Here is a 141,185-nt window from a genome sequence, read left to right on the forward strand (position 1 = left end):
ACTGATTGGCTGGCAAATATTACTACCATCATCCTCTCCCCTGACAGAAACAAATGCTGCTGCTCCGCGGAGGAAGACTCTATAACGCTACACTGAGCTGATTCAGAATTAGACACCGAATATCACTATCTGCTCCCGGTGAGACGTCACGCAGAGTGATGCTCTAAATGGCTTGTTAAAAAATTCAGAGTGTTAATGTGTCACACTGCTGAAACAATGTGGAGCATCAGTGTTATCATAGGTTTACAGCACATAAGTAAGATCGCTCACAGAAGCCACAGAGAAAAGGAAAATTCTGACTTCCATATAATTTTGATTTAGATCCTCGCTGATGGATGTTTTGTGTGTCACTCACTTATTATTACTACCCTATCGATCTATTGGTCTTTCTTTAATGTTTAATGTTTAGTGTATATGCACTTTAATTTAGTTTGCATGAGATTGGATACTAAACTGCACATAGTTGTGCTTTGTGCAATGACAATTAAATTGAATCAATTACACTTAACTAATTGTAATTGTGACTCAAACCCTCTAATAAACATCCTAAACCTTAACTTAGTAACTTAAAATCTAAATGTCAGATTACTCCTCACCAGATAAACGTACAAGAGCTGGAACATAGTCAAACTTAAACCAAGGGAAAATGAAAACAAAATAGACAAGCATCTAAATATTCTAAGCTTGTAGAATTATATAATGGTGGAGATAAAGTGTCAGTTCTGCACAAATACACATTCTTTACGTTGAATCCACCATGAACACCAGATCCTCTGGGCCTTATTTCATGAAGTCTTTCTCCACATGCACACACATGCACACAGCTCCAGGCCTTTAGGGTGAGGACATGTTTCCATCAGCTGATTATTTTGCAGCATTGCAATAGGTTCAGCAGCCATTAGGAGACCCCCCCTTCATCTCAACACCACCCTGAGGAAAGGAAAGGAGCCTCTGCTCTAAGAAACAGCATCATCGACTCACTTGCAAGGAAATCTCTCGCCTTTTCCCCTAAAGTGTAATCCCAAAGATTCACAGTGGATTAAGAGTCAGAAGCAGAGGTGTTGCTGTGCATTTTCTTTTCTCTTGGAAACAATTCAACAGCTGCTCCGACACCATAAATATTTAGATTCCCCACATCATTCAGACAATGGACTCTCAGGTGATGCAACTACTCCTCTGGATATAGACAGGTGAGAAATATAAAACACAGTATAACACAAACACATCACCCCTCCGAAACACTTACATATTTCATTTTTTCAAATTTTTGGAACTTTATTGGTAAAAAAATGGCATAATCCATCAAAACACCAGGAAAACTATAGAAAACTATTTTAGATGATTTACAAAATATATACATGAAACCTATACATATACACACACACACATATATATATATATTTATATAACATTATACTGAAATAGCGGGGTTCAAAAGTCTGAGTCCAATACCGAAGATTTCTCTTCTCTTTAAAATGTCTTATCAAAATTAGGTTCACCTTTAAGGGAATGTAACCAGTACTTAATAAAATGTAATGTGTATCTCAGCTTCTGGAAAAATTTCTGTCAACTCAAAAGACTGCAATAAATGTCTGACAAAAAAAATCACATTAAAAGCTACAATAAGGCAGCTAACAACACATGGCCCAGGAAAAGTGCCACTCACTTAAAAACTTTTAAAATAAGATGAAATATCCAGCAAAATAATGTGGACATACGTCAATGCTCCCAAAAAGCTTCATGGAGCATTGACCTGCGTGGCTTTTTCTCCAGACCTCAAACACAACTACAACCTGAGACTCAGGCTTGTGGACCCCACTGTACATCTGTGTGTCCATGTATTTGTATATACTTGATGTATATATTGCATCATCCAAGTACATGTAACCGAAACAAGGAAAAAAAAAACATTAACTACACATTCTCCTTAAACAACAAGCTTTCTTTCACCTAGCGCTACTAGGTGAGAAAACATCGGGCCATGCGAGAGAACCTGAAAGCTTTTTGTATGTTGAGATGTAAAAAACAACACGCAGGCCGGCTGGCTGCAGGCAGGACAGTAAAGACTTTGCAGGACTCGCTCCCATGGCCAGTTATTGATTATCTTAACGGTAAAACATGGAAAAATACTCAAAAACACACCCACAAGCAATAAGGAAACAGAAAGATTGTACTTCTTTGAGGTCTTGACATCAGTAATTCCATATAAAAGCACAAAAGCACAGAGGAAATTGTGGGACTGATCAAAGGGCCGCACTTACCTACACTGTGCTAATGGAAACCATGGCAACACTATGTGGAGGGATGGTGTACAACGATTAAATCTTACAGCTGGTTTTACTCAGAAATGGGCCAGATGGATGTCTTCAGAGTTTGAGGAGCTGAAGCGTTTGTCACTGATCAGAGTACGTTTTTATTGATGGTCTCATTTACAGTGAAAGTGATGAATTTACAATGTAAGCTGCGACTGTAGCCAGCAAGTACTGATTTCCAGATTAAGTACATTGAGTCAATCGATGACTACAATAAAAAAAAAAAAAGACCACTGTTGTTTTTGCTCTTTGTCATAAAGCAGTTGCATGTGTTTCCATGAAGTAGAACACAGGGAGTAGAACAAATAATAATCACTTCATGACATCTGAATGCTAATTCAACTTAACATATACAAACACTGCGACAATGCAGGCTTGTGATAGGCTGAACACTAAATTAGCAGCACTAGTCAGCTACTCAAGCTCTCATGGCAAAAATCAAACAAACACTTGCCAAATGAAGCTGAATAATCTCAATGGTCAGAAAAACTGAGTGAAGCACTATTATCACAAAGACAAATTGAAATTACAATCTGAAAATAACGTATAGGATCAAGACACAAGCAGTTATCATCTGGTAAACTAACAGATCAGCTTTGTAGCAGTGCTTGTCAGGTTGATTTATTGACTTCAAACCAATTCCTTTTTCATGTAGTGTTTATATCTTTTTGTTTTCCCTCTGAATCTCTTTCTAAGCTCTGTGTGTCCACTCTGACCACATTCAGCCATCAGGCTTTGCCCTTGTCGTCTCCCTCTCATTCACATTGTTCTTTTCTATCGCTCTTCCTCAGCAGCCGTTAACCACGTTCCATCAGATATTACGGTTCTGGCCACTGGCTACACATAGTTTGATTGTCCTTTTCTTTCTCCCTTCACATGTGCCCCTGGCTTGTGCTTTTTTCTTCCTCCACAGTTATATACTCACTTAATAATGCACTGTTCTATGCCTCCTCCTGCTTGGGCTCTAACGCTCCTCCGTTTCTACTGCCGCCATATCCCACAGGGAAACTTGCTCCATTTTTCCACGTTCCCTCTCCTGACTCGAAGCTCTTCTCTTCCAGCGGTTTGCTGATCCAGGCACCGTAACCGTGGACGCCGAGACCTTGGAAGAACTGCTGCTTTGCTAATTGGAAGGACATGGCCGCTATCTTGGCGTGGGCATATGATGACAGGGAGAGGAGGTCTGTGCGGCCACACCGCTGACACAGAGAGCGGAACAGACAGAACAAGTTGGACTTGGACACACGGGACACGCTCTGTTTGTTCCTACAGGGGAGACATTAGGACTCTTTAGTTGAATGCTCATATAAGAAGGGTGACACCCTTTAAAAATCTCATTTACTGTTTTGGGTGACTAAATAGCAGAGCCAGTGTTTCCTACGTACCCATCCAGTTTGCCTTTGGTCCCGTCCAGCACCTCTACACTGTGCTGGTCTGGAAAGCTCCAGTTCACACTGGACTCTTTGGTCTTTCCCGTGTGACGTGTGGAGTCGTACACACTCACCCTGCCCACCTAAAGTCCACCCAGGTGGTATTGGAGGAGGGGAGTGGGGAATGAAAAAGCATATTTAGTTAAATCAGGCTCATTTAGCCCTTCAGTGTGAATCAGTAATTCCAAACAGAGGGTGTAAAATTAGTTGTGTAATTCATGTCTCAGCGTGATGCCTTCGTAACTGTGTATTGTTTAAGGATGTTAGTAAGCAAACTATTTCACTAGTGTGTAACTGAAAGTGTGTCAAATGATAAAAAAATCAGTATTTATTTCTCAGACATTTTTCTCGGTGATCCAATAGACATTTAGGGTACATGCTTTTTGCTAATTGATAAATGAGTCACATTTAAAGATGAGAAATGCAGGATTCCCCATTAATGCCCACAGTGAAATAACCAAACATTTTCGTGGTTACCTCTGGGTGGTTGAGCATGAATGGACTAGGAAGACTCTCGACAAACACTTCACCGTCCCTAGCCAGTCGACAGCAGACAGCACGTGTCAGGTGACCGTGGCTGTAGAGATAACCTAACGGAACCAAGCGACAACGGCAGGAATGTGAGATGAGGACCGATGTAAAACTGGGAATTCATCTAATTTCACTGATGTTAAATCTCATATTTGTCATATTATCTGGCTACAACAATGACACAGCAGCAGCATGTTTTACCAAGTGTGATGGACTTTAGGTAGATGGGATGCATGAAATGGGTGAGCAATGCCCCCTGCAGGCCCAGTACGTTCCAGCGCAGGATCTTATCACTGCAACTCATGGTCCGCAGCCTCTCTCCATGCTGGATGCCGTCCCAGGTCGGCACAATGGCACTCGACTCCACTGGGATGGTGCCCTCACCTGGCACAAACAATGCAAAGGTCACAGCTCCTGCTTGTTGTGAGGAATCATTTGCGTCTATTAACATATATATATAATTTCTCACCGTTCTCCACTTTGGTGCGGAGCTTTCCCTGCTTTGTATTCTCAAACAGAGGCTGGTGGCCCTCGACGTCATCTCCGGACTCACTGCAGGACTTATCAAACAGAGCCCCATCCCCACACGGTGCTGTGCTATGGATAAGAGAAAAAGAAGAAACGTAAGATATTGACATGACACATTCCAAAATGACTTGCACTTGAAAGGAGGACTAACTATTGATCCACACAAGACACATTGAAGAGACTGACAAATGGACAGGATGGGATCGAAGCATGAGATACTTCAAGGACGTGAACAAGGAGAAAGAAAACATCCGATACTCCCACCTGATGTAAAGGTGAAAGGTGATGTCAGATTTGATCCGCAGTTTGCTGTCCTCCGCCGGCTCAAATATACTGTCCTCTGCGCCATCGTAGTGCTTCAGCAGCTCGCTGTACAGATACCTGAGAGGAAGTGAGATGGAAAATTAGACTTATAAATAATGTCCCGCAGACTGAGGCTGGAAAAAGAGCGAAGGTAATTTTAGAAGTGGGAGAGAAACATTGATGAAAGAGCTAATCTATTTCTACCTAAGAAATCCCCTTCTGGAAATAATTTCAGCATGGCAGTCATTAACTGTCTCCCCTTTAAGGCTCAGCTCTTCCCCTTTAACGCAGCGATTTCCTGCCAAAACAAAGAAAAGAAATTCAAAGAAACCAAGAGACATGTTCAGTGTCAAAGAACACAACAACCAGCGCGGTTCTACAGTTCTGTTAAAGCTCTACATGACTAAAACCAAAACATTTTCTTCTGTTGTGGCACAATCATGTATACTTCCTGTTTTTACATGAAGATTATAGATATACCAGTTCCCAGGCTGACAACAGTCCCTAGTCCCTCCCCCTTCCTCATGACGATGGTAGCCAGGATTTTCCGTCCCAGAAGGCTGTGCTGGATACGTGTCGTCAAGGCATTGAAACGCTGGTGACTCAACATCGCTATCTGGTCGTGCAAAGTGCTGCCACTCACTGGAAGCTAGAAGGAGCGATATTTACAGGATAGGATAGAATATGCAAAACAGAAAGGAAATAGTGATTATTTTTGGCATTGTTAGAAATGTGGCATATATAAAATGAATTTGATTTTGCAAACAACAAGTCAAAACTACCAAAGAAAATGACAAGTTCCGCCGGATAGCATCATAGACAGTGTTAAACCAGTGGAAGGTCAGCTCACCTCGGCCGGGATAAGCTCCCCAGTGCGGGCTGCCCTCTCAGCTTCTCCAATCAGAACCCGGAGAGCGGCATCTGCTGCTTCCTGTTTTCCCTGTTTCTTGTTGGATGCACAGACTGGAGGAAACCACCGCCCACCGAGCTTAGCCTGGTAGGTGAACCTGTGCAGGAGGGCCAAAGAGGAAGGGGATCATTGGAGGTCTTTAAATGACATGAAGACGAGAGTTGACAAATATTAGTTTGAGCATTATCCTCAGCAGGCCAAGTGTTTCTAGAACAACGAGGCTCCAAAGAAATGAGGTAAAGCAATGTTCCATATCTCCATTTTCATTAAACCCACCTCTTTAGAACAGGTTTTAATGTGTGATTAATGTTTTATATTTCATATTTGTAGTTATTTGCTTTCTCTGTTTTTTTGAACCTATGTTAAGTGTCTATTAGCATTGCTAAAGGTGTTTTATATAAATAAATGTATGAGGTCTGCAAGAACAGATTTCTAAAGCACATGGTAACTTGCTCAGTAGGAGATTTCTTCTCAAGTGTGTACATGTGAAATGTGTGTTTGTGTCATCATGAAGCCCACGCATACTTAGGCTCATGTGCTGGCCCGGACTGGCCAACGAGGCGGATCTCTGCAGCAAAGCCACGGGCTCTGGCGTACTCCAGAAGACCTGACACTGCGTTGTTGTTCAGGTGGTTGATGAGGTCCCCAACCCCTGCCTCATGAGCTGCTCGCAACTCATCTACAGTCAGAGGAGGCAGAGAGGGACACGTGGTCCCAGAACCATCACTATCACTGGAGGAGCCTAGGGGCAACTGAGGCTGGAATAGAGAAAAGGCAGTGGGGCAAGAAGAAAAAAAAGGGAGATGTGGAGAGATAAAAGTTACAAGATCAGTTTCATTCGACTCAGTTTGAGGATATGCAAAGTGAATAACTCCAGTAACTCCTCACCTTGTTGAGCTGCAACCTCCCGTCAGCCATTAATTCTTTGACGGCCTCCTCTGCTGCCAGCTGCCGGGCTGCCTTCTTACTTGGAGCAGACGACTCTGCAAACAAGTTCTCCCCAACTTTCACCCTGTACATGAACCTGAACACAGGACGGAGAAGGTGAAAAGGGAGGAAAGAGAGAAAGGGGAAAAAGTTACTTTTGAATGTAACAGCGATCAGCAATAATACAACGCTTTGCTAAGTTACTATTCCAGATTCCTGAAATCAGCTGATGTGTCAGGGTCACAGTAACTAGAGTCAATGGTGTATACATTCATACAGTATTATTATAAAGCTGGTTTGTATTGTATCTCTGAGCCAGATGCCAAAAGGGATGAATTATAGAGAGGAAGATTAGAAAGATGGTATTGTGTCTTTGTCAGCTGACCACAGCACTGAGGACAGAAATAGCGGATCATCTGCTTCCCTGAGGAGGAAATGTATGACCACAGAGAAACTTGATCTACAGTGGAAAGCAAAAGTAAGAGATCCATGTGGAATTATCAGCATTTTTTTAATACATTTGTCATCAAATACAGTTAGCTTTTCATGAAATCTATTTTAACTAATAACACACAAATCATTGTATTTTCCTTGTCCATACTAAACACATCAATAAAATGTATGCTGTAGTTCGGGTGCATGAATGTAAAATAGGTCTGTTCAATTATTTTTTAAGTCTGTACTTAGGTAAAGATCAGATCAAGATGCAGAAAACTAGACAATTCCAATTGGTTCTAAAACTTTTTCTTGCCACTCTAAGAACATGCAGAGCAACACCCAAAAGGACAGATTCAGAGGGAGGTGAAGGAGCCAGTACCGTGGGTCATGTGGTGGGCCTGCCTGCCCGGTGATGATAAACTCGATAGGGTTCCCGCTGCGCTGGCTGTACTCCATTAGGACGGACACTGGATTTTTCCCACCAGGCAGAGAGCGGGACAGCGGCTGGCGAGGTCCCTCCGACATCTCTATCCCTTCCACACCACCGGACCCAAAAATGTCTCCTATGCTTTCAGCTGGCCCCTGGAAAACAGCAAAAAAAAAAAATTCAATAAAATACAACCCTTTCTCTTATTGAGTGATAATATATATTTGTGCTTCTTGTTTAGAAATGAAGAGTTTGACAATACTTAGATATATATTTACAGCAAGTGAGACACAGAACTTTAAAATAATATTCTTCTGCAATTGACTCTTACTCAAATAGATATTTTGTGTTAAATTACAAGACCAACGACAGAATTCATTGGATAAACACACAGGAGAAAAAGTGGTTTTCTAACATATGGTTGAGTTTCCTGTTGGTCTAACACCCTTTTGCACAGTAGCAGTAGTTTGAAAATCTATTTTGATGTGAGAGCAGGTTTAAATGTTATCTGTTGGGATTTGTGTGAATCTTGTATTTAAATGATCTACAGCACATTCATGAATACAATAAATATAAAAGGGTGAAACAATCAAAGTTCCAAATGGTTTTAGCTTAAAATATGAAGGTGAAAACTGGGTTACAACAACTTACGCTGGTGTCAGGTTGTAGATCCATGACTTTGTCTGTGCTTTCAGCATTTCCATTGTCCCCTGTGCTCGCCCCTCCCTCCATCTCTGCGATAAGAATGCGCAGAGTGGCCGCAGCCGCGTCCTTTTTTGCAACCTTCTTACTGGAAGCTTCTGTGACGGGAAACAATCGGCCATTGAGCATCACCTGCATACGGAATCTGACAAAGAGAAAATATGCATGATCAGTCTCTAACTGTATTATGTTGCTCAAAAAGCAAATTAACATTCGTTGTCAAATGGCAGCATCTTGCCACTAAAATGTTTGGTTTGTCATGCTTTAAAGAAAAACAACAACTAACTGAATGTGTATCATATAAACAAACAACAGATAGCTCTTGAAAAGCTCCATTATGTGGATGTTTTATGGAAGAGAAATTTTGGTGTCCAGGTTTTGATTTAATGAATTTAACTGATATAATTACATTGACAACATCTCTATATTTACTGTGATCAGATCACTTAATATTGGCTCTGGTGCATTCTTTGTACAAATTTCAAACTTTGTAGCTGAAACATACAGACAATGATGTCACTAACCTTGGGTCGTGGGAGGGTCCCGACTGGTCAAGGAGCAAGAACTCACAGTTCTGGCCCAGATACTGGGCATACTCCATGAGGCCGCTGACTGGGTTCTTCAGCCTCACTTCCTGTAACTTGGCCCACAGGTTCTGGGGAGGCGGGGCAGCCAGCGAGACAGCGACAGTTCCCACAGCATTGGTTTTCTCTGCCGCCAGTTTTCCAGCATCTGTTTCCCTGCGAATGGCATTGAGGAACACTGGGATATCGTCGGTGGCCCACTGTCCTTCGTTGGTCTCTTTGGCTTTACATGGGCTAAAAGAGGGGCGCTGGAGGGAGGAATCAGACTTGTGGGGGAAAAGCAAAGAAGTGACATGGTTAATTGGACTAGAACTCCAAGGCTGGTAACCTCAGCTAAATACATGTTGAAATAAGGTGGTTCACATATTCCAGAAAAATTTCTTTCAATGTTATATTTCAACATTTTGGAAAATATTTTTTACGACTGCCTTGTTAGATTTGAAGATTTCTTTCTATATTCATAAGACAGTACTTCACTGCTTCATTGTGACTTACCTGCGACATCCAATCCTCCTCCATCGGAACCACCTCAGCTGGGGTGCTCTGTGCAGCTTTGAGGCTCCTCTCCATTCTCCCTCTGCGGCGGGTGGAGAGCTCCCAGGTAGAAGGATTGACTTCGCCATTCTTAACGACTTCGCCTTGCTTCTCCAGAGCATAAAGTGTGGGATTGACCTGCTTGGCACTCCTTAAACCCAGATTTTTGGCTATGACAAGAGCGGTTGCCTCTCCTGACTCCAGGAGGTAGCGGAGTACTAGCTCCTTTTGGTCTGTCATTGTGGGAAGTTCCTGATCACGGGAGGTGATGCTGCTGCAATATTGATTCTTGTGCTGACCTTTTACTGATGACCCGGATCCTTCAAGGTCCGATGACTCCAAGGAAGAGCCGTACGAAAAACTGGATTCTGTGTCAGAGTCCTCGTCTTTGGCCTGTCCCCTATTCTCTACTGTCTCTGTATTAAGCTCAACCTTGACTTCAGGTTGTTGGGGTTGCTCTACACCGACACACAGATAGGATAGAGAGGTTTGAGCTTGAGAGTTGTGATATTCTGCAGAATTGAGAGGTTCTCTGTAAAGGCTCCACTCAGGAGGGAGGAGTCCTTGCTTAGAGGCTTTCTGTGAGCGTTCAAGCAAGTACAGGGCCTTGTTCACTATCTTTTTGGGCAGACGCAGCTTTTTGGCTAACACTTTTGCAGGGATGCTCTCAGTTGGCTTTAACGCAGCCAAAGCCCTGTGTACCTGGTCCTGAATGGCAGGAGTGAGAGTGATGTTGATCTTACTGAAGCTTGAAGCTGCTGAGCTGCTTGATACAGAATGTGTCTCAAACCTGTCTCCTCTGTTGGGCCAGTCTCCATGAAGAGACAAACTATGAAAGTTGTCACAAAGAGAGTCGGTTTGACCGCACCATTGTCTGTTGGAGTGTTGGTTGTGTTTTTTACCTTGCAAATGAGTTTGATTCAGGTGTCGATGGCCTTGCTGGGGTCCAACACTGTGCGAGTATGCAAAGCTATTCTCCTGGCTATACCCACCTCTACCCCTGGGGCTGCTGTTAGGATTTTGAAATCTACTGTACCCTGACTGGGACTGATGTGAGGATCTGGTCAGCCTACCTGGTACCACTCCCCCTCCTCGCAGACCGGCTCTGAACTGTGGAGCCTCTGAGCTTTGTCCTCTCAGGAACTCTGCCTGTTGGTACTTAAATGAGTTTGGTGCAGGACAGGGAAAGTGGTTCTGATAATGTGAATTGTTAGGGGTCACTGGTTTCTGGGCTACTTTATTGTGGCTTGGTATGGGTGGGGCAGAGGGGATGAGAAAGGGAGCTGGGAGCTGTGTGGACACTACAGGAGGGGCAGGGCTGTTGTAGTAACTTGAAAATGGTCTTAGTTGCGGGTCAGCTCTGGGGAAGAGTGAGGACGGGCCAGGCCTGTTGTAATTGTCCTTGGCCTGGAGGTGGGGTAGTGGATACTCGTGGTAGTGTTCTCTGGGAGGCCCTCCTCTACCTCTGCTCATAGCGCAGGGGGTGAGCGTGAAGGGGGCCGGTGCAGCTGACTGTGCAGCTTCTGTACGAGTGTGGGTCCTGCAGGCCCTGGTGGAAAGTCAGGGCAGGCCGGTAGCACAGAGGGAGCACCTGAAATACAAACAAAGGACAACATCAGGAGAATATTAACAAACAGAAATAAGAAACAATGCGATAACAAAATGGTGAAAGCAGCCAGGAGGCAAAGGGAAACTAATATTCCAGCCAAAACATAAGTTCCAGCCCTGCTGGCAAATGTACAACCTGCTCAGGTGCCCTTAGAAATGTCACTGAATCTAGACCAGCTCCAAGGACACAGTTCTTAACATCCTACAGCTCTCACCTTTCTGAAGTGCAGTGATGAAAAGTAGGCTATTAAAATATCAGGGTATTATAGAAGAGGAATATATGCAGAGGACAAGCATTGACATAAACCAACGGTGTCAACATTGTTATGTATCGTTAGATTATATCCCAGCCAGTCTACAAGGATACTGCAGGGTGACATACTGTCTCTTCCAGTCACAATGGAACTTAATCCCAGGGTAAAAGGATGGTGATTAATAATTCAGACAGTCTTCCTTCTTGTGACTATCCCGTTTTATTTTTGGCCTTACAAATTATGTCTCAATCTGGATCCATGTTCTCTCCAAAAAGAACAGTTCCAAGGACACAAGAACGTCACAAATCAGTGATGTGCTGAGGAACCAAAAAAAAAAAGGCCAGAAAAACGTATCCTTTATTATTATAGTTGCCCTTATAGTTCTGACTATAATTATGCATTTTTATGGAGCTAAGTTAATTTTATCCTCCAAAAACACACACAGGTACAACACAAAATATTCATCAAGTAGAAGTGTAGTGCAGATCCAGTGAAACAACATAGTTCAGAATTCAAATATCCTCCTATGGTACAACAAACATTGATTTAGCATCAAGTGTCATATCTAACAACACCCAATAATGTCTATATCAGTGAGGGTGACAACAAGGAGACATCCATACTGAGTCAGGTTTCACCTCCTCTGGCCCAGTCAGCATCACTGGTCTGTCACATAGAGCTGAGCAGGCCTAACGCTGCCACCTTAATGAGAACACATTGTGTTGGTTCATCACGGTAATCCGGGCCGACACAGCCGGCAGCCCGGAGGCTAAACAGGGCTGGAGCTGACTCATCTTGACCCTGATGCGAGGCAACAGTTGACAGCAAAAATAACAACTCTTGTGTTTTCTAGAATCCACTCTTATTATGCTCCTCTCTGGTTTTGAGGCTGTGCAGAGGCATGTGCAAAACAAACCACTTGACATCTGATGAATAGACAGTTTTGCATAATGCAGTCATATCAAGAAACAGCTTAATATCACTAAAAACACAGGGAGATATGATGCACATATTCAAACGTCAGTGCAGTACGCAAGATAAACTGGTAGCACAAGGCCCAGCGAGCTCGGGGTGTAGTGTGGTCTCACCTAGAGGAGTTCAAACCAGTGGCACAGGTGTTAATAGTGGAAGTGTGTGGTCCTGCAGCCTCCCGGTGATCAGATGACTCAAACAGATATAACAGCAACATGCAAGACGGGAATCATAGATCAAGCACGGAACGTGGAACTTCTAAATCACTAAACTGCCCTGTAGTAGACTGTGTTGAGCTGGTCCTCTCGCATCGGGTAAGTCAGGTCCTGTCCGAAGCTTCTATCGTGTAAACACCTCAGACGACACTGTATGCACTTTTATAAAGACGTTTTGCCGAACTATTGCACCAGATTTCGGGGGATTTATCTGACCGACTGGCGCAAGAAGGAGGGAAAGAAAAGGGAAACAGGGACAACATGAGACACGATCAGTTTCGGTTCCATTTCGGAGGAACTGATATAGGTTTCTGTTCAGTGTCACGTGACCCAGAGGCGGACGCTCACATCCTGATGCAGACATCACCAGAGACACGTGGAGGAGTGTCAATACATATCACAAGTGTAGCTCCTCGCTATTTCTCTCAAATACTCGTCGTTTAATTCCCGTGCGTAAAATCGGTCCCTGTGCGCAACAATCGATGCGTCCGCGTTACAGCGGAGCGACAAGGACACAATCCAATCACAGCAGAGGAGACATCACATCACTCAGATCAGGTTCTCACCTTCAAAACACACCGGAGGAGGAAAAATGACGGACACTGGTTGTAATCTGATGCATTCTGAAGGATACAAATATCAGAGCCAGGAGTCCAGATCCCGTAACAGCGTTGTACTGTGATAGGATGGATTAATGAATAACACAAGAGTACTACAGGCTGTATTGAACACGAGGGTAGTACGGATATTTGTGACTAAAATTATATTGTGACTAATTGTATTCGACATATACACTCATTAAACCCAAAGGGATGGCTAAAGTTAAGTAAAAAGTTATGTCCTACCATTTAAGTTTGAGAAATTTCAGCAGATATCACATACACTATGAGTGGGTGCGTTCAATTCAATAAAATCTGTGTTGAAGATGTGTTTAGGGCATAGGTTTAGGGTCAATAATGACATATAAACAGGATGTATAGAAACTGCTATAAAACGCATGCTGTTGTAAAAGTTGGACAGAAAACATTCCTGGGACATCTGATGACACGCTGATGGGACACGTGGGTGACCGAAGCTTTAATAAATTGATTATTGAGGTTATTCGAGTGAAAAGTGGCGGATACTCTATTATTCGTGTTTTAAAGGGGTATGAATAGATTATTAAGGGTGGTCAGGAGCTGAGGAGGAAACTCTGACGTCCTGCTTGTTTTTTGAGGAAACGTCAAGCTGTGTTTCTAAACGTGTTCCAGGAGCGCGACACGTTTAAAGCCCGCAGAGGTGCAGACATTCTTCGGGTAAAGCCTCAGTACAGAGGACAAGATGAGCGGCCGTCCCTCCACCAGCTAACGTTAGCCGAACTGCTAGCTCCGCACTGGCGCTGCACCATTTCCAAATGCAGCACAGCGACAGTGATAACACACACGTAAACACACTCTGCTCCGCACACACACACACCTACAGGCCGTGTACAGAGCAGACACAGGTTCGATACCTCACCTTCACTCGCAGGTTTTCTGCCTCATCGGCGCCGGGCGGTGGGAAGTGTCTGTGAGGGTTTTTTAAAACGCGGTGACAGAGGAACAATCAGGCAGCGCTGGAGCGTTGCGAGGAGAGATGACGCAGACAAACGGCGACCGACACAAACAGCAACACGGCGCATGTGAGTGTCGTCACCGCACCGGCAAGGTTCAGCTACTTTTTTTTAAACTCCTAGTGAAGTATTCAGATATGAGGTACTTGTATTTTCTACGTAATAGTAATAGTAAACTATACAATGGTTTGAGTGTTTGCAGGGCGCAGACAGTTCACATGTTTCTTCTGTTGCCACTTTCTTCGGGTTTCTCTCCAGTAAAGTCACTAAAAACAATTTAAAATGCTTTATATCAAATATAAAGCCCATCATGACAAATTGTAATAGTAACATAAGACAATGCAAAAAAGAGGCATTTAAAAATAAATTAAAAGTCAAAAAGGTGTTTAATACAGAATAAAATAAAAATAAAATAAGAAATAAAAGAGTGAAAGTAACAGTGCAGTTTTAAGAAATGTCATATTCGTATGGTTTGATAAAAGTCTACACAGGAAAGTTTTCAGTATTAATTTGAAATAACTAAGGGTTTCTGCTGACCTACAGTGAGACAAGGTTCTTTCTTTGGTGCAAACAGGTTATGGAATCAGAATCAAGAAAATTAGGGGATATAATTAAATGGTGTGTAGTGCATATCAGCTTTTAGGAGACCACAGATTGTCTGGAAAGTGACGATTTGCACTTGACCAACATATCCTGTGGGTGTCAGCCTTACACTGTTAATATGCTGATGTCAAATGTGACTAGTTAAGAAGCAGCTGGTGATGGTGAAATGGGACGGACGGTAATAATTGAGATAAGCTTATCATTTCAGAATGTTTCAACGGTTTTAAAATGTTTCCTAAATGCTTAATTTCCTCCCCCTGTCTCTTTTCCGAGCTTCGACTTAAAGACACCTGCATTGCTTGCAACTCTAATCATATTACCTGGAAGGAGTCACTAAGAATACAAAGCCCCTCTTGAAATCATGATCATTAGCCCATAAAAAACAGCAGATAAGTCCATGATGAAATGATAGGGGTGACTGACATGTGATGACAGTTTGCAGGAACAGATGAGCAGAGTAGCATGAAGGGTGCGTTTGAGCTGTAGGTCGGGGTTTGCCTGGTTTCCAAGCTGATTCTCTGACACACAGTATCTTCCTCTTTGGAGGAATATTTGTTTCACTGCGTTTCTCACCCACTCTGTCTCTCCTCCGCTCCCTCTCCCTTTCTCCTCATCTCTCTGCTCTGCCACTCCTGGTATCACACTCTCTGCACTTATTTTCCCCAACCCCTCTTCTCTTATCTCCATCTCTCTCTCCCTCTCTCGTCTCCTCTCTGTGTTTCTTCCTCTCCCACTCTTTCTCTGTGAACACAGATGAATGCAGCATGTGGCAGGCTGTGGCTCTGTGGCTGCTGATGCTCGTGACTCTTCTTCGGGGTGAGTGACTTCTTCACTGGTGCATGCACTCGAACAAGTGTGTGTGTTCTCTATGTGCTCTGTTTACACTACATGTGCTCTTTAACGCCTGTGTTGCTGAGCGCTCGACAACTGTGAGCACAGCAGCTTACTGAGTCTGTAGGTGTGCAGAGAGAAAAATAGATTTATTTTTATGATGAGCAAGCAACTGTATGAAATTTAATCGTCTTTAATGCAGATTACAGAGCCAAGCTGTGCTTTTTTATGTCATAGATAAATAGATGTATAGATAGAGAGATAGATAGAAGCAGAGAGAGAAGTGAAGAAAGAAAGAGACATAGAGAGACAGAGAAATAGATAGATAGATAGATATAGATGGATAGATAGAGAAAGAAGCAGAGAGAGAAGTAATGAAAGATATAGACATACAGTAGATAGATGGATAGATAGACAAAGAAAAAGAAAGAAAGAGACAGAGAAATAGAAAGATATACAGACAGATAGATGAAAGAGAGGGGTGATTGTGAGGCTACCTGTGTTTGATTTGCTGTCGTTGGACATTATAGATACTATAGAGACCATTCATTTGATTTGTAGACATCTGTGGAGTCGTATTGATTAATTATGGTCTAGTTAGTGAATATAGATCTTTACACAATGAACACATTCATCTTGTATCATTTACTCTGTCACTGGTTGGAGTTTCTGGCAATAGAAAAGACCATGGAGCTATGTTAGTTGTGTTGTAGTTAAAAAAAAGAAATCTATGTCAGTGGGCCTGTCACATCCACCAGTGATAGCTCCCCCTCCACATCAAAGCGATTGCCTTGTGGTGAGCGAATCAAGAATGAATCAAAGCTCGTGGTGCAGCTTCGGGGGCAAAATACAGAGAAAGTTCCCCCGTTCTCATCGTCGTGAGTGCTGTGTCTGTCTGTCTGGGGTGTTTCAGTGTTTAATGGCCACACTATTTCCTGCATGGGATGAAAGTGACATTTTTACAGCGGTGAAGAGACTCCGACTGTCTGTGGATGATCAATCAGAGTCGTAATTGATCAGGAGGTTCGCCTATTTTCTTCCCACCCCCACCTCTGCTGTCCTCTCTTTTCTCTTGCAAATATTCAGTTCATCATCCTCCTTTAATTTCCTTTGTCATCAACTCTGTGTATATCTTTGTGCCTCTCCATCATTAAAATATTAACACCAGTTATACTTACAAGAGCCTGTCCTCTATCCTCCATCCCGTCTTCCCTGTTAGTGTGTTTCTTCCTCTCTTTCATTATCTGACCTACAGCTTCGACACCTCTCCTTCCCTAACTCTCAGTGTAATCACAATGGTTTTCTGCTATTCCTCTGCCTTCACTGCTTCCTTGACATCTTCCCTGACATTAACTCCTACTTTTTCTCATTCCACTTTGTTATTGTCCCATCGTCCACTCCCCCTCCCCCCTCTCTTCTCCATCCACTCTGCAGTATCAGTGCAGGGTCCTCACCAGCGCTTTCTGCTCAGAGAGCTACTGAGGGACTACAACCCCATGGAGAGGCCAGTGGCCAACGACTCGCAGACCCTCACTGTTCAGTTCTCCTTTACACTGATGCAGGTCATGGATGTGGTACGCATGGCACATAACTGCAGTGTTACAGTCACAGCCAAATAATATTTAAAAAAAAGATTCACAATTTTTCAGCATTACTCACAGGCCCACATGTACATTTTAAGATTTACAGGTTGCTGTGATTATTCGTCTTCTCCATATTACCTTTGAAAGATCAATCTTTCAATCATACTGCTTATTCTTTCACGGTCGTGGGGGTTCAGCTGGAGTCAGTCCCTGCTGACATCAGGGTGACAGGTGACAGGTCACCAGTCACATTACAGTCACAATAATTCTCTCTCAAATTCACACCCACAGACAATTTAGAGTTTCCATTTAACCTAATCCCAATCTGCAATAAAAGTATGTGAGGCCACAGTGCTAAATACTATTCCACTGTGTTGCCCGCTGTGAAAAGATCCTCTTCCTTATGCAGTTGCAATCTAAAAATACTAACTAAAATAATATATGTTTGCGCACTTGTGTTTCGATTGCCACAGTGTTTTCTGCTGCAGTGTAGGGATAATAACACAAAAGGGGAATTCCATACAAAATAGACTGTAACCTGATTATCAGACTAGCTTAAGATGGATTTAGGAATGTATTTTACACAGAACAGGACAGTGGACACTCTAGAATGAAGAACAACTGTAAAGAGTAAAAACTGACTAAATGTAAACATAGGCCTGAGAAAATGTTTTACTACATAAACCTACAACCTTTTCTTAAACAAATGAAACCTCCTTTTCTTTCCTTTGCTTTGTGTTATGCAAGGACGAAAAGAACCAGATCCTCACCACAAACGCTTGGCTGCAGATGGTGAGTACAGCAAAAAACGTGAATAATGTGGTATTGATCTGTGCTGTGAAAATCTTTTTGCCGGCCCCCTCGTCCCTGGAAGGAACAGATGCACAGTATCATCCCAGATGTTGGTTTGGTAGTGTAAAGATATTTGAAGACCAAAATACAAATCTCAAGTCATTTTGTACCTTTATTTTTATTTATTTGTTTAATCGAATAGAGAAAAACAAAAACAAAATAATTTTAAAGGATAGAAATGGAAAGAACTTTACAGATAAACGGCAAAAAGCTGTGCACACAATAAACCAAAATAAGATTAGTAAAAATGACAACATGTAAAATCTGTGTGTATTTACCTGAGTGGTTTTAAAACCAGTGTTGTGTTTGTGTCTCTCAGCAGTGGTACGACCACTATCTCCAGTGGAACCAGTCAGAGTATCCCGGAGTGAAGAACCTCCGATTCACTGCCGACCAGGTCTGGACACCTGATATACTGCTTTACAACAGGTATGTGAGACGCACACACACACACACGCACGCACGCACACACACGCACGCACACGCACGCACACGCACACACACGCACACACACGCACACACACGCACACGCAGAGACTCATGTTATCACTGTGTTTCTGTCTGTCAGTGCTCATGATAAGTTTGACGCCACCTTTAAAACCAACGTGCTGGTTAACTCCAGTGGCTTCTGTGAGTATCTGCCTCCAGGTGAGTTTTTATTCATCTGCACCTCAAAGACAAACTTCATCTCCTGTCATTCTGCATGCAGACTGTAGATGTGATCCTCACACTGCAGCAAATTCATGCAAATAATCTTTATTGCGATCACATATTTTCTCCTTCGCTTTTAATACATTTTCCCTTCCTTGTTTAGTCATTTTAAATATTTACTTCCATTTCCCTTTGAGCTTTTTTCTCCTGTTTTTTCCAAGGAATATTCATCAGCACATGCAACGTGGACGTGAGATGGTTTCCATTTGACATCCAGCGCTGTGAGCTAAAGTTTGGCTCCTGGACCTTTGATGGCTGGCTGCTGGACATCCAGATGAAGGAGGCAGATGTTTCAGGATACATGCGCAACGGAGAGTGGGACCTACTGGGTAAGATGTGCTGTGGAGCCCCCTGCATGACAAACTGTGTTGCTAAGTAACTGTACTTACATTACTGCTGTACACTTCTATGACTGTAAAAAATACAATTAATTAGGTTTATATTTATAGAAAATTATATTCCAGCAGTCTCTTCTTTTTAATGATTTGATTCGATATCAGGCACTTATCATATCACATAATTCCTGCAGGATCAGTGTTTGATTTGAATAAGTTGGATCAGTTCAATAACATCTTTTTATAATCCTTTGTCCTTCGTCAAAAGTATTCAAAGGTTGCAGAGGAATATGCTTCGTTAGTTACATCAATATTCGTCATATGTTGTTTTCTTGCTTGCTCAGCCCTCAGGTGTGTTTTCTAAATTATATCGTGTCATCTCTGCTGCTCCCTTTCCTTTCAGAGGTCCCAGGGGGTCGACATGAGGTTTTCTATGACTGCTGTGCAGAGCCCTACCCAGACGTTACCTTCGTGGTGACATTACGGAGGAGGACCTTGTTTTACGCTCTCAACCTCCTCATCCCGTGTGTGCTCCTCTCCTCCATGACATTGGTGGTGTTCCTGCTGCCAGCAAATTCCGGGGAGAAGATCAGCCTTGGTGAGGAAGAATAAGAGGAGTTAAGAGAGGAAGAGCAGGGATGACAACAAGAAAATGGCAAACAAGAGATTCATCTGCTGAGATGAAATATATTGTTTTCTTGTTCCAGTTTTGGCTTATTTCACCATTCTATTCTTCTTTCTTACCATCTCTCTCCTTCAACTTTACTAGAAAACTTTCTTTCAATTCCACAGAACATTTGTACGATCAGGGGGGCGAAGGTGAAAGGAAGCTGAGACAGAAAAAAAAAGTCCAAGATAGAAAATGTGGGAGGGAAGATGAGAGAATAAAAATTAAATGAGTTTTCCTGGGAGTGTGAGAAAGACATATGATTGTGGCAAGAAGTCAACTGCAGCTCACCGAATATATTCTTCCACAACCACACTCAGGGATTCTCTTCAAGTTTCTTCTCTTCTTTTTTCTTTGCATCCCTCAACTCCTGGCATCCTGATCTGCCTCCAGGCATCACGGTCCTGCTCTCGCTGACTGTCTTCATGCTGATGGTTGCAGAGATTATGCCCGCCACCTCAGATTCTGTTCCACTGATAGGTCCGTGTATTCTCCTCTATGCACATGTGTAGCTATGTTGGTTTTTTGTTTTTCGGGACACTGACACTGTTCTTATGTGATCAAGATTTTCAACACCAGAATGTGTTCTGCCACAGGTCAGTACTTTGCCAGCACCATGGTGATTGTAGGGATGTCTGTGGTAGCCACAGTCATCGTCCTCCAGTTCCATCACCACAACCCAAACAGTGGACACATGCCGCGCTGGGTGAGTTACAATGACGATATGTTAACAAATGTTATTCATGAAGCAATTTTTTGAACATAAACAAAATTCCAATGTACTAAACAATCTCAAAAAAAGTTTAAATGGGCATCCATGTCTCTAAATCTTCTCATCCGTATACTACTACTACTACTACTAATAATAATAATAATAATACACATTGTCTATATAACACCTTTCTAAACACTACAAGGTCCTTTATAAGTTGAAAATAAAAAACATGAATCAAACAATAGCAAACTGTAGAAAAGTGTCTTCAAGAGAGATTTAAAAGAGGAGAAGGAGTTCCTTAGACTGATCTCCTCAGGGTGATTGTTCCAAAGAGTAGGAGTCCTGTCAGCCTGGGTCCTCAGCTTAGTCTGTGAAATGGTGAAAAGAACTTTTGCTGACGACCTCAGGTTACGTGTCAAAAGATCTTTAATGCAATTGGGTGCAAATCCAGAACAAGCCTTGAAAGTCAAAAATACAATCTTAAAATATAGTGGGAGCCAATGAAGAGAAGCTAAAACTGGTGTAATATTCTCTTTTTGTTGCGTTTGTTGCGTGTCCCTGTGTCTGTTCAGGTGCACTTGGTTCTGCTGCAGTGGGTTCCTTGGTTTCTGCGGATGAAGCGTCCAGGCGAGGGAGTGGACCTGACTCTTCCCAACTGCCAGGCAGACTCTCAAAACAAGACCCTGTCCTCTCCAACCACCACCGCTACCACCACCACCATCCCCACCCCGGTACCCTCCATCCTCCCACAGAGCCTCAACTCCCTGCAGGCCAGCCTCGCCCAGCTCACCCACCCTCTGTCACATCCACTACCTCACAGGCCCAACTCGCAGGCTGCTATCCTCCCTTACCCCATCCACAGAGACCCCAGCCCAAATCCACACGCCCAGCCTAACGGTCATCTGCCATACATGGGGTTCCAGACCTTCCAGACCACTGTAGAAGTGGAGCCTGTTCAGAGGAGCATAAGCACCAGTCACGGGAGGGTTAATGGTGGACTAGGTGGAGGAGATGGAGAGGGAGCAGCAGCAGGAGGATTAGAACCAGCTGGAGATACACCAGTCCATTTCCTCCTCGCATCCTCCAAGTTCCCTTCACACGAACCTGCGGTGTCAACAGACCCCGACCCGTCAGCAACATCTTCTGGACCTTGCGGTTTAGAGGCTGTGGCTGGAGCAGGGAGGTCAGCAGCCATGCACACCCACAGCAGCATGGTCCGATCTGCAGCAGACAACCAGCTGCAGGCTCTCCTGGTGGAGGTGCAGTACTTGGTCGAACGTGTCCGGGAGCAGGACCGACAGCTGAGCTTGGCAGAGCAGTGGCAGTTTGCAGCCGCCGTCATCGACCGCCTGTGTCTCGTGGGCTTCAGTGTTTTCAACATCATCTGCACCATCGCGATTCTCATGGCTGCACCCAACTTTGGAGAAGCATTGTCAAAAGACTTCCTCTGAGAGGCCAAAAACAGAGCTCTAACAATAAATAGAAAGTAAAGGAGAATACAGATATGGATTTGTTAGAAGCACAATTGCTGTTAAGGACACTGGGACATAAAACAGCCAATATTACTTGTTTAATGAGCTGGATCGGACTCTGGCACATGAGGTTTCTTTCTTCTTTTTTCTGTTATCATGGAGTATTCCATTTACTGTTCACACATTCATTCTTTTTATTACTGTGGATGTTTTGTTGATTTTTAAATCATGGCCAAAATCCTCAGCTAAATCTTTGACTAGATAATAATTAAAGAGAATGAGGATCCTAAAGTAAAGCATGACTTTATTAGATTTCTAAAGAGATGCAACATGAAGTTGCTCAGTAGACAAACTTAACTCTCATGTGCTGCATGTAAAATGTTTTTTAAATTGCTTTTACACTCAACACTTTCACAGTTTCATTAAGACTGACTGGGTTTACTGATCTTGAATTGATTGTTGATGAGATGCTGAGGGGGCTTTCTGATGACGGCACGGCCAATTTCTCTATGTTGTCCTTTTTTCCCTCAAGGATATGAGGGTTTTAATTTAATTTCAGTTTAATTAGTTTTCTCTCTGTTTTAATTATTTTTTTCAATTTAATGCCCCAAATCATCTTGAGCAGTATTTTTCTACATGTATAGAAATTCCAGAAATTGAAAATCGAAGAATTCATCTTCATAAAGCCTGAAAACCTTCTGTGTAATGCGAAAAGATTATTTTCTGCATTACCTGCAACAATCGTGTTGGCTTTATATTGTGCTGCAGTGCTTACTATGGAACAGACAATTTATCCATCCTTAGAAAAGTAACCAGCGCACTGCCGAAGGGATCTTTACTATCCATTTTCTGTCTTCTATAAAACAACACTGTGCAACTGCAATATCTGAAAAAATATTTCTGTGTTTTGAAAAATACTAGTGAGTATACATACCAGCAAACCATAAGAAATCCATACTTTCAAAGCTGCAGTTTTTATTCATAATGCGGACCATCACTGTCGTCCTGTGCAGGCATCGATGAGGGTCAGACTGCAGAGAAAAGAAAAATCATAGCCATTGTCAGCTTTCCAAGAATTCTTTTTCAAATGGCTTTTTATCTTACGAACACACACATTCAATTTTACATACACTCACTTTATTCAGAAGAATATAATCAGTGTGACCCTGGCTTTGAATGAAAACCGTGGCATCCATTGTGCAGAGGTGTTGGACAGTTGAATGCCAAAAAGATGTTGCTGTTGTGGAATAAACTGACTTGTCTTTTTTTACTCTCTAGACACGCATCAGACTTTCTATTCTCTGTGGGTCACCTCCGCCTCGATCGAAGTTTCAGAGAAGGAAGCAGAAACAGAGAGCAGCAGGAGGAGAGGAAAACGAGCCAGGGAGAGGGAAGGGAAGGGAACATTGAAGTAATGAAGCACAGCAATAAAGATGGCAAAAAGGGAAGAAGGGGAGATTGAGATGGGGGGCACAGTTTGCAGAGGCAGAGATGGAGACAATGCAGAGTGAAAGAGAGCGAAGAAAGAACAAGGTGGTTGGATGGTTGAGAGAAATGTGCTGAGGAAGCCAATACGGACCAATAAAGTTTTTAACTGATTGCTCATTAATGAGAGAGGGGATGGGGGAAGGCGAAAGAAAGGGAGGTGAGGAAAGGGATGAGGAGGAGTGCCCCCCCCCCCCCCCTCCTCTGGGATGCAGCTGCCTTTAAACCATACTTAGTGGTGACTGCATATATATTTAGTGAATTGGCCGAAGTGTCGGATTTCTGCAAACATTCCCATGTGAAATGGATGACTATGAAATAATGCAAACACTTTATGATGATTGAATTTGGGTAATTGGTGTCTTGGCATGGCTGTACTCAAACCTTCAGCCCCGAGGCTATTAATCTGGTTATCAAACCTTTTCACTGTCGGTGCAGTATGTGCCAGCAGGGTAGCTCACCACTGGAGCGATCCACTGTACATTTCAGTGTCATACCGAGCTGCCCTTTGTCTGTGCAACTGTCAGGGCTGCTGAGGGATGCAATACAGCTCAGCTAATAAATCTGAGACACTCTCCTCCTCCTGAATCGGACTTGTCAACCTGCTCTATCCTCTGAAGCAAAACCAAAATCATGCCAACAGAGCGAGAGAGTGGGACACAGATTGTGTGTCTTCGGAGTCAAGGGGCCACCGCAATGTGTGGCTGCAGTTGTCGCACAAATGTGCACACAAGGAACAAACCCACTCACACATCAAGTGGTACAGTAAAAACCCTGCTGCAGATCTAATGCAGTGACCAGCACATTCTCCTGAGACTCTCAGTTCCCGCACAAAGATTTCACCATTCACTTTAACTGCAGCACTGTCAGCTTTGCATAGACTTGTCTCATGTAGAAAAACAAGGGATGATAAGATGAAAGAGGGGAGTAATAGGCTACCTGAAATGATCTGCTGAATTGAATGAGTTTAATCAATTAAAATTGTCAATGTCAAACAACTAAAATACATTTATTTGGTTTGTTTGCTCATTCCTGGTGTCACCTTTGCACATTGTAAGAAGAGATGGGAACATCCCAAACAGGTTTCCAGTCCATCAGAGGTTCTCCACAGAGATAATCACAGTCCTCTTGTACTGCATGTTTTTGCAATGGTGCACGAAACCCACCAGTGCAGGTTGACAACCATTCACACACACAGAGTGAACAAACAGTGACAATAACTGAGCCAATGCAACAATCCTAATATTTCGATACTTAAGTTGAGTTTTTCAATTTCCAAAGAATCAATTATAAAATCTGTTTATTTGTAAATAAAGCTACACTTCACCTTCTGCCCTAATTAATGAGGGTTTGTATGAAATTGTTCAACACTGAAGTCTGATCATCTGCAAGACCTCTCTAAGGGGAGCTCTTACCTTTTTTAAAATTTAAATGTCCCAAGATTATACCCCACACCACCAACAGTCAATACCTATTAATTACTGGACGCACACTCTCGATGCAGGTCAATATAAAACAACCTTTTCGCTGCCTGTTGGGTAATTGTCTCCCAGATCTCATTAAAAGATGTTGGAACTGGGGAGAGGGGGATGAAAGCTACAGAGGAGAAGAAAGAAAACAGAAACAAAGAGAGGGCGGGAGAACGCGTGTAAAAATCATCTTTACTGGATAAATCTCACTGGGGGGTTTCCACACACTCAGCTCCCACTAGCTTGTGTCGTCTCAGGTTCAAACACTCAGAGTTGACTCCAAAAGCCAAAACTTTGCATCAATAAATCGGTTTATTAAAAGAATATGTTACAATTTATTACAGTAAGCGACGTAACCAAACACTGTGTCTTAAATTTTACATTTCAACATGTCAGAAGAACCTGCAGGTCGTCAACCTCCATCCTCTTCTTAGCATTTCCCTACTCAAAGCCAAACCATGTCAGGTGGAAAACTTAATAACAGGGATGCTGAATTAAACACTGTTATTTTATTGATATAAATAATGCATGTGACTCTTGAATTTACTCACAATGAGAGAGAGAAGAAGAGAGCGAGATGAGCCAAAGAGAGTTAGACAGATCAGACGACGTCAGAACCTTCAGACATGGTTCGGTAAACAGACAAGAATCCTGTGAAATGCGTTCAGTCTTCAGGATTGCAGTAAACCTCTGGATTGAAGCGTTCAGTGAAATCTCTCACACCCACCAAGGTCTTTTGAAGCTCATGATTCACTTTGCATGGCTTTTTAGAACCAGCACCATCTTCATAACAAGCTGAGTGAGGTTCAATTACTTTCTGATAAAATATAATACTGTTAAAATTCTTATTACGAGCCAAACAAGGAGATCAGGTTGGGCAGCAAATAAATATTATCATTCATTGACATTCAGTGGCTTTATATCATGATCGCATAACTATCACGTTACCATTTTACAAACGTCCGACTTATTCAATAAGAACAACTTTCATTTAAAAAAACGGAATTATAAAATTAGCTGGTTTAAGTTTTTTTTTTTTTTTTTTAACTTAGCAAGTTTGGTCTTTCTGCAAAAACAACAGGACAGAGGGACATGAAACTTGGGGGAAGGATGCAGTGAAAAGAATCAGGCATATTTAGGGGACAGAAATTATTGATTGTATACATTTTGGTACAGTATTACATGTAATTATATAAAATGGTTTTTGGAAATATTCAGATTAATATCATAATAATGATTCTGACCACATCACTGAGCCGTCATCGCTTAAATGCTCGCAGCAAGTGAAGAGGTAATATCTGCAGGATTAAGTAAGACCTACAGCATATGGAGCAAATGTAGTGTCAGGTTTACGATGAAGTTAATGACTAATGTCAGGATTGCATCATAAGATAATTATATTATACCTTATAACATTACTATTATCATTATTACATTATTCTAAGAATTACAACATTAAGGGCTTATTCAAAGCTACAGTTTATCACGGTTACTCTGCAGTTATGTGACCTGCCGCTTCAGACCCTTTAATGAATGTGCGCAGTGATCTTTTCCATCATGTTGATGGAGAGTGCAAGCTGCTCTTACTGCCCAGAAATCCTCATCCCACTTAACCTGGATCCGGAGTGCACGAGTGGTTTAACAGAGCAGGAACATACCGGCTACAGAGATAAATAGTGCTGCGTAAAAAAAGGCCATTTGAATTACAGGCCTATTATAAATCCTGCGGGTGCTCTCAGGAACAAACTAATCACAGCCAGCCAGACAGCAGGTAGGTGGAGGAGGACCTCTGCTGATGTTTCTGAGTAATACACACCGACCATATCGAACTAGCCTGCTGCCTGACTGGTCAAGGCCCCGCAACCTCAGAACAGACTCAACAAATAATACTAACATGAAAGTTTGCAAAAGTTGCACCATCTGATGATACAGTGCATTAAAACACTGTAGTCACTCAAACATGAATGTAAACTAAATAAGCCCTGGTTTATTCCAGTATCACGCCCACGACCTCCTCCTCAGGTTACATTTCCTACGTCTGAGGGTTGTAAATACTGTTTGATAAAGTGCAACATCAGTCTCAAGTTAGTTTCCCGTTCATGTGTCCAACCATCACATCTGTCTGTTCTGTGCATCCACATGTGGAATGAAAAACCAGTCCTGCAACATGGCGGCTGTCTCTCTCCCTTCTCTCGTTTGCCACATTACAATGTTAAAAGTTTTCTTTTATAAATGCAGATTAAGCGCCAAACAAATCAAATATTTTTGCACGTGACATGATTCAGTTGTGACATTAGATTCTGAGGGCCTCACTCTGTTTGGCCCCCTGCAAGCATTACTAAAGAAGACAATCAGTGGTGTCTCCCTGTGGTCGACCCTCAGTATTGCTGATCAGTGTTCCCCAGTTTGAGCACTAACAGCTTTCACCTTCCTTTGTAAGTCCACCAGAAATTCATTATTCATGTCCGCTGTCTCATCCAATCAGTATGACTCCTTGTTGGATGGGTCATATTCCACTTCAAGTCTCTTCCAACCAGAAAAAAAGGCTTGTACGAATCTGTGACTTAAAGTCTGTAGACGCATCCTTTCTTTTTGTCAGAGCTCTGCTTATTGCATGATTATGATGTGCTAGATCCAAGAGTTTCTGGTTCATACGTGTGCAGCCTTATATACTTCTGTTCAGTAGAAGATTTGTTGATTTGCATGTATCGGGGGGGGGGCAGTTGTGGTTGACGGAGTTCAAATGATGACCGTGTTGTTAATAGCTGAGTGTTGCGGGGCGTGGGGCTGGATGAGGATCAAAAGTAAGCCGAGTCTATGACGACAGTGTTGTAGTTAAGAGGTAACGATCTCCCTTCCTAGGTGCCCCCATCCCTTCTGTGCCTCAGCAGCTGGAAAATATTCTGCAACAGAAACAGCAATCAGGACGACAGAAAGATAGACACTCAACCTCAGTCAGAGAACAGAGAGATTCAGCCAGGCTGTTGCTGGACCATAGACTGGACAGAGGCAGGCAAAGCCTTACCTTGCCACACATACCATCTTTACTGCAGTTCTTATTGTCCTTGTCTGTCGCCTCCTCTTCCACCTGTGCACACAGGAGCAGTGAGTAAAGGACACGACTAAAGTTTTAATTTATGTTTTATGAGCAAGTAGATGGTCTTTACCTCCTTCCTCCACTTCAGCTCACAGAAGACTCTCTCGAAGCATTCGTGCATGTAGTTAAACTGGTCGTTCACAGTAAAAAGAAAAAAGAGAATTTAGGCTCAAAAAGAAAAATCTCTTGTATTTTACTTCAAACAAACACTTCAACATTCATTCACTTTTGGAGGAGGGATGGATGAGATGATTGCTATGCTCTTAAGCCAGTATGGAACATCTAAGGTCAAATGAAAATGCAAGAAATACACCTCCCAGCCCCTCTACAGGTTATTATCAACTGTTATATCTCATCTGTACAAAAACCAAAGCATTAAAACAACAATTTGCCATTTTATGAGAGTATGAACTGGACGACTTGAACGTTGGGATCATTCACTTCTAGAAGTGTCTCTGCAGAATGTGAACCAACATATTTCCCAAAATATTTTATTACAATTTGATATTACATCATTAATTTAATTTATCTTAACCATTTTTATATTACTATGATAGTAAAAGAAAAGCACGTTCAGGTGTGAGGCAACAATTCAAATACTGAATATTAGACAAATACATGCATTATGAAATTGCAAGCAATTTAACAGTAGAATAGTCAGAATACTGGTTATTCAAGTCATTTTTCTATAAAACTGTATATATATGTATATATATATATATATATATATGTATATGTGTGTGTGTGTGTTACTCACATATGGTGTAAATATCTTAACCCAGCGTGGTTTCTTTTCTCCTCGTGCATATTCAAAGCAGAAGGCCATTCCCTCTTCATCTGTGTCCCACCTCTGCATTTCCCCCCAGTCGAATGCAATCACTTGGTTCTGCAACAACATTGAGGCTTCATGATTCTCCTTCCTCTTTACAAAAAAAACCTTGATGTTACTTAATCAAACACCCTGTGAACAGTTGTTCTTGCCTCGAGTGTCCCTTCCTCTGTGCAGGCGTGCAGCTTGAAGTGGTGAATGCTGATGGCTGTGATGACGTGGCCTTTGCGCCGGGAGTCGCAGGAACAGTGGGGGAATATGATCTCATTGTAGCCCTCACAACCCCGCAACAAACTCAGATACTGAGAGAGACACAAGACAGAGGACACATGTTGTAAGATATTGTTTTTGCTGATTATTAAAACATGTAGTTCTGCAGGTGACTGTAGTTTAGATGCAGGATGCACGTTTTGACTCAGCTGGAGAAGGTTTCATCTTTTTGGAAGTTTGGAAACACTGCTAGCCCAATTTTTATTGTTTGGAAAATGTGTGGTAGAGTTTTACATGCAGAAACAGAGATGTTCAAAACAGTATCATAGACACTCATGCTGATTGAATCTTTACAGTCATGGTGTTGTCTTTAAGCGAATACGTAAATATGGCTCTAGCCGGTGAACGGATTTCCAATTTCACTGTGTGCATTGGAACGGCTTGATTGAATTCAAAGGGACTGTTGGGCCTTGGCAGAGATATGCACTCTCATAAGTTTTATTTTATTTGTATTTTCAGACAGAGAAGAACCCACTCACTTCCCTGTGCATATTTTTTGTGGAGATTAATATCTTTTAGACTTCAGTTAAACCTATCAACCACCCACTGTTATAAAACCTCCACCCCCAGAGGACGGCTCTGCACCTTTTCCACTTTGTTCATAATCACACACAGTGAAGAGAAACTGAACAGGTAGATGAGGAGGAATATGACAGTGAACTATAATAAGTAACTGTCAGTGTGCGTGTTTAAGGGGAACATGCTGTACTATGTGGTTTGTGGGAATGTGAGAGACTGACCATGGACGTCTTCTTCTGCTCTGCCAGTTTCTGCAGCTGATAGGATTTCTGCTCTGCTTTGATGAAACCTTTCTTCACATCATCTACAGCCTGCAAAGACAGGAGCAGAGAGGGGACACTGCTAAAACAACAACAACAAAAACTGCATACATACACATCACAGAAGAAAAATGCACATACCTGGTGAAAGAAATAGTTGACAGCAAGCTGGTTGTCATTGAGCAGAATCTCTTCTTCTGTGGTGAAGAGCCACTTGCGCAGAGTGAGACAGGTTCCTGGAATGGCTGAGGTATAGTTCTGTACATACAGTTTGTGGGGGAACTCATTTGGGGCGAGCTTACGCACTGAAGAAGAAGAGGGTGAGAAAGAGGAGGGAGAGAATGATATATCTTTCACACGTGGTGGAGTTGGCAAAGTCAACAAGAAAATCCTCAAATGAATGTCCAATAGAAATATGACAGGCTGAAGATAAGAGTGTAAAAAGTCAGAGATATAACTTATAGTAAAGACACTAAATGCAAGGAAACATATCTCTAATCAACCCTGAAATTAAGAAGTAACCAGCATGAAAAGGCAAGAGCAAGAGAAGTGATTCATCATCTTGAATTCTAGCTGCTGCCTTTGCCCCAACTTGGAAATGAGAGAGGCTTTGGAGTGGAAGGAATGCAAATGTTTATGATAATCTAATGTGAAACTGATAAAAAAACAAAACAAGGATGACCTTCTCCACATCACTGTGGGATAAAGAACTCTTGAACATCAGTTGTTCTATTCCAGAAAGAAAAAAGTTTGGCTTCTTTCAGCAAAAATGTAATTCTCATCAAAATCCCACCTTGTTTTTGCTGCTGCTGTACTCATGCTTCTGTATTTGCAGTTTTACACATGCACAACGTTCATGGAGACTAAATTCAACAGTGCTGCACGGATTGAAAATAACTGCTTGTGAAAATGTCAATTTAAATGCCTTAGTCTATTAGATAAATGACTTATCCTTGTACCACACAAACCTTGAGAAGTAACGCACATGAAAATTCATCATTTTGAAAAGGAGGAATCACAACACTCAACCCTTTCTTTCTGCTGCTCCCACGTTCGTTGACATTGACGACAACTGCAGTGAAAATGTATGGTTGTGCCTCAGCATACATGGAAAACTTTCTCACAATGTTACGCCTCACTTATATGCTCTCACTCACCGAATGTGTGATTGATGACCTCAAAGAGAGCGAAGTAGCTGGCTGTCACACTGTCCACACCTAGTTTCATTACCACAGCCTGACAGAGGGAAGTGGACAGAGAATGAGAGTGAGTGAAAGGCAGATTCAAGCATATGCAAGATGACTGGGATAAAGTCACAGTTTATACAGGCCTATTATGTGTATGTGTTTACCTGATAGACCTGGTCTGTGGTAGAATTTTTGCGAACTCTGACAGTGAGCGTGGTTTTATCGGGCATGGCTATCCTCAACTCCACATCTGACACGCCGTTATAGTTCTAGTTCAAGAGAGGGAGAAACAAACTGCACAGTGAGTCACAGACAGAGGAGGGCGATTAAAAACAGACACCAGTAGCTTTTTCCATTTACCTCATCTGATTCAGACAGGAACTCCTGCATGATATCACTTTCTCCAATTACCCGTACAGAGCACACTACAGAGAAATAACATAAAATGATGTCAAGCCTTGTGCATCAATTGTGTTTAAACACTGAAATTAAATGTGCATTTATGTATGGACAACTTTTCCCACTGATACCTTTTTATTTAAGCTTTTCAATCAATTTTTTGAAAAACATTTCTCACCTTTCTCCAAATATTCCTCCAGGCCTCTGCGTCTTGCATCCAGCTGCTGCTCTGACAGGGAAAAAGGCCACTTCCCAGGCAGCTTGGGGAATGTAAAGTTGGCAAACTCTCGCCTAAGGTTTTGGTGTAGGATCACAAACTCTCTGTAACGCTTGGAGCACAGTTGCCTGCCTGCCATGTACACATTATACACCTGGAAGGAAAGAGTAGGGGTTGACAAACAGATGAAAATAATGCCTTTACATCGATCTGCGACCACAATAAGAATTAAAACAATACTGGGTTGGACTGGTCTTCTTTCAATCCACTCCTTTTTTTTTTTTACACCACCTTAATGCTTTCAAATTCATCCATCCCTGAAACACTTATTCACAGGTCCACCCACCACAAACTTTTCCTGGTTCAGCTCGGTGTGTTTGTAGCTGGGCACAGAGATGGGGACAGCCTGCTTGTCGGAGTAGTCATAGCAGGACTGAGCTGAACCGTCGTCTCCGGGATCCAAGCAGTCAGCCTCCTGGGGTGGGACGGGCAGCACGGCCAGCACAAGCTCCCTCTCCCCAGCCCGGATCAGGTCCACCACCTGCTTGTGGGTTGCTCCCTCTACATTCACTCCATTACTGTTTAACAGACAGAGACGTAGATGTTAGGGTGCTGAGTATTTTATTAATGCACTGAATTACATTTTACTTAATCCCCCTAAAGTTAGTTAATCATAGGATAAAAGGATATAAATTTGTTTTTGACTATAGAACATTTTAAACCTGAGTTTGTATTGGAAGTTAAACTGAAACCTTTTACAGTTGCAGACAAATAATAATACAATTTACTTCAAAAATACACAATACTCCACGGTACAATTTCATATAATATTCAATTCATCAATATATCAGTGATACTTCAACATCAATGCAAAAACAGTAGTAAAACATTTTCAAAGAATTTTACCAAAATGAATAAAGAAAGCAAAACAGGCTATCATTTGAAAGGTTTCTGTTTTCTTGAGCGGAGGGATAGAGGCCTTGTCCTCCAAATCACTCTGGCTTCACATTTTCCCCCTCCAGTGGAAGACCTTTGGTTTATGGTATCATCACAGCTGAACATGAGCAACACAGGGTGTGTGACCTTTGGCAGCCATGTGTCAGAGGCATGATGACAGTGCTGTACCAGCATGACCTGTAGTTAACTTGACTCAAAACAGCATCTTTAATAAATGACCCAGCATCACCTCAAACTGTTCCTGACACTTTAAAAAACAATTCTTATGCCATGAATAGTTAGAAATACGTTGAAAATATGAGCATGATTTCAAAAGGAGATCAAACTTCTATCTGATGTGTCTGAGGGGTTATTCATTACTAGAATACAACATACTCTGATCCTCTTTTAGAAGCAATACACTTTGAACTTCTCACATAGATGAAACTCAATTCTCAAGTCTAATAACACAAACTACCATAGCATACCCGAATAGCTTAATAGGGCTGTAATGGTATGCAAAGGTTTGTAAATGTCCTGATCCCAATCACATGATCCTCAGAGCAATCGCATTTTGTATACCAACAGCCCAACAATCTTATTGTCACAGCTAAGCCAAGTCCATCTCCTCCTAATGACGGCTGTTGAGGTGGTAAAATAAAATTAGTGTCACTGGCTGTGTTGATCATTCAGAAAGCAGTTACATCACATCTGGCAAAACAATGAACTGGAGGAAGCATGTGTTTGTTTGAGTAGCTTCTGTGTAATCTTGCTCACAAACAAACAAACAAACAAACAAACAAACCAACCAACACACAGGCATGTAAACATAACTTCCTTGATGGCGGTAATTTCCCACCGGTACCTGAAAAATTACTAGATGCTATGGAGCAAAAATATCCAACTGTCCACAGGAGCATGAGACTAAACATCCAGGACAGAAAATGCTTCAGACAGAGGTAGTGACTGACAACTGATCTGTTATGTCAGCCATTACGTCATGGCATGGCTTACGTTGGCAGGGCGATGGAGGACTACAGCTCAAGCTTTCTAATACCTAAAAACACAATGGTGAGAAATAGCTCGGCTTGAATATAAAATCGAGCCAGAGGAGGAATTCTGAGTCTGGGGCTTACATGGAGGGCTGAAAGATGATGACGTAGATAGAAATATACAAAGACAAATGGGGAACACGTGAAGCACAAATGAAACCATCTTGCAGGTTTAGTAGGAGAAACAGCAAATGTCTTTTACAGCAAAAAAACACTGACTAAGCATTTTGGCTGCTCTCTCATTCCAGCAGCTTTATGACTATATTATTGGCACTTGATGTAGTGGCCTTTACACTTGCACCCTCAGCACTACCGAGCATAATAAACAGCTTTAAAGAGACATTTACCCTATACATCCCACAGTCAGTTTTTCTGTCTTTCTAAGTCGATGTAATAATTACTTCCCTAATGTTTTATGTCATTATATCACTGCTTGTGAGTTAAGTGTTTTCTATTCTGAAGTTCAAGCAAGCACACTTATTACAAACGCACAAGAAAAGATGCTCAAACACTCAAAAAGGCTCAACATGTCAAAATGATGTGCACAACACAAACTTCAAATTTTTCTGAGTGTCAAACATTACACGTTAACATTATTTCTTCATAGTGAAAAAGGAGGCTGAACAAAAGTACTCTATAGATTATTCTGCATCAAAGGCTGAGACGCAGGAGTTGGTTGTAAATGTGCAAAGAAGTATTGATTGCATCGGGAACAGAAGAGGCTGTGTACCACTGCAGATAGTATGCAGGCAATCCACTGTGTGTGTCCATAGTTACTGTGTGTGTACATGCTGTCCCTGACAGGAAGGCAGGGAGGCTTCATACACCAAAGTCAAATCTTCAGCTTACCAAGATCTAGCCAGATTCACTGTATGTGTAATAATGCCATTATAAAGTAATAGTATGTGTAACAGTCTAATATACAGTGGTAATATTTAATGGTATACTAATATTTAACGTTACCTACTAGGGAGGTCAAATAAAGAAGTTTAAGAAAGCATCAACTGGTGTGCGGAAATTTAAGAAACTATTAAAAAGTGAGTCTCCTGCTTCACCTCTCATCTTTTGGATGCTGTACTCCATTGGAGAGGTAAGTGACATGTCTATGTTAGCCTCTCTATAATTACAATTGTAAGTTTATCGCTAGATTAAAGGTATTACGTAGTACGTCAACATTAGATTTTGTTATTTGGCTCTTTCTGTCAGGTATATTTCATTTGTTTGAATGTATTAAAATGGCCCCTTTTTGCTGTTGTACTAAACTTAGGATGATACTGACACAAAAATGGATGGCAGAAGAGTGAAATCAAGAGGTTGACAAGCTTCCCTTCGAATACAACATACAAATTAATGCAAATACAAACGTCCTCACGCTCGCGCACAAGCACACACAGAAAGAATGGGGTCAACAAACTGCCAGGTTACTGCAGACCATCCATTAACAGAGCAGTGTGCAAACACCAGCCAATGAGACGGTGGATTTTGGAGAGTGAAGCCAATCAGAGTCGGACTGACGGTGTCCCTCCCTCTCTGCATCACCTTATTCCACACACACACAAAACACACTATAGTGCCAGTGCTGATCCTGAGCTGTTTGCTGTGTGTTGCTCTCCATAGCAACAAAGCCCAACATCATCAAACCATCTCCATGCATACTAAAGACACCAAACAGGACAAGCATCCAGAAAGCAGCATTCACTGTGATCAGTGATAGTCCCATTATTCTGCCTGTGGGATTGATTGACCACAATTAATGATGAATGATTTGACTTTTGATTCGTGCAAGTAAAGCAAGCTACACTGGATGCAGTGTGTCATCTAGAGAGGCTACACGCCTGGATGATGTGACTGTGCACAAGGGATGACTTGAGGTTGTTTGGCATGCTGTGGGTGAGAGGAGCAGGTTGACAGTGTGACAGGAATCCTTAATGATGCCTGGATCTCTCTTTTTTCCCTGTTACACTCACAGACTCTTCTTTCATGAGGATGAACGGCTGCTCTGCCCCCTGAGAGAGGACCAGTGTGATCGTACACACACACACACACACACACACACACACACACACACACACACACACACACACACACAGAGTAAATGATGCACACTGTGCTCGCAATGGTTTTGACTGACAATCACACCGACGTGACCGAGTCTCATCATCACATTATGCTATATTTGGGGTTAAGCTAGCAGAGTAGCAGCCACTTACACCTCGAGGATCCGGTCTCCCTTCGAGATACCGGCTCTGTCCGCAGCTCCTCCCGGTAGAACGGCGCTGACATGCTGCAGAGGAGCGTACAGTTCCCCGTTAATGCTCCGCAGTTGTCCCCCTTCACTAACTTGCCCCCGAACATTGAAACCATAGCCCGAGTCAGACTTCACTATCCGGACCAGCCGTGGGCCCGAGGTAACGATGGTCGCCGTCTGGCAACTGCCGCCGCCGGTTCCCGGTGTAACGTTACCGCCATCGGAGCCGTTCCGGGAGGAAGGGAGAGGCAACGGAGGGACCGACGAAGAAGTTTCTTGTCCCTCGACGTCCGCCATGTTTCTACGCTGTTTGTATCATCCACCCCGGTCGGCTACCATTAAAGAAACCCCACAAACATTAGCTGGTGGTAGCAGGCTAATCGACTCGGCTAGCTCCCCGGCCGAGATACGCCGGAAGAAGCCGAATGATTCCGATGATGGGCCAGACCGCCCCAGGACGCGTTCCATGTGTGTCAGACCCTCTCTGAGCGAGGAGAGGAGAGGAGAGGAGAGGAGAGGAGAGGAGAGGAGAGGAGAGGAGAGGAGAGGAGAGGAGAGGAGAGGAGAGGAGAGGAGAGGAGAGGAGAGGAGAGGAGAGGAGAGGAGAGGTCCTGACGGCAAACACCAGACTGTTCACTGAAAGCTTTTCAATGAAACCACACGTCACACTGTTTGTTCATAAGTTTACATGTGTAAAAGCTTTTCACTGTATTTGTAGAGCACTCATCTAAACAAGGTTACAAAGTGCTTCACGAACTCCACGGTTAAAAAAATGAATGAACTAAAATAAAAGGTATGGGCAAAGTAGAAGGGGAGGGGCTGGATGATGTAAGAATAAAAATGTTAATATAATGAATTTAAAGTCTAAGTACTTAATACCAATTTAAAAACTGGCTGAATAATTCGATTGATTGACTGGAATTTGTATCCAAAAATAGTGGAGGCTTCCTGAGGCCACCTGCCTCACCCCTACAAACAAATGGTTTAATCCTTCTCAGAATCAGAAAAAGAAAAGAGAAAGAAAGTAAACAGGGCAGGCAAAACAGATATATTTCCTGAGTCCAACCAGTACTAACACAGTTTATTACACCAGGTCACACTGGTTGTTTGTGTGTCGCAGATTCACAGTTGACTGATTGAACCAGGACATGTTTATTTTTCCACATCAAGTCAGGTCCTGAACCACTTCTGCTGGTGACCCTTTACTATAAAAGTGCCATACAGATACACTGCTCACGTTGACAGGAAACAATAATTCAATAATAGGCTGATAACTAAGTTTTGAGGACATATTTTACACTAACCTCATGTCAGCCAGTGAAGGATCACACTCAGACATAAAGACACACACACGGAACAAGTTTTAAAGTGTGACATCATTTATTGGTAAATTTTTTGGTCACTGGTGTCATTCATCAGTGATATACACAACACATTCAAGTCGACTCTCCATAATAAACTACAGAATCTATATGTAATGAGCATAATGAGAACATATGATGATGTGTGTTTTATAAATGTGACTGTGTTGCTTGAGTCGGAACACTGAGCTTTTACATTCTAAACTAGCAAGACCGTTCTGGGGAAATGTGGCCATGGTGTTTAGTTTTTGATCATCACGGCGAGGGCTGTCACAAAAGTGACAAACTCCTTGAAGTCAACAACGCCATCACTGTCGTTATCCAGCATGGAGAAGAAATTGTCCACTACAGCCTCGTTGTTGCCCTGCAGAAAGAAAGTCAGGGGTTGTAAGAAAATTGTAAAACATTCGAGCAAAGAGGCAATTTTAGCTCTGTGTTGCAATGGGAGTCCATCTTTTGTACTTACTTTCTCAGGAAACTCATTACGTAGCAGTTCAGCAAGTTCTGCCTTGGTCAAAGTCTTGGATTGTCCGTCTTTTCCAGCGTATTTTTCAAAGGTGTCCGTGAGTAATGCAATTGCGTGGGTGAGTCCTGACATGGTGGCTAAAATGAGAAAATATTGTTGATTTAAATAGATTGATTGAACTAAACTAATTCTTTAGTTTATCAAGATACGAGATCGAGATACAATCAGGAATGTCTCTGCCCAATTAACTTCCTGTGTTTCATAAATGGACTTGATCCTTTTACAAACTGGTTTCAGCCCACACTAAATTATTATTTTGATTTTTCTCAAGATTTTAGTTCTTTAAAAAACTTTTAAACTTTTAAATTACTCCATACGGAAACATCAATGGCCTGAAACATCTTACTAATAATAATTACTAATTTCCCTATAACATTAACCATCAATATTCACAGGTTGAAATACTGAAGATTGACCCGACAGTCCACACACAAACCACACCCAGAAGCTCAATCATGTGTCTTATGCTACAAAATGCTGCACATAAGGAATCAAATATTGAGAAAGACCAGATCCAAAAAAGGTTTATCTTCAATAGTAAGAACAATAATCAATTGAAAGAAGGATTTTAAAACATATTTCCACTTACCAAAGTTCTATGATAGCTTGTGTAGAGCCAAAGAGTGGAAGAGAGTGAGAGACGAGCACAGACCCAAACCTTTTATAGCTTTATCAACACAACCCCCTACTCAAGTTACCACCGTTCCCTCTCTCTCTAGTTGCAGTTTTTTCTTCCTTACATCCCCCCCGGGTCTATCTTTCGAAATGTCATCAATGGAATTTACTCTTTTGTGGTTGTTGTGCTTTTTCTCTCAGGTATGCCTCTTTTAAACCAGTAAAACCAGAGCTGGTAAGCTGCTCAGTATATTTGCATGTAAGGATGAACAGAAAATGGATGCATGTCGTGTCATGTCATGTTGAAAGTATTGGTGGTCTATACAATCCCCTTTTAGTCAGCAAGACAGAGGAACATCAACTGTTTATGATGCTAATTCAAACATGGCCCATTTGAATCATTCTGTGAGAAAAGTTTCATAGTCTGTAATTTGAGTGAATTTACATTTTATTTCATGAAACTAAAATAATAAAGGTGCTGAGGCACGGATGAATGAAACAACACATTTGGTAATGAACATCATATATATAATTTTTCTTTTCAATAAAAAGCCACTAAGGCTTTATAGGATGAGTAAAGTTAGCATCTGTGAAATCTTTACAAAACTCTCCACTCAGTTATTCCACCCTGTCTTATTTTAAAATAGGAGCTATGAGTGTGTTCTTATCAGCTGCCACTGAATGAACGTGCTGGAAAACATCATGGAAAGACATTTTCTACAGAAGATGCTTTTGACTTGTTACAGCAAGAAAAGTGCAGAAGCTAATGTTAACAAAAGCTCAGTTCCATCCAGTGTCAGTGAGCCAGCATGCACAGAACCACAGAACCTAACACTTAATCAACCATTGTTATGTTGTTGATCACACCTGTTTTTCTGTCATGAGAAGTTGCATTGAAGGGACTTCAATGTAAGAGTTATTATTGATTTATTCAAGGAAATACAGTTGGTATACGACACAGGAGTAGATAAGTAGGAGTTGCTTTTTGGGCAAACGATGCAAATGTCAAATTTGACATGCGTTTTGCTAATCACCATTAGAGCATCATTTACTCTGTCAGCCCGTGTGTGTGTGTGTGTGTGTGTGTGTAGGGGGGGAATGTATCCATGGCTGCTGCTTTGTGACAGCAAACTATTATATTATAACACAAGGGGGCAGCATAGAAAAGACTACAGGAACATTAGGACATCTGTAGTGGATGATTCGTGAAACATAATGTTATAGTTTATACTTGTATAAATTTACATTAGGTTCACCATTAATAACCAAAATATGAATGAGAATGAAAACATGAATGATTTTAGACATACCTCATGAAAGCCTGTGTATTTTTAAACTTAAGGATCACATGCAGACAAAAAGCTGTTTGCTTTTCTCTCAGGGTTGTTTCCTAATCTGTTTGTCTACAAACAGTGAAATAACAGTGACAAATAATAGGTAACAACGGGTCCTTAAATAATGAACTGTCACTTAAGTTCATATGTTGTATTGTCAGACAGAACAACACACACACACACACACACAGAACAAAAGTGTTACATCATTTATTTCATGAATTTTTTGGTCACTGGTGTCATTCATCAGTGATATACACAACACATTCAAATCGACTCTCCATAATAAACTACAGAATCTATATATAATGAGTGTTTGACCAACTTTTCCTTCTCAGAACATATGATGATGTGTGTTTTATAAATGTGACTGTGTTGCCGGTTCAAGTCGGAACACTTCTGCGGAAATGTGGCCATGGTGATTATTTTTTGGTCATCACAGTGAGGGCTGTCACAAGAGCCATAAACTCCTTGAAGTCAACAACGCCATCTCCGTCGTCATCCAGCATGGAGAAGAAACTGTCCACTACAGCTTTGTTGTTGCCCTGCAGAAAGAATGTCAGGGGTTGTAAGAAAATTGTAAAACATTAGAGCAAAGAGGCATTCTCAGCTCTGTGTTGCAATAGGAGTCCATCTTTTTTACTTACTGCCTCAGGGAACTCACTACGGAGCAGTTCAGCAAGTTCTGCCTTTGACATTTGGGGCTTTCCGTCTTTTCCAGCATATTTGTCAAAGATATCCCCCATCAATTTCATGCATTCGCAGAGTCCCGGCATGGTGGCTAAAAAGGAGAAAACACATTGATTGAACTAAATTCATTCTTCATTCATTTCCCAATTCACTTCCAACGGCTCATAAATGGACTTAAAAAAAAAAAAATATATATATATATATAAATGGAATTTGTAGATGATCTTTTCAATAAAAAGCCTCTAAGGCTTCATTAGGATGAGTAAAATTAGCATCTGTCAAATCTTAATGGTAAACAGAACAACAAGCTCCTATTTTAAAATAGGAGCCAATATAATATTTTGGGTGCTTGTCTTCCTTATAGATACAAAAAGCCAGTCCACATAATGTAAAGCATTACATTTTAATTTGACGACATTTTGTAAGGTAAAGTTAAGGTTAGGATATGGTTAGCTAGTTAGTAGTAGCTGTGTTTTAGGTAAGAGTAAATGTCATTCACACTTTCTACAGACTATATCATGTCCATTCTTCTCCTTTGAGAACATACTGTTACTATCACAGTAAGTTAAATAGTCAAGTTTAATAGTCAAAATAATTCCAGCCGCAAGACCAGGGGAAATAGCATGGAAGTAAAAACATTAGCACAAGGGGGCAGCATAGAAAAGACTATGTCTGTAATTAGAGCATCTGTCATGAATTATGTGAATACAGTAAAAGTTTTAAATAAGATTAATAACTAAAATCTACATGAACAGGAAAAGATTATTGAAGAAATCCTATTTCTGCTTTTCTCTCAGGGTTGTTTCCTGATTTGTGTATAAAATACAAAATGTGACATAATAGTAACTCACTGAATTTCTATTAATTTCACTATAATATCTAACAAATACTGTATTTGTGCAACAGTGATAACAATATATACATCGGTTTACATACTGTTTCCCATACAGACTCTTCACTTCAGATCGAACCACACCCAGAAGCTAAATTCATGCATCTAATGCCACATAAAGCTACATATCAACTATTGGGTTAACAAAATGCAAAAAAAATCTTTCTTTAAAGTATTCCACTCACCAAAGTTGTATGAAGATTTGTGTAGATCGAGAGGGTTGGAAGAAAGGGATTTGAGAGGAGACCACGGACACGGACCTTTTAAATGGAGTTCAACACCCTCTTTCCATGCCCCCACCCATCCTTCTCCCATTTTCCTCCTTTTATCTGCTTTTTTTCTTCTTCCTTCAAAACTGTTGAATCTCTTTCACATTTTTTAGTAAGTACATTTTTCTTAATTCATGTGACATTTTGCAGAGGGGAACATGACTTTTTACACTTTATGTCACTAGTTAGTTTGCATGCCTGATTTCTCATCAAGATCCATAACTTGTTCCTGGAGAATTTATCAAAAATGTTACCCTATCTCGCAATGTTGACGAGAGAAAAATAATTTCCTGGATCTGCCCCCTCATCTGGATCTGCACCCAACTTTAATGGGTTCCCCTGCCTCACTCTGCATTTTATAGGTTTTGCATAATCCCTTTAACTAACAAACAAATGGCAATGAAAGCGCAATTAATACACTGATACAGTGCATTACATTAAACTACCCAACAGAATATACATTATAACCTTAACAGCTGCATCATCAAAACACTGGGGTCTTCCAGATCATTAAAATGCAAATAAATTGCATGTATTTTTTCAGATTTTATACTTCATGAGGAAAGGTTTAAAAAGTATAACAATTCAGATCGGGTGTTATTGCATAATTTGTACAGCATGGGCTCAAGAAGCTATCCAATGGATAATTGAGTTAGTAAAATAAAAAGCAGCTTGTAAATGAAAATGCCAGTGGAATTAATAAATCCCTCTTGAGTGAATCCTGCAATGTGAATTTGTGGACGTGGTCTTACTTTTGTAATTTTGTTTACATTTATACACATTTACATTTATGCTTTGTTTTCCATAGGATGTATGTATTCATGGTGAAGTTTAGGGGATTAAAGAGATTCAGTCAAATTCATAAATCAATGTGCAATTTCTTTTACTAATTCCAGTTTATGTTTCACTGAAATGACCCTTAACCAGTTTCAAACTTTTGTGATTGTATTGCTGCTTGTCTTTTCTTTGAATCAACAATCTGAACTTGCCTATGTTCACACAGGCAACATTTTGCAACTGTGTAAGTGAGAAGAAAACAAAAAAGACAAGGGTGGGATGCCATGATTCATTGGCAGAGAATGTTTGTGTCTCTAATGCTGGTGATGTCCTCCCACATGAGAACAGACCTCAATACCTCAGGGCACAGACAAAAACATCTGGCGCAACGTACCGGCTCATTGTATGGGCAATACAATACATTGTTGCCACAGGTTCAGAATAATTAACCCATTTGCAGTCAGGATTCTGTCAACACACAAAGGATCATGATGTTCACCCAGAATGTGAGTGGTTTTGTGAGTTCCTCCGCTGAAACGCAGCTGCTTGTGGTTTGTTGTCCTAATTAGAGGAGCAGTGCAAAGTCTCAAACATTCTCCAAACCCACTCTGGGAAGGATTCTGTGTGAAACTGTCCTAACTGTACCACTATTACTAACTAAGGTTTGAGTAGCAAACTTACACAAAACACAGGAAACAATTAGCAGGAATGCACCATCTTTACTGTATTAAATGGTTTCCTTGATTTTAGAATACAGCCGCTCCCTCAATTTGATCCTGAGTGAAATCTACTGGATGGATTGCCTTTTAAAGTTTGTACAGTCATTGATTAAAATATGGAGTTTCCTTTTTTTACATGCATAGCTCCTGAAACTTAAACCAAAGTATGCCGTCTCAATCCAAAATCTACATTTTTCATGAAGAAATGAAGTTTAGTGAAATGCAGTGGGAGGGTACGGCTCTGTGTTTTGGACAAAACAGGCATTGAGCTCTCCGCCCCTCTGTTGCTAACATGGCCAAAAAAACTTTCCACGACAACTCAGTGCCTGGGTGTGTGTGTGTGTGTGTGTGTGTGTGTGTGGGGTGTGTGTGTGTGCTTGCAAATATGTGTTTGGTTACCCTGAGCAGAGAATTTCACAGAGGAAGCAGCTAAATTACTTCATGAATCACTGATTTCAGTGGCTGTAATGAAAGAAAGAAAGAAAGATATACTTCCGGGTTTTTTGTCTTTGGATTCCTGTAAGAAACACATGCAGCCATTTTACATTGCTTGATCTAAAAAGCTCGTAGCCATCAAGCAGATCCACTTGCGCAACACTGCAATCCTGTTCATTATAGTTTATGATGGTCTGGCTCAGTATTCCTGGTTGGTAGATGAGAACTAGAGCTTGGTTCTCTTGGCAGTTGTGTGGTTTTAACCAAAAAAACATCTGCTGTTGTTCCTACAAAGCTTAGTTTACAATGAGTTTCTCTTGGCCACCAGGAAATATGAGACGTTAAGAGTGCAACACAATGGACTAAATATTTGCACAGTGCACGTCTCCTTCTTTGTCCTTCAGTGATCTCTGGTTTCACAAAGTTTCTGTGTTGTCAGTTTGCATCATTTCTGTTAATGCTGAATCTCTTACTGACAAAACTGCTCCTGTAAAACAAACAAACCTTTGATAATTTGACTTTTTGCATTGTATTATTAAGTTCTATCTTCATTTTTACTGCAGTGTGTCGTAGGAGAAGAATGCGAGCTGTAATGAAACTCACTGAAACGCTCAAGAAGCTAAAGCCTCCAGGCTTTTGTACTTTACAGAGAATCACAGCTTTTCCTCTCACACACAGACAATGTGGTGTAACTGTGGGGTGCTGCTGATATTACAACCTGAGTTTTGGCTGTTTGCTGGATCATCTGATGAACAGAATGAGGGTCTGGCTTTAGTTAGAGTCTCTGACTGTTTAGCTGTGTCTCAAATCAAGGGCTGCATCCTTTGGAGGATGCATTTGAAGACCGAATTTATCTCAGCAGTGCACCTAGGATGCATCCTTTCATTACCAAGAAACTAAGGCTCCAATGGGTGGATCCTTCCCAGCCCAACCTATCCCAGGATTCACTGCTCTTCAGTGATGTTTTTCAAACAGGTAATGGCACCGGCAAGTGACGACAAATCCAACGCTTGAGTATCATGCTGCAACCAAACCGAACAGCTGATGGTAAACATGTTTAAAAAAACCAAGGGGCATTAAAACTTTCTAGTTGTGTCCAAATTCAGCCTGTTTCCTCGGCAACAGCAAAAGGGATGGGATGAGCCGGTGATGCTGAACACAGAAAGCCTCTGTAGACCAGACCGTCTCACTTTAGTTAAGCTTTCATGATCAAAACATGCAAACACTTTTTTCTAAGCCAGTTTAGCCACACCCAGTGCTTTCTGGTGAAAGCCTCAGCAGAGCGGATGAAGCCCTGTCCCAAATCCCACCCAAGGGTGGTGGCTTCATCTAAACTAGTTTGGAAAAATATACGCAGCTGGTTGGGCTGCTGCGTGTCCGGGTGCTTCCCTCTGGTGGGGAAGAGCTGAATCAGACAAACTGTTTCTTTAAGAAACTTCAAACCTCTTACAGCTGCAGTGAAACTTCATTCTTCAGAGATAGATTGTGTGTGTTTTCTTGTCAGCAGTGAGAGGAGATGATTTTCATCTGCGTGTTTAGTGGAGACATGTTCCAGCAGCACAGGAAGCAGAAGAGAAGTTTACTAAAACATGCATTTGCTTAATTTACCCGTGTGTCATCTCTGCAGGTCTTCAGTATTAATTATATGTCTTTGTGGAGCAGAACAGACATTAGAGATAATTCATGCTTTCACTACTTTTGTTCTAACTTCTGGAACCAGTCATTTGGGCCCCTCTCAGACCACTTATTAACTTAATGGGTTTGAGTAAAATATGTTAGAGGAGGATTCATGTCATTATATATATTGTGCTTTGTATCAAACATTTAAACTGCCCGGCAGATTTCCCTATATTCTGCAGAGAGTGTCTTTAATGGTGGCATCACATTTCTTCCAGTGTCACATAATATTTAGTGGTAATGCAGAGCCTGTAAACACAAACCTTTGAGCTTCCTATTTGTTGGACCAGCACACAAGTAAAGTGGTTAACACAAGTATCAATCTTGACAAATTCAGTATTATTGTAAGACAGCTAAAATGCTAGAATCATGCTGCTTCATGCTCTTATACAACAACAACTGTTGAACCTGTCAAACGTCCTGTGACAGTGCAGCAGACTTCTAAGGCACCAAGGCCTGTAGCTCACCCCCTCCATTTCTGCCTGTGCTGTGTCTATGACTTGTCTTTTCTTGTCTTTGTGGATGATGAGAGGTTGATCCCCGAATGTGGTGGATCTAAGTGCAGACCTGCTTTCATCATGACTTGTCTAGCTTGCTCCTCACCTGAATGCAGTCACTTTATGAGAATATTACACTGCATGTCTTTATCTTGATGCCTGCGACCTCCAAGAGTGGGTGTTTGACACACCTATACATAGAAATAAACTGATTGCGAATCATGCTTATTTGTAGAACTCTCATCCAGTCCCAACAAACCAGCTTCACCAGTCCCTTTGTGTGACACTGTAATTAGAGCACAGAGCAACTGGTGAAGCTGTTTGTACACAGATAAAATATTCATCATCGCTCTGAGGATGGCACAACAGTCCCTTAAATTCAATGAAGCTGCACCAAATTTCACAAACCCATAAGTATCAGTTTCCTAAATGTGCCTGATTAATTTTATTAAGATTCATGACTTATTCCCTGTAAAAATGGTGAAAATGTTGAAACACGCCCTGTCTCACAATGGTGAAGAAAAACATTCTTGGATCCGCCCCCTCATCTGGATCCACACAAAGGTTTATAGGTTCTTTCCCGACCATTCTGCATCCATTCAACCAAGTTTTATAGAAATCTGTCCAGTTATTTTTATTAATCTTATGTAAAATACAGGCAAACGGAGAGAGGTGGAAACGTTAACTCTTGGTGGAATCTCTTGGTGGAGTTGTGGCATGAGGATATTTTCACTGATCTCAGCCATGTTTGTTTTTCTCCCACACACAGTGGCACTGAATATGACTGCACATGCAGTGATTGTGACAAACATGCAAAGGAACCCACAACACATTCAATTATATATTTTTATTCTTTCTTATAGTGAGGAACAATGAACGTCACATGTCTTGTCTCATTTGTCTTCAATTTACTTTCCACAGCCTGCGTCTTTGCCTGTCTTCTTGTTGTAGCCGCATTTTGCCATGCAAGACACTTTCTGGAGATACTCATCGAAGTCCATGTTTCCCTTGCACATCTCTCCCTTGGTCTTGTCACAGGCAGCTGCCTTCATTTTACCCTAGAAAACACATATTAGATCAGCAATAATGTATGTGAATGGTGAAAAATATAGTTATGCATACATCTGTGACTTCGTCATGGAAGTTGAGCATGTTGAGTCTCTTACCTTGGCCTCAGGGCAATCAATTTCTTTATCCATCATCTTCATGAACTCTTCTTTGGATAACTTGCCATCAGCACCAGAATACTCCACAAACACCTCCACAATTTTCATAAGGGCCTCTTGTAAACGTGCCATTGCTGCAGCTGGAGAAAAAGATTCATGCTGGTGTTTAGTAAAGAGGAGAAATGCTCAGGAGTTCACATAATACAGATATTTTAAGATTTTGCAACAATATATCATGAAGTCTTATTAAATCTCTTGATGTTGCAGAATTAGATATCAATTATTTTTAGAGGTATAAATATTAGCAAGTGATATTAACAATAATTCAAGCACAATTTTTTTGTACAAATTGGCATTAGTACTCACCTTAGGGTTTATGTTCAGCAGGTGAAGAGAGATCACGTCTGTGTCAGCAGCTCGATCTTTGTTCGGACTGATGGAAGAAGCCTTTATTTATAAGAGTAGATGTTTGACACACCTAGACATACAAATAAACATTTGTGCTGATTCATGCTTATAATGGAAATCTTGCTCAGTCCCAACAAACCAGCTCCCCAGTCCCTTTGTGCCACACTATATTTAGAGCACAAAGCTCCATGGCTTTTTGGGGCCACAGGTAAAATGTTCATCATCGCTCTGAGGGTGGATTCACGTTTGTGTGTGTCAAAGGTTTGCTCTGTGTGTGTGTGTGTGTGTGTGTGTGTGGGTCCAGAAATCATAGGTGTAACCTCCCTTTCAGATACAGAGTATTATTTTTTGGGTGTCTAAGGTTCATACAACATTTATCACGAATAATGATAAATGTTTTCAGATGCACTATAAACCAACAACTCAATTCCATCACACATGCGGTCCATGTAAATCATGTTCAATAAAAAAACAAAAATACTACAAAGAAATACTAAAAATAACACCTGCATAATATAATTTAGTTTAATTAAAAAGTCCTTGTAGTAATAACTTTCTTTGTGAGGTTTAAAAAAGCTGATTGGCTGATGGAAGCTGGCAAGATTTTCATCCTATGAATTAGCATGTTTGTTCCTTTATACACACATGTCCATGTTTGTCAGACATCGCATGTTTACTCTAATTAAAAAGAGGCTTCCTCCTACATCATCGTCATTCCAGATGAAGGCCAAGTTGGTGACTCTTACCTGAGGATACTAGTGACTGAAAAACAGATTTCTCCACAAAAATGTTCACTAAATGTATTTTCTACACATTCGGTCCCGTATAATCTTTTTCAGCTGCAGCTATGGCTCGTATAGAACAGACCGTTACAAAAATTTGTGGTTGTTGATGGCCAGTTCAAGAAAGAGGAGTTAAAGGAGGTGATGGAGTCACAACTTAAAAGCCCTGATGATAAAGTAAGATCCTCGACATGCTCACCTTAAATGATCAAGTTACACATGTACATGCATTTCTTTACTTTCTTTCTTATTCTCCAGTCAGATATATTTCCTGCTGTTACCTGAAATAATGTTTTCTCCAGGCAAAAACGAATGAGGCTGACTTTGACAAGGCCATGGGGATGATGGCTAGAATCTGGAGATATTGAAATCGAAGAGTTTCTCAAATGTGTGATTTTATAGCAAACCAGACCATGGCATTGAATATGCTGTGGGTTTCTTAAGGGTGTTTATTGCAATCTCACACAGACAAACACACACACAAATATGCAAACCTTTGACACACATGAATCCACCCTCAGAGCGATGATGAACGTTTCACCTGTGGCACAATCAACCTTGGAGCTGGTTTCTCATTGTACGAACTGCTTCTTTTGTGCCACACTGTAGTTAGAGCACAAAATGTCTGGTGAACTGGTTCGTTGGGACTGAGCAAGATTTCCATTATCAGCATGAATCAGCACAAATGTTTATTTGTATGTCTAGGTGTGTCAAACATCTACTCTTATAAATAAAGGCTTCTTCCATCAGTCCGAACAAAGACCGAGCTGCTGACACAGACGTGATCTCTCTTCACCTGCTGAATATAAACCCTAAGGTGAGTACTAATGCCAATTTGTACAAAAGATTGTACTTGAATTATTGTTAATATCACTTGCTAATATTTATACCTCTAAAAACAATTGATATCTAATTCTGCAACATCAATAGATTTAATAAGACTTCATGATATATTGTTGCAAAATCTTAAAATATCTGTATTATGTGAACTCCTGAGCATTTCTCCTCTTTACTAAACACCAGCATGAATCTTTTTCTCCAGCTGCAGCAATGGCACGTTTACAAGAGGCCCTTATGAAAATTGTGGAGGTGTTTGTGGAGTATTCTGGTGCTGATGGCAAGTTATCCAAAGAAGAGTTCATGAAGATGATGGATAAAGAAATTGATTGCCCTGAGGCCAAGGTAAGAGACTCAACATGCTCAACTTCCATGATGAAGTCACAGATGTATGCATATCTATATTTTTCACCATTCACATACATTATTGCTGATCTAATATGTGTTTTCTAGGGTAAAATGAAGGCAGCTGCCTGTGACAAGACCAAGGGAGAGATGTGCAAGGGAAACATGGACTTCGATGAGTATCTCCAGAAAGTGTCTTGCATGGCAAAATGCGGCTACAACAAGAAGACAGGCAAAGACGCAGGCTGTGGAAAGTAAATTGAAGACAAATGAGACAAGACATGTGACTTTCATTGTTCCTCACTATAAGAAAGAATAAAAATATAAAATTGAATGGTCTGTAATGTTTCCACTTTTTTTTTACATAAGATTAACAAAAATAACTGGACAGATTTCTATAAAACTTGGTTGAATGGATGCAGAATGGTCGGGACAGAACCTATAAACCTTTGTGCGGATCCAGATGAGAGGGCGGATCCAAGAATGTTTTTCTTCACCATTGTGAGACAGGGTGTGTTTCAACATTTTACACTTTACCTTTTTACAGGGAGTAATTCATGAATGTTAATAAAATTAATCAGGCACATTTAGGGAACTGATACTTATGGGTTTGTGAAATTTGGTGCAGCTTCATTGAATTTAAGGGGACTGTTGTGCCATCCTCAGAGCGATGATGAATATTTTATCTGTGTACAAACAGCTTCACCAGTTGCTCTGTGCTCTAATTACAGTGTCACACAAAGGGACTGGTGAAGCTGGTTTGTTGGGACTGGATGAGAGTTCTACAAATAAGCATGATTCGCAATCAGTTTATTTCTATGTATAGGTGTGTCAAACACCCGGAGGAAGGAAATATCATTTAAATTCCTTTTCATATGACCTTTCTGACAACATGAAACTGTCCATAAAACACATTTTATATAAAATATTTCATCATGGGTTCAGACCCATGAGAACTCAGTAGTATAAACAGCATTATCACATGAGCTCTAAGTAATCGAGGCACGGACCACACCGATCTGTGAACTTGTTTTTATTAGATCTCAACCACACGCCTGTACATTTCCATGACTGCATCTTCAATCGAAAACTTGTCATACAAATGTAACACAATGTAACACACTACACTGTACGACCTCTACCACCAACACCCAATACACACATGTAGCAAAACAATGATCACAGAGACTCAACAATCAAAACATCTAAGGCAGGTAAACGAAGATAACGATTAAATAATGAAAGTAAAATGAAATGAAATGCTTCAAAGTTCTAAAAGAGAGAGTGAGTGACAAAGTGAATTATCTTCCACTCCTCAAAGTATTTACTCACTTCGGTTCCAGTCTGTCTGAAGGTGCAGCTGTATCGTAAAGATTTAAATATATGTTAGAGAACAGCTTGTGATGGGATCAAAGCAGCTGCAATGCCTGCCAATCACAGTGACATTCTGACCCATATTCAGATTACTTCCACGCACCTGTACATTTTCTAAACTACGTCTTTAAAAGTTGTCACACAGGTTTGTCACCTTTATCCATTTCCTGAGTTTAACAGACAGCACTGACTTGTTCTAGTACAAAGCCAGGAGGCCGGGAGAAGACTGCAATATTTGAATTTTTCTTCAGGGTATATGTTCAACAATACAGAAGGAAATAAAATCCCATTTCCACCAGGAAAAGAAAAGAAAAATAACATTTATACACAAATGAATTAAAAATATGAGCTGTACATTTCATTACTTTGACTTCAGCACTTTTATATAGTTTCCATGAATTCGAATATATACGCTGCTGAGAATACACATACCCTTAATTGACATGTGTCTACTCTTTTAAACAATATAAGAAAAATTATTATGCTTATGCCTGTTTCTACAAGTTATAGCTACACACAATATTTACAGGGTCTTTGGAGCCAACAATATTTGCAGACCAAAATAGTTTCACATGATAAATTAAATGTTTCAAAGTAATTCAAACTCATTAAAGATGCTCAACTTGCTTGAATGGCGAGTGGTGGCAGATGCTCACTTCTTTTAAAGAAATGTAGTATTTTGATGCACTTGCGCCACCTGGCAGTAAGTGGGGATATTGCATCAGTTGCATCATCTGCAGACAGTCGGTGTAGTGAGTAGAAGTGGTGAGAGCACAATTTGATATAGATTCAAATCAACAGCCCAACAAAAAGCATTCCCTCGGGCCTAATTTCACATGTCCAGTGTTTCATGTTGTTTGACTGTTTAAAGCTTCCACACGCAACATTTTGAAACAGGTTTGTTTAACCTGTATTCTTTTGAGTAGAGATATAAACTAATTGAATAACAAACATTTGTTATGAGCTCAGTTTGATCAATTATATGCAAGACATTTCATTTCCTAATTAAATGAATGTGCTTTGGTTTCATTCATACAAAGAAACTTCCAGATATCATTATTACATTATCAATAACTGTCTCATTTTGTATATAAAAGTAATCAGTCAATACCAAGAGGAGAATTGATCCAGTCAGAGGGGCAGGTAACTGTAGACACAGCCAGGACTCTCCATAAGTATACAGTAGACTGTTGCATTAGGGAACAGGATACACCTGACAAGAACTTTACTTTCAATATTGCAAGTACTTTTACCCATGGAGATAGGTTAATGTACATTTATTTTCATTTATTGGTACTTTTACTAAATATTGGACTACTTACTCCACCACTGCATCCAACTATAAAGTCAAAGAGGACATTTCCTTTAATGAGGCACTGATGGTGATGTGTGCGCTGGAGAACATAGTGAGTGAGGTCTGCTGAATGTTTCATGAGCCAGTGTTTGTTTCCTTTCACAGCAACAACACCAGATACTTTCCAATGAAACATGCAGTGATTTATTGAAACAGAGGAAGCCAAGACAAATTCATTTGTTTTTGAAAGTTTATTTTCCGTTTGTATTGAATGGATTCAGGTTATTGAGAGAAAAGTGCACATCACAAGTTGCATGTATGTTTTAGACACAAGAAACAGACTTGAATTTTAATAAACATGCAAATAGCTTGAATCCAATAGCATCTGGGAGGTTGAGTCACACAGGGTATCTACGTCGTATATATATGCCAAATATATATATATAGAATATTTGTAATATGTAACAGAGCTTCCAACATTTTAAGAGTTAATCTTCAGTCCTCTTGTTCACACTCATGTTCTTTGCCCTTGCTTTTCTTGCCTCCCTTGCCGGTCTTCTTGTTGTAGTAGCACTTGGCCAGATCAGACACACACCGACAAAACTCTCGGAAGTTGACCTCACCGTCATGGTTTTTGTCCAACATCTGCATGGCTTCCTCAATATCATCTGCATTAACTTTACCCTTGAAAATAGAATCTTACAGTTAGATGACGAGTATGAACTCCACAAAAGCAGATGTCAGAATATATTGAATAAGGAGCAGGGGCATATTTCTTTATGGATAATTGTGTGTATGATGTAACTTGAGTGTGTCGCATCACTTACTTTTAACTCTGGACTTTGTATTTCCTGCTGCAACACTTTCTTTAATTCCTCCTTGTTTAACTGGGGCTTCTTGCCTTCATCATTGTCAGCGTACTCCAGGAATATATCCACAATGTTTGTGATGACCTGATCCAGGCGAGCCATATCAGAAGCTGAGGACAAAGATTGTAATTGATTTCCCAGATGAATCAATGGAAAAGTAGAATAAAATAACTTCAAACCACTGGTAATGCAACAAAGAACAAAACAGAAGATTATCCAGACAGTGTTGTAAGGAAAAGTTGACAAAAGTCAGTTCCAGACGTATGTTGTAGATGAAGACATAGGATGCTACAGTCAAAATCAAAACTATAAGGAGGTTGACAAATGTTCAGAGCTGCCTGCTTTGTAGAAGAACTTTAGTAATGAACATTTCTAGACAATATTCTTTCTATTCTACTGAATCATTCGCTCTGTCTTTCCAACCACAAAATTCCCTCCTCTGACATTTCGCAGTTTCCATCCGTGCTCACCTCAGAGTCCTCGTTCACCAGAAGTAAAGAAAGGTTCACGTCTGAGTCACCAGCCTGGTCCCAGATGAGTGTGTGGCCAAGCAAGCCTCCTCTTAAAGAGAAGGCACTTGTCTGACACACACACACACACACACACACGCACATCAGCAGTGATTCATGCCTGTGTAATGTATCCCACTCCACCCAGACTACTTTCATCTCTCACAGCTCAACCACATAGTAATATAAAAATACTATATATATTACCACTGAAGGATCTTATTTATGTTTGCATGTATGTCTTACATGCACATTTCATGTGTTTCTGTGTGCACATATTTTTTTTTTTTATTCATTGAACTGACGTCAGTGCTGACAACGTATGAGTGGTTTGTGAAGCCCTGTATGAATGTGTGGGTGAATGAGACTTGTACTGTAATGTGCTTTAAGTGGTTAATAGATACATTTACCATTAATAAGGCTATGTGTTATTTCCCATATGCAATGTATAAAATGAATGGGGAAAACAATACTTGCTGTTGTATAACTACCATTCCAATGCAAAATATACATAACACACAACTGAACAAACCTGTTGCCTTCAACACAGTTATTTGGAAACATCTATTATTTTACCACAATAGAATTCCTTGCCATTCTCAATGACTCATGGCTCTAATACCAACAACATATGGTTCCACCCTGCCCTTGTTTTAAAAAAAAGACAAATTACATATTACCTTTCACATGCATTTATTCAAAAACATGCCTCTAATCAGTTGCACATAACCTAAATGAAACAGTACTAGATGGTTGACAAATATTATGGAGAGAGTTGTTTTTTTATTATGACTGTTTTTGTAACCATTTAGAAATAAAGAAAGTAACTTCTTATTCCATTTCTGTGGTATTTTGAATAAAGGTGAATACACTGTTGAATGTTTGTAACTTAGATTGATCTTTTACTCAATGAAAACAGAATATTTAACTTGTCTATTCTTTACAGTTAAGCTACTGACTTTACAGTTTAACTTCATAAAACCAGCAGCAGTTACAGAGTTAAAGTATGTTTGAACATGTCTGAATCTGACGCATGGAGCTTCCATTCATCCTGCTCGACTGTTATGTAACTCAGTCTCCATTTTCCACGTCTCTGTTCCAAGGAAGCACAGAGGCAGCATTTCATGTCGCTGCTCTCCTCGCCTCTCTCACCTCCTGCAAAGTCCCTTTTTACAGGTCAGTTCAAAGTGTCCAGGGCCAGCCTCGCTTTACTTAGACCATATTACCTCCACTTATTGAACACTATCAGATTCTCCTTGCAGGGGAGGGAGAGAAAATAGAGACGGAGGATCATGTGGTGTTTGCAAACAAAAAAAAGTTCATCTGTCCACACTCTGCTGGTTGAGGTATGAGTTACAGTCTCACTGTTGGAGAGGTTCTTTTCCTCTGCAGTGGTAAGACATCATGAACATGTAGACTGATTGGATATCAATTAGAAATAGCTTTGAATCCCCTTCTTTACAATTTGTTCTTTATAGTGTTTTGAAAACAGATTTTTTAAAAGATGAGGCATCGCCTGTCCAAATAAAAAAAAAAAGACTACAATGAAAAAGTAGTAAAACAAGTTCTACATACAGAAGCTGTATGACAGGTAACTTTCCCACAGTCAGAGAATGGAAGAAATACGACACGACAAGACCCTACATGATACGATATTAGATAAAATATGATATGGTACGATAAGCTAATACTGTTTGTCCCATTATGGAGGGATTTGCTGGGTTATAGCGGCAAGCAGGATGATTAAAAATGTGAAATAAGACTATTTATACATAGTTTCTCTCCCTTGTGGTAACAATGTATGTAGGTTATTCCAGTAGTCATAATCAGGGTGATACATATTTTGTGATTATATCCATAAATCTTGTTGGAGAAAAGAGCAGCTCAGAAGATTCATTCAAATTCTCTCAAATACTCTTGAAGAAACATTTCATTTATTTGAAAGACTAAATACAGCTGAATAATTGTACAGAAATGTATTTTGCCTGATTAAACCCTGCAACATTTACTATTAAGAAATAAGTCGTTCCCTCCACCTTCAGGTATGGAAATAAGAGAGGACCAAGAAGAGAATGCTGAATGAACTGCCCTAAAAGATTTTAATGACATCTAGTGTTGAATTTAAGACACTACACACACCTTTGCTTAAAGGACCAAATCAGTTGTATTGAATGACTCATGCTCTATTTTCTGGGTGTGCATGATGACTCACATTCACAATATCATGCTTCACTGAGACAGCTGAATAGAGAACTAGTAACACCTGCTTATTCTACTGTAGCGTAGAATTTCTAAGTTTTTAAATAAAAAAAAGAGTTGGGCACCAGACAGGGCTTCTTCCCCTGTCTATTTATTTAAATATTTCACGGTAAGACAGCTAACCCGGATAGCTTGTTAACCTAGATTCAAAAGGCATCAAAGGGAAAAGAAATCACAAACAATAAATTCAGTTAATCAATATATATTCAACGAATTATTCAAATAGAAATAATCAAATCAAAGATGTATGAGTAATAAACAAACATCAAGAACTCATTTTCACAAAACAATATCAAGTAATCGATAGAAAACAAATTCATTTCCAAATAAGAAGATTATCTGTCCATTAAATAAACAAATGAAATAAGTGTTCATTAGAGTTCGTTCAGAGTATAGTCTGAGTTCAGATGATGTGTGAGGAGGGTGTTCAGGAAAAACAGTTATACAGTGTATATTATATTCCATTCAGTTTATAATTCCATCAGTGGAGAGGTGTGTGTGTGTGTGTGTGTGTGTGTGTGAGAGAGAGAGAGTTAGGGTCCAATGAAAGTGTGAAATGAATGTTTTTGAGGGGGTCCTTCATTCTCCAGGGAGAGGGAAGATGAGGGGTGAATTTACTAGAGGCAAAGGGAATCGGGGAAGCCAGGAGAGGTTCAGTATGAAGACTTATCTTGTATGGTTCAACCAGGACAGAGGGGATCATGGTCCAAATCCAAACAGGTTAGACAGATTTTCCAATTTTCTCCATCAGGCTCCAGGGACCAGTTCTTTTGCCTCTTGGTCCAGGACGATTGTGAAATAAACCCAACCGGTTCTTGGATCAACCTTCCAGAAACTAGATTGTCTTTCTGTGATCTCCTTCCTTCAGTTTCTCTCAGTTCTCGTGCGTTCTGCCTTTGTTTGACTTTCCCTCTCTTTTATGGCTCACAGGTGTGTCCAACTCATCATCGCTCTCGCCCCTCCTTCATTTCCTGTTGAGGTGTAAAGGGCCATTCTGTCCATTTAATTTTCTTTTTACAAGTCAACATATGGACTGTAAAAAAAAACGTAACACTCCTGTACACTACTGGCCCGTCTAACACACAAGTCTTCATCCCCAGTGCCTTCCTATCGCAACAATATTTCTATGATCTGTTGGTGAAAACCAAATATTATCAGACATACATGGAAAAGAATGACAGTAATTATGAAAACTCCCCGGGTATATAGGCCCTTATGAAAGTGTTCTTTCTGAATGACTGTTGGTGAAATGCACCGGCGTTAAGAACATATTTGGCTGCTCTCAAACTTTGATTCAGCTATTTAATATAGTGTACTTATATCTTACAATACACCATCTATTAATAACTGGAAGGAAGATACATTTTCCATCTTGAGAATGAGAGAAACAAAACATAAACTTTTTAACACCACAACATTTGGTACCTTGTGAGTTTTATTTGGTGCAACCCTAACCCTAAATCATGAGCTCATGACATAATAAGTAACATCAGGCTTTGGAAAAAATATATCTGATACCGGCACACTCCCATATTGAGCCATTCAGATACTGTAAAAACTGCTGTCTTTGCAGAACTATCGAGCAGGATTTATGAGTGGAAGGATGTGCATCAGATGTGAACTCATCAATATTCTCTCAAGTTATTTCTCTGACTTGAGCAGAACTTCTCTTGACTAAACTGGATGCAGGTGTTCATGAAATCGGTGGCAAAGAGCAAGAACGAGAAAAAAGGTATTTTGTACAAAATGTACGAACAAAAGGTGAAACATTGTCAAATGTAGTTTTATTCATGAATCTTGCAAGAAAAAACTCAGCATCAATATTCCCCGTAGTATTTGCATATCAATTCTTGCTCTTCTTTTGAGAGAGCTCGTAACACTTCTCACAGGCATTTGAGAGGCCGGCGACGAACCCCACAAATTCTTCAAAGTTAATCTTATCGTCTTTGTTTTGGTCCAAATCTTTCATGATGCAGTCCACTGTATTTGGGTTTTTCTGTGCCTGGAGGAGAGTTAACGAGAGACAGGAAGAAAGGTTAAACTCAGAGCAGTGAATTATAGATTGACCAGTACTGAGGTCAGAGATCAGATTGGATGGAACACACAAGGGCCTTACTTTCAGAAAAACGGGCAACTCATTTTCAAGCAGCTTTTTCAGCTCTTTCTTGTTTAGGGTCCTTCCATCCTTGTCTTCACTGGCATAGTCATGGAAAACCTTAATAATGCACTCCATGGAGGTCTCCAGTTTAGTCATGGCTCCGGTAATGTGTGCTAAAAGGAGAAAAGACAAATCTAGAGATTAATTTCATGGAATTTAAACTTCAATTTATCTGTGAGAGTCGTAACATATTTTGCAGGATTTCAGTATAAAGGATGATGTTTAGGGCTGGCACAACTGTGGCCTTTCTCGAGGTCATTTAACAATAAAGATCCAGCTGCCGTTGGTCAGTTTATATTCACGTGAACCTGGATCCTCAGTGCGAGAGGGTAAGTTCACTTCCTATCACTATTATTGGCAACACTGTTACAATACGATTGTCACTGCTGCTCCCTTTGCTCCCTCTGTCATTTCTGTCTCTAGTCCCAGGGTTAAGAGCAGGGGACGTTGCACGTTGTTACGCCCTGAAATGGTGTCTTAAGTTATATGTATTTATGTATGTAGTTATTTATTTTGATACCATGTTTCATTCTGTTTGAAAACAACGTTTCTCAACAGGTTATAGTGAAAATCAATTGAGCAGCCATCCCGCTAAGGGTCTCTGCACGGCCCTGGCCTAGAGTATGAATTAACTGTGATATAGAGGCTCCTATTACTTCTGTAAAGATTTCAAACTGTAATGTCTCCAAAGCATTAGGCTTCGGTCAAGCAGAAGGAAATAATAATGCTTTATCCCAAACTAACACATTTGTAAGTGAGTTTGTTTTACTGGCTCTCAAATCAAATTCTTTGTCTATGAGACCTTTTCTGGCACATACAGTGAAATCCTTATCTGAAGGGTGGATCCATTCCTCCCTGCCTTCTCCAAGTGCCTCTCCCTTCAACTCACCCTTTTTTGGATGTGACTTTCAGGGGAAAAAACGAGGTGGGCTGTGAAAATAAAGTAACTGAAGGGAAGAACAAACAGAGGACCTGTCGGTGCTTGTCAGACGAAGTGAAGAAATGCGCAAAAAACGCCGAAGCCCAGAGATGTTTCACATTTAAACTTCAAAATCAGCACCTGCATTTATTCTACAAGCCTCAAACTTCTTACATCAGCTGAGATAAACAGTGTTTAGCTTCTATAAGAAAATGTCAGCGTGAGATAACAATTAAAGATACAAGTGTTGGAATGGTTAGTTTGAACTTACCAGGACGCGAATGCGCAGTGACAGTGGGTAGAAGTTCAGAGAAGAGCGCAGGGGAACAAGGGAAAGTTTATCCAAGCATTTATATTCTGCTGGCAACGCCCAGTGTGGTGGGAGGGAGGGAGAGAGAGAGAGGGAGGGATATACAGGGGGAAGAGGCAGAGAGGGGGGACGAGAAGGGAGCAAACAATGTGGAAACACCATGTACAAACACCATCCACTGTTTTTACGCACAGGATTTTCACCGCCTGCGACACTGAGGTGAATCTACAACGTTCACATGTGACACAGTTTCTGCCAATGTAAATACTTTTCTCTCTGACATTTTTTAATATGATGTCATATCCGTGACAGACGCGTCCTACACCTCCGCCCTATTTCTAGAACTGTGCCACAGGAAATCAAAGAAACAAAGGAGAAGTGCTTTTCCTCTCATAGTTTGGCACAGAAAGTTACAGAAAAATGTATCACAATCAATTAACAGGAGAGGCAAATAACACAATGCAGAGAAATATCACACACAGTGGTGCTGGATGCAGACCGGCTTTGTAATAGTTTTCCTGAGTTTAGAACTTAAGTCAAAAACAGCTTGTTAGTGTCTGTAATAAGTGTAATCCAACTACATGAAATAAGTTGTACACAGTCATATTCTCCTAACAGCTTTTCTTTATCTGAGGAAACTTCATTGTCTTTGACATCCTGTTCACACACTCACATGCTGGAAGCTGTCCAGAACAACCACACACTGATCTGTTGGCCTCAGAGCAGCTCCACTGCAACTGTTGAGGAGTCATTATTTATCTTTTACGTCTTGCTAAAGGGCACCTCAGTGCCACTCCACTGCCCGTCCAGATGTCTACCATGCAGGGTTAGAAGTTTTTCATTAGTCCGCCGCTTACCCATTAAATTGGAGTAAATATAAGAATCTATACTGACACACCAGTGTTTTTTATTACCCTATACCGCCTCACAGAGGGGGTCCCCATGACAGGATGACCTCCCTATCCTCCCTGTGGCTTTACCTTCACCAAACTTCATGCTCAGAGATATACCTGATATACTTAAATGCTCATCTTGTGAACATTTAATCTCTAAACAACCCCACTCAAGAATAATATTAGTAGAACATTTCCTGTGTGCTTAAAGTTGTCTGGGATGTTCAGACCGGTTTGAGGGAGAGGGATCCAAGTTATGTTTAACTCCGCCTAAGGTGATTAATATGTAAAAACTACTGAACATGTTTCCATGAAACTTGGGGGAGGGATGGGTCAAAAGAGAAGATAAATGATGGTGCTGAAGCAGATATGATGCAGATCCAGGAATTTTTCTTTAACATTGCAACATAAGCTTTTTTAAAATATATATTGCCCCAATCTCATCGACATATCAGTCGTATTAAAGGTCTGATATTTACGAGTGTGCAACATCTGACTTTATTTGATTGACATTCAGGGGAATGTTGGGCCTTGGGGAAGGTGTGTGCTCTACTTGTCTTTTCTTAAACTCCTGTCAATTAGCTGAGGCAGCGCCACACCTCACTTAACAAATAACCTGACACATTCGAACTGAACACTGTTTGGAAGAAGAACATCACATTAAGAGTCTTTTACAGAGTTTAATTACAAAATGAATTAAACAAAAAAGTAACTTGATGTGCTGATGAATATACAAACAACATGGTGGGGTTGATGAATCTCATTGTAACCAGTGTAAAAACAGTGCTGTGAAGAGGTCTTCAATGGAATGTAGTTCGCTGTTTAATCACCTCTGTATACCAAGAGCAATTCTAATTTGAAATCACTGTAAAAAACGATGTCGTAGAGGTTGCACATTTGTACTCACTAAAATAAACTGATTTTTTGGGTCGTGGATTGAAGAAGTTATTCTGACAAAATATGCACAGTTGTGTTTCACTGTCCATCAGCATCTGGACAATATTGACTGGTGAACTGGATTCAAGTGCCATCCTACAGGTTCATTAGTTCTTCCTCTTGCTCTTGCTGGCAGCCTTCGCTGGTGTGACTGCAGGAGCAGCTGCTTGGTAAAGAGCGGCAGATATTTTGTTGATGTAGTACAAGGCGAAGAGAGAGAAGATGAGGCTGGAGAAAAAAGAAGGACAAAGCTCAGGAATACAATTTAAAAATACGTTTTATCGACTTTTTTAGCAACTGACAAAAGCATTTGTGATTCACAGAGGTTACTGTCACTTACCATGTTGTGACACAGACACGATGAACCAGACCGGAGGCAAACAGTGACAGGCACAGGCAAAGCAGAACTGGAAGTCGAGAAAAAGAAAAGTACAAATGAGGAGCAGATCCTGATTTGCTAAACTGTTCACTGAAGAAGAGCACATACTGTTTGTTATATTTCTTATTAAATAAATGATCAAATGTGAATTACAGGTTAATATCAGGCTAGAAAACAGAGTGTGCTGAGAGCGTGAGTTTAACTTGATCACTTACTCTCTGGGAAAATCTTTGCTTGGAATCCTTTCCCAAAAATCAGGTTTTCCAGATTATTAAATGCCTGGATGAAATGTTAAAGAAGAACATTTGGATTTTTCTATCTATGCCACAGACTGAATCTTCATGAAGGTTGCACCGTCGTACAAATAACCAACATCATATGTTCAATGACACACAGCTATTTTAAACCATGCATAAAAATCTGGTGTAATAGGTTAAAGGTGTTCAACCCTTGATGCCACCAAAAGGATACGGTGAGGGAACAGATGAAGAGGACAGAGCCCAGGAAACCTCCCAGGATGGTGAGCCACTCAGTAGATCCCAGCTGTTTACTGAACATCTGCATCCCGGCAAACACCAGCACTGACAGCAGACTGGACAGCACGAGGGAGGTGCCTGTGTTCGCCGCTACAAAGCCCAGAGATATGACATCATCAGGAAACAACTTGTTAAACAGTCGTGCAATAAACCCTACCTCCACAATTCAATGTCTGGTTTTTAGGTGATCAATGAAATTAATGTGAATACAAATATATTTATATATAAATATAACATTATTATTTGGCTCCTGAGTGAAAGTTGTGGTTTTTAATACTTCTTTATTAGCAGAGAATTACAAACACTTGATAACCAGAACATTGTACAAATCTGAGGTAGATCAACTATGTGTTCACCCTCCTCACTGTGCTTACACGTGTATAAGCAATACTATATATTGAACCTTTGTTATGTTGCTATTGATCCCACTTGTATTAGAATAATTTCTGATACAGTTTCACTGCCCAGCTTCTGTATAATCCTTGCGGAGGATGTGGTTTGTGTTGCTGTTGAGCTGAAACTTGAAGTGAAACACCAAACGCAGCAGTTCAACAACAACACAAACGACATCCTTCACAATACTAACACACTTGAATCAACACATTTGTAAAACAGCTTCAACACAAACTGAACATAGAAACACGTGAGAATGAGTTAGTGCAGGTCTGCAGTATGACTCTGAACTGCACTGATTTGAGATCAGTGTTCTTATTAAACTGTTTGTTAGTGTGACTGTGTGATGCATCATAATATCTGTACAAATGTCGGGTATTTATCACTTTAAACATTAAGTTGGAGTTCATCTCTCACACTAGTAAACTGCTGAGCTCTGTGAATGAAGCGCCACGTCAGTGTTCACACTCAAACCCTTCCGACGTGTAGCAGTTAGCTTCATGCTAACAGCCGACATTACCAGCCCCAGCTCATACAACACAGTAAACACACGCAGAGGGAACACACAGCAGCAGGTCTCCATGCTGTTTCACATCAGATACATTGAGTGAACACGACTGAAGCTAACAGGCAGATACTGTGACACACGTCCGCACGTTAGCTTCACCGTAGACCTGCAAGCTAACATCTGAACTCTCCTGTGTGAATACGAACTCGCTTCGTAAATACCATAGACTGTATATAAAGGTAAATACACTGGACCGATGAGTAAACAAGTCAACACATACCCATGAGTCGATGTTGAATCAGAGTCCTTCAAATGAAACAGAGGAGATCTGAGTTTAATGTCGTACAGACAGGAGAACTCCCGGGCTGTAGGAACTAAAGAAAAGCTGAGGACTACACGGTGGAAATTTGAGGTGGGACCAGTGGGCGGAGACGGCATCAGCTCACGTATCATGTATAGACCATAGACTGTAAATAAAAAGGTATAGATCGTAAATAAAAAGGTATAGACTGTAAATAAAAAGGTATAGACTGTATATAAAAAGGTATAGATCGTAAATAAAAAGGTATAGACTGTAAATAAAAAGGTATAGATCGTAAATAAAAAGGTATAGACTGTAAATAAAAAGGTATAGACTGTATATAAAAAGGTATAGATCGTAAATAAAAAGGTATAGACTGTAAATAAAAAGGTATAAACTGTAAATAAAAAGGTATAGACTGTATATACAAAGGTATACACTGTAAATGTAAATGTTGAGCCACAGTTTACATAAAGTCTTAAGTCTGGCTATATTGTGCTTCAGATACATATTGAGAGATGGTCATTATTATTCAATTAGGTGTGAATCCTCTTACAGGAATTTCCCTTTGCTCAATGATGTCAGAAAGAGATGAGCCATTTATTAACATGTATCCAAGCAAGTATGAATATTGATTTAAAAATATATATAATCCGTAATATTCTAGTTTTAATAAGCCCTACTACAATATCAATTTTGTGTGAATGACTTACAAATGTAAAAACAGAGAAAGGAATAGATTCCAATAAAAGAAAGTTGTGAATAAGTGAATTACATTTTAGGTCTTTATTTGATTATCTCTTCTTCTGGTGTTATTGTGTATTAGTACATTTTGATTCTTCATATCTTTATTTATTAATTGAAACTATTGTTCTTCATATTTTATTAATTTATAAATGTATGAATCTTTGCCTACTGCACTTGGTCTTGTTGTTCTGCACACTCAACTTTGTGTTGAATATTGTTCTTTCTTAGTGTTAAAAAGGCTGTGAACTAACCCTATTCACATGGTTGAATGGACATTGGATTAAGACCATGGTTGTGGCAGTGGTTTGCTAGTCTGGTTAAAGAGACAGAATTTGTATGTGCACCATGAAAAAAGAGACTAAAGCACCAAAAGAGTTGAGAGACAAGCAAAAGACAAACAACAGTTTTAGAAAGAGTTTGTACAAAGTATATTTGGATTGAAAGTAGCATTCTAAGATTTTCCATAGAAATTTGACATTTGACGATTGTTATTTACAAATAAGCATTCATTTCTCCACAAAGTTACAAAAAAGCTACAACTGACATTCTCGCAAATTCTTTCTAAACTAATGACTGAGACATTTGAAAAATAAACACTCTGCATCTATCTAATTCAAAATACATAAAAAAGGTTGCAGATACAGTCGCTCATATATTCAATTGATGTTTCTTGGTTTCGCTTTTGACTCATTGAGACAGATGTAGACTGTATTTCAAAGCACTTCACACCTGGATTGTCTTTCATAGTGGCTTCTTCTTCAGACCGAAAACAGCTATAAACAGAAGAATCTCCACAAACGCAGGTAACACGCTAGAGGGAGACAGACAAAGACAGAAATTGTGGGAGAAACATTAACAGAAAAGTCCAAGTACATATAGTACCAGCATAAGCACTCATACTGCAATTAATATTTATTTGTTTATACTTGCTCGGTTTGAGTTTAGTCTTTTTACAAATGCAAGCATCAACTCACTCATGCCCACACACACACACTCATGCACCAACCTGCAGACAGCAAAAATAACCCAATATGTCCAGCACTCCCACTTCTCAAATACAAAGAAAGACAAGGAGACAGATGCGCTGCAGTGGACAGCCAGAGCTGGGTGAGGTATCTGTCAGGGAAAAAACACTTTTGGGAAATAAACACACCATATTAAGTACATGTTACACTAACCTGCAAATGGCAAGGATCCACCAGTAGATGTCACACTCCCACTGCTCAAAAAGAAAGAAAAGCAGAGCCACTGAGGCACTGGCATGGACTCCTGTTGCTATTGTACGCAGTAACACAGAGAGTGAAGTCATGGAATTGTAACTGAAGGCTAGACTGATTTATCTGTATGACTTATAACTGTATCAGTTTTCATTCTTTGATATATAAGGAGGGCTCATCAAGAGGTATTGTAATTGACACTAATTTCACAATGAGGAAAATGTCATTGTAAAGTTCTGATTGGATCTCAGGTCTCATTCCTTTTTTCTGCCCTGGACCGTCAACTTAGTTAGAGTGTTTAATTCTGAGTTTAGCATTGGATTGTTTGCATTTGTTACACAGTGGTGTGAAACAAAGGCAGAGAGGATATAACTAACAATAATAGTGGAATCAAACTAGGGACATTGTGGTTGTATGACCTGTGACCATTCACATACCAAAGAAACTAAATTTAGACAAAAATATATATTATTGTTCTTGCCAATTAGAGGCTGGGATTGGCTCCAGCCCTGCACACTTAAGGAATAAAGCTGTTATACAAATGATGAATGGATGGATGGATGCATATATTATTGTTGAGCTCCCAGTTGATGTATATTCATTTCTATTCAGCCAAATCAATTCAATCACAATCATATGTCAGTAATAATCAATGAGTGACCCACTGCAACTGTAAAGGATACACAGGAGACCTTGGCTGCAGTTGAACATGGACACTCCTGAGAAGAATCCAGCCAGCTCGATGGCAAACAGTCCGAGGGTGACAGCCAGTGCCACCACCAAACTGAAACAAATCCACAGATACTGAAGAGAGTGTTTCTGTTCATTAGCATGTGTTCAAATTGTCAAACGTGTTCTTACTTCCTGTCTTCATTGTCATATTGCTCTTGTGTGAAATCCAAAGGCAAACAGGCCTTTACGTTGTTTTCCTGAAAAACACACCACACACAAAGAATCAAGCAAGAAAACGTATTCAATGTATTATTTTAACTTGTGACAATCTGTCTGTCTAACTTACCCTTGACCAGAAGATCGTGATAACGATGACAAGATGGGCTATGATGGTGAGAAACCGTGCAGGGACGAGACTGCTAACAGCCGACATGCTAACACTGCTACAAGCTACTAGTTTATACTCACATACAACATGAAACTAGCAAAGCAGAGATTATTCTCATCCCTCTGTTCACTGCAGTGGAGTCTTGCTAATGTTCTAATACAGCTCTTAGCCTCACTGTGATATCTAGCTAACTTTATCCCGAACGAACACAAACCACACTGGATTATCTCATTTTATCTCAACGATTCGCTTCTTCAACTAACGACGATACACACGATGTCCGCGTTGTTGCTATTCACGCTAGAAGACGGTTGCTACAACAACCACCGAGTCGGTTCACTCGTTACAACTGCCCGGAATGAACAACTAACCCTCAAAGGTTCCGGGTCCGGATGACAATCGAGGACGGACTGGTTACGACACTGCCACCTATGGGCGAGAAGAAAAACTGGGCCACAAACATTTAGAAATTTTGAGGTTAGTGAGCTTCATGAAAATAAAATAAAAACCTGAAGAGGCTGAACAGGGATTCATAAATAATCTGCTCTTATAATAAACGCCCTGCGTCAATTAACATAAGAACACTGCGACTCCACCGGGTATGATGATTTTATAGCGTCAAATATACATGAATTAAAATAAATATAGCGATCACATAATTAATTACCACCTCGGACAATGTGATATTTTTTATATATTTTTTATTTTGCTCTATGCGGCTGTGATGATACAGCTTGTACCTTCACCCCCCCCCCCCCCCCCCCCCCCCCCCCCCCCCTCACCCACGACGACTCGTTGTTCGGAGGCAGACGACTCATCACCACGCACAGAGAATCACGCACAGAGCTCCAGTCTGATGTGGAGCTTCAGTTCCAGGCCTTTGGGTTTGATTTAGTGTCGGTGTGTCGGTGGGGTTTCTGCAGAACAGGGACGGTGGCATCAGTCATGGCAGAAGCGGAGTTACAAACCTTTACCTCGATCATGGACGCGCTGGTTCGCATCAGTGTGAGTATGACGCTCGTTAAATCACCTTGTTCATTTCAATTATAGCGACCGTGTGTGTTTTAAGGGAGATCCAGCGTTTCTCATTCAATATGTGTTAGAGAATTTGGTCATTTTCCTACACGACTGGATGCACGTATAGCGCTCGTGCTGAAGGAATGTGAAGCGTTTCTGCCTTTCGAAGATTTTGGGGCATTTCATCAACCACAGGGAGCGATGGATTCCTCCCAGTCAAATCGAGAGTGGAGGTGAGAGAACGTCACGCGACACAGCCCATATCCACAAGATGTAGTCGTCGCGGCAGGTAAAGAGGTGGATGTGCGATGCTTCTAATCAATAGAACATGTTATCAGTAGCTGAGAATGCGCACACGATGAGAAGGTAAAGAGATATTGCGCGTTGCCATAGAGACGGGATGCTGCATCACTGGATCAGGGCCTAAAGCAGTGATACGTGTGTAAAACTGAGGCAGAGAAAAACAGACGGCTACATTTATTTTATTCCCTCGATTACCAATTGGGTATCCTGTATTTGTAGTACCTATAATCCTACATAGGATTTTTCCAAATTGAAAGTTGAAACTAGAGGACTCCAGTCATTTTCAGGGAGAGTGGCTAACGCCTGAAGCAGGGGGGAGTTATTTTCTCCCCCTGATGCTCAGCATATCAAACACCGGCCTGTGTATCCAGTGTCTGCATCAGCTCCCTCTTTCGCTTTTGACTCCTACACATTTTTTTCAGGTCACAGGAGGTTGTGGAATCTAAAGAGCGAAATTTTTCTGTACTCATACCAGTGACTCAGCCTTTATCTGGTCCGACTCCTCTCAAAACTCTCTCCTCTCCAGTCTAACATGAAGAGCATGGAGCGGGAGCTGCATTGCCCGGTGTGTGACGAGATGGTGAAGCAGCCCATCCTCCTGCCGTGTCAACACAGTGTGTGTCTGCTGTGTGCGGCTGAGGTGTTAGTGCAAAGGGGATATCCTCCTCCTGAGCTGCCTCCAGAACCCCACTCTCCGGCCTCCACGCCCAACACCCGCTCCCCGCGACAGGCACGCAGACCCACACCAAGGACCCCCGACCGCCTGGAACGGGTCCTCAGAACAGGTAGTGGAAGGATGAGGAGATTATGTGTTCATGTCTCACAATAAGCTTTGCCCTCACATGAGAAAAAAAGGAGTCACATCATGATTTTACAATCCAGAAGATGATGACGTGTGACGTCACTGTCCTCTTAGCATCCCAGTCAAATAGATGATCTAGCTGACGCATCACTACTTTGCTGCATACCTATACACATTAATCTCATGACTTATCTATCTGCATGTAGAGCAAGGGCCACAGAGGCAGAGAGCAGCAAGTATCTGTCGAGCAGGTTTCAGAGCGTGTGTGTCTCCTTCCTTTATTTATCCCTGTGGTCTGCGTAGATACGAGGGATAAACAGCAACTCTGCTTTCCACATTTTCTCACAGTTTCCTTCATTAACTGTCTTTCTTCCCAAAACAAATCTTCCATTCAGCAAACACACCTTTTTCTTCTCCACATCTCAACCCGTCTCTTTTTCTCTTTCATCTACACCTGTGTCCTCCTCCCAGTGTGTGGGACATACCCAGGGCGAAGGCGGAAAGACGCAGCCCATCCCCCCATGTTGTTCCCATGTCCTTCCTGTCAGCAGGACGTGGAGCTCGGAGAAAAAGGCTTGACAGAATGCCTCCGCAACCTCACTCTGGAGCGTATTGTGGAGAGGTGTGTGTGTATATGTGTGTGTACTGTAGCAGACAGGGTCACAGGTACAGTCTGGTACCATCAGAGTTTTTACTGCTGTCTCGAACATGACTTGTGTTTTTATTTTGATCATTATTAGCTTAGTACCAGAAATCAAGAAAAAAACCATCCCAACAGGCAATGAAGAAATGCAGCATATAAAGCTTGTAGTCAATACTGCTTAATAAATGAGACAGGAAATCATTTGCTGGAAGGAGTTGCTATAGTGAATCGTTCCGTTACCCCAGATTCAAGGCTAAACCGAAGAGCAGATTGCAGGGACATCTAAAATAACTGCAGTGTTATTTTATATTTAACGTAGAGTAAAATACTGCATATCCCTCTTAATTGTTCATCATTCTCTCATCAGTTCATATATTAAAGTGAGAGGAAAAATGATCTGAGATTGGAGGAGGCTGTTTCATAGAGTCACGTGCAGCAGTTTCATGAGGTAGTCGTTCTTTTGCTGCTCAGAATTTTACTGCTCAGAATGTACAAACAAAACAGCTGCTGGTGCTGTATCTAGGACAGGCGGTAAAAGAGTTTGACTCCTAACTTGTGAAAAAAGAACAGGGACAAGCATCTTCTCTTTCTCAAGTTTGAAGGTCTTCTTTTTTCTTGCTTTCTGTTTTTGCTGCTGCAGAACTGCCTTAGCTCTGCTCTTATCTCCGTGTCTCCCTATCTGCCCTCCAGGTACAGGCACACGATAAGTCTGGGCAGTGTGGCCATCATGTGTGGTTTCTGTAAACCCCCCCAGTCTTTGGAGGCCACTAAAGGATGCGCCGACTGTAAGTCCAACTTCTGCAATGAGTGTTTCAAACTGTACCATCCCTGGGGAACTCCCCGAGCTCAGCATGAACACATCCTACCCACCAACAACTTCAGGCCAAAGGTTTGTCTGTTTTGTACACAACACACAGAAGCTTTCCTTCTATTGTCTTTGTCCCTTATCCTGATTTGTGCTCCAGGTCCTAACATGCACAGAGCACGAGCAGGAGAGACTGCTGTGGTACTGCCGCAACTGCCAGAGGCTGCTGTGTCCACTCTGCAAGCTCAGACGTGTCCACCATGGACACAAAGTGTTGCCTACAGCACAGGCCTACCAGGCCCTCAAGGTGAGCGTGTGCAGTCTGTTTGAGCTGTGTCAGGACTATAGTCAGGATCCAGTTTTGAAATGTTTACTTTTGTTTCGGTCCTGTAGGACAAGGTCACCAAGGAAGTCAACTTCATCCTGGCAAATCAGGAGACGATACAGAGTCAGATCACTCAGCTGGAAGCAACCATCAAACAGATGGAGGTGAACCACACTTTCTCTGCTTTGTGAAAGTAAATGTTTCCTCATTGTCTTTGGCCAAATGCAGTAGAATTTGTTTTGCACTATACTGTGGTCTACACAATGAATCCTTTTTATTTGTCCTCTATATAACAGGTTGAATGCAGTGTGTTGAAAAAGGCAAAAAAAGCAAAGGTTTTGACACTGATCAACAATTATCCTATTTAGTGGAATATATTGTTATTGTGTTTTAATCTATTTAATCATTTTACTGTGTCAACCACTGCAACTAAGGGGACAGGTAGTGTTAGTGCGCCCTCTAGAGTCCCAGGGCTTTAGTGCAATGGCCCACTGTGCTGGCAATAGCTAAATCATTGTCTCTGTGTTGTCATTCCTTATCAGTCACTGTGCTTTATCATATCCATCCAACTCACATGGGTCCTTCCCTGTCTGTCTGTCTGTCTGTCGTCTGTCTGTCGTCTGTCTGTCTGTCTGCAGGCTAACAGCACAGTAGCCCTGCAGCAACTGATCCACAGTTTCAGGGATCTGGGAGCGGCCGTAGCTGAGCGTCAGGGATCTTTGGCTCTGGCCCTGGAGGGATCTCGCAGCAGGAGGGAGGAGGCCCTGTCTGCTCAGGTCTCAGAGAAGAGTGGACTGATGGAACACGCTGGCCTAATGGCATACACACAGGAGCTGCTCAAGGAGACTGACGCTCCCTGCTTTGTACAGGCTGCCAGAGTCACTCACAACAGGTATTGCACCTGCAGCAAACACTTCAGCTTTTAGACCGTTTTGTTTCTTTTTTTCCTCTTCTTCATCTGTCCCTGTGTCTCTCCCTGTTCCAGGCTGGTGAAGGCCATCGAAAACCTGCAGTGTTTCACTTTCGCTGCAGATTCCTCCTTCAGACATTTTCACCTGGATGCATCCAAAGAGGTCAAACTCATCAACAGCTTGGAATTCATACGTGGTGCGCTAAGTTCTTTGTTCCTGTGATATAAATTCTTCAAAAAGTTAAATCGCACTTTCTTTATAAACCAATGAATGAAATTTCTCCATTGCTTTCACTCATCCGCAGCTCCACTGGCTCCAGTCATCGACACTCAGAAGACATTGGCTTACGACCAGCTGTTCTTGTGCTGGCGCCTCCCTCAGGACTCGGCCCCAGCTTGGCACTTCTCTGTTGAATACCAGCGACGAGCGGGAGGAGCCGCAGCCACGTGGGGAGGCACCAGATCCCCCAACGCTTCAACGGCATGGCAGCGCCTGGATGAAGTGAGAGGGACCAGTGCTGTGGTCGAACGGCTGCAGATTGACAGCATGTATGTGCTCAGGGTGAGAGGATGCAACAAGGCCGGGTTTGGAGAGTACAGTGAAGAGGTGTACCTCCACACACCACCCGCAGCTGGTGAGATATGAAGACTATTACTTTATTATAGCATCAGGGTTTTATTTTTCTATACTTTTCATACACTACAAAAAAACTCATTCATCTTTCCACTTTGTAAATACTGTAGATACAAGAAGAAGTAGTATGCGTCAAGATTTCTTTTTTAACTTTCACATTTTCCAGCATTGCCATTGATTGATGACTAATCTTGATCATTCTTTTCTCTCCATCCCTTGATTTTCTCCATTCCCGCTTTATTAAATTTTTTTATTTTAGCTCCAAACCCTCTTTTTTGTGTTTGGCATTCCAGTTTCATCCTGGTGCGACTCTTTCTACTTCTGTCTTTCTTGCTGCAGGTCTGTTTCATTACATTTTAAACTTTTCTTTGATTTATACTGTTTATCCATTGTTCGATCTTGTTGGTATTACATATGTTAAAAAATCTGTCTCTCATATTACTTCCTATTTCGCTCTTTAAAAGATCTTTCTCTCTTGATCTGCCTCTTACTCTTCTTCACCTCTTTTCCCATGATGTGTTCAGGCTTGTTGTAGTTTTAAATCTGTCCCAGCTACAGGCTCTAAATCCTTCCTCCCTTCTTGACTCCTTTCCTTTTTACTTACCTCACCATCTCTTTCCCTCCTCACCCCCCTTTTATCACCTCCTCCCAGTGCTGAGTTTCTCCTTGGACTCTCGCTGGGGTTTGCATGCTGACAGGCTGGCTCTGGGTAGAGGCCAAACCTATGCCCGCAGTGTGCCAGGCCTCTCCCTCCTGCAGGTCGCTGACCGCACGCTCACTTCTTGCCACCTGACATCTGACCTGCTGGTGGCTGACCTGGCCGTCACTCAGGGCCGACACTACTGGGCGTGCTCTGTGGAGCCTAGTTCCTACCTGGTAAAGGTGAGAGGAAATCTTGTCTGTCAGTTGTTTGGGTTTTATATTGGCCTCAGCTTTACCTTACATACCTACTTAAAGTGGATCTTTCTGTCTCCTTCTCTTGCAGGTGGGAGTAGGCCAGGAGACAAAGCTACAGGAGTGGTTCCACCTCCCTCAGGACATGGCCAGCCCTCGGTAACTAAATCTCTCCTTCCTAAATATACAATAGACCCTGTTTCTCATGCCCTGAAAAAGACCAGCAGATATGAATGGGATTTATTGGGACGTCATATTTCTTGGTTGCACTCATGCTGAAGCCAGTTCATTCACTCACATGCCATCTATAGAGGGGATTACCAGAACCTTCACTTAGAGTTTACATTTACATCAGGATTATTGGATTTTTAATTGATGTTTTGGCCACTTGGGGGCAGTGGAACAACTTGTAAACACAAGACTGTAAATGAGAGTGAAGACGCAGAAACAAACTGTGAAGCTAAAATTTGTAAAACTAAAACAAGGGGAATTAAGCCTTGATATCATCAGAATAACTTTCTGTCCAGTTCAGCTTTTTATTGCAATGCTAAAACATTTCTTATCACAATCTTTTTACAAATGCTTATTTTTCACTGATCATGTTTTTACACAATGCAAAATCCCATATTAAATTAAAAATATGGAATCTAATATTAGGTATTAAGAGCACTGTTAATAGATTTGTTTTTAAGTGGGTATACAGTCAGACACTTTTCTCATAAGAAAGAAGGATTGCAAGTGGAGTATTTCACACCCTCATGTCAATCATGATTGATAGTTGTAGATATATAATGAACATATTCACCCGTCACTCAGCTTTTCTCTTGTTCAGCCTGATTTCCTTCTCCCCTCTTCCTCCCTCAGCTGTGACCCAGACAGTGGCCATGACAGTGGAGCAGAAGACGGCCAGGACTCCCCTCCCTTCTGCTTCCTCACCATAGGCATGGGCAAGATCCTGCTCCCACAAGGACACGGTCACAGTCAGAGCCAGGCGGAGAGCCAGAGCCATGGAGGAGTGCACTCCCACAGCAGCAGCCACAGCAACCTGCCTCACCCTCACACGACTCCTCTGCCGCCCCGACTGGGAGTGTGTCTGGACTGCGATAAAGGAAGGGTCACCTTCTACGACGCCCACTCGTTACGGATCCTGTGGGAGGGACACGTGGATTGCTCAGCTCCGGTGTGTCCGGCCTTCTGCTTCATCGGCGGGGGAGCCCTGCAGCTTCAGGACCTCGTGGCCAATCGGAGCATCGAGGAGCCGCCGCCACGGAGGGTAACCATCCAGACACGGGCAACAAATCTGAGCAAATAAAGAAGGAGGCAGTTTATGGACACAGTTCACTCAGAGATGTCTCATCATGTTGTTGGAGGAGAAGGTGTGTGAGTTCATAACCAACAGCCTTTGATACTTGATTGAACTGTCAATGAGAGGGAGATCTCACTAAATATCTGGTATTGTTTTGCATTTGCATCTGAAAAATATCAAATCTCTCTTTCTTGCTTGATAATATTTTTTTTCCTTGGACATTGTGGCTGAAGTGATTTCCGACTATGCAGAATTCTGTTGACAGTGTGAGTCAAGCACCTTTATAACAGATTAGAACAATGACTTGCATTGTAAGAAAATCTGCCGTCCATTAACATTTTTTTTCCCCAGACATCAAAAATTGCATGCAAGTGTAACTTGTATACGTAAATGACAGAAATGCAGGAAACTGTCATCTTGTAAAAGCACCTCAGATGAACTGTATGTCTAATTTTCTATCTTAATTCTTATGTAGCCTCAACAACAATGTGTAAATAACGCAGAGTTACAGAATGTGAATATGTTTTGGTTGGTGAACTTCTGCTGGCTCATGTCAGGAAATGGACTTTTTTATAGTCACAGTTTTGCATTTCAGAAGGATGTGTGTGACATTTCGGCTGAGTAAACATACTCACGGTTGCCTCTGCATTTTCAGATTTACAACAGAGATCAGAATTTAAAAAAAAAAAAAAAAGGTTGTGAAGAATAATGTTCTCGTCACGTTTACTTCTAAACCTGTTTCATTTTTTGTGGATGACCTACTTGTTCAGCATTAAACTGTGGAGTCTGACTGAATTGCACATATATATATTAATGATCAGCTGGAGGAATTGGATGGATGACAAGGCAACCAGCTGAAGAAGGTCTATTTTAAGAGCTCTGCTTTCGTACACCATTTTCTTACAGCAACTGACAGTCGCTCATTTACTAATGGCTGACTCACAGTTATGTTGAGGGAATGTAAGAGTCGAGTTATGTTTTATTTCAACGCAAGAGATTGTTTATATTGTAATATTTTCAAATCAACTGGCTTTGACTGTATTTTAATATATAATATGATTTCCTGGTGTGTGTGTCTGACTATGAGGGAGAGCTCTAGCTGTGACTTTCATGCTTTCTGATGTGTGTGCGCGTGTGTGTGTATCCTGTCTTGAACAACTTGTGTCAACTCCTCTGCTCACATTACAGCGCAGCACTTGAATGACTTTAGACTGTAGCATCTCAGAAATCAGAATCTACAAATTTAGATTTTGCAGAATGTTTCTATCACGTCACGACAAACAAAATAAATGACTGAAAACTATTTGGAGTCACTTTGTGTTGATGAATGAGCAATCTAGAAGCTGTAAAGTGAATTAATAATAAAGTGTATTTGTATTTAAAGTATAATGAGTAAATGTTGCTCTTGCGTAACAAAAACAGTGGGAAAAAAATGAGTGGCCTTTTACTGTTAGATCATTTGCCAGAATATCTTTTTTTTATGACGTCCTATACAGACAAACCTTTAAATGTTAATCTGCACTAACAATCACAGAGAAGCGTCTTTGTTGTAAACCTCTTACACCTGTCATGTTACCAACCTACTAACGCCCACCAACAAGGTTAGATGTCAAACACAAACGTCGGTTTCATCTTCGCATGCTTTATTACTCACTGTAAACACCTGACACGTATTCACTTGCGATGATTAAAAATAGACTCTCTTTGTTCAGATGTCACGCAAAACACCAGTGAGTGTGTGGTGCCACCCTGAATTTGAAGGCGAGTGTTCCCTTAATCACCCAACAGTTCAAGAGCTGCTATAACAGGTAAAGTGGATCTTTTGTGTCACGTGGATTAAATATAATAATCCTATTTTGTTCAGAACCAGGACACACCTTACAACACCTGATACACAACTACTGCAGCAGAAACGCTCCACATCTGTGGTATGTGTCAACAGATGAAAAGGACGGAGGGATGAGCCAGTGTGACTGGTTCTTATTCACATATCTTTTTATCTATTTTGTTTACTTTAGCCTTAATTAAACCGGGAAAGACCGATTGGGATAAAACATCTGTTCTGCCAATGAGATTTACCCACAACAACAAAACAAAACACAGAAAACTGAGACAAAACATACAAATATTGGGGACTAAAAAGAATTGAAAGCAAACTATAGCACATGTTAAAAGCAAAGACATGATTCTATATTTAAAAAGAGAGATTTTAAAATTGTTTTAAATGAAAGAAACACACAGATTTATTCAACTATGTGTGAATACATAGTGGCTGCATATTTGCCATAAACCTTTTGACATTCACAGCAAATTGTTGCGATCAAACCACCAATGGTACTTTTCTCAGTATGATCTGTCTGCTTCAGGGGTTTGCAGTTCAAAACCTTGCCAGTAGGGGTCAACATTGGTTGTGCTTTGATTCCCTCTGTCTACTATAAAAAAGTGAAAAGGGTGGTGGTGGTGTTGGGAGGTTGTAAAGTCAGCAGCAGGTGTAAGATGTGTCAACACAGACTGTCTGACCACAGATCTGTGTTGACATGTCAGACAGTTTTCAGCTTCGTCCTGAGCCGCTGTGTTACACCCATAGAAGGAATATAAGAAGGTTACACCTGGAACAATACAATATCTCCCTCACTCTCCCTGTTTCGCCCTGGAGCCTACTTATTTAATTGTTTTTTCATTTGCAGACAGTCTCATATATGAATTAGCACCAATACATGTACATGACATGTACTAAAAATGACACAATACAACAAAAAAAAAGAAAAGAAAATCTATAACATATAAAATCTATAAATTGTCATTGCTCATCATCAACACACAATTCAACGTCATTGTGTATAAGATGCATAAACAACTATTTTCTCTCTCGTCTTGATTCCTGCCTCTTCAGGGCTCCGATCCCAGTGTGGTTGCATCATTTCATCTTAGCTACAGCCAAGTTTAGTTCACCTGTGTTTACATGACAGAACTCCTCCTCACAAAAGTTAAGCCATGTTTTTCTGTGTGCTTGCACGCAAGAAGTAGTTGTCAACAGTTTTTTTGTTTGTGCTGTTGCCCTTGTCAGCTGAGTAGATGGAGATTAATAAGCAGCTTAACTCATACATGAACCATTCAAAGACAAACCTGTTTTCTTTGTCTTTGACTGGTTCATGTATCTGTAAGATAAACATGTGATTTAACATGATTAGAGTCATTACCAGTGTTTTTTTCATGTGTTGACAGTGACTGGAGCAAAATGGTAAAAATGCTGAGTTCCATGCAGAATAAGTTCTCAGCTGATTATGGTGCAGCAAACTTTCAAATGTGCCAACAGTGCAGGAAGCTGCAGAAATGTTTGCCAATGCAAGCACAGGGTCCAAGTCCCCTGAACAGCTGTCTTCCATCTTTCCTCAGCACCGCTGCACATTAACGGACTAGTATGTTCTGCCGCACACATGACACAAACATGTTGACAAAACTTTGCATGTTCCCACTGTGACTGTCAAACAAAATGCATCTCCACTAATAAACTAATATGTGAATAACATCAAAACAAAAGAGTTTTGTCTGCAACCACACACACACACACACACACACACACACACACACACACACACACACACAAATCCACTTTACACAGTTGCCTTTCAGAAGCTTTGAGTTGAGCACACAAACACAGACACAAATCTGCCACATGTGTGTGTCCTGGATGGATGGATGGAGTGAGCGTGCTCAGACAGGGCCAAAGCCCCCGCAGGCTCTGGGAGTATTTATGTGTGTGTGTGTCATTTTAGAGTGGAAAAATATTAGCTGTTCATAAAGCCCTTAACTGTACTGTAACACCTGTGTGGCTCCATCGTTTATTGTATTCCACAAAACTAGAAACCAGCAAAACACAGTGTTAACTTTTTATTGATATGAGTTGTATTAAATGTTGTGTTTGAAAAAGATAATGCTGCTGTTGTCAGATTCATTGGTGTCAAGCACAGTTATTAAATCTCTGATGGGCTCTGCCGGTGAAACAGAAGGATACCTGACAAGTGATTTAAGGTAAAACGTGTACGTTCATCCTCGCTGACAGTGTTTTGGTCCATGTCGGTCTGCTGACAGCTTAATAACTGGCTGTCCACATATCACTTGCTCGCTGTTCCCGTTCTGAAGGGCGGCAGAGGCAGGAGGAGGAAGTCGTGGGCAGCAAAACAATTTGGAAGACTGAGATAGGACAGGACATAGTGAAGCACACTCAGACCCCCAGGACACCCTGCCAGGTTCTGCCTGTTCATCTATTTCCGTGGCAGAATAACTCAGCACGGATCTTTTAGCACCAACTGTCCCCGCTGAAAGAGCCGAGGAGTCACATTTTTGCATGTGTGATTGTGTTTGTATGAGAAAAAGGAAAGGTGGTTTCTGTGTGTAACCTGCGCTGCACGCGTTGAATTCTTGCGTGAGCCCTTCAGCTGTGCAACCTCCGGGCTCTGAGGAGAAAACTGCTGATTATAAAACCAAAACAAAGGCGGAGAACCAGGTAAAACTGGGGATACAAAGTCACTTGCTGCTCCCTGCAGATGGTTCCCCTATAAATACCAACGCCACCAACTGCATTTACAAACAAGGCAGTGCATACATATGCATGCAATGAAAAAGTTATGACTCAAAGCTCCTGTATGAATAGGGAGACTTTTATGTGCAGCAGTTTGTCAATCAGTGAAATCTCTTGCATATAAAACAAACCTGAAGAGCTTTTTTTTTTGTCTCAGGTGAGACAGGCCTTCTGCTTATAAAAACAATGTAAATCTTGGGCTGACAGTTTCACTAGACAGGCCTGATTAACACCGCCGATGATCTGAGTGTAAGATTACAAACATGGACGTCGACTCAGAGACTATCACATAAATGTAAGAGCAACAATGTGGAATCACCGAGTAATTTTTTTAAGGTATAAAAGGTGAAGGGGGAGACTGATAAACTGAGCAAGATGACATGAGTAAGAGTTATGTTTCAGGGAAAAGAGAAAGAAGAAAAAAATAACAATAGGAAGGAGATTAATGAGATGACAGTGTGGAAGGGGGGGGGGGGGGGGGAGATAGTGTCCATGGGAATAATTAGATAAATAAGACGAGGGAGGAGTGCAGGAGAGACGACTGAAATGGGTGAGAGGTCATCTGGAAAACTGAGAGAAGCACATTCCTTCTTTCTCTCTTGTTCTCTTCAAAACAGCAGCTGGGACAGGTGTGCTTTTACTGATGGCAGAAAGTGCACATGCCGCTGACTGCCTCCCAGTGTGCTCCATGTGTGTGTGTGTGTGTGTGTGTGTGTTTATATGCTGAGTGTGCACACTGTCTGGCTGCCTGCAAGCAGAGACTTAGTTGTATATAATTATGGGGGAAACCAAAACCCCTAAGAACAGAATTCACCCATAATGACAAAAATAGACATCTGAATGCACACATGGTGTTTGTTGGGGAGGGACTGCAAGAGTGTCTGTTTAAGAGACAACATAGTGTGTATACAATGTGTATAAAGGATATTTGTGTGTGTGTGTGTGTGTGTGTGTGAGAGTGTTGTTCAAGGAGACAGTCTCTACTCCAGGAAACAGAGGGATCCTGTTTGTGAGCTGTTCTCATTGTTCAGCTGATTACCGGCCCTTCGCCCTCACTCCACCACACACACACACACACTCACATACAAAACACAGGCCTCGTGTTACTACTTGGCCGTCGACCAAAGACGCGCTCACATCAGCACAGCCGTGCTTTGATTTCCTGTCCAAGACTTAACGGTGTCTTCACAATAAAGCCATAGTTCCTAATGAGGGGTGTGTCTGGCCAGACTGACTGCAATGCATTGTCCCTGCAACCTTATTGATGTCTGCGTCTTTTCAGCAGAAGACAACACCTACCACTCCCTTATCTTCTCCTGAACTCCTCATGTGTCCTCCGGTTAAATCCTCCACACCCTCCTTTTTTCTCCTGAATCCATGTTATCTCGGGCTGAATCTGAGTTGTTAAGACGAACACAGTTCTGTAGCCAAAAAGCAGACGTGATGACTCTGACTCACTCGTCTCACATTTGTTCAGTCGATCAGTTCACCACTTTGGTCTAGGCCATCTTTTTTATGGGAGGCAAACATTCATGGTACCCAGGGGACAAACACACTGACCATGGTGATACTGTGACTTTTCCCTGAGAGAGCAAGTGGCTACGGAGATTGGTTAAACCAATTAGCCACAATTGGCCACAAGCTGAAATTTAATTAAAACATAATTTGTCCAGCTAAGTCCATTTGTCCTTTATTTACCCTGTAGCCTACTGTTGTTTATGAATACACCTAATGGCATCTCTGTCAGGGGTATTTTACAGCCCACGCACTGAAGTATGATATCAAATATGGTAAACACTGTATGCTCAGCAGTTGGCAGTGTCCCTGTGAGCATGTCATCATGGTGACATAACTCAAAGCACCACGGTTCCTACTATAGACTGTAAAGATGGACCACATGATACTAGGCAGTAAAAACCCCAACTCCTCCGTGTTAGCAGATGGGACATGGATTAAAATAAAACTTCAGAACACATTTTAATAAGTTCTAATTTGATGGTTTACGTGATTTGAGCGATTTTCCTGGATTCTATAAAGAGGGTGAAACATCATGATTGACAGCTGAGACTGACTCACGATTGGTTGAGCACATGTATATAGACGTGTCCTCGCTATCGCAGCTTCGTCCCTCATCAGACTATAGCTCCAAATGACTTCTCTGACCTAAGATGGCAGCAGTCATACCCAGGATATTTTGACTTGATATCACTTCACATTCACATGTAAACGTGCTGTAACAGCTAGTTTTTAGTGTGCCTGTGCAATGTTTTTTTCTTTTTTTTTAAACTAAACGTTACAAATGCAATAATAAAACACACCAAACTAAAATTTCCCAATGAAATCATTTATCCGTCTCCCTGGTTTTACTGTTCTCTACCTCTATCTCATGTATGCACGCTGCCTCTCTGCCTCCTCCATATCCTGCTCAAAGTTTTCCCCTTTTCTTTCTTGTTCTCTTTCAACTGTAACTCATTTATCTCCGACTTCCAGTCTTCTCAGCTTAGCTCCTCTCCTGCATAACATTCGATTCCAGCACAATGCTGTGTTGTGTCTGTACTATGCTCTTTCAGGGGCAGGCTCTTTGAGCTCAGGAAGAGTGACCAGTGTAACACACACACACATGGGATGAGAACCTCTGGTGTGGCCTTTCCCACCGCTGCCCTCTCTGTAACAACATACTCACACAAACAAGCTCATTCGCACTGCTGCACCTTCAAACAAGGCTTTTTGTCTCTTGCACAACCAGCCTACTACACACACACACACACACACACACACACACACACACACACACACACACACACACACACACACACACACACACACACACACACACACACACACACACACACACACACACACACACACAGCGTTATCTCCACACATCTGCATGTATGCTCATTACTGCGTTCAAAACAAAAACCCTTTAACTGCAGCACAAATCTTTGTACTTCAAGGGTCAAGTGCAGCCTTCGTGCTTTCCTGATTTTCTCCTTTTGACCTTCTTCAAAACTTCAAATCAGAAACTGAAAGTCATTAATGGTTATGATAAACATTTATTTCCCGAGCACCTTAAAGATATTTCGTCCCTTTAGACGTGAGTGAATTTGCACTGACACTCGTCTGTTTAAATTGCGTGACACGTCCTTATTATTGATAATAATGAGGAAATAAACATAATTGAATTAACCATGAAACCCACAAGAAAAATAAGTATCATTATTTTTTGTAAACAAATCTCATAGTGTTAATCTCGTCCTGCATTTGATTTAATCTCCCGAGGATATATAAAAATAGAATTACCAATAAAACTAGATAATATCTGATCTTGGACTTGAGCCCAACATACACTCCTGTATCAAAAAGACTCAGAAACTAAATATATAGAAAACATTTCTGGACAAATACAACTTACTGACCTGATACCCAGTCTACATGGTGACGCAGACTAACAACTCAGAAAGACATATGGATCTCCAAACCAGGCGGTGGTCAGAAATATGAAACGGTACAGTACATCGTTCGATACTACATGTGTACCATTTAACAGGGAAATTATATTTTGTAGGAAAATAGCAGCCAACAAGTTGCAACACCAAAAGATCTTTGGCTGATTCAAGGTGACAAAGATTCGGTCCAATTCACTGGCATGTGAACAGTTCGTTTTTTTTATAGATCAATAAATGCCATTAGTCACTGATGGCAAACATGACCTAACAGAAGGCACTTGAAAGATGTGAAGTGGAGACACAGGTCACAAGTTTTACAAATAGCTGCAGAAAAAAACCCAAAAGCAAGACATTACGTCCACTTCACATGGAGTCACTTGCGGAATGATTGTTTCTCATTATGTGACCCTAGCCTACTATCAAAAAGACGAGACAAAACACAGACGAGCCTTGCTGCGGCCTAGAAATGTGTTGTCTCATATGTGCATTGACTTATAGGAAGGCAAGCTTTGATTGACAGACGCAAATCTCCAAAACAGATACAATCTGATGAGGCTGGTGAAGATTCCTGGTGTGTTTGGAACCTGGGATGAACACAGACAGGGAGAAAAAGAAAAGACGTAAACAATGGCAGTTTTCATATCGATGAAACAATGATTAAAGCTGCGTTCACATGCGTCTTACCACAATATAGTTATCGTTTAGCTGCAGGCCGTAAAGGACCCAGGAGGTTGAAGTGAAGAAGGTGGCCACAGTCAGGGAGAAGGACAAGCACTGCACGTCACCACTACGCACTATCTTTACCTGAAAGAGAGGCAAGCAGAACAGTGACAGTTAGTTAACAATGAAACTGTATTGAAAAGCTGCATTCGTTTATGTTTCTGTATTTACACTGAATCAAATGACTGCAATGTGAAAATAATCATTTATAGTAACAAGCAAATTGAACTATAACCCAGTTCTGCATTTCTCTGCCACTCTGACTGCTTTATTGTTTTTAAGATTTAGGTTTTCCAGCCCACAATTTTGCAGGTTTTGTCTTAACAATCCTGTTTCAAGATGCTGTAAAAGTCTGTTTTTGACAAAAAAGTGGAGCATTTAGACGACAAAGAGACATTTCTCTTCATGATCTGGTGAAAAACAAAACAGAGCTAAATGAAGAATTCTTCCATTTAGCGATGTTCCCACATCTGGACGTTACAACTGTATTATCAACAGGTATGATGGCTATAAATATTGTCTTAACATGGAATTTCCCTTTTAAAGACAAAAGCACATCTGGAGTGTGCTGAAATGGCCTGTGTGAGGATGTCTTAGGGTTTAGTCATTCAGTGTAGTACCAGCATGATATTATGTAAACTGCAAAGAGACCACTAAATGTAACCAAGGGGATGAGGCACAAACAGACAGAGTGGGAATAACAGGAAGACACAGATGAGCAAAAGAAAGGCAGGAAACTGACTGTGGGTCATTTGGATGTGTGAGGCAGATGGAGGGAAGGAGACAAACAGGATGGTAGACGGAACCAAAAGATATGATACGCAGACAATAAAGGAAAGAGAGAGAACAAGGGATTTATTCCTTCACCGGTAAATAGCTGCACGTGCAGTGTTGACATGAAGAAGAGGGGAAATAATGTTCTGCTTACAGTTGTATATAGAGGGTGCTGTGGGAATATTGTGAAGTTTGACATTCAGTATGTGAAATCACAACATACTCAAGTGTTAAGAGATCACAGCCCTGGACATGATTTAAGAGCCGTACAGAATGAGTTCCTTCTAAGAATGTGTGTACATTTACTGGAACTGTATATTTATAAATCATTACAAGTTACTCCTTTAACATGTTACTGAAGAGCATGAACAACGCATTTCAAAGGTCTTAAGATGATGGACTATACAATGTTATGGCTGCACTTTGAAAAGCAGCCACTTGTCATTTGACAGATTTTTCTGGGTGTTATTGAGCATTAACGCAGTCGTGACTAGTTCCCATGAATAACAGCTTCCACTGAGACACGAGCAATGACTCATTACCCTCAATGGTTAGCCTGTGTCAAAAGATTCAATGTGCAACAAAGAACTACTATAATTAACGACATTTAAATATCTCAATCTAATACAAAATAAGATATCAAAATAATTAGGGAACAATTATATTAAAGTCAAACAACCTTATCTTGATGTTACCGTGCCATGAACTCCAATTTGTTAGGGTTGTTACTGACAAGATGTAATGTGAAAAAATTACTCATGATGAAATTATTCAGTTATTTAAAAGTTAAAAATCATAATTTCTTGTTTGAGCGATAAATGGGTTAGCTTTGTCCGACTGATCTAATGTTTGAGTGTGATGTAAAACAGGGAAGTCAAAGAGATCAATTTCAAATCTGAGAGCCAGGCACAAACACAGGTTTGTCATTTTTGTCTTATCAGATTATTATATTTATTGCAAGTTGAGAGTTACTTTTCTGGACATAAACTAGTCAGTGGGTCGACTGCTTCATCACTAATGTAAAGTAATTTCACTTTGTGCATATTAGCAGATATTGTTTGATACTTTTTTTAATTATCATACTGTTTTTTTTAAATCCTACTGTGTATTCCAGATAACAGCACTTCAGACTGTTGTCTTTGCATCGGTTAACTGACTTTGTATGTTTACTGTGTTTGTCTGAAATGCACATGAGTCGTACCAGGTCGGTGAGCGGGGACATGTACATGCTGACGGTGACCACGCTGCAGGTGAGGCCCAGCTGGCTGAGCTGAGTGTCTCCCTTGGGGAGGAACACGCTGAAGTAGAACCAGCCACAGACGAGCACTATTCCTGCTGTAAGAGTCTGGGAAATCACCAACCTCTGAAACAAACACACAGGCAGGTGCTGAGAGACAGATGTGCAGGACTTTCACAGCTTAAATAAGTTGGATTCTCGTCAGCGGGGTGTTTGCTGCAGAGCAACACTGACCTTTTGGTTTGTGTATTTTATGTACATGATGATGTAAACGATCTGTAAGAGAGCTCCAATAACGTTGACCAGGACAATCGTCTGATCCAGCTTCAGAATCCCGTAATACAACCAACCTAGGTTACTATGGAAACAAGACAAGCATCACAGGTGCTGACCAGAGCACGACATAACTGCGGCACTGAACTGACGACAGTAGCCATGTTCAGACCTGGTATTAACATCCACCCTGAGAGATCAGATCACAACTGGACAGGTTTATGTGTAAACACCAGAAGTTAAAATGTGTCGTGGCTCCTGTGATCTCCAGCTCAAAATGCAAATAATCACGTACGTCACTTGTGTTTGCAAAAAACAAATGATGTTGTTTTAACCCAGTCTGAGTTTACAGATGGGACCAATGACGATGTTTGTGAGTGTTGTGTATTGAGGGAGAGAGAGAGCAAGTAGAGTCAGGAGGGGCCGAATGGATGAATGCATGCAGCGATGTAGAAAAAAATCATTGTGTTGCGGTCATTTTTAATATTAAGGTGGTGGCAACAAACAAATCAACACTGAGAAACGTAAAAGTATGTTTGAAATGTAGCAGAGGCTTTTTCACGTGTCCAAGGACAGAGTTGCTTTCACACTGCAAAAAGAACGTGGCCACATTCGTCCCAGAGCCTCCTGATGTGACCGGATCGGATGTTATGACCACGTCTGAACAGGATCAGAGGATGATTCAGGGTTGTGCAAAAACACACTCACTTAAGACACGTGGTGAGGAAAGGGAGGAACTGGATGTTGTCAGTACTTTTGGATTCTCGCATCTTCTTTAGGTCGCTCCTGGAAACACACACAATCATAATGAGCTTGATTTATAAAGCACTTGTCTGAACAGAGAGAAAGAAAGAAAGAAAGAAAGAAAGAAAGAAAGCAACATATGTCACAGGTTTGGTTACCTGTGACATTAAAAAGAAAAAATAAATCTGTGCAACAGCAACACTACTTCGTCCAGCAGCCACCACTAACAGCCACATTGCTGCTGTCATATTTTCCACCACCTCATTAAACGTACAAGAGTAAACCAGGATGCTTTCACGTCTCTGCTCATCAAGCATCAGGACAAACTTACAGTCCAGTCGAGAACATCCCGACCGTGAACACGATGCAGGCCCATGACAGAAGCTGCAGTAAATCCATAGGACGAGAGAGAAACGCACAACACTTCCTATCGTTCGTGCTTTTAGTCACGAAAGCCTAATTGTTCCTAATGAACTAACTCCGCTGGCGTTCTTCTTCTTCTTCTTCTTCTTCTTCTTCTCGCGCTGTATTTCCGTGTTTGCAGTCAACGTGCTGCAGATCTCTGCCCTGTGATTGGCTCCCTGCTAAAACCAGCGGGTGGATTTGGTCCAATGGGATACTGCAACGGTAGCGTATGTTTTGTGCTACGTCATCACGTAGAGAGCGTTCGTAGGAGGATGCTGGAAAAAATAAAGAAATAAAAGGTTCCTGGATTTGAGCAGGGGATGAATCAGACTTTATTCTTTTTGCAGAATAAGTGGATAAATAAGCTTCACTTCACAAAAACTGAAGAAAATGATAAAAGCAGACAGAGAGTGATTTTTGTGCAAAATTAATTAAAAGTAAAATGTTGGTTGTAAGTTTTATTTGTCATAAGAAAGTTAACACAGGGTCAAGGTCGAGTGTGTAAGATTTAGGTGAAAGGGATTTTTTGCAGAAATTTAATATAAAATGTTCCTAGTGATGTTTTTAGTGCCTTGTACACAAACATAAGAATTTTAAAATCAGTCTTGTAGCTAACAGACAACAATTGTAGAGAGGCATTCCCTCTTTTATGACCTAGTTGAAACTCTTGCTGTTGCAGGTTGAACCAGTTGGAGACCGGATGAAGAAGACTCAATTTATATTTACGCTGAACAAATTATATATTGACGAGCGGTCACAAGTAGAAAAACCGTAAAAGTTTGGACCTAAAGTTTACATAAATGCAGGTATTTACTGATTGCTTCAAAATTCAACATTTTACCGTTTAAAAGTACAATTTAAAGCATATGGAGGGTGCACCACTATAATTTGTTTAATTTCATTCCATTTATATTAGATTTGAGCTGGTATGAGTCATTTCACTGATATTACATCCAAAATTAAAATGAAGGTTAATTTCTCATTGTAAAAATATAAAACTACGGCTGCCTTCCCATTCAGCAAAGTTCTGGTAAATTTAACACTTATTACCCAAAACATCTGCAGTGGATGAAGCCTCCAGCTCCCCCACACAATGTAAATCCTTTGCGAAATACCTTTTTTTAAAGTTTAATCTCTCAGAACATCTCTTGGATTTGACCTTTAACAATAATCTCTAATGTGTAATTTTTTCACCTCTCCTCCATTTTCCCCTCAGTCCTTTTTTGTGTTTTCGTATGTTTGACATTTAATTCTTTCCACAGTTTTCCCTGTATATTATATTGGATTGTTTTGTTATCACGTTATAATTTATTTCCTTTTTGTGAAGTAGATTTTTATGTGAAGTTCTTTAAGGTTATTTCTATCCATCTTGTTTTCTATATACAATAACATTCAATAACAAGTAATTGATCAACTTGCATTTGTAAGTTATCTTCAACAACACATGCAAGTTAAGGATTTTAGATCTTGAACATTTCTCTATGACATCGTGTCCAACAGTGCTGCAAACACTTCCATGTTTGGTCTCTTCCTTCAGTAGAACGTTGTCCTGTAGTCATCTATTGTGCTACATTGCAACAAGATATCTAAGACCGTGTCATCACCTATAGGGAATTTAAACTATGGAAAAAAAAATTACTGTTTTATGTTCTGGTTTTGAAACATACATGTTGCATAGTTTTACAGGACATGGTGACTTTTCACAGTTTTCAGTCAGCTCTGAGGTTTAAACCTTTGAGCCCTCTGCTCCTCTTCATTCCAACGTACGACTGTGTGGACGGATGTTCAGCTTTCCCTCAACAGAGGATGTAAGGGGCAGAAAAAAAGAGAGAGTACGCAAAGAGGCGAGAGTGACACCTTCGCACCCGGTTGTCAGTTTGCTTGCGGGCCTCTCTCCCCACACTATCCCGCGCTATCTCTCCTTCATCGTCCCCCTCTAGGTTCTCGTGTTTAGTTTTCAGACTGTGAAATCTAAGCCAGGGCAAGCTGTGTCACCAGGGATGAAAGATGTAGAGGGCAGTGGAGAGGGGCTGAGAAAATAGAGGCTGGGGAAGACCTGGGGGAGGAAATCTGAACGGGGCTTTCATCGGATAGGAGCCTTTCCCAAATTGTCATCAGTCAAAATCTCAATAGGCTCAGTTGGATTTCAAGATCCAAAGTTCATACAAAAATACATTTGAAAAAAAGTCAGAGATATATTTTTTATTACATCACAATTATTTTTATTTCACTAAAGATTTTTTTAACATCTTAAAACAGTTTCTTAAAGTTTTATCTATGTACAAATTTACATATAGACATTTACAAAATGACACAATAAAACAACTGTAAAAGAAAAAAGGTCGGAAGTCCCTTCAGTTTGAGGTTTGACTTGAATGTGCATGTGAATCACATCTGCAAACATTAGCCAGGGTACCATACCATGATACTGTTGAGACAGCAGAAACGAGTGAAGAACCATTGAGTACTGAAGAGGCTCAGCTCCCTGACAATCCTGCTATCGTTTAAGATTTGATCTGGTTTCTGGATCAGCGGCTCACAACCACTTAATGAAACCCTAATGAATTCTGATGCATTTTGTGTGAAATACATAAACCATTTACTTCATATTGAGTGCAATGTGTAAAATGTTGTCTGAGAACTTCTAGTTTGGACACAAGTCATCGATTTGTTTACTTGTGAAAAATGTGCGTCAGACACTTTTTGTGCTAAACTGTGAAACCTGTTTGCTTACAGGGATACAACAGGGAGCTGAGTGCTACATGACAAAAAAACAAATACTACATAATGTACTGTATAACATTTCCAATACATGATCAATATTTTCTCTACATGAAGAGGAAAGAAATGACATTATTGGCAGTTTGAGACCAGTTATACAAGCACAGCTGTACCAACGGTGTGAAGATCTGAAAACACAATAATGACAATAATGTGTTCCTCTGGTTTTCAATCCAACTTTGATCCGCGTTATTCAAGTGTGTTGATCCATTTTGTCCATAATGACTGAAGATGATCTGAAATGGTCATTAATGAGAATTCCATCCTCGTAATAAAGTAAGAAAAAAAGAAACGTCTTTGAGGTCTTCTTCTTTGGAACGATCCACGTTCCACATGCACACAAACCAACACATCAAACACACTCTCACACACACACACACACACACTGAAAGCTTTGTCCATGCTTGTATAAAAAAATCTGTATAAAAAAGAAATCTCTGAGTGTCCGTGGTCCCAATGACCTGCATTGGTGGTATAGTCTCTGTTATGCTCAGCTTAGTGTAGCATCAGGACTAATAAGACTGGGATCATGGTGAAGAGGAGCGAGAGGGAAACCAGCTGCGCGCTTGAACTGCCGACGCTCCTCTGGACGTTTGGCTCGATCACAGCAGGGTCATCTGAGGAGAGAAAAGGGAGGTGAGATTCAGTTTCAGAACTCACCCAGCTGAGCTCGTCTGAGACTCGGCCCTGCTGTGACTATTTTGCATCTGTCTGGTATTTTATATGAGAATCCTCACCTGCTGGGAGCCGGTTCGAGGGGTTGTGCACTCCTCCGGCGGCAGGAAACTTCACTTTTCCTCCATCCAAACTTTTCCCCACCTCCTCCACCTTGGATTTGTCGATGTGAGATTTCCCAGTGCCTTTGTTTCCGGCTACATCCACTCGCAGCCTCAGACAGTCTTGGCCGTGGTGATGCATTGGCTTGGCTGGAGAAGGTCAGAGAAAGGGAAATGTTTGAATACCAGAAACCACTGAAGCACAACAGGCAGATCAAATGCCAGTGGTACATGATTATTGATACTTACAGATATAATAGTAGCTCTCTCCCTGTCTGAACTCCTTGCCCAGGGTGAAGGGCGTGAAGCGCTGGAACTTCTCAGAGAATTTCTCAGGCGCGTGGGGAGCGAAGGGCCGTGAGCACTCCCAACGGAGCTGGTCAAAGGAGTGAGGTTTGCACACATCGTAGTCCTCCTTCTCCACCATGTACAGAACATAGCGCTCAGCTGCATGCGATGACACCTCACCGTGGGCGTAGTGCGGGCAGACAATGTCCAAATAGTCATTGATGCGCACTTCCACCGTGTACTCATCCCACAGGAAGCTGCAGGGAGACAGGAAGAGAGAGGTGGTTAGTGACAGATGTCCTCATTCAGCATGGAAACGTTTTTTAATTCACATAACACATGAATTACATGGGCAGATATCGTCTGTTTCTTTGCACACGTGTACAACACACGCCCGGGCTCATGGAGAATACAGGGAATAATAATGAGGGCTAATCACGAACTGACACGTGCAGCAACAGAAAACAGATTGACTCAGACAAACAAGGCATGTGTGCTTGTGCAAACTCGCCACTGAGACAGAATTAGCAGGTCGGACTTGTTCACTTTTGTTTTTGGATAAGAGAACACACCCGGGATCTTCTACAGCCACTCCCACCATCCCACTCACAAATCATCTCTCTCTCCGAACAATTTAGCCTTTAGCAGAAGATCACTTCTCACCTGCTTACAGGCAGAAAACATTGAAAATGAAAGCAGCAACCCCCCGAGCCTAAACCACATCTCTTCACTTCTTCCAAACATCCACTTTTCTGTCTGTACAACTCAGTGACTCTTTCTGCCAAGTCTTTTAAAGCTGTCTCTTCTTTCTTGTTTCTTCTAGTTGTGACTGCAAAACTGTAATTTCTCTAATTTGCCGTCTCTATCTGCATCTCTGTCTCTCAATTTCTCACAGAGACGCAGTGGGTGGAGACAGCCAGACTGTCGCTCTCTTTCTCTCTTTTCATCTTTACCCTTCATTTAGTTTTATGGCTCTTTTTCAGCCTTCCTGTCTCCTCTTCTCTCACTTCCCACCCTTGTTGCCCCCCTGTGTCCCAATGAAGCAGAGATGGTGAAAAATAATGATAAATCAGGTACAGTCCTGCTGCATGGATGCACATTTGTGGTAATGTTGCACAGTGAGAACACAGAAGCTGGATTCAGGGGTTTTTCTCAAGTAGAACTTTTACTTACTGTTAATAAATAGCTACGACTGAGCAGGGAGAGGATTTGTTTAAAGCAATGAATGAACTCTAACCCTCTAAAATTCTATTCTCACCATACAACTATGTTTCGTAGGCACGATGCAGGTGAGGCTGTCATCATGTGATGCACGGCTGGCTGACATCCTGGGAGCTCGGCCAAGAACTGGGAGGTGAACACATATTTTTTATTTTTGTGCAACGCCCATAACATCCTTAAAGGGGTAAAAAAAAAAGCCTTGGTTGAACCGAATGACTGCTTGTGTTTGGGTGCGAGAGTGTTGTGTAGACAGTGAAAGTGACAGCAAAACACCTCCTGTGTCAGCCATTGTTAATGTGTGCTGCAAGTGTATGTGTTTGTATGTGTGCGTGTGAGCCCGGCATCAAAGCATGTTGTGGCTCCTGTTGTTGTGGCCTCTGTTCGGACCCCCTGGTCAAGTCACAGACACACTGGCTCCAAATGTGGGCCTCTGACCCCTCCTTCCTGCCTGTGTGTGTGTGTGTGTCATTTAGCGCTAACCTGCTTGTCAAAACACGCTTTGTTAGCTGAGCACAACTCTACACTTGTTATCCAGGGCTAATAGGCCGATCACCATCCTCCACTCGCTGCTCTCTCTAAGAAAAGCTTCTTTGACAGTGTGTGCACACTCCTATGTAGGTGTGCATGCCTTTGCTTGTGTGTATTCATGTGTGTGCGTGTGTGTGTGTTTGCTCGGCTAAGTGTTTCATTCAAAGTAAAAAAGAAACATCTGTTGCAAACTAATTGGCTAAAAATAATCTCTACTTTCCCCTTGTTCCTCTTGCTGTGTTTTCTTTGAGCAGAACCAGTAATAACAGAGTCAGAGAAAACAAATCGCTCGAGGATCTCTAGTGGTTCCCTCTGATTTAAAGAGTAGTTTTAAATTGTATGGCATCAGACACCCCATGTCCTTGTTAGTGGCCCAGTCCGCCCTCGGCATGACAAAAAACAGGCTTGTCAGAAGCTACCAATAACAGATTCTGTTGCTAATTTCATTCATGTCTCACACGTTTAAGAACAGCCCCCCCCCTCCTCCCTTTTTATCCTTCTCTTCACCTCCTCCTTCTCCTGCCCTCCATTGGTCTGGCTAATTAAAAGCTGTTAGGGGTCTGGGGCCACTGTGTTCTGTAGAAAAGGACGGGAGGAGGAATGAATGGGGGTGTAATTATACCCCTTCCCTCCCCAAAGACAGAATGGCTGGAGGCTACAGGACCCCTTCAACCCCTGTACCTTACCCCCTGTGGAGCTTTCACTGCCCTGACTGCTGTGGATGTGTGTAATGAGTGTGCTCATATGACTGCCCACGTTTATTTATGCTTGCATGTGTGTTTTGCTTATATATTGACCAACAGTAAAGTAAGAAGGAAAAATCGAGCCCCATTTTGGACTCGGTCGGAGTTTAAGTGCAACCCCACAAACGTCTCCTCCTCCTCACACTATCTACCTTTAAATCTTCACTCATCAAAGCTCCCAAATGCTGGAGACTCCTCTGCGTCTCGCCTCTCCTCCGACTGGCAGTTCTCAGGAGAGTGAGAGTCGCGCTGATGTGATAGTTGTGTTGTATGTGAGACTGAGAGCCAGGTGTGTAAGTTTGCTACAAACCTACTTTCCACGCAGCTTCCTCCTCTTCCCCGTGTGTTGGTTTATCTCTGTGTGTATGTGCATGTTTTCATGGGAGAGGGATTCTCTGAAGACCCTTATTGAGGGCGTCTCACGCCCCGGGCTGAAGAGCACATCTGTTTATCAAGGCCTACTGGAGCCTCTTGTGTGTTGGAGTGTGTGTGTGTGAGTCTGTGTGATTTCTTACATGTGACTGAGGTGTGGGTAAACAGCCAAGGTTGAAGGTGGATGTTTCTCACTACGGAGCTACTCTAGCTTTTGCGTCAGTGGGTAACATGTGTATGTGTGTGTGTGAGGGCCCTAACAAGTACAATAGTTGTAGTCTTGGTGGACATGACAGTAGGTGGTTTGTTCAACACTTAGCTCTCCTCACTGGAACTTTGAAGTCTAACCATTGTCCTTGCACTTCTCCTTTTCTTTTTTTCCTCGCATCCCTTTTCCCTTTCCCCCCTCACTCTCCCTGACAGCCCTGTTGTTCCTCCATTTGTCCCCTGAGCTCACACTGGCTTCAGTCAAACAACTGACATAGGAACTCTGTCCTTCACTCCATCTCCTGGGAGCGTTTTCAAACTGGCAGCCAGGTCAAGGGGTCGGAGTTCAGAGTCGTAACTTCTCACACACACTACCATCTTAGTCAGCGCTGCACATATTTGTTACACACACACACACACACACACACACACACAGCGAGTCAGCACCACTGACACACTGAACAGATGCACCCCACCACCACCACCATTTGCTCTGCAGGTAATCAGTAGTAAGTGTGCACATGCTGGAATGTCACGACGGGGGGGCTGCGGTTTGGATGTTTTACTGTGTGTTCTAACAAGGCGCGCTCATCAGATTTCCAGTCACAGCTTCACACACACACTCAGTACCCTATTAATTTCCTGTGGTACGGCAGATTCACACCTACTTTCAAGCCGATGAGTTGTCAGTAGCTCTAATGCATTTAGCGGCTCACTAGTGGGATTCTTCATAAAAGCCAATCTAATTTGCAACCTGAAAAGCCTCCGTGTTCCTTATTAGCTTCCGTGATATTCAACTTCCATTCTTCCTCTATAGCTTGTTGTGGTACAATGAGAAAACCATTCTCAAGTCTGCAGGTTCAAGTGTCTAACAAGTGTGTGTGGATACATGTGTACGTGCACTCTCTCATGTTATAGTTAAGACGTTGAGAATCCCTTTGGACCTTGCAGGATGAATGCTTTAAAAACCATCAACGCTTTCGTTCCTCACTTATTCAATGCCAATCTTGTCCCCTCCCTCCATCCATCCATCACTGTCCACTCTCTCCTCCCTCCGTCTGCCTCTTCTTTATTCCTCCAAAATCAGCCCATCCCCCTTATCGCACTCCTCTATTTTGCCATGTCTCTTAACACTGACATAATATACCAGAGCTCTCCATCCAGGGCTAATTTCTCAACACAAATCCCTTTCTCTAGTTCACCCTTCTCTCACCCTGCACCCGGGGCCCCTCCTTCTCTCCAGCCCCAAAAATCTTTTCACCCCGTGCCCCGTTTCGTAGCCTCCCATTATGTCTGCGATGAATAGAGGGTTTAATATGTTGGGGGGAGTTAATCTGTGCGCCTGTGTATGTCCGTCTAACTGATAGAGGGGGGAAAAGTTCAGAAAGAATTTAAATAGAATGTTAAAAGTTTTTATTTGGAATAAATTTGATTAACAGATGTAAAAAAAAACATGTCCTGGCAGTAGAGCAGAAGTCCACCTGCTGTTAATTCTGCCCTTTAGGGGGCGATGCTGGGCTGTGGGACAGCAATGCCAAAGTATGCCTGAAATGCTATGAATGAGCACTGTACGCATATGCACGCACACTCACACACTCACACATGCATGCTTGCTTGCCCACACATACTATGATAACGTAGGCCCCTAGTGTTAGCAGAGCCGGGCCTGAGAGGTTTCTGTCCTCCGCCGGTGGAAAACTACTGGTGCGAAAAAACAGAGGAAGGTCTGTGAGAAACGAGGGGGGACTAGTGGAGAGAGGGGAGGGAAGGAGGGAGGAAGTCTGGACCACAGATAAGGAAGCGAGAGGAAGAGCAGAGAGAAAACAGGGGTACATGGATACTGTGATGAGGGAGGAGGATGTCTACAGAGCTGAAACACAGATATAAAGTGTAGACTGTGGTTTATAAACTGCAGTAAAAGTTCCCCAAGTGCTGCGCGAAGGTGCATCCTCATATGTATGTTAGGTAAGAGGACAGTTACATCAGCAGGGAATAAACACAAAATCTGTTCATATATTGAAGGACAGGATTCAAGGAAGATGAACAGAGATATCCTGCAGTGCTCGTAATTGATTGTTCTGATAGGATCGGTAGGATTGATCCCATCTGAGGGATTACGGTGGAAATGGAACACTGTGACAATCACAGGTTGACATATATCATAATCACTCACACAGTAACCCACCTATACCCAGTTACACACACACACACACACACACACACACACACACACACACACACACACACACACACACACACACACACACACACACACACACACACACACACACACACACACACACACACACACACACACACACACACACACACACACACACACACCAGAGAACATAATGTGATGGAACTGACAGTTACATCATAGGATCACAGACGCATAAATATATGTACAATTAAGCCAGTAGGATTATGGTTTTCTGTCTATGGGTCAAATTGTCAGATTAGGGACCTTCTATAATCTATATTAGTATGTATGTATGTGTGTGTGTGTGTGTGTTTGTGTGTTTGTGTGTGTGAGATTACAACCAGATGGAATGAGGTAAAGGGAATACGTACAAAAAACATGAGTGGAAAATGAGACAAAGAGAGGAAACAACATTTATAAAATGTATGAATTGAAGAAGGGGGTGGCATCAAACTTAATCTCACCCTAAACTCATCCTTTAGGCCACGCATACGTGTCCAGGCAGGCCCCCCCGCCTTAATAAGAGCAAGAGGCAGACAGAGCCAGACACAGACTGAGATAAACATAATATTACGTTACACCAAACTCCTGATAAAGATATTTGTACAGATACTGGGAGCATGAAGAGGTTATCTGGGATGGGTGACAGCAGATAAATAACACAGAGATAACAAAGAGAAAAGAGTCAGTGGAGTAGAGTGTTAACATCAATATCTGTGCAGAAAAGAATAGATGTTGAATGTGCTTGAATCAGTTGGTAAAGAGGTGGAGGGGCTCTGGGTCAGCGGTCGGGACTGGGAGGAGAGCCAGAGGGAAAGGAGTGAAGATGGAGAGAGGAGGAGGAGACAGGTTCGGAGATACAAATACACACACACAGCTGACAGAGTTGAGTATAGTAACAGTGGGGTGGAATGCTGGCTGTAACTAATATTAACATCCAAGTCCTCCCTCTCGCCCCCCAGTGTAGGGAAGTGTGAGTCACACATTTATCGCGTCTCGGTTTGACTACCTACGGTAACAGCCACTCCCTGTTGGACTCTGACATCGAGGCACGAGCACACAATCACGTACTCTAAGTCCACAACAAAAATAAAAAGCCTTTCCACTTAAAAGCTGATAAAGGGCAGCACAAGTTTAAACTCTCTCTCTCGTAAACACACACACACACACACACTCATTGAGAGGACACAGGCAGAGACATGTAGTTAAAATGACAAGACCAGACCAGACTGAGAAAAACACCTCTCCACCTGTCATGTTGAAAAACACACACACACACACAGACACACTTGTGATGTGAAATGTGCCAGAATTATTAGGTTATTAATCACCCACATACATGCACACACAACACACACTCTTACTCTGATTTAAAACATAGAATAAATACCTGTCCAGTTACTGAACACCCACATATACAACACACACACACACACACATACACACACATACACACACACACACACACACACTCACTCCCTATGTGAACGAACAGACTGCTGCCATCTGCTCACTGTCCTGCACCTTAAGACTAATCACTGCTCGCCACAATCACACCACAAATCAATTAAAATCAATTATCCACAGTCATCTGCCACCAAAGGCCTCTGATAGATCCGTGTAATCCTCCGAGCAGGTGACTGATTGATCACCGGGGATGGTTTCGGGGGCAGGTGGAGAGAGAGATGATGGAGAATGGACAAGTGAAGAGGGAGAGGGAGAGGGGGGGTTGGGAGGAAGGGATTATAAGAGTAACAGCGATTAAACTGTAAAGTGTGGAAAAACATTAAATAGTCTACCAGGGGGCCACCGCCTTCACCCCCCCCCCCCCCCCCCCCCCCCCCTTAGAAATTTCAGTTTTTCCTCATATCCCTCAGAGTGTGTCAGGGTGTTTAAATGACAGAGAATTAAAAAGCAATAGAAGATATGAGTTGCTGTATCAGAGATGGAAGTGAAAAAGCCTCTACAGAAAACATTAATTCACATGTTTGTTATGTGTGAATGTTTCATGGTGAAGGGATTAGTCTTATATAGCTATATTAATATGATTTTACTTCTCGTTAAACACTTCTATTCAACAGCAGAAACTGTCCAGGGACTGGATTACAGTCAGCAGACTTTAAGACCTGACTTTGTATCAGACCACCCCAGTTCTCCCTCCCTCTCTCTCTCTCCACCTCTCTGCTTTCTTTTTGTGCTTATCCGTCTTTTCTATAGAGCTCAAACCTAAAGCTCCTGTTCCCTCTTTTTTCACCCAGGCTTGACCAGAAACACTCTGGTTTCACTGTTTCCTTCTGTGAAGCCTCCTCTCCCTTCCGTCTCACCTGGACTATAGAGTTCCCCCTCCCTCTGTCTGTAGTGACTCAGGTGTAAAACTCAGGTGAACCCAACCCAGGTCGCTGAGTCACACATGGACTAACCTATGACATAAGCACTGCTCATTATGAACAGAACTTTCCATGAGACCCCTTATCCAATTATCAGGACAATTGTTTGCCTTGTTACAGGGGGTCTTTTTAAGCCCTCTATTGTCATTGTTAAAGGGCAATTAGAGAGCCAGTAATGTAATCAAGACAAGACTAAAGGGCCATAATGGCTTTTGCTCCTTTTTTTCAGTCTCGGTGTTGGGGTTTAATCGATCTCTTTGAGCAGCAGAAGAGCGAGGACGCGGGTCCTTGTGTTTCAGCCTCGTTATAAAATCATACTGTCCTTCAAGCGCCGGGATCACTCGCTCCACGCTAAAAGCTCAATAAATCGCGCTGCGTTATTGCGCGTCTGTCAAGCTCCATCGATCCAACTGAGTGGTCGGATAGCATTACATTTCTGACCTCAAAACAAAACACACAGCAATAAGCGCCTCTCTTATTTGACTCACACACACTATCAATATTCTCCCCCCTTCTAATGAAAAACCACTTCAACACACTGACTTGGATCTAGCAGCTATATGAAAGTGATAATGAAATTATTCTGCTGAGAGTCATCACCTTTAATACACTTTTTGATGACACACACACACACTCACACAGTACACACACACAGTATACACACTGTACACACACAGGTGCAGACAGCCTCACTGGCCAAGTTCATACTCGTCAGTCTATTTTCTACTACAGTATGTCTGTGTCTATGCGTTGCGGTTAAATATAGTGGTGAATCTGTCCATCTGTCTGGGCATTCGCTCCCAATCTCGTCTGCTTTTACTGCCTCCTGCTGCTCTGTGCTCCGACTCCAAACACACTCCTGTTGGTTTCAACCGTCACATGAACCTTTTAATTGTCTCATGAATTAAAACAAAAAGCTTAATTAAGCCGATTAAGACCGTGAGCAGCCTCAGGGCCACACAGGGACAATTCGCACTTTAGAAGGAGAACTTAACATGAGGAAAATTGGATCCACTCGCCTCTGGACGCACCAGGAAAAACTCAGCCACAGTGAGAGCAGTGTTTGCTTCACTCTATTCACCTACACACACACATTACGTACGCTGCCTGCTGCAGGTACACAAATACACAGGGATACATCAGTGCGTAAAAGCAAGGGTCGGCACTTACTTGGGATTTGTGCTGTTCCAATAGACGCTGTGTCTCTCCGCAGAGGCGAACCAGGCGCCGACGCACAGCACCAAACACACCACACACGCCAAATCCATCGCTTCTCTTCTCCGTAGGAACCGACAACAAGTTCAGCCGGTAAACAGGTTCTGTTGCTGAAGGTGTGGATGCGTAAATACGCGCACGGAAACCAAACGTGGATTCTACGCTTCTGCTATGGCAACAAATGCAATTCTACTCGGTGGACGTCACACAACGCTGTTCAAGTCCTGACTGATCCACTGAGGCGCTACTTGTGTACTTTGTTAGGCAGTAACCCCACCCCCCAAAGTGGAACCAACCAATAGCAGCGAGGCAATCTGCATACCCCGCCCGCCACAGGAGACGCGCGCTCCAGCTGCTCGCGCTTTACAACAGTAATACAGAGAAACACAAAAACAAGCTCACCACTACACATGCTGATCAATGTATGAGCGTCAGAAACAAATACGGGTCTAAGCGTAATATTGGGGCGATAAGATAAAAAGCTGTAAAGAACTAAAAGTGAAAACGTAAATATAACACATTAAAAAGCAGTATGAGTTAATATGTAATATTCTCGAATTCAGGTGTCAGCAGGCTTAGTCAAATGTAAACATAAATAAAAGTGATATAAGGAGTTTGGATGAAAATTACATCCAAACCATTCAAATGTTAAAAAAGGATGAAAAAAAGTATTGAGAATATTTCCTTACAAAAACTGCTTGTTTAATATATAACACTGTTACTTGTATATGCTTTGTATGTACACTATCAAACTGAATGAATATAAATGTTAATAGTTTAATAAAATGTTCAGTAATTCCCTGTAAATTACATTTAAAGTAGTGTTAAATGATAATTTAGCTTAAAATTCTAGTGATTTCCTGCCTCCATTGTCCTACATGTTGGTCTCTGTTGTTGTTGTTGGTATTGTGTTTTATGTAACATGTTGCTGCTGGGACATGTTGCATTGTTTTGTGACACACTGTATGTTGCAATTCATTGTATTGTGCTGAGTTGTTATGCAATGTAATGCAGTGCGTTTGTTTTGTGCTAAATTACAGAATGTGGACTGTGAACATGTTGCAGCTCTACTACTGTTTATAAAACCTATACTGAACCGCATTTGTCTCTATTTTGTCCCACTAGTTGTATTTGAGGACCCTCTGCAGAGAAGTGTGTGTGTTCATGCAGGTTGTTGTTGCCTATAGGCACGCTGAGTGCACTGATACCGTTTTGTCAGATAAACTATTATTGCTTTATCAGCTGGTCTAATCTCGTAGTCTCTGTTGAGCCAACTTCCCAGACAGATACCTTCAGGACTCAACCTCACAGATGGGGTGGATAAAGTCCAGACCACAGGGTGTCAGGACTGTGGTCCCAGCAGAGGAGGGCTTCCCTCGGGCAGGGATGGAGCCCAACCTCGTTCAGAGCTCCAGACCTGCAGGGAGACAGAAGGGGGGGCACTGTGTGTGCATGTGTGCAGACCAACTGAGTGTCTGTCTGACTGTCCTCAGGCTCTGGCGTGGCAAGCACACACACGTCGCAGCATTCTGAGAGGATCTCATGCACACACTCATGGCGTAGGCACAGGGGGGTTAATCACGACTGTGGGTTATTTTCCATTTTATGATGTTGCCCCAAAATTGAAGAAAAAATTAGAAGGAAGACTGAGGAAGTGATGTGATGTGTGATAAAGAATAACAGGGACAAGCTGGCAACTCAAAAAATAATGAATAATTAAGAATAAGAGCTAATGATAAATTGTCCTTAAGCAAAACCTGTAGAGAATTCCCTCTACAAGCTATTCCTGTAACGTTCACCTTCTTTCACTTAGCTCTCCTGGCATCAGAAACTGCTCTATACAAATACATATATTGATTTCCTCTACGGAATGACTGAAATGCAAATACCATTGCAGCAGCTTCTAAACTAGCCAGTGATTCACTGGCTTCACATGACCGGCAACAGGATCCACCGCTCGCACTTGCACACAATACCCAGGCAGACTGTCAAAGTGTCCCTCGCTGCCAGCACACTTCTGCTGCTCATACATGGGACGTCCTCACGATGCGTTTATCTAACACATGACCAAAGGTGTAGCAAGAGCAGGACATACATTTAGAAACCACACACACACATAGGATCGGTAGGATTGATCCCATCTGAGGGATTATGGTGGAAATGAAACACAGTGACAATCACAGGTTGGCATATATCATAATACTCACACAATAAACCACCTATACCCAGTTACACACACACACACACACACACACACACACACACACTCCTCTCTGCTGCTGCAGCCAAGAGTCGAATGGCTGAGAAATCTATCTATCTATCTATCTCCTATCACACATGCATGTACACAAACACACAGACCAACATGTACACAAAAATGTAGGTCTTATCTGCAGGCCGTGGTGTTGCCAGTAGAAACCACAGACGACTCACAGAGTTAGATTCAATCCTCCCACAGACACACACACACACACACAGACAGGGAAGACCATGTGTTTCTGTGAATCATAGTAAAGCGGAGGAAACGGGATGGCTCAAAAAAGCAACTTGCAGAAAACGTGTTTGAGACGATGGAAAGCTCGACAGTTCTAAAAGTGGATTAAAGGAAGTCGGGGGAAGACCTGACAGCCATACAAACCTTTCAGCAAAACGGAAGCAGGCTTGTTTATTTCCAGGGAATTGTCTCTGGGCGTCACAGTCTCTGCTGCAAGTTGTTCAACAAGCTGTGGAATCCCCACATTACACAACTAATGTAATTAAGTAAAAGAAAGCAGTGGTTCTTCACTACCTGGGAACATATGATTCTACTTTTTCTACACTCAACCAAATGCACAGGAATTTTTTTATTGGGGGGACATAGGAGAATTTTGAGGAGTGATGAGCTCCATAAAACAAAAACAGATGGTGTCAAAGGGAGAGTATCAGCCCAGATAGAATAAATGTTTTGATAAGAGGAGTTAAGGGTATGTGGGAGAGAGCCATTCGAAAGAAGACTTGAATCCCCTCGGCCTATTAAATTTTTTAGCCCTGCTTCTATAGTCAACTTCTTCCTCTCCAATCTCATCCCATGTACTGTCGGCCCCAGGCAGGGATCAGGGCTGGTCAGGGATCTCTGTCTCAGGATTTACAGGGGTTTTCTTCACACAAATATGGGGCAGGAGTACTTAATATAGACGGGAGAGAATAAATCAGAAACCAAAACAAGGTGGAGTGAAACTGAAAAGAACACAGTGACGAAAGGAGAAAAGATGGATGGAAACACTGGGCGTCAGCCACACACCAAACATAACAAGAAAAAAAACATGGATGATGGAGAAAATGCAAGTGTTCGAACACATCTGCCCAAACACAGGCATGTGCTGGCACAGGTTTCAAACAGGTGGAGTTTTTAAAATGTGTAGGAGGGCTCTGATCCCCGTCATTTCTCTCTATTGAATTAGGAGAAATTAAATGTTATCCTGTTGATCGTGTATCTGCCTTCTTTTTTTGGCCTGACTTTATCGCGTCATTGCACATCATGCCCTCAAGCCTCTGGCTCAGCTGCTGATTTGCCATTTGTGCTCGTCTGCCCTAACCTCTCCCACAGAGAGCTGCTACAGCAGGCGTTGGAAAGAAAAGGTCAAAGGAATGATCAACATTATGATACAATGAATAGGATATAAAGGGGCTTAAAGAGGCTAAACCACTGAAATATGCTCCGTATTGACTCTGGTTAATCGCAGATTGCATTTCAAATACTTGCCTTTTGTTCACCCAACCTCTGTCATTACTGCTAGCTTTGGCTTGTTAACACTTGGCATTGTTTCATCTACACATGGACAGCTTGTCACCCCCGCTGCCCTCTGTCCCTTTATCCCCCTGCCCCCCTGTGGGCCCTTGGCCCTCTGGCTCATAGCGGCACACTCCGACAAGCTGCTCCTTCCCTGGCACCACAAAGGCATTTCTCCCGGCCTCCATTCACACCCATTCATCAGCATACAGGTGGTCCCGTGTGCAAACACAGGGAGACACGCTTTTGCTTAATAGCGCTCCATGTGTCTGGATTTAGCCCAACGGGGGGGCAAAAAGTGGGTCTTGGTACTTCTTCTTTGAACATCCTCTGGAAAATCGCCATTGGAGGCTGCAGTGTTTCCAGATTTGCAGTACATGAGTTAACCGGGTATAAAAAAAGAGTAGACATATTAAACATAGTAGATACAAACAAACTAAAACAGTGTTGCATATGTGTGTCAGTTGGGGGTAAATTAGACACCTCCCTCACTCATGGACTAACACTGTCTCACTATTCAGATCAGAGAAATCATTAACTTGCCCAGTCAACAGGCACACTTCACTCGTTCCGTCTCTCCAAGCTGCTTTGTCCTCCGTTCTGTCTCCCAGGGACTGTCACAGACACACACACAAAAGCACAAACAAGTCCCAGTGAAATATTTAACCACGCTGCTAAGCTCATGTTGCCTCCACCATCATTTGTTATACTGTTTCTGCTTGTCTGTCTCCCTGCCTGTTCTCTCGGCTCATCTGTTGTCTCTGCTGTCATTCCTTCCTCTCCTTTCTTCTGTTCATCTGTTCAGTTATTTCCACGGAGCCCTCATCCGTCCCTGGCCAGAATGTACCGAGTACATCTCTCCCTGATTGCTTTGCTTTTTCTTGTTTCCTTTTTTACATTCACCAGCTCTCGAGCATCTCTCTCTCTCCCTTTACTCCTTTTTTATACCCTATTGCTCCCTTTCTGTTCCTGCTTCATGCGTCTTGGTGTGGTCCAGTTCTCCTCTCGCTGCTTGCCCCATCCCCTCACTTTCAATCTTTTCTCATCCCTGCCTCCCTGTCCTCGCCACAAGTACCTCGGGCAGTGCATTTGTTAGGAGCGAATCCATTATCCTCCTCCAACCTTCCACCCTCTGTCCTCTTTATCTCTCTCTCTCTTTCTGCATCCTCTCTGTATCCTCTCCTCACATGCTCCTGGCCCCAACCCTATATTCATTAACATGGTGTTAATGATCCCAGATGGACTGACATGTACTCTATGGGGGCGAGGTGTGACTGGCTTCTTCCAAGGGTGTGTGTGGGTGGTTGTGTGTGTGTGTGTCTGTATGCATGTGCATGCATGGCTGTTAGCTACACGTGTACACGCATAATTGTGTGTACATATGTGCTTGATGGTGTCTACATGTATGCACGTGTGTGGGTACATGTGTTCATGATCGCATTAGAGTAAGAAAGAGATCACTTGTTTTTCTCCTGGCAGTAAAATGCCCTGCTAATGTGAGATTCATCTCTGATGCCCTTCTTTTGTAAAGCCAACAATATTTTATCAGGCTGCAGCTGAGAGAGGATGTAGGTTGAGGCGTTTGTTTTGTCTCTGAATATAAAGTAAGAGAAAAGAGTTATGACATTCCTGTTCTTTAACCACATATAGTAATCAGACTTGTGTTTTTGAAAAACAATATTTCCTATTCATCACTTTAGTAGAGAACAATAGCTTTGTCATGCAGATCTGAGTCATATTCATACATATTACTTGGTGCTTATAGTCATATTTCACACCACTGGGATCAGTTTCTGAATGTTACAATCCTATTGGAAAGCCTGATTAATATCTAACTGAGAAAAAGCTGCAGTAGAATATTCAACACATAAACAAGATGCATTTTTGCTCCAATAAATTAAAGACTTTTGCTTTTCAGGCTCACTCTGATATAACTTCACATTGTGCACAGAATTATAGGGACTATTTATATCCACAAATTTGTTTACTATCAGTCTGGGGTTCTTTTTAAAGGACTTGTTTGTCATTTTGGGAAGTAAAAATGCACTTTACTCTTTTTACAATGCAACTTCATTGTACCCAGCCAACAAGTAGTCCAATCCATAATACCCTGAAAACCACAAATTCAAATATTCGAACTTTGGTTTTCGTAGAGAATAAACTAATGAGATACAGCCTGTGGCCTGGTGGTTTTTAAAGGTCCTAGTAGGTGGATTTTGTTACAAGACTTGTTGTTTACCCCCGTTTCCAGCCCTTTTGCTGACCAGCTGATGGCTGTAGCTTCATATTGACTGTATAAATATAAGAGTGGTATTGATCTTCTCTTTTAACTCTCAGCAAGAAAACAGATAAGGTTATATCTCAAAATGTCTAATGTTCCCTGTAATGGTCTGGGTTTGTCCACTCTAGTTCTGATTCAGGGAAATTATAGGATATTAGATAATAGTGTGTTTCCAAATTTTGGAAGGCCTTAAACATGTGTCCTATATGTACAATGCTATTAAGGTAAAGATTATTCAACCAGTATCCCTGTGGCTGAATGGAAACAAATCCTCGTAGGAAGGTCCCAAAATCTGTTGGTAATCCATTATCCAAGGTCCATATTTAACTTTAATGCTGTGTCCACGTTTTTGGTGCAGAAGTCACAGTCAGCATAGCAATAAATCAGTGTTTGAGCAAAACCATTTTGTAAAGGTACCCTTAGATCCATGAGCATGTATGCTATGTTAAATGTGTCTAAGGATAGGCCCAAAGGATCAACAAGTTAGAGATGTTTAAACCCTGCAGCTAACCAAGTTTAGGTCTTGTGCACAGGCACGTGCACACACATACACAGAAACACACAGAAACATGCACTCACTGCTAAGGTTACACTGTTACAGGTGCAAGGGCAAAGTGCATATATGTGTGTCATGGATACGTTAGCATTCTCGAAATGCATACACACATTGCTTGACCCTCTCCAAGAATAGTTTACTGCGTATACTCACTAGTAGCATGAATTCCACTGTTCAGACCATTAAACCAAGTTTTCATTCAAATTCAATCCAACAGAAAAACCCACCAAACAGCTCTGAGTCCTTGTCTGTGTTATAGCTTTTTCTCTCTGTACTTTCTTTTCTCACTAATTTGTCCAACCACTGTCACGTTGTTCCCTTTGCCTCCTGTTCCGTCTCACAGTTTTTCCTTTGTCTGTCATTGGCATGGCTGTACTTATTGCATAATTGCAAAGTCGTTAAATTATCAAGAACGCTCAGTCTGACACTCTCCATGTTGCACTTTTCCCTCTACACGTAAAGACACCGCACAAAAATAGTTGCACACATACGCACACGCATATGAAATCAAACTTTCAGCATTTATCTCAGCATCTTTTTTCCTGTTGAGCAGAGGAGCTAATGTGCCACTAGAAAGACACCTGTAGAAACAATTACAGAAATGTAGCTTCAGATATAACACAGCCAGATCCACCCACAATCAGTCACACACTTACAGTCCTCATGATCCTCTGTGCTCTGCTACGTGCATTTAATTTCATGCACTTTCTTCGTTGCAGCTTTTTGCACTTTTATTTCTTCTGGAAAAGATCTCTAAGATCTCGTAGTGTTGATTATGATGAAAAAAAGATCTAGACCATTAATATTCAACACAGTGTCTAATCAAACAAGAGAGATGTATTTGTTTGTGCATTTGTGTATGCACCTCATGGCAAAGAGTGGTCACCATGGTAATCTCTGCAACCAGGGTCTCATAAATGACACTGTGGGCGGTAGCACGTCCAGAAAGCCCACGATTACACAGAAGTTTTTCCCTAGAGAAGCCTCTATATTGACATTTTTATATCAGATTTACAATATCTTTACAATGTTGGTGATTAATCCTGTTGATATGATATAATAATATGCACCAAGTGAATTGCCAGTATACTTGTGGGAAGATATTAAAGTGGTTTGAAGACACCAAACTCACGTCCTTTCTGTTTTTAAAATGTTTTTAAAATTGGCTGTGTGAGGGCAAAAATCTGAACAAATGATTCAATTTTAAAATAACCTGAAACAGAGCAACAAATAATTAACTACCTGGATCCGATACAATCATAATTCTGATCCATAATTCATCACAGATAGTAACCCATTTCTCAGCATGAGGTCAACATGTCCTCATTAAATCAGTGAGCAGTCTAGTCTGCTCAGTCCTCACAAGTTTACATTAGTTAAGCCAAACTACACACAAACACACCCTTTGGAGGTTTGGTTTTTCCTTGGCAGATGGATACATGCACAACTTGCTCCTGAGGGATTTTCCACAACACTGCCAACACAGATACAGGCATGTTTCACTCAAAAGATTTATTGACCCGCAGGCACCGAAATTATCCAAGTTACCTGGGTGTGGGCAGGTAATGTAAATTTTTCTGACGACAGCAGTTGATTGGTTGAGGGAAGGTCAGGTTAGATTTTGGAGGTCATTGGGTGATTAAAACAGGCAATGAGTTCAGTTTGGGCAGTGGTCTCCTCCCAAGCTCTTAACAGCTAACAGATGGTGTCCTCTACCAGCATGGACTAATAGAATCAAAAAAACATGATTCAGTTAGACACACACACAAACACACATTGATCCTGTGAGGAAAGAGACTCATGGGGATCAGATGGATGTTTTCGAGATCACTCAGCTACAAAAGAAAGGGAGGATCTCTTGCAGTAGCCTTTTCATCAGGGACTTAACTCATACATATAAAATGTTCTTTTCTGATGTGAGCTTTTAGAGAACTGTCAGAGACAGAATGTGTTCACGACCAAGACGTTTTTGTCACTGTAGTATGATCTCAGTGCCGCCTCAAAAATGAATAAATTTTGCAGGAAGCGTGTCCCTTGATCATAGTTGATTTTGACAAAGACAGTGAGGCCAGAAATGAACTAAAATCTACATTTTGATTATAAGGGTGCGAGCAGGCGAACTGAAGACTTTGTGATGATATTTGGCTTCGATCACCACCATCTGCGAGACTCGCTTGCCAAACCTGTTGAAAGGTTTGCACAGTTTTCGCACATGGAATCACAGACGCAGACAAGTTCCAGATTTGGGTGGAACTGTGACCTAAGACTTGAAATATTAAATGATTATCCACTTCTTATTCTTACATCCTGTATGTATTTACAGTGTCAACCCTGGTTCACCTGGCCAACAGTGTCTGAATTGTAGAGGCATGTAATCTAAGATGGCCCTCTAGCCTGAGGTCAGGTTAGGAGAAGTACACTTGAGGGAAGGTCAGGAGGTTTTACAGACAGGATTACTTAGAAGGTCTCTATTGTTACTCTTACACAATTAAAACCAATTGCATTACTGTGTCCACGTCTTTGTGGGAGGATGAGGTATGAAGAGGAGACGTAGTAAGTTTGGTTATAACAGGCTTACAGTTAAAGGTACAGTGTGTAGAATTTGGTGATATCTAGTGTTGAAATTGCTTGTTGCAGCTGAACACCCCTCATCTTCCCCTCTCCTTCCAAACATGAAAAAGAAACTGTGGTAGCCTTTAACTGTCATAAAAACTCAAAAGGTGTTTAGTTTGTTCAGTCTGGACTAATGTAAAAATCATGGCCTTAGTGAGAGAGGGCCCCCTCAATGTAAATATAAAGTATTTAAATATAAAGGGCCTTTTCTGGGGGTAAAGAAAACTACAATTCATACAATTTAGATGAAACAAACTAGTGAAAACATCATGAGGATTATTCTACATTAAATATCTGCCAATAGTTCCCTTTCACGTAAATCTTACACACTGGACCTTTAAGGGCTGTGAGCTTCAAAACACCAAGGATCATCACTCCGAACTCTCAATATTTGCCATTGAATCTGTACATTCATCACCCAACTTATTAAAATCACACATCTGTTATTGGTTAGACTTAAACAGGAAAGGATATAGAGAAGTGTGTGGGGGGGGGGGTATTAGAATAAATCCTGTTGCATCTACAAGGACTGATTTCATGGTCATCTCGGTTCGTGTGGGACCCCTTCCCTCCTTTTACTCCTCTCTGCCAATGGTATAAAAGAATCCCATTATTGGATATTTTACTTAAGTGGGTTTACGTCAGTGGGCGTGCGTAAGACAGGAACATATTTGTGTGTGTGTGTGAGTGTTCTGCTCACTGTACAGACTGCTCTAATATGAAAACACTGCTGTATGTTAGTGCATTGGCCTAAATCAGTCAAAGAAAGGTGTCAGATTTGGAAATGATTATGGCAAACAAGAGCTACCTCATGCTCTTATCAACATTCTAGCAAAAACAATGTCCAGAGGTTTGTGTGTTCAAAGTGTGTGTGTTTGCATTACCATCATGTATATGTACATTTCATCAACACAAACTCAAAGTAGTTTGTGCATGCTTTTTCAATCTTTGTGGCTCCATATGAATATATAAGGTGCTTCTGGAGTTGCAAAGGGTTACATGGCAGATGGTGCTCATAAATACCAATAGAATAGCCTTGAAATGACAGTTTGCTGAACAACACATTACAAAGGGCACTTTCACAACTACCTTGTTTGTACCAGACCTTAAGGCTTTTCAGTTTAACCTGAGCCAAAATAATAGGTGTGAAAGGTTCCTTGGAACACAGCAAAATACCAAAATTTAGATTTTTCTAATGTTTGAATGATGTGGTCGCTCGCCCATCTACTGTCCAATCAAGTATAGTTATAGACTCAGCCCACATAGGTGATGCCAACAGGACATACACATGTCATACAAACGTCTGAAGACCACTCCCTTAATTATAATGTGAAACCAATGTAACAAATACATTGGTTTAGACCATGGACCAGTTTTTCAGGCGTGAAAATGCAGGCAGCACTTGGGCAGAGGAGTTCAATTTGTTAACTAAAGTTGGCAGTCAACTGCTTCTGGGCTGCTAAATGATATTCTAAAATAAAGTGATGAACAAATGCAGTTAAAACTGTTGAAAATAATGGATGAATAGTTGAAATACTTAAGAGGAATAAATATTGGTTTGAATTGTTAGTTAATAGTTTTGGTATGTCTGACAAAAACAATGACATCTACTGCTAATGTGTTTAAATAAGATCAAGTCTGTGGAATGTGTGAACTTCTTACTGAACAAAATTGTCTCCACAAAGTTTAATCTCCTCTTTAAAGAAGAACTTTATCACTCTCTGCTGCAAAATATCACTTTTTAATGTTTGCCATTTTTTCATCACTGGGAGCCGCAGATGCATTTAGTATTCATGTGATCTTCTAAACAACACTGATATGGATTTCAATAAATGTCAGCATTTGAAATTGATTTGTACCACTGGCCTCTCCACACTACATTGTGTATTTTGTGAGCAGACAAATATGGCAGAAACAAAATGGAGAAAACTAGAGATTTTGTGAAAGTAAGCCCCCTGGATGATATGAATGCCAAATTCACCAGTGAACCCTGACGGCTCGGAAGAGCGCTTAAGTCTAACCCTCTCAAGGTTGTCATTTCCTGCAAGGTGTGTATGTTTGCTGATAAGCAAGTAAACGTTAAAACTGTCTTTGTAAATGCAGATTTTGTAGAGAGGTTTGATGTAATTTATTTTAATGTAGCTTCGCAGGAGCAGCCCAAACCAATGTGTGTTTTTTTAAAAGCTGTGTGGTCAATATAAGAGTTGACTGTTTTCTGCTGTTTTCTCCCTATTCTCAGGAAAAAGTCTTAATTGCAGTCCTTCACTGTGGTTAGCTCACTGTGGTTCAGAGCTGTGCTCATGCACTCACAACAATCTCTCTTTCTGTTGCACACATGGTCATGGAACCAGTCCCTGAAGTTTTGCATCACCTCTTTGCTGGCCTCCACTCCATCATTACCGTGCTGGAAATAATGACCTGAGTAAAACTGGCTGCCAACAGGGTTGCCGGTTCAATTCCCACTCCAGCTGTTTGTCTTATATGCCTGTGTAGAAGCAGGGCAGAGAAATGGCCAAAGATACACAATAGGTCAGCTCTGACATTTCTAATTACAAAACAGGACGTAGCAGGGAGAGGGCTGTTAATGCGCTGTGGTCCATTCAGACTGACTGCTATAATTACAATCAGGCTGGATTCAGCCTGCCATGGCCAGGCCCCGTCTATAGGGCTGAGGTGTTAAACCACCCGTGGCTCTCATTAGAGGACATGAGCTAATGAGTGCACTCCATACACATACACTGGTAACACACACAAGCACACACACTGTGTCCAGAGTTCACTGTGCTTTTACTGGTTTCTGCTGAGCTTAATTTCACACTTTTGCCTCCTGTGAAACACGCGGGCACACACACCCTGACAGGGGTGTGATTTTAAATAGAGTTATTATGAATGGAGCTGGGAATAAGCCAATTAAGAGTGTATGATTCTAATTATGCCACTCACTTTACTGTGCGCCAATCCACAAGGGAACCAGAGACCACAGGAAATGAGCATGAGGGCAAAATTTAAGGAGGAAATAAAATTGTGGAAATAGGTAAGAGATGAAAAGTTCCCCAAATAATAAATTGGAAGATTTTAAACGAGGGAAAGGGAGAAGGGGGAGGAGAAAGAGAGAGCAGCAATGAGGGATGGGGTGATGGTGACGGGGGGGAAACCTGATCTCTGTCCTGATATACCAAATTTATTTTGGAGGGTAACCGAAACAGCTCTGTGTCACTACGCAGATCTACAGGGCTGGGGAGAGGAGGAACGTCTGAGTGTAGCATTGGTTGCAACAGGAGGCACAGCATACAGAAAATGTCAGATTAAACAAGAGACTGTAGCGATGACAACTGGAAGGGTTGTTGATGCCAACTCAAAATGTTAAGTGAATGAAATCACTGTTGAGGCATACACCCATTGCACACTGTCATCAGAGTTATGGGTCACTGGGGTCTGGGTGGTGTATTTCTAAGTGTCTGGGTGGGGTGAATGTGCTTCGGAGTTGAGCCATGGGGTGTTTGACTTGTTGATATAGTCGGTATTGTTGGCACTGTCAATGTTTTACTAGGATTGCTGTTGACTTTTCTGTGGAGACTGACTTAATGTGTAGGCACAGCGAGAGCAGCATCATTCAGATTGTCTGTCTGACCCAATAAAAACAGACTGGATGAAAAAAGGGTGCGTACACATACAGTATGTGTTGGACTTGGCAGTGTCCATCCAAAGGGACCACCCTGACCTACATCTTATTGTCCGTAGTTGCAGACAGCTAACAGTAGGCTAAGCCCTACTTATGCACAACATTACGGACACCTACAGCAGCTTAAAGGATGATGGTGTGGTGCCATTAATGTGATGTGCTGTGCACTTGCAAGAGTGAATTAAACATTAAGATGGTCAAGGGACAAACTGTATTTAGGGCAGTTTTCCTAGAGATTCAGTCCTGATCCCTGTGTACTTAATGCACTGTCCAGTTCACCAGAGTCTTTGCAAATTAAGCATTGGTTATTACAGTCAAACGTGGGTCGGACTGCTCGGTCTCTGCGGGTCAGGAGGATCAGACGGATTCGACAGTCTGAATTTAATTGACAGATGCCTGGGAGACAGCGAGAGAGCAGACAATAAAAACTGCGTCTCACACATCTTTCTATCAAACAGCCACATTTTCTTGTTTCTGTCAAGTCGGAGTTGTGGAGAGATGAAAAGATATGAGGGAATTATGCAGAGAGAGAGATAGAAGGATGGATGTAGGGATGGAATAAGATGGGATAGGGTGAGTGTGTGGAGGTTGGCAGCTTGTAATTAGGTCCTGCTTCTGACTGGCCCGTCCATGTGGGTTACCTTGACAACAACTGACACAGCTGGGTGGTATTTTGGGATGTTGGGGATGTGGAACTCTCATCACGCACAAACAATCATCAGAATACAGTCAATAGATGCTGATAAATACTGTATGATGTCAAATGTGTTTGGTTTATTAATGGAAGTCATTGTGTACATGAGCTTTGACTCACTGCATGTTAACATGATGCAAGTGCAAGTGTTGTTCAGTCACATGAGTAAGTCTACGTGCATTGAGGCATGTTGAACACTGTATTTATGAGAACTATTACTTTGGTGTGTTTGTGTGTGTGTGTGTGTGTGTGTGTGTGAGAGAGTGTGAGAGTGTGTGTATGCACCTTGTTCAGGAACAGATAAGAAGTTTTACAGAAAGAGATATAAAACTAGAGATATGAGAGCCTGTGGTTCCTCTTATCAATCAGACTTTATCCTACAAGTGTATGTGCAAAGTTCACCTGTATTTCTCAAGAGCAGTCTTTGGAAGTCATATTGTTTTGGCAAAAACAGACGACGTGTATTGTAAACTCAGTTCTGAAAACCGTTTCTCACTGTGTGCGTCCGGCTGAAGTGGAATCCATTAAACTCCCACAGAGGCAGGCACAGCGAAGCTCACGAGGATTACACAGACACTATTGTCCTTTCATCAGAGCACCATTGTCTCTGCGTATGCATGCATGTGCATAGTTTAGAATTGTGCACCAGTGTGTGCAAGGTATTTATTAGTGTATACAAGCATGTGGGTTTATGTATGCATGCATGATGGCATGCCGGCAAGCCAGAGGAGAGATCATGGACTTCAGAGTCAGTAGATACAACATGCATTGATGTTAGAATGTGTATGTTTTAACAGGCAGATGGGAGCTGGAGACATACAGCAAAAACAGAGTGGGAAAAAGTGGGAAGAAAGAAAGAGACTGAATCAATGTTGATATGACCTGTGAGAAATGTTCAAATCCATGTAAAAACAGTGCAGTCAATCAGAACCGTCTGTCCAAACATCTGTCTAATATTCCAGATATCTGTGTCTGTGTGTATGTGGCTCACGCATCTCGAGAACCGTTCATCTTATCAGCTTCACACTCAGTGTGAGTGTTGTTAAGGGCCCAGGGAAGTGCAGTGTCAAATTTGATGCAATCTGGACATCCAATATGTTCAATATTAATATACTTTGAATAAACAGGTGGCCACTGCTCTGTAGCAGCGACGGCTACGAGCAATCAACATAAGTGATGTTGTCGATCATGACAACAGCAAAGACAATGACAACTGATTCTCCAGTTCGACGTTCTTTGTAGTGAGTCGAGTTTCAATGAACTTTGATTAAACAGGTGAACGGTGGCTTCAGGGTTCTGCAGCAGGTCTTTACTTGCCGCAGCTCATTTACTGCAGGTCACTTTTACAGTTTCAGAAAGGAAGGGAGGAAGAAAGAAAGAAAGGAAGAAAGATGGCGTTCTTTTGTCTTATCACACATTAAACCAGGTGACATCATGCTTGCTGGTAAGGCGCTTCACTGATACTATACTATTTACATTATCCACAAACATTACTCCTGTTTACCTCACCACCTGCTCTGACTCAGAGTCCATCCCTGGGTGATGGCTTAGTGTGCTCAGCATTATTCCAGGCACTGAAACCTGAAACCTCCCACTTAGCGCTACACTGTGTATGATACTGGATTTGTATCACCGTTCCTGTACGACTTCTAATTGTAGCTTGCCTGCTCTTGTTGGCTTAGGCGTTGTTATTGGAGGTTTGATTTGGTTTCAGGAGACGAGCAGACTCAGCTGAGCAAACAAAGAAATGCAATAAATCTGTGAAGCTGAAGCTGCTGAGAATCTTTCTGAGAAGTGAGAATTTATTTTATCATTACACCGTATCTTTTTACCATAATACCCAAGGCCACAGTAACTGACTTGGTGAATTTGCAGCATAGAAATATGGATTTATGAAACCACTGATGACATATAATACACATAATATTGAAAATAGAAATACAAATCAGATACCACTCTCTTGTCTGTTAACTAAAATGAGTCAGTGAGTCAGAAAGTCCAACTTTTTTACTTTAAAATAACAGCTTCACAATTATTTTGTTGGTACACTGACATGGATTCGGGAGAATGTTGTTTAATCCCACTCCTCATCTGTTCTTGTTCTATATAATTTTGGTCAAACAAAATGTCAATCTCAAATGTTTTCACACGTAGCTAAGATTTTCAGACTATTTCTGGGTACAGGGTTGTTATACATCTGTCTGCTGTAGGTGTGACGCTACATGGCCCAATGTGGCCAAAGCTTTCCATTCTGGGTGAAGAGGGGATCAAAAACTCTTCTCTTCCCCGTCCTCGCCATCATTTCTCTCATCCATCACCCAATCTCTGTTGGGCTCTGCTGCCATTTCCTCGTACCGCCGAGCTCCCTGTGTCTGTCAAAACTCTTGTTTGTTCCTGCTCAGTGACGGATCCGAACAGAATTCTGTTTGTGTCCGGAGGGAAACAATCAGATCACTGTATGTGGGCTTGTGTGCAAGGGTTGGTGGGTTTTGTTTACCAACGTGAGAAGAGCGTTCAAGGCCGTCGCTGAATAAACTCATTAACTGACCATTTGTTACGCCTGAGACAGGACCAAACACGATTTTAAGAAAAAAAGAAAATAGATGTGGGAGAAAGAAAAAGGAATTCTAAACCGAATGAGAGAGAAAGTTTGCTCGGGTTTAATAATTATCAAACCCTCACAGATCACTGTGGTCAGTCTGGAAATCCTTGTTTTCGAGTCAGCGGTCACGACTGAGACTAACACTCACACACTCACACACACACAGATCAGATGCTTGCATAATTTTACAAATAATATGCATGTGATGTTGTACACGATGGAATGAATCGTACTTTCGCTCCACATTAATATCAAATGAACTGTGACAGCAGCCATCAGTGTCTCAGCATGTTCCCAGAGTCTGCAGCTTCTAAAGCACAGTTTTAATTATGATGATGATAAAACAAATTCATCAACAGAAATACTAATAAAGATTCTGTAATAAAGAGGGAGGTGTTTTTTCAGGTTGAGTTGTGCAGCCCACTATAGTTCAAATAAAGCATTTTGCACCAGAAAGTTAAAACCGTGAAAAATGACTGGTAGTAAATGGCTTGTGTATATTTCCCTGTTCAGAAGTGAAGATCAAGGCCACTCACCAATTAACTTTCAATGGATGATTCCTCTGTAGAGAAGAAGAGAAACTTATGATTCTTCAAAAGCTGCAGTGGCCTCAGTCAATGGGCTCGACAACTCTCTCTCTCTCCCCACTAAGAAACTGCTGCAGCTCATTATCAACATCCACTTTCACTTCTGCACTTACATATAGACACAGGCTAGATATGTCCAGACATGTTCGCTGAGGAATGGTGAAAGAGGTCATGGGAAATGTAGGCAATGAGGCTGAATTAGTTTAAGGAAGTAGAGAAAAGGGCACATTACAACAATGTGTGAACAAAGCATGAAGACAAAGGGATGTGTTTGAGCACATGTTTGTGAGACTGAGACATCACTTCTGTGCTGGCATGTCCAGATGTGTCCAGATTATGATTTCTCATCCCTCTATCCCTGCATTTCTCTATCATCCATCATCCCTCGCCCTTCTGTCCTGCCCCACTGACTTACTTCAGTTGATATGTGTAATCCCCACTTTTTATCTCCCCTCTCCCTCCGTCATTCTTCATTGTGTATTCATCCGTCCATCACTCTTCCAGTTTAATCTCTTCTCGGATACTCGTGGTATTTTTGGACTTGTCATGTGTAACTCTTCTGTGGAGGGCACGGGTGTATTTTTAGCCTGTAAACTAGAATGGTACCCACCCACACCCCTCCCATTAGACATGTGTGTTAATATGCTGTTGATGCCAAAATGAATCAAGGACAGCCTTCGGGATGTGTGTTAATGAGGTGTTTGGATTCATTCTAGCGTATTGTATTGTGTGTGTGTGTGTGTGTGTGTGTGTCTTGGAACTGTGTTGTCTGTCTATGGGGGTAAGCTACACAATTATGTCCGTCCTTAGTGAAGACCTGAGGGAGAACACGGGATCAAATCTTCCCTGGTGCATTAAATCACATCAAGATTTTCTGTACAATTAACATGTTATTCATGAACAGTCCAAAATAGATGTTTTCAAATGATGATCCTGTTGTACCAGATAAAACAATAAGTTCAGGGACCTATTTTCATGAAACGTTGGCACTGGTTGACTTGTAACATGTGTTGAAAGGGAGGGAAACTTTGTCGACGTGGATGTTTTCCCCCTGCCTGTTGGTGTGTTCGCAGGATTGGTGGAATGATGTGGTATGGGTCAGAGAAGAGCTCATGAATTATGGTGTGGATCCAGATCAGGAGGCAGATCAGGGATTTCTTTATTTTCATCATTTTTACTGATTTTCATGGATCTTGATTAAAATGTAGGCATGTTTAGAGTAGTGATATGAATGAGTTATGGGTGCAAATTTGTGCATATCCAAATAAAAAACTAGTGATTTAAATGTGGTTACATAAGGGGACTGTTGGGCCTTGGCAGAGGTACGCACCCCACTGAAATGAGACTGAAATTATGTAATTAAGTTTACTACATAATATACTGCAATACTTACAGTGATAATTCATGAAAGTGATGAGTTTAAATTAACCCAGTCAGAACAGTGTTGATTCAACTTGGAGTCTAATTCTTACATTATCAGAGCTTCTAACTCTTTTTGTCCACTCCTATTTAGATGGTAATTGCTGATTGATTACTTGATGAGATTATTGGCTTTAAACATGAAGTACAGCTGTGGAGGGCAATCGGTCTTTTAGTATTTGATCATTGATTAAATAAATAAATCAAGATTTGGAGCTGGTGATGAAAGATAAGGTTGTTAGAAATCATCCTGTGAGGCTGCAAACATCTGCAAACATGACGGTGATCCATATATTCCCATACAAAACAAGACCGTCATCGTAACAGTTTCAGGGGATCATTGCAGTTATCAGGATCCACAATGCATGCCTGTACAAAGTCCCTCTTTGCGATTTACCTAAGAGGTGTTGAGATATTTCAGTTTGCAAATGGACTGACAGTCTGACAGTCTGACATCCCCACAGCCACACGACACGAGTGCCTTAAAACAACAAGTGGATCAACACCACTTTGATACAGCATCAACAAAACCATTACATGCTTCACAAACACATTATCTATTGCTGGGCTGTTTTACTGGATTGCACTTGACTGTGTGTATCTCAGTGAGAATTCCTTCCCATTTCAAAGATATGAATTAACAAAAACCTGAAACACAAATATACATCTCTTCAGACAGCATCCCTGAGGGCAAATTCCATCCTCCTGCAAACTGAAATTATGTTTCTGGAAAACACTGAAATATTTATCAGCACGTTATCTGTGTGTAATGATGCACATCATCTGGCTTTTAGTCGAAGATGATGACTGACACACAAACCAGATGTGCAGTTCCATCTGAAGTGGCAGCAACATAAAATATGATTCCATTAGCTCGCTGGCTGCCTGTGCTTTATGTAACGGACCTGATTAAAAATGTTGGATTTCGTTAATGACTTTGTTTACGTTGATGCCTAATATGCTGAAACAGTTTGAGCAATTGCTTACACTGGCAGTTGTACAGAATTATACCATTTGCATGACTGATAGAGATATTTTTATAGAATATAGAGTAGTGCTGGGTAACAATGGACAACTAGAGGGACACTCGCATACATCTACCAAGGCTGATTGGCCACTTTATCCCCCTATTGCATATGTATTGAGATCGGATACATGTACAGTGAAATTAGAGAATGGCTTTCTGTTTTATTTTTTTGCATTATTTGATGAGAAATTCCTCAAAATGTCAGAAGACATGGTGAAAAAAAAATCCTGGATCCACCCAACTTAATCAAATCTGCTTTAAAAACTAATCCACTCTTCCTTAGCTCATATACCACCCTTTCACCAAGTTCCAAGAAAATCAGATCAGTAGTATTTGCATAATCCTGCTGGACGTCCAATACAGCAAAGAAAACATAACCTCCTTGGCAGTGGTTAACAGCAGGTATCGCTGTGTCCAGTAAGACCCCCGGAGGTCACTGACAGAGACCTTCTCTCTTGAAAATGGAAATCAATCAATCAATCAAATTTTATTTATATAGCTCATATTAAAAATCACATTTTGGGAAAAAAAAACCTTTTAGCAGACTCACCCAGAAGTGTATCAATGTTTAAAGTATTTGAACAAAAGAAGATGTCTGACAGAGATGAAACACTGTGTCAGTACCATATGCACAAAAACACCAGAAGACATTTTATGTATCTTCTTTTTTGCAATAGCCTGGAGATGATTTCCAGGACTAACACTGGATGAGGGAAGTCAAACTGTGCATTATAAATCAGAGGCTGCAGATTAGAAGTGAATACCCGTCCTTCAGCTGCTGCTTTTTGGATGACTATGAAAGGGAGTATTTGTAGATATCCTGTCTGTAGATAAGATATATGGGTAAGAATTACCTCACATTCTCGCAGAGTACACGTGTAAGTGCCGGTGAAACAATGTCTGCGAAGGTTAAACAGACAAGCATAAAACACACAGAAGAATCTATGCGACTGTATTTCAAGGGTCTTTTGTTTCCACGTTGCTGCTGTCTGCAACAGGTCTGCACCAAACCTGAGGGGGGGAGAGGAACATTATTTCAGATGCTTGATGGTGAAATTGCAGCAGCGGTGAGATGGTAGAGCAGCACTTGTGTGTAGGCAGAAAAAGATCTGCTTGTGCCTCACGCAGTTGCCACTTCAATCATGCATAAAGGCTGTTATATTTCATTTGTGACCGGCATGAAAACGCAGCCCCAAAAGCCCAGAACAGAAATGAAGCAGCATCAGAAGTGTTTCCTTTGATTCACAGCGCACCAACATGTTAGAATCCTGACAGAGAGAATGACGACCATAAATTAAACAGGGTGTTTTTTCTGAGGGTTGAGAGTTACATGCGTAGGGAAACCAATCAACTGCCGCTCACTTGTAAAAAGGGTAATTACACCTGATGATGCTATCAAAATTCACATTCACAGTGATGAATCCTCAGCACATTCCACTCAGATTTAATGAGCGACCATTAGGAAGAAACGTTCCACATACGGAGCATAAAGAGACCTGAGGCCTCGTCCTGATGCAAAAGATTAAAATAGGGTCATGCTTTACAAATTGTGTAGAGGAAGACCATTAGATAAGATATCCATACATTAGATAGTGCAGGAGTATTGGTATGCACTTAATTACTAACACATTTGTGCTAAAAAACACAATGCCTCTAATACCTTGACCTCTGGGTTAGTCGCACTTTAGTGGCAACGCATTACTTTAATGAGACAAGAGAAGGATTGGCTCGATCTGTGTTACGAAATGCTGTGACCTGAATGCACCCTTTGGCTGCAGAGGTTACATCAACTGTACTGGCACAGATTTATCACAATAATAATTGCGGTGTTATACAATTGTCATCATAATACCAGAGTTGTGTGTACTTCTGGCATCGGATTGATGTGAAGGTCAGGGGTCAGGGCAGACGAGGGCAGAGCAGTGAAAAAGCCCACAGGCTGAGTTATGAATCCGAACTTCATGAGCAAAAACACATTACTGGATTTAAGCAGATCATAGAAAATGTATTTAAATATCTGAAGCTTTATTTGTTGAAAAAATTCAAAAGTCTATAAAATATATGAACAGGAAAAAGATTTTGTGAATTTTCAGTTTCGAGCATCTGGCATTTATCCTCCGTGTCAAAATCTTGACCCAGAGGACACGTCTATATAAACGACGGGTGGCCATGGGAAGAAGAACAGCTTTGATAAACTCAACATAAACTTTAAGCCAATGTTGATTTGTAATAACCCGAGAGAAGAAGCTATTTGGAGGTTTAGTGCACGACTTGACTAAGTGAGAGTTATTTGTCTTCCAGGAGGCGACAAGATGATACATTCATTTTACAAGCTTAGTGTGTCCAGACTCAGAGCATCAGGGCCAAGGGAGGACGTGTCCCTCGATCTCTTTGTGCGACCAAGTGCAAACAAACAGACGTGTAATCAAGCTCACCAACAAACACATGATGTGCACGTGTCGTGACTCTTTTTTTTGCCTCTCAATCTCTATTTGTCTCCTAAAATACAAAATTGTCATGCTCATGGCATCTTGAGCGCCCTCTGGTGGCGGGCTGCAGTACCAATCAAAAACCCTACTGATTTGATGCTATAAAAACTGATGGACACTGAATTGACAGCTGAGCCTAACTCATGATTGGTCGAGCATGTGTATCAGTTGGACATCGCTCCTACGGCTGCGTCCACCGATCATTACTGCACAGACTCCTCCTCCAACTGCGCAGGATGGTAGCTTTTGTATTTTGGATATTTTAGCTTCATTTCTGGATAATGAACATGTCTCGTCCATCTTTATATCCATACATATAGTTGGAAGACCTCTGAGTGTGGTTGTTTTCAAACAGCACTTAGACCTTTGTATTCTGGAGTAGCCTAGACGAATTCAGACTTTACTAAAGGCTTGCATTGTTGTACATTGTACAACTGAACTAGGATGCATTCATTAACTTTACACCCAATCCACGTGGTGTAAAATATCTTTCTCAAACTTGTCTTGATCCACATCTGTTCATGTCGTGATTGATAGGTTGGCACATGTACTGGCAGGACTTCGCTACCAAGGTTCCATCCCCCGATGGCCACTTCCAAATCACATTCTCGACAAGATGGCCGTGCTTGTATCCAGGTTATTTTGGCTCAATTTCTTGACAGTGGAAGGAATATGAATTGGAGCCTGGTAGACAGTAGTCAGTGTGTGTGGTGCCGATAGTTGGCCTTCAACTAACATGCTTTGATTTTGTAAATCTGTTTTTCCAGTGTTACTGCAGACCAGGGATCTGAAATAAAAGGAAATGATGCAGTAAAATCAGGATTTGAAGAGACACTAAAAAAACGACAATAAAAAAACAGACATGGAGGAGAGCTGAGTTGAAAATGACAAATGACAGCAGCGTCTCCTCCAAACTGAACTGACAAACAAGCCTCTCCATTCATTTTTAAGAAGCTGGATTGAATTAAGGATGAATAAAATAGTAAATGAGCTGTTGAATCCACTTTGACAGAAACAGAGCTTGTACCCTGAAATCTCTCCTTGCTGCAGAAACTGATAAGGTTTTTTAATTAACTCCTGCGACCTGGGGTTCATTTAAAAACATATTGCAGTCGATATCTCTGGGGAAACGTAAGTGCTAAATAATCACAGTTTAGTCACATATTTTTTCCTGCGTTTATACACGTATTCTCCACGTGTACATACAGTGTGATGTCACTCCTCTGATAAGCATCAGTCTATCTAGAATTTCAATTCAAAGGTCAAAGTTGTGAATGACTTAATCATTGTAAAATAAGGTTTACACAGCACACGAGAGCAAGAGTCTGAACTCAGACTTACTGCAAATCAAAACCACTATTCAACAGTAATCAAACCGATAAAGACTGGATGAGATAAACAGGTTATAAATGTCAGGATTCAGTCCACATTGGTCAGTTTATCACTGAGTTCTTTAGGGAGCCAAGTCTGTAACACACACACACACACACACACACACATGCATTGTCACTTTTTCCTTAATTAATTCTTGCATTTGGCCAAAGCAGGACTCAGCAAGTTGCTTCATGCTCACAGCTTCAGTTGTGCTTATCATTCATGGACGTGCCTACATGCACGTTTGTGTGTGTGAGAGAGTGTGTGTGTGTGTTTGTGTGAGTATGTGTGAGTGTGATTCAAAGTCTCTAGTTCAAAGAGGAAATGGGGTAGAAAAAAAATAAACCTTTTTTTATGCAGGACAGAAAAGTAGACGAGTCAAAATGAGGCACATGAGAGATTAAGAGGAAATCTAGGGACAAAACAGCAGCTAGACGACACACCATATGTCCCATGGCCCATTATCCGCCACTTCAGTCAAGCTTGCTCTAACGTGAACCCCACAGATTTTCACAGAAGTTCAGCTTGAGCCAAACAACAAGTAAGTAGAACATTAAGCCTTTTATTTTGCTCCTCACATCCAAATGAATAAATAGGACATGGAGAGCCGGGTTCTTTGAGAAACACGTGTACACGTGGATCAGCAGAAATTAAAAAAAGTGATACACTGCTGCCAAGGCCCAACAGTCTCCCTATGAAACCATATGTAAATTCACTAGATCCAGATTTTTACCAAATACCAAATTTCACACAGTCATAAATATCGGCCCCTAAATATGTTAATACATTAAATATTCTCTGAAGAAATCCAAAAAATGTTGGAAAACCTCCCATTTCCAGATCCACGTATACCTGACACGTTTCATCCTTCCACCAAGTTTTGTGGAAATCCATCAAGTATTTTTGTGTAATCTTTCTGAGAAACAAACAAATCTAAGAAAAACAACCTCCCTGGCTGAAGTTATGATTAAATCCTAGCTGATCACAATCACATGTTCTCTAACAAGTGGGAAATCAAAAACACATTATAACCAATATTCAGTGTTTGTCACTTGGAAGATGTGTTTAGGGTTTGAATCACTCTAGGAATTCATCTCTGACACATCTCTTCACCTCACACTCCAGCTAAATTTAAATTTGAGCAATCACAGCCTCGTCACGTTACCATACTGAAGAGCATCTGCAGCCAGTTACGTATCAGAGAATCATTCCTGTCACCCTGACCTGACATTTGGATGATGCAGTAAACATATTCTCTTTTCTTCACGTGTGGTGTGAATAAACAAATGAATAATGAAACGGCTGCAGGTGCTGCAGGTGGTGGTGTGGGCACATGTGCCGAGTGGATGAACACACGCACTACAGTGTGACGACCTCATGTGAGACACAATATGTCCAAACTGATGGCAGCCATGTGTGTGTGTGTGTGTGTGTGTGTGTGTGTGTGTGTGTGAATGTGAACTTATGCACAGTAGAGGGTTGTGTAAGGTTGTGTATGTGGATGAGTGGATGAGCTTGTGCGTCATGTCCCTGATGACAGAAATGATTCAAACAGGCTTTTCATAGTTACTTCAATTACCAGGAAGTGTTGAATGATTCCACTATCATGTGGGTTATTTAGAGATTGTCAGTGTATTACACAAAACAGTTCCAGAGTCCACAGATGTTTGTTAACACTGTATTTTGTTTATCACAGGTCTCATTTGTAGTTAATGTTGTAAATGGATCCCTGAATCTAGTTTTGTAATTGAGGCATTTGACTATATTATTGAAAAGAAATGTTTTTAATTGTTAATTAACTAATCCACATTGAAACTACAGGTCTATTTTACTGTTCTGTTCACGAACAACAATTACAGAAGTAAACCTCCAACAACAGAAATCAACAATTAACTCAACAAGTAAAGTCATGCTCGACATTGTAAATATTATTTTCATTGAACAATCCCGACTTGAAGGCTTCTTACTTGCTTTTCTGGTATTTTCAGTCTTATCACATGGTCCTCATGAGCATGCGTTTGTTCAGTTTTCATGCAAGTGTATCTGCTGACGTGCAAATTCCCTACCTAATGATTTCAAGTTCAACCATAGCACTCTCAGGACGTCTGTGTTGGCTTACAGCACAGAATACATTCAGACAGTTTTTTGGTAAAATAATAACTTATTTACTGAGGTTTATACTTGGTTAGTTTTTTTCTTAGTGGCAGGGTGACCTTTTTGTTTACATTGAGGTCACACACTGAGCTTTTAAAGGGATGAAAGATATTTTCTGTTCACTCATATCCGTGAGCATAAACAAAGGACAGACGTCACATGTGACAGATACGGCAGACTCATGTCACCTGAACAGGAAAAGCAACTTATTGTTGTCGTCAGTGATTCACAAACTCCAGAGTAAACACTGGAGACCGTCAGTCCGGAAATCTTAGGGCAGATAATCCAGTGATTAGAGGATAAGAAACGAGGATGTGGGTGGATGGAGGTAGAATTACACCACATAGCTTCACTATACTGATTAATCAATTAGATCTAAATCCATTAGTCCATGCGAAACCTCATCTGACCTCAAGAATGGCTCAAATATACAGCGTGATGCCTGCATTAAAATATCCACACTCACAAACAACATAGACGTTCCCAATAATAACATTAAACTCCCCTTGGGCTGACACATGCTTCAAATAAACACGAAACCCTGTCTGTCATGGTGCATCATGTCTGAATGGGTTGAAGGATCACACATTTCAATTTACATATTTACTCTGTTGTCTCAAGAGTTTTGTTAATGAGTCTTTCATCCAGTGTGTGTTTGATTTCTGCACAGTGTGAAAGTACTTGTGCGCTGAATGCATGTGTTTGTCAGACAGAAAGACAGAGTAAATATAACCCTCCCATCTGTCAGGGCTGTACAGATGCTGTCTCAGAAAAGAGAGGATTAGTGCTAAACATAGAGAAGAAGGGGACATGTGATGGGAGGATGAGGGGGGAAGGCAAGCACTGACTAACACCAAAAAGCATAAATCTGGCAAGAGTGACAGAGCAGCCGTTCAGAGGGAGGAAGAGAAAAACGGACAGTGATGGGGAGGAGCACATTGCACTCGTGAGAGGGATAAGAAAATAAAAACTGGGTTAAGAGAGATGGAGAATAACTCATCAGTCTTAAATATGTTTGGTTAAAAATGTTCACTGTGTCATAAAGTCACAGTGATGTGGTTGGTGGCGTGAAGGCAGAGAATGTGTTGCTATCTCCTTGAAGATGCAAAAAAAACGTTTGTGTCTGTTTTCGTCTCCGGAGATAGAATCACAGAAGACCCTGAATTTCACACCAAAAGCTACGAAAAATTGATTTCGCTCCACGAGAAATGAACAGAATCATCGTGTCAGTATAAGAATATGTATCTAATGCTAGGTGGTGCAGTGCAATAGTGTTGAGCACTGTCACCTCAGCAGAAAGGTTGCAGGTTCGAATCAAAACAGTATTATGAGCAAAATCATCATCTTTATTGAGCAGCAGTTGGCACATTGGATTGTCAGTTAACGCAAAAAGCAAAGGAAATCAATATAAGAAATAAATCTTGGAAGCCACTGTTGATGGTATTTCTCAAACAGTCATCTCTATGGATTGCAGGTATTTGGATTGAGAAACTGAAACAACAGTTAGTCAACAATTACCATGAATTGTGTGAAAGTGAGAGTGGTGAAGTTTGCACGCCCTAATACTACATACATACAACTATCGCAGCCAAATCATTAATCGTCTGCAGCGAGGTTTAAGAAGAACAAGGTGTTTACAGTTGAGCTGACAAGGTGAAACTCTGCATCTCTCTCCTTTTCTTGGATTTTTTTGTGCTGCAGTTTGAAATGTTCTTTCTTTTCAGTGTCACAGCAGCTGTCAACACTCATAATAATCAATTATTATTCTTTTCATTAAATTCTGTTACTCCTCTGTGTATTTCAAAGAACTGAATGCTGCCTTTTCCATAATCAAAGACATTATTTGTCCAAAAGACTTTTCCTGGAAAGGCGCACGGCTAAATGAAATGTAAAAGGCAAGAAAAAAAACATATTCCTAAAGCAGGTTATGAGTTGATTTAATATGGAAAAGAAAAGCAGAAATGTATTCATATGAAAGTTCTGTATTTCTTTGACCTTAAGGCTTTCACCATGAGGTTTTGTGAGATGGAATGATCAGCATCAGTGATCAGCGATGAAATTGCATCTTTAAAACCCACTGGGATCCCTGCCAAGCGCCAGTGAGAGCTGTTTTTTACATCAACATAACAAGGAATTATGGGCCTTACACACAAGTGGGGCTTCTTCTAAGACCTTGCAGAGAAAAGAAAGTTTCAAGACTTTGCCTTTGATTTGCATCCAATGAAAAACATGGAAAAACACCAAAATAAAGCACTGCAGAGACGCTGAGGAAACTGCTGGAGGAAACTGCTGTAGTCCTTCAGTTATATTAATAATATGATGGGAGGTTTAACTCAAACCAGTCGCTTGTTCAACCACACCTGAGTTTTATCAGCACGCAGTGGGTATGATCTCTGCTGCCACAACGTGACATCGGTGAATCACCTTCTGTGGCTCTCTGTCTCTCTCTCACACACACACACACACACACACTCAAATCTTCCATGTTATGTGACAACCACATACATGAGCACCATTGGTGTAGGTGTTGACACAGTTGCTCCTTATGTTCAGCGCTCAGTAGAATACATTATTCAGGTCTCATTTATTACATGAATAATGAGCAGCTTCTGGAAACAGGAGCCATAAGGCAGAGTTGGTGGGCTTCCCCTGCCTCCTAAGCCAGTCACAGGATGGAGGGAGTGAGTGAATGAGTCAACGCAGTGGGTGACCTGTTTCATATTGTGGTATATCTGCTTGTATGTTGTGCGTGTTGTAGATGGATCGGTGTAGGGACATCTGGGAAAGGGTGGTCTTCTAAACCAGGGGTCCCCAAACTATCCAGGCCCCAACCCCTAAAGTAATTGTCCAAGAGGATATTGATTTGAACCAATTATAAGTCGTATGGCACTATAAATGAACCTGCTGCTACTGACGTGTCACACTCACCCCACACTGTCAGATGGGACTAAAGAAAATCATAAGGTTGAAGAAACACTTCTCCAAATTATAACAACAAGTGCAGCTTAGGCCATAGTAGGTTCTAATAACACGGCATTCAGCAACACTATAAAACATCACCACCAACAGAAGAAGCATGAGCTGTCACATGATCAGTGTAAACAAACCTCTATTTTAGTCATATTTATCAGGAGGAGATAACGAAGGCGACAAAATTACAGACCAGTCGGTTGAATTCAAACGTCAACCACAGCTACAGCCTGACTTCTTAGTTCAACTTTGCCCTGTTTGACTCACACTTTCAGTTTATGTGAAGAAACATTGTCCATTTCACCACACGTGTGTTTTTCCTCACTTTGTTGGGAACAATGCTGTAATAATCAAAAAGACAAACAAACCGTGTGCATATGCCAATAAAGTTTTCTTTGCTTCTTTGAGGGGTTGGACTTCCAACACCCCTTCTGTTTATTGCTGTTAAAAGTTAATGATACTTTCACTATAAGATATGACTGAAGGTTAACTGTGCAGTGGAGACAGTCGGGGTTAATCATAACATCAGAGGTCCTTGCAAAGAGACACATTTAGTTTAAGTATTTTAGATATTGGAAGAAAGAGGCTATTGAAAACAGCTTCATATTTACAGGCCTGTCCGTGCATAACGTTGGTTTCTCTGAAAAACAAACACAATCAGAGAAGGCACAACTTTTTCTCTCCGTCCTGACTCATTGAGATAAATTCATGCCACTGACTGGAGCACCTTGAGTTTGAACAGTCATTTGCACTGTACTCTTGTTTGTCACTGTGAGAGTACAGTGTGTCTGTGAGCGTACAGTCCTTGGCCTCCACAGCATTGCTCCCACCTTTGCGGGATTCGGTACAAACCCGCTCTGTGAACTCACCTGTTTACAAATCCTGCAAATAAACTGTTATATCATAATTCGGTCAAATTGATCTGCATGTTTAATCCCAATGACTCCAGTTATACAATGGCTGCTGTGGCTGTAACAGATTTCTGTGTTGAGATAAAGGATTACAAGGCAGGGCCATCACTTCTGCTCCACCAAAGCTGTGACCGAACAGCAGCACCAAGTGGTCAGCATCGCTCCTGCAGCAGAGATTTACAGAGAGGCTGTGATTTATGATAAACCATGAATTATCCGAGATTTCACTCTGTGTGAAGCAAAGAAGCTGCCCTATTATACAATTTGGATTTTATACGTTAACTTGGATTGTTCATATTTTTGTGTATGTAGATGTAATTACATGGATAGAAAGAAAAATAAACTGTATTCATGATTCCGTCTCTTTATGACTCTATGTAATATGTCAGATCCTCAAGGGTTGGGATTGAATCCAGTAAGTCTAATGAGGAATGGATTCATAAGAAGGGAGGGGCGAGTTTGAAATTGATATCTGGGAGCTTGAGGTCATCCTAAAGTGAGTCAGGGTGATTCTCGGAAAGCCGACTTCATTTTGGCGGAATATGGTTTTTTGGGTGGTGTCAGTCATATTATTATTCATCCATAAAAAAACACTTTTCAAATGCTGTTAATGTCTGAATCACTGCCTGGAGCTGAGCTGGTGATGCGTTTGTCTCCCAGATGGAAATGATGAACCTTTAGATCAGCAGGATGAGGAGAACTGTTTGTCATATATCAATTCATGGTGCTGTTCATAAAGCGAACAAAAAGACAAGAAAAATTATCATATAGATAAACGTATGATGTCAAATTTCAGGACAATATGAGAAATCTTATCTTTTCAAATGTCCTAAAGCACTTTGTAACATCGTTTAGAAAAGTGCTAAAGCTTATTATTAATATTAAAGCTCACTCAAACACCTCAACACTACTTTTGTCCTTTAATCAAACATATTTATAATCACAATATTTAGTTGCTTTTTTTAACACAATAAGAGAGCTGGCTATTATAAGATTATCAAACAGATAAAGTGACTAATTTGATGAATAGAACATGATGCAGCTGTTCAGTAGGCATTGTTTGTGCAGTAAGAATAATTTGATAAATGTATTATAAACTTGTATGTTTGGTTTTTTTACCTTATGATTCCAACCTGACTTTAGCTGATGATCTCCATGAAAAAGTGAAATACAGACCTTTGAGTAATATTTAATAATACAGCTTGGTGAAATACTTTGACACCCAGAAGGTATCTTTCATCAACCATCCTTTAGCATCATCTTCCATGTCTCAACCTCACGTCTATCTGCTGCCCTCCATCTGTCGATTGTGCTCCCCGTCCTGTCAGTCAGTGGAGTATATGTAACTTCGCCTGTACAACAGACCTGTTGCATAAGATCACAGACAATGAGCCTGGCTTTGCTGTGACATCAGAGGTGGCTTTATCCCCCCATCAGCCGGTCTGGACGTGCAGGTGCACACACGCTGCCGGACTGTCCCATTGTCATTCAAATGTGGGGCTGGTGATTGAAGTGCTTATCTCTCCTAATCGGAGTGTGTAAAGGTATTACTGCTGAGGGAGCGCGTCGCAACAGCAGCTTTGATATGGAAAAATCACATCTGTGAGCTCACAAACAACATTATCTACAGAGAACTGAATACCAGGTAAAAACCTTCCCTGCAACCCCTCCATCTGTTGTCTTGGATTAGCTCCATGTTTATTGCTTTTTTCCCCCTCAGAAGGCAGACAGAGCGGGGAGGGTGCAGGGCAGATTAGAAATAAAGAGCCAAACACACGCCTTGTTAAAAGTAAGATTTGTAAGCTTATTATTTTTGTTATCATGATCATTGTTATAACCTCTGTTATGGTTTGTTCAGTTTACAGTTTATTTTCAAGTTCATTTAAAGTCATTCCAGTCAAAGGTAAACATGATTGTAAATGGTTGTTTCCAACACTATTAAATGCTTTTGTTGTTTTGCCAGACAACAATTGGTCGCACTCGCTCAAACACACACACACACACACACACACACACACAAATGGAAAGAGCAGGAACAATGAGACTGTTGCTCACTCGCTCGCTCATTCACTCACTCACAGGTACACACACTAACACCATGTACACACCAAGACAGACAGCATCTCATGCTAAAGCTCCTGCACACATGACGTTGCCAAATGAACAGAAATTATGTCAGATTCTTCTCCCTGTCAGACACACACATTCAGATGATAGGCGCGCACAGACACACACACAGACACACACACAGACACACACACAGACACACACACACACTTCCTTGCTCTCGTGTCTAAGTTCTTAAGTGCAACTTCTTGAAGTGTGATTTACCCTCACACACTTCATCCCCTCCCCTTCACACCAGAACCCAAACCTTTCTGACCTCTCCCTCCCATCAGGAGCCATACCTACACCTGGACTGGTTCCACGCTGTGCTTTAGTCCATGAACTCAATGATGCTCCAAATCTATAGAATCCTTGTTTGTCTACATGAAAATAAACTCTTGATAGGGCCACAACAGTTAATACATTCCTATGAATCTAGTGGGCTGATTGGTTGCACTTGCCACACACACATTGTGGTTTATACTGTGAATAACTGGATAATTTGACTTATTTGTGACTCTAGAAAGTATATGATGGCATCCTGGACCGGACATATGCACCCTCCTAACAAGTTCTGATGAAGACGGAGCTTGGTTTTAAATGGTTTTCCTTTGAATATTAGTATTGCAAAAGAAACAGATGGAAAAAGTATCTAAATTTGTAATGCAGGGATCAACATATCTTTTCATATTGTCTCTTGTACAGGTTTGTGCCATCAAAAATGCTGCATCCTACAATTCCCACGATGCACTTCGATAACATTGACTGTCAAAGTTTCAAACTTGAGCTAGAGCTACAGACATCAGATTACAATATCTCACAGGCTGAGTAAATAATCAAAGTTCAAGAAACCAAAAAGGCCCTTGGGTAAGAGATCCACAGAGTGCGACCCAGGTTTACGTATGGCTCAACCCACCATATTTTAAACTCCTCCATCTCCACCCTTAAGACAACCAATGTTACACCACAACAAACTCAACAACATAATCATAAAAAAGACATTAAAAAAATAATAAAACCACAAAGAAAACTGAGCCCACAAATAAAACTGAGCTTCAAGTTTGTAAAAATGCTTACATCACATTTCACCTCGGCAGATATTGGAATTCCATTCTGTGTCCATTGTGACATTTACACGGGTACTTGAACGTCTCACGTGGCGCCGCTGTTGGCCAACGGTCAGCTCACAGTCCATTATCAGAATCATCACCTTCATCATTGTTATCAGCTACAATGGTAAGCCATGCCCTACTAGAGTCTATCATTGGCAGGGTAGGGTAACCATGGTGAATAAGGTGCTAGTTGCTATGGAAACGCTATTCTGAAGCAACCGACTGGTTGTTTGAAGTTTGAGTTGCCGTACCTTCCCACCAAAGCACTTGGTTTGTATGTATTACTTGTTGCTTTAGTTGTGTTTTGGATTTTTTTTTGTGTTTTTCTTTACTATTTTGCATTTTCATACTTAAACAATGTACAGTATGTTGATGTATTTTCAGGCTGTTAGTACCATTTCAAATATTTTCACTCGCTCACCGACACTCACACGTGGAACACTCTTACATAAGTTTTCTTTTTGTCTCAGGCACAAACAATCTCATTCAGTAACAAAAAAAAACTGTTCACACGTGGCAACTGACAAATGAGTTTGAAGAGATGAGATCGGTGAAGCACGCTGCTACACCATCATGGACCAGTAGGAGCTTCGTAATTGTCCTTAAATGCTCATGTGAGTGACAGTTCTTCCTCCTTCGTCCCTCCTCCCTGCTCTTCTTCTTCTTCTCTGAATGAGTCGTTGTCGGTAGAGAGGAGGGGCTGTATTGCTGAGATATCCATGGCTGCTCTGTAGCCATCGTGTGCTTTCGTTAGGTTGAGATGACGGAGGACGAACCGAGTTAAGACAGCAAATTAAAGTAACACAGCAACTTATAACATCGATACATCCTTGCAGTGTCTGTGTCAATGGCACATTTAAAGTTCCTCCTCCCCTTCACCCTCACCCACCCCAAAAACTACATTTAAGTGAATGATTAATTGTTGAAAATGCTCTGAATTTCCTCCTGAGCCCCGTCCAGTCCTGCTGCCTTCTAGAGACTGATGGAGAACACAGGATGAGACCGGGGGGCGAAGATGGCAACTAAAACACTGGAGTCCATGGTGTGTTTGACTTGTCGCCTACTTTGACCCAGGATCAGCGCAGTTTGTCCGCTGGTTCCTTTTTTTTCCTCTGTGGACTGGGACAAGTTCCCAGCATCAAGATCAACAACGATAACATCAACGCAAAAAAAGGCAATTTCAGTTCAATTATGCTGAAATCTGTTTCATTCAGTTCATGAGTTCAGTTTTAAGTCTTGTAGCAAGAAACTATGGCAACTAGCCCTAAGGAAGTGTTTTAGCCAATCAGATCCCAGGTAAAATCTTCATATGTTGCCTCTCTGTACTTTTTTTTTTTTTTTCAAATTAGGATTTCAGCCACGCCCAACTACAGTTGTATAAATGCTTGTGTGGCGTGCATGATTCAACAAGCTCAACCTGTGGCCTGTTCTAACACACACACACACACACACACACACACACACACACACACACACACACACACACACACACACACACACACACACACACACACACAGTCTACCAAACCTGCATCTGTGTGCACAGGCTGACTTCAATGCAACAAACAGTTCAGTCTGTGACACAGAGCATCCAAAGGTCTTTCAACTCCACCAAAGCCACACTCCATCAAACACACAGCTGCACAAACACACACACGTACAAACACACAATCACACTCCGATGCTTGAAAACTTTCATTCAAAGTCTCCCTCCTCTTTGCCTTCTGTTCTATTTGAAGTATCTTAACTCTCCTCTCCTGACCCCCCCTCTTCTCCCACCCACTGGTACTGTACAGCCTCCCAAGGCTAGTTGGCATGGTGACGCTGATGGGATGGCCGTTGCTAGGAGATGAAGAGGACGGCCAGGAGGAGCATCGTCACCGTGAGGAGAAGGCGATCCCTGGACGGACTGCTTCCGCTGACGCTCTTCTCCAGCTTGGGAACGAAAGGGTTAAACTCATCTGGAAATACAGAGAGAGAGAGAAAACAACAAGAGAGATCGATGTCTTAGTCTTTATTCATCACAGAGGCACCTGAGGATTTCTCTACATGTTTATTATACCTTTCAATTTAAAAGAGAAGTTTATCTGAGCTACTGATTGGGCTGTAATCTGGTTACACATCATGGTCACTTTTAAAACATAACAGAATGTGGTTGAGTGAAACAGGCTGACAGAAAAAAAGGCAGCACAGACAGTCTCACTCCCACTGAAATGTGGTTAGTCTGCTCCAAAGACAACACACCAGCAGTGCCACAGCAGACTGCAGCTGTTATCAGAGAGCTCACATTGTTCTAATAAAGTGACACATTCCCCGTCTCTCACTCACACTCACACACACACACACACACACACACAGCTGCACTTTTACACACACACGCTGTATATACTGTAAGCCCCCCCCATCTCCTCCCAATCGAGCTGCATGTGCACCTGGTTGTGTCCTAAAATAGTTTGTGGTATTCTGTCACGGGTTACACACACAGGGCATTGATGTCTAGTCCAAAACACAACCCAGCAGACAGTTCGCTGCATGCCTGCACTCATGAGAGACGCGTGCGGCCAGACGCACCCTCTGTAGTCACCTGAGTAATGAGACTGAAGCCTAGACAGAGGCGCAATTTTCTGTCTGTACAGAAGTCAGCTGAAGCTGATTAGGAACTGATGGCATCCAAGGATGTTCTCAGTGTTTCCACTCAGCAACATGTACAGGGCCACAGTGTTTCCAGCTGCTCTGTGGGTCAGACAGCAGAGTAATGACTGGCTGACACCTGGTTTTGGAGATGGCCGCCTCTGGTATGCTCTGCCGGCCGATTTAATGAGGTCTACGCAGCGGCGGTGCTCAGGTTAAATGCTTTGACCGCTCTGTAACCGAGCGTGCAGCCAAGGGGTCAGGACGCCCTGTGACTCCGTCACTGACAGACCGAGGAATGTGGTGTTGAAGACACAAACAGCCGACAGCGGAGAATCTCACGCAACTGGGTCTGAAGTGTGGCTCTACTTAATGTCTCATTACACACATGCACACCGACACAGGCTGCCCCCGTCTCTTTCTAAACTGTCACAGATACACATAATTATTAGTGTGAACAAGGATGTAACGCATACTGTGATTATCTGATGCGTGTATGTACGTGTGTGTGTGTGTTTGCCAGTGTTTATGTGTGTTTGTGTGTATAACACATTTTGGAGCACAAACACAGGCTGCATCCACCTGATAATTAGGTTCAGACACTTAGAGGCATCAATGAATCTGAATGTCATGTTGATAAAAACGATAAAAATAAAAATCTGATTTATGTTCTATTTATGTCTATGAAAGATTCTGTCTGTGTGCAGTGTACTGTACTGTAGTTGCACTGAACATAAGGGGCAAGCACATTAACATATATATACACACTCTGCTCATGTATGTGGTGGGCATAAATCATAAGTGTATTAGTGTGTGTGTGTGTGTGTGTGTATGTTTAGGCCACTTTAGTGGTTTCTGTCTGAGTTAAAATATTATAATTTTAATTGAATATCTCACATATAGAATATAAGTCACTAATATCCAAGATACTATATTTTATGTGAACTGGTTCACCTGTTAGACACTTAATGAAGATAATTATCTTTAATTGTTGTTGACACTCGGTCAGACAAGTGCTGATTCGACTTTATCAATTGTGGTTTTCCCAGATTAGAATGTCCTGACTGAAAGGTCATTCCAGTGAACATACAGAGACACAGACTAAAATTAGAAGACTCATATGTTTGCTTCTTTCATTAGATGTTCCCTGAGTGATTGATACCATGTCTTTCAATAACAGGGCAGAGCCACAGGGCTGAGTAGTTCCCTTTGTGCCCAGTAAATTGACTTCAGCATTTAAATCAGTGCAGTGCCTTGGTAAGATAAAGATCACAGAATGTATATAAAGGCATGACGGCGCCCCCAAAAGTACTACAACGTCCCCATCTCCTCCTAGTGACTGGCTGCAGTACAGGTCACAAACCCCAACTCCTCTATGTTAGTAGATGGGACGTGGGCAAAACTAAAAAAAGTTTTTTTTGTTGGTTTCTGTCATTTTAGGTAATTCTTATCACACTGATCTTTCAATTTTCAATTTCATTCCGGGATGTTTGGTTTTAATTTGTTATTTGTTGCAATAAAAACAGAGTGAAACATGTTGATTGACAGCTGCGACTGATTCACGATTGGTCAAACACCGTTATTGACGGGACATCGCGACTGCAGCTCCATCCCTGATTTCTAATGCACAAACTTTAGAAGATGGTGGTGTTCGCATCCTGGATATTTCATTTCTGGATTTTTCATTTCTGAATAATCAGAGGGGGTGGAGATGTGTTGTCCTTCTTGTTATACAGTCTATGATAACGAGCAATAGTCTGCACGTGGTTGGACAAGCATTGGTTGCAACCAAGGGCAATTAATTATGAGCTGGTTTCACATTTCTGACTTGATTTCTAAGAGAATCTGCACATTTCATTCCCAGAGATCAGCTTAAACAGTGCAGCATGTGTGTAAGTAATTTTAATTACAGCCTGTGGGAGTAAGCAAATAGATGCAATAGACTGAAGGATATAATTGATAAGATTAAGTTGATTCTGTGATCCATTCTTTTAGCCTCGTAATGAAAATCTGTCACATTTTTCTATTATGATATATGGGGCCAAGAGATCCATTGTGACATCACTAATAAGCATGAGGACAAAAACTCATTTAAGAGAGATTTATCTATGAGCAATACAGAAATATATAAAAAGCAATTAGCACTGTCAGGTATAAATCTTCCTTTAACAGTGATTTAATAGCCTCATTTAGCAGGTGGTATTAAATTAGCACATTGATATGTATGAAATCTGTGTTGTCATAATACTGCAGAAAATACACCGCTTAGTTATAAAGTTTTACATTTAACAGCACAGGCCTTAAGATGGGGTATTTTATACATAATGAATAAAATATATAAATACACATGCAATGCAGCTGTTACTACAGATTAAATAGACAACAGAGATCTTGTGTGTGTTCTCCAACTGATATTCAACCTGATGCCGCTGGCAAAGTGCTGCCAAAACACACGATCGCTTAAAGGAGTGGTTATTTCTACAATAAACCCCATTGAAGGAAAAGCTTCTGATTTCTCCACTAATGGCCAGACCTGACCATCAGATGCAGTAACCTGAGCCAACGGTGCTGGTAAATGAGCATCCTTCCACCGAAAAGCCATCAGTAATCACATGGCTGCACGGGGAGCTGCTAGCGCCATTCCATGTTGTAAATGAGATCTAAATGAAATCTAATACTAGAGGCCGTATTCAGGAGGGAACCACTGTTGAGCTGGAGACACTGATTGAAGGGGGCAGCGGCCAGGAAATAAAGTGTGAGCAGTGGAGGGGAGAGAATGAGAGAGAGAGAGAGAGAGAGAGAGAGAGAGAGAGGAGGTGTACAATATGACTCTGCAACACTGGGATTAGTTAAACACTTTCAGACGTGGTAATCAGGCAGATTTGAACAGAGCTGTTTTGTACGTTGTCTTGTGGTCGTGCAAACGTGCTGATGTGAATTCTGAATAACAGTAATTAAAACTATGATGCGATGAGTCTAATCGGCGGTTGGGAGGACTGAGAACGAGGGAGGGGAATAGCAAACCGCTTCTTTGTTTTCAGTTCATTTCACAGCTCCCTGCTGATTTCCTCACTTCCTCCCGCACCACTCGGGTTCGCCAATTAATTTAATTGGCACCACAGCACTACAGGTGAAAATGACCCACAGGAGCTGCGGTGATTTGTCCTCGGCTATTGTCAGTCGCTCACTAAATATTAACAGTATTTCCATGCACTCTGTTCTCCTTATCTGTTGGAGTGCATTAAATACAACTATTCTTCTGTGGAAATTATCTTTGCTTTTTGTGTACCTTGTAATTAGTTCAACTGTATCTTTTATGTTGCCATAATGAGCAGCCTTTGCTTTTACTGAGTGTTTACAAGTATTTGCTGTGGAGGAAGGACAGAGTAAGTGGTGAGTATACAGATGATACATGATGATACAATATACATCACTCAGTGATATAGTGGCAAACAAAAGTATAGGAAACTACTTTATATATATATATGTTATAACAGTATTGGAAAAAAAAAATCATCATCAATCAACATTCAAACACCATGTTATTTTGAAATTAAATCATTTCTGTTTTTAAGAACAGTTTGCATCACTGTGATAGCACTGATGCAAAATTACAGGACCTGAACATTTATATTATTTTGAAAAAAAGACGTGTTAAAAGTGGCAAAAACTCAATTTCACACATCAAAAGGTGAATAAACTGAGTTTTAGTGGCTTTCCTCTCCACTGCGTTCCTACTTGTGCTCTGGGAGGAAAAAAGGAGGATGGGAATTAAAGGGAGGAGGATGAGGAGGGCATGGAGAAAGGAGATGGAGTGAGAGAGAAACGAGATGAAAGAACGATGGAAGGAAGAGAGAAAAAAAAAGAGTGAGGGGGAGGTAACTCAACAAACTCATACGACCTGCAGCCATTAGCTGCAGCTAGTGATGAGTTTCCTTATGACAGTTATGAGAACAGACTGATTTACTGCACAGGAGAGCACACCTGAGTGCGTGTGCACATGTTTCAACAACAACACTGCAGCAAATTTTTCTGACAGTCTTGGAATATAGCGTGTAACCTCGAACACAATGGTGATTGATACCCAGATACCCACATGTCCGGTTGTGCAATGGGTAGCTAGGCCAAGTTAACTGTAGGCCTACATGTTTATTTCTGCTGCTGCACTACGTTGTCATAACACTGAGAATCAACCACATGATCATCTAAAGGATCATTGAAGTCTGTCACTTATTGATTTACTGTTCTGTTTCTCCCTCAAATCGCTGCCAAATCACATAAAGCTGCAGGCAGAACAGATTCAGTATGATTATCCTCATGAAAGCAGCAGTTGTGTAATCCGGACGACAGCAACATAAGGACAAACAACAAACACTAACCAAGATCTAGAAGTTAAGTACAAGTGATCCCAACACGGCCCAACAGTCCCCTTCAATTTAATCAAGCTGCACCACATTACACACACTCGTACATACCAGTTCCCTAAATGTGCCTGATTTATTTCATAAAGATCCATAAATTATTATTTCCCTGAGAAATCAGCGAAAATGTCGAAAAACAAAACCCAACGTGAAGGAAATTGAAAAATCAGGATCCAAACCAGATTTTAATTTATTTTTCCCCGACCCAAACCACATCCTTCCACCAAGATTCCTGGAAATCTGTTCAGTTGTTGGGGTGAAAACAAAACCTCCTTTGTGGAGGAAAAAAAATTGCTCCTGCCTGTCAGGCTACAGGCTATCCTGACTATATGATTGTCAATGATGGTCGGAGCTGCCTGCAGCCTGAGAGGAGGCTGTGCAGAGACTAGCAGAAAACTTAATAAAATCATAAATCAAAGAAAGACAGTAAAGGACAGTGATCATGATAAAGATTTGATGATTGGTTAAAGATTATTATTTATCTTTCATGTTCTGTGTGATAATTGTTATTCTGGAGCCATCAAATTATTAATGAATGACCAATGATGTGATGTTGTCTAAAAAATGCAATGTTCCATGGGCATTGGGTGACATTTCCCTTTAATATGAATATGGGAACAGAGGCTCAAAACCAAATGTGGATTAATCCCCTGCTGAAACAGTCCCTCAACAAATTAATTAGCTCTTTTTTTTAATGTTTGATTTAAAAAAAGAAACATTATGCTGCAGATTTGAAAGTTTTACTTCATCTTCAGAGGGAACTAATGGGCTTTGGGGCTGTGTGCCAAAGACATTATTTCAATGGGTCAGCTTAAAAATAGTGAATCATTCGATTTCTACCCTTTAAGACGGATGATCTGAATGACAAACACAAGTCTGGGTTTGTTTTTGTGAAATCCAGACGAGCCGGACAGATTCACACTCACTCACCTTACTCATGTGTGCATAAGTTAAGGTGAGTGTGCGTATGACTCACCAATATCACTGATTTTTAGGCCTGGTCTAAGTGTGTAGTCTGGTTCTGTGGGCTCTGGCTCATCGTCCACGTCAGAGGCTGAAAGAGAGAGAGAGAAATAACTGAGTGAGACAGAAAAGGAGGGAGGCTGAGGGAGCAAGAGGCTAAAACCATTGCTCCAACCCAAAGGATTTTAATTACATCCAACTTGACATCTTGAGAGAAACGTGCAAAAGTGCGGCGAGGCAAGGGTGTGGGGTTCAAAAAAAATTTTTTTTTAAATCCCCCAGAGCAGACAGACTGACAGGCCATAACATCACCAGCAGCTCCGAGAGAAAGAGTGAGGGAGAATAAACGAGTAAGCAAGTGAGAGAGAAGGGGGGAAGAGGGCAAGAGGGAAGGTGAGGGGAGGCAGATCAAACTGAACAGAGGCAGTGTGTGAAAATGGACAGAGAGCAACGGAGATGGAGGGGTGGGGGGTGAAAGAGGGAGGAGAGGTTAACACTACAGGGCTGTGGAAGTTAAAAGGACCGGACAGGCCAGGGATCAAAGCGTGTGTGTGTATGTGTGTGTGAGTGTGAGAGGGCCGAGAGATTGAAGGATGGCGGGAGTGCGAGCGAGAGGTTAACACTACATATACATAGCCACCCACTGACCGCACACAGGAATAAATGGATTCTGACAGGGAGCAAGGGAGCAAGGGAGGGAGGGGAGGAGAGGAGGGACGAGGGCCTACAGAGCTGGAGCTGCTACAGAAGGAGTGAGAGAGAACGAAGGAGCGAGGGAGGTTCTGTTGTGTGAGGGAAAATGCTGCAGGGGAATCTCAGCAGGAGTATTAATAGCGCTGCCTCTTTTAGACTGTTTTTAGATTGTATATGCATCTGTATGCAGCCGGTGTGTGTGTGTGTGTGTGTGTGTGGTTGTGAGTGTGTGTGGGTTCGTAGGAGCCCCGGTGCCTAACAGATGGGGAGGGCAATGGTTAGAGCAACTGTACCCAGATGGGTGGAAGCGTCGCATTACAGGTCTCTCTCTCAATCAAACACACACACACACTCAAACACACACACACACACACAAACACAAAGTGAGAGACGTACCCGTGGAGCAGCAGACGTACACTCGTAGTCTCAGGCAGCTGCGGCCGTGGTGATGGGTGGGCGTGGCTGTGAAGCAAAACGCACAATTGAAACACCTCCTGCTGTATTCATGTGATTATTCACAGACGTGACACAAAGAGTCACTTTCCCCTCTGTCCTACCTGCAACACCGCCTGTGACCATGGCGACCGTTTGCGTTCACCGACAGCTGTGACCGTTTTAATATCAAGTGTTTTAACTGCCCTAAAATCGGAGATAGTTTTAAACACAGAATGCAGGTTGTGAATCTGTGAGAGCGCAGCAAAGGGTTAAAGCTGCTCAGATGACACTCGTATGTCTCTCCCTCAGGGACACTGGACTCTACAACACAGATGTTGAAGAGTGAACAGTTTGTTCAGTGGGGTGGTTCTCGTGAGCAGATGTTGAACATGCAGCAGAACGCAGACGCACATATTCTCAGATTTCCTGGTGAGACAATCTATTTACTTATATGATGAATCTTAGATTATACATCATGCTGAACAAAGCATAGCCTGATTCTTGATGAAAACTTAATACTGAGCAGGAATTTATTTTTCTTTTTTATGTTATATTAATGTTCTTCAAATCATTGTTTAAAACACATCTCTTCTATTAAAACCACATTTTATTATTAGTATTTTAATATATTATATATATATATATTGCGGATTGCTGTGTTCTTGTTTACCTTTTACTTGTAAGGCACTCTGGTCAACCAAGTTGTTTTAAATGTGCTATTTAAATAAAGTTGGCATTGTAATTGACATTATCAGCCTGTGAACGGAGTACTAAGGCCACTTAAAGGAATACAGCAGTAAATAGAGTCTGCGTCATCTTACACAGGGAATATCAGACGATCAGCCTGTTGCCCGTTTTAAAATGAGGAATGTGGAACATCTTGTTACATTATACTTGAGTATGTTTTTTACAAATAACAAATGATGTAATCTTTTGGCCAATCAGCACCATGTTATCATAAGGACTCATGGAGGTATCACGACTTTGAAAAGATTGTGCAAGAAACTGTGGCTGCTCTGAAGAAAGAAACAAAGACTCGAGGAAATTGCCTCTTTTGTGGAGAGAGTAATGTTTTGTGGTTTGGTTTTTTTTCGACATGAAATTCAAAGGGGTTTCATAGTTTCTCAGGATTTGGGGTCTGGAAGGAGTGGAACTCA

The 141,185-nt window shown here is 41.4% G+C and overlaps 12 protein-coding genes across 24 annotated transcripts in view; 2 read left to right on the forward strand and 10 right to left on the reverse strand.

Moving 5' to 3' along the window:
• Positions 1–1,249: 1,249 nt before the first annotated feature.
• On the reverse strand, positions 1,250–14,308 carry adar (adenosine deaminase RNA specific). 2 transcript variants are annotated; one of them, XM_020093279.2, is made up of 16 exons: positions 14,173–14,308; positions 9,588–11,217; positions 9,033–9,358; positions 8,458–8,653; positions 7,759–7,961; positions 6,903–7,038; positions 6,540–6,772; positions 5,955–6,111; positions 5,585–5,753; positions 5,309–5,402; positions 5,066–5,182; positions 4,743–4,870; positions 4,475–4,657; positions 4,220–4,332; positions 3,698–3,825; positions 1,250–3,578 (listed from the first exon to the last, which is right to left on the reverse strand). In XM_020093279.2, the coding sequence occupies exons 2-16, from the start codon at positions 11,097–11,099 to the stop codon at positions 3,254–3,256; spliced, it is 4,020 nt and encodes a 1,339-aa protein (XP_019948838.2). In that variant the 5' UTR covers positions 11,100–11,217; positions 14,173–14,308; the 3' UTR covers positions 1,250–3,253. The 2 variants fall into 2 exon arrangements, with proteins under 2 accessions (XP_019948838.2, XP_019948839.2); XM_020093280.2 differs by lacking the exon at positions 14,173–14,308 and adding an exon at positions 12,577–13,015.
• LOC109633430 (neuronal acetylcholine receptor subunit alpha-7-like) lies at positions 14,185–23,312 on the forward strand. 6 transcript variants are annotated; one of them, XM_020093281.2, is made up of 11 exons: positions 14,185–14,335; positions 15,623–15,685; positions 17,135–17,274; positions 18,031–18,075; positions 18,455–18,564; positions 18,704–18,783; positions 19,008–19,175; positions 19,585–19,779; positions 20,242–20,328; positions 20,445–20,554; positions 21,136–23,312. In XM_020093281.2, exons 1-11 carry the CDS (start codon positions 14,290–14,292, stop codon positions 22,012–22,014), a joined length of 1,923 nt encoding a protein of 640 aa, XP_019948840.1. In that variant the 5' UTR covers positions 14,185–14,289; the 3' UTR covers positions 22,015–23,312. The 6 variants fall into 6 exon arrangements, with proteins under 6 accessions (XP_019948840.1, XP_069392754.1, XP_069392753.1 ...); XM_069536652.1 differs by having other exon boundaries at positions 14,204–14,335; positions 18,458–18,564; XM_020093282.2 differs by having other exon boundaries at positions 14,225–14,361.
• A 1,970-nt stretch (positions 23,313–25,282) lies between these two features.
• On the reverse strand, positions 25,283–36,434 carry snx27b (sorting nexin 27b). Of its 2 annotated transcripts, none has more exons than XM_020093499.2 (13): positions 35,966–36,434; positions 32,114–32,345; positions 31,729–31,921; positions 31,512–31,576; positions 31,316–31,420; positions 31,122–31,200; positions 30,106–30,269; positions 29,926–30,015; positions 29,068–29,217; positions 28,844–28,972; positions 28,157–28,216; positions 28,029–28,077; positions 25,283–27,892 (listed from the first exon to the last, which is right to left on the reverse strand). In XM_020093499.2, exons 1-13 carry the CDS (start codon positions 36,298–36,300, stop codon positions 27,825–27,827), a joined length of 1,719 nt encoding a protein of 572 aa, XP_019949058.1. In that variant the 5' UTR covers positions 36,301–36,434; the 3' UTR covers positions 25,283–27,824. The 2 variants fall into 2 exon arrangements, with proteins under 2 accessions (XP_019949058.1, XP_019949059.1); XM_020093500.2 differs by having other exon boundaries at positions 28,015–28,077.
• Positions 36,435–40,033: 3,599 nt separating this feature from the next.
• On the reverse strand, positions 40,034–41,759 carry LOC109633175 (protein S100-G-like). The gene is made up of 3 exons (XM_020092815.2): positions 41,607–41,759; positions 40,487–40,620; positions 40,034–40,384 (listed from the first exon to the last, which is right to left on the reverse strand). Exons 1-3 carry the CDS (start codon positions 41,734–41,736, stop codon positions 40,262–40,264), a joined length of 387 nt encoding a protein of 128 aa, XP_019948374.2. The 5' UTR covers positions 41,737–41,759; the 3' UTR covers positions 40,034–40,261.
• A 10,478-nt stretch (positions 41,760–52,237) lies between these two features.
• Positions 52,238–53,479, reverse strand: LOC109644817 (protein S100-G-like). The gene is made up of 3 exons (XM_020110270.2): positions 53,341–53,479; positions 52,829–52,980; positions 52,238–52,685 (listed from the first exon to the last, which is right to left on the reverse strand). The coding sequence occupies exons 2-3, from the start codon at positions 52,970–52,972 to the stop codon at positions 52,497–52,499; spliced, it is 333 nt and encodes a 110-aa protein (XP_019965829.1). The 5' UTR covers positions 52,973–52,980; positions 53,341–53,479; the 3' UTR covers positions 52,238–52,496.
• Positions 53,480–57,405: 3,926 nt separating this feature from the next.
• Positions 57,406–59,126, reverse strand: s100a10b (S100 calcium binding protein A10b). 2 transcript variants are annotated; one of them, XM_069537756.1, is made up of 4 exons: positions 58,987–59,038; positions 58,686–58,743; positions 57,755–57,909; positions 57,406–57,640 (listed from the first exon to the last, which is right to left on the reverse strand). In XM_069537756.1, exons 3-4 carry the CDS (start codon positions 57,890–57,892, stop codon positions 57,482–57,484), a joined length of 297 nt encoding a protein of 98 aa, XP_069393857.1. In that variant the 5' UTR covers positions 57,893–57,909; positions 58,686–58,743; positions 58,987–59,038; the 3' UTR covers positions 57,406–57,481. The 2 variants fall into 2 exon arrangements, with proteins under 2 accessions (XP_069393857.1, XP_019965830.1); XM_020110271.2 differs by lacking the exon at positions 58,686–58,743 and having other exon boundaries at positions 58,987–59,126.
• Positions 59,127–60,584: 1,458 nt separating this feature from the next.
• Positions 60,585–63,095, reverse strand: krtcap2 (keratinocyte associated protein 2). Its single transcript, XM_020110272.2, has 5 exons — positions 62,951–63,095; positions 61,705–61,859; positions 61,449–61,512; positions 61,195–61,261; positions 60,585–61,082 (listed from the first exon to the last, which is right to left on the reverse strand). The coding sequence occupies exons 1-5, from the start codon at positions 62,952–62,954 to the stop codon at positions 60,962–60,964; spliced, it is 411 nt and encodes a 136-aa protein (XP_019965831.1). The 5' UTR covers positions 62,955–63,095; the 3' UTR covers positions 60,585–60,961.
• A 1,027-nt stretch (positions 63,096–64,122) lies between these two features.
• Positions 64,123–66,356, reverse strand: LOC109644821 (transmembrane protein 107). 3 transcript variants are annotated; one of them, XR_011245945.1, is made up of 5 exons: positions 65,954–66,351; positions 65,797–65,864; positions 65,619–65,719; positions 64,725–64,993; positions 64,123–64,529 (listed from the first exon to the last, which is right to left on the reverse strand). XR_011245945.1 is itself a non-coding variant. In XM_020110275.2 (5 exons), the coding sequence occupies exons 1-5, from the start codon at positions 66,038–66,040 to the stop codon at positions 64,460–64,462; spliced, it is 423 nt and encodes a 140-aa protein (XP_019965834.2). In that variant the 5' UTR covers positions 66,041–66,356; the 3' UTR covers positions 64,123–64,459. The 3 variants fall into 3 exon arrangements, 2 of the variants coding, with proteins under 2 accessions (XP_019965834.2, XP_019965832.2); XM_020110275.2 differs by having other exon boundaries at positions 64,897–64,993; positions 65,954–66,356; XM_020110273.2 differs by having other exon boundaries at positions 64,725–64,821.
• A 431-nt stretch (positions 66,357–66,787) lies between these two features.
• trim46a (tripartite motif containing 46a) lies at positions 66,788–74,937 on the forward strand. Of its 3 annotated transcripts, XR_011245898.1 has the most exons (13): positions 66,808–67,000; positions 67,842–68,100; positions 68,589–68,739; positions 69,451–69,649; positions 69,726–69,872; positions 69,959–70,054; positions 70,529–70,782; positions 70,876–70,997; positions 71,106–71,435; positions 71,694–71,773; positions 72,087–72,316; positions 72,420–72,487; positions 73,193–74,937. XR_011245898.1 is itself a non-coding variant. In XM_020111865.2 (12 exons), the coding sequence occupies exons 1-12, from the start codon at positions 66,941–66,943 to the stop codon at positions 73,638–73,640; spliced, it is 2,364 nt and encodes a 787-aa protein (XP_019967424.1). In that variant the 5' UTR covers positions 66,788–66,940; the 3' UTR covers positions 73,641–74,296. The 3 variants fall into 3 exon arrangements, 2 of the variants coding, with proteins under 2 accessions (XP_019967424.1, XP_069393608.1); XM_020111865.2 differs by lacking the exon at positions 71,694–71,773 and having other exon boundaries at positions 66,788–67,000; positions 73,193–74,296; XM_069537507.1 differs by lacking the exons at positions 72,087–72,316; positions 72,420–72,487; positions 73,193–74,937 and adding an exon at positions 71,959–72,033.
• A 6,315-nt stretch (positions 74,938–81,252) lies between these two features.
• Positions 81,253–85,988, reverse strand: slc50a1 (solute carrier family 50 member 1). The gene is made up of 6 exons (XM_020092730.2): positions 85,745–85,988; positions 85,378–85,455; positions 84,631–84,754; positions 84,361–84,522; positions 82,350–82,469; positions 81,253–82,249 (listed from the first exon to the last, which is right to left on the reverse strand). The coding sequence occupies exons 1-6, from the start codon at positions 85,810–85,812 to the stop codon at positions 82,142–82,144; spliced, it is 660 nt and encodes a 219-aa protein (XP_019948289.2). The 5' UTR covers positions 85,813–85,988; the 3' UTR covers positions 81,253–82,141.
• A 2,017-nt stretch (positions 85,989–88,005) lies between these two features.
• Positions 88,006–98,770, reverse strand: efna1b (ephrin-A1b). Its single transcript, XM_020092550.2, has 4 exons — positions 98,495–98,770; positions 89,625–89,920; positions 89,337–89,525; positions 88,006–89,216 (listed from the first exon to the last, which is right to left on the reverse strand). Exons 1-4 carry the CDS (start codon positions 98,590–98,592, stop codon positions 89,095–89,097), a joined length of 705 nt encoding a protein of 234 aa, XP_019948109.1. The 5' UTR covers positions 98,593–98,770; the 3' UTR covers positions 88,006–89,094.
• A 33,419-nt stretch (positions 98,771–132,189) lies between these two features.
• Positions 132,190–141,185, reverse strand: part of efna3b (ephrin-A3b) — a 56,847-nt gene continuing 47,851 nt past the window's right edge. Inside the window, exons 4-6 of the mRNA XM_020092766.2 lie at positions 139,990–140,055; positions 138,914–138,991; positions 132,190–132,846 (exon numbers count right to left, since the gene is read on the reverse strand). Of these exons, the coding sequence (XP_019948325.1) occupies positions 132,728–132,846; positions 138,914–138,991; positions 139,990–140,055 (263 nt within the window). The 3' untranslated portion in view covers positions 132,190–132,727. The remainder of the gene's footprint in view (positions 132,847–138,913; positions 138,992–139,989; positions 140,056–141,185) is intronic.

The sequence above is a fragment of the Paralichthys olivaceus genome, chromosome 13 (genome assembly GCF_024713975.1).
Source record: "Paralichthys olivaceus isolate ysfri-2021 chromosome 13, ASM2471397v2, whole genome shotgun sequence".
Taxonomy (NCBI): Eukaryota; Metazoa; Chordata; class Actinopteri; order Pleuronectiformes; family Paralichthyidae; genus Paralichthys; species Paralichthys olivaceus.

What these genes read in the sequence shown, in the direction of transcription:
- LOC109633175 (XM_020092815.2), bottom strand. Translation starts at nt 41,736, where the DNA reads ATGGGAGAAGGATGGGTGGGGGCATGGAAAGAGGGTGTTGAACTCCAT. An exon ending in CAAATCTTCATACAACTTTG is followed by an intron (nt 40,621 to 41,606) that starts GTGAGTGGAATA and finishes TCTCCTTTTTAG; the next exon opens with CCACCATGCCGGGACTCTGC. An exon ending in GTAGTGAGTTCCCTGAGGCA is followed by an intron (nt 40,385 to 40,486) that starts GTAAGTAAAAAA and finishes TTCTTTCTGCAG; the next exon opens with GGCAACAACAAAGCTGTAGT.
- efna1b (XM_020092550.2), bottom strand. Translation starts at nt 98,592, where the DNA reads ATGGATTTGGCGTGTGTGGTGTGTTTGGTGCTGTGCGTCGGCGCCTGG. An exon ending in TGGAACAGCACAAATCCCAA is followed by an intron (nt 89,921 to 98,494) that starts GTAAGTGCCGAC and finishes GTCTCCCTGCAG; the next exon opens with CTTCCTGTGGGATGAGTACA. An exon ending in CTCGAACCGGCTCCCAGCAG is followed by an intron (nt 89,217 to 89,336) that starts GTGAGGATTCTC and finishes TTCTCTCCTCAG; the next exon opens with ATGACCCTGCTGTGATCGAG.
- LOC109644821 (XM_020110275.2), bottom strand. Translation starts at nt 66,040, where the DNA reads ATGTCGGCTGTTAGCAGTCTCGTCCCTGCACGGTTTCTCACCATCATA. An exon ending in CTGCAGCCAAGGTCTCCTGT is followed by an intron (nt 64,994 to 65,618) that starts GTATCCTTTACA and finishes TGCGTACAATAG; the next exon opens with CAACAGGAGTCCATGCCAGT. An exon ending in TGGATCCTTGCCATTTGCAG is followed by an intron (nt 64,530 to 64,896) that starts GTTAGTGTAACA and finishes GTCTCCCTCTAG; the next exon opens with CGTGTTACCTGCGTTTGTGG.
- LOC109644817 (XM_020110270.2), bottom strand. Translation starts at nt 52,972, where the DNA reads ATGGCTCGCCTGGATCAGGTCATCACAAACATTGTGGATATATTCCTG. An exon ending in TACAAAGTCCAGAGTTAAAA is followed by an intron (nt 52,686 to 52,828) that starts GTAAGTGATGCG and finishes TCTATTTTCAAG; the next exon opens with GGTAAAGTTAATGCAGATGA.
- s100a10b (XM_020110271.2), bottom strand. Translation starts at nt 57,892, where the DNA reads ATGACTAAACTGGAGACCTCCATGGAGTGCATTATTAAGGTTTTCCAT. An exon ending in AGTTGCCCGTTTTTCTGAAA is followed by an intron (nt 57,641 to 57,754) that starts GTAAGGCCCTTG and finishes ACTCTCCTCCAG; the next exon opens with GCACAGAAAAACCCAAATAC.
- krtcap2 (XM_020110272.2), bottom strand. An exon ending in TCTTCATCTGTTCCCTCACC is followed by an intron (nt 61,513 to 61,704) that starts GTATCCTTTTGG and finishes CATTTCATCCAG; the next exon opens with GCATTTAATAATCTGGAAAA. An exon ending in CGTGTCTGTGTCACAACATG is followed by an intron (nt 61,083 to 61,194) that starts GTAAGTGACAGT and finishes TTTTTTCTCCAG; the next exon opens with CCTCATCTTCTCTCTCTTCG.
- LOC109633430 (XM_020093281.2), top strand. Translation starts at nt 14,290, where the DNA reads ATGACGCAGACAAACGGCGACCGACACAAACAGCAACACGGCGCAT. An exon ending in TGATGCAGGTCATGGATGTG is followed by an intron (nt 17,275 to 18,030) that starts GTACGCATGGCA and finishes GTGTTATGCAAG; the next exon opens with GACGAAAAGAACCAGATCCT. An exon ending in AGATTCTGTTCCACTGATAG is followed by an intron (nt 20,329 to 20,444) that starts GTCCGTGTATTC and finishes GTTCTGCCACAG; the next exon opens with GTCAGTACTTTGCCAGCACC.
- adar (XM_020093279.2), bottom strand. Translation starts at nt 11,099, where the DNA reads ATGAGCAGAGGTAGAGGAGGGCCTCCCAGAGAACACTACCACGAGTAT. An exon ending in TGTTGTCAGCCTGGGAACTG is followed by an intron (nt 5,403 to 5,584) that starts GTATATCTATAA and finishes TTGTTTTGGCAG; the next exon opens with GAAATCGCTGCGTTAAAGGG. An exon ending in CCGCACCAAAGTGGAGAACG is followed by an intron (nt 4,658 to 4,742) that starts GTGAGAAATTAT and finishes TGTTTGTGCCAG; the next exon opens with GTGAGGGCACCATCCCAGTG.
- snx27b (XM_020093499.2), bottom strand. Translation starts at nt 36,300, where the DNA reads ATGGCGGACGTCGAGGGACAAGAAACTTCTTCGTCGGTCCCTCCGTTG. An exon ending in GGAGACCGGATCCTCGAGGT is followed by an intron (nt 32,346 to 35,965) that starts GTAAGTGGCTGC and finishes TCTGTTAAACAG; the next exon opens with TAATGGAGTGAATGTAGAGG. An exon ending in TGAACCAGGAAAAGTTTGTG is followed by an intron (nt 31,922 to 32,113) that starts GTGGGTGGACCT and finishes CTTTCCTTCCAG; the next exon opens with GTGTATAATGTGTACATGGC.
- slc50a1 (XM_020092730.2), bottom strand. Translation starts at nt 85,812, where the DNA reads ATGGATTTACTGCAGCTTCTGTCATGGGCCTGCATCGTGTTCACGGTC. An exon ending in GGGATGTTCTCGACTGGACT is followed by an intron (nt 85,456 to 85,744) that starts GTAAGTTTGTCC and finishes GTGTGTTTCCAG; the next exon opens with GAGCGACCTAAAGAAGATGC. An exon ending in TAAACGATAACTATATTGTG is followed by an intron (nt 82,250 to 82,349) that starts GTAAGACGCATG and finishes TGTTCATCCCAG; the next exon opens with GTTCCAAACACACCAGGAAT.
- trim46a (XM_020111865.2), top strand. Translation starts at nt 66,941, where the DNA reads ATGGCAGAAGCGGAGTTACAAACCTTTACCTCGATCATGGACGCGCTG. An exon ending in ACGCGCTGGTTCGCATCAGT is followed by an intron (nt 67,001 to 67,841) that starts GTGAGTATGACG and finishes TCTCCTCTCCAG; the next exon opens with TCTAACATGAAGAGCATGGA. An exon ending in CAACCATCAAACAGATGGAG is followed by an intron (nt 70,055 to 70,528) that starts GTGAACCACACT and finishes GTCTGTCTGCAG; the next exon opens with GCTAACAGCACAGTAGCCCT.